This window comes from Vicugna pacos, chromosome 31 (genome assembly GCF_048564905.1).
Source record: "Vicugna pacos chromosome 31, VicPac4, whole genome shotgun sequence".
NCBI classification, from domain to species: Eukaryota; Metazoa; Chordata; class Mammalia; order Artiodactyla; family Camelidae; genus Vicugna; species Vicugna pacos.
The window spans coordinates 15,234,128-15,361,629 of NC_133017.1; the positions used below are offsets into that span (position 1 = coordinate 15,234,128).

The 127,502-nt window shown below is 43.4% G+C and overlaps 2 protein-coding genes and 1 long non-coding RNA gene across 3 annotated transcripts; 1 reads left to right on the top strand and 2 right to left on the bottom strand.

The window, feature by feature from the left end:
* Positions 1-23,181: 23,181 nt before the first annotated feature.
* Positions 23,182-39,022, bottom strand: LOC102530092 (L-threonine 3-dehydrogenase, mitochondrial). Its single transcript, XM_072952575.1, has 9 exons — positions 38,868-39,022; positions 31,269-31,468; positions 29,600-29,642; positions 28,900-28,970; positions 27,590-27,739; positions 27,323-27,495; positions 26,474-26,564; positions 24,284-24,553; positions 23,182-23,687 (listed from the first exon to the last, which is right to left on the bottom strand). Exons 2-9 carry the CDS (start codon positions 31,450-31,452, stop codon positions 23,548-23,550), a joined length of 1,122 nt encoding a protein of 373 aa, XP_072808676.1. The 5' UTR covers positions 31,453-31,468; positions 38,868-39,022; the 3' UTR covers positions 23,182-23,547.
* Positions 39,023-39,169: 147 nt separating this feature from the next.
* Positions 39,170-49,573, top strand: LOC116286127 (uncharacterized). The gene is made up of 5 exons (XR_004195881.2): positions 39,170-40,262; positions 40,978-41,113; positions 45,794-45,864; positions 47,256-47,605; positions 49,147-49,573. It is a non-coding gene; the product is annotated as an uncharacterized lncRNA (long non-coding RNA).
* A 5,838-nt stretch (positions 49,574-55,411) lies between these two features.
* Positions 55,412-87,250, bottom strand: MTMR9 (myotubularin related protein 9). The gene is made up of 11 exons (XM_006203182.3): positions 86,723-87,250; positions 85,818-86,567; positions 79,090-79,198; positions 74,957-75,082; positions 72,734-72,907; positions 70,982-71,199; positions 69,999-70,160; positions 67,889-68,030; positions 65,764-65,984; positions 62,585-62,736; positions 55,412-59,439 (listed from the first exon to the last, which is right to left on the bottom strand). The coding sequence occupies exons 2-11, from the start codon at positions 85,997-85,999 to the stop codon at positions 59,276-59,278; spliced, it is 1,650 nt and encodes a 549-aa protein (XP_006203244.1). The 5' UTR covers positions 86,000-86,567; positions 86,723-87,250; the 3' UTR covers positions 55,412-59,275.
* Positions 87,251-127,502: the final 40,252 nt, after the last annotated feature.

The window sequence follows — 127,502 nt, forward strand, 5'->3', positions numbered from 1 at the left end:
TTGGATTCAGAATATCTGGGTCAAACTCAGAGCAATGCTAGACTGTGGACCCACAGGACATAGCTGTCAAACCATAATTCCATCACCCAGTTACGGTGCTTAGCACTGCCATGCCGTGCGGAGAACTTGTGTCTTCAACAGTTCCACATCTTAAGCAGCAGTCCTCAAAATGAAGCCCGCAGGGGGTCACCTCGGCGCCTGCTGCTCGTGACAGTCCCAGGAGTGTCCTGGGCTCCACGCCAGGTGTGTGAGAGAAGAGAAAGTCACTGTGGCAGTGCAGTTGTTAAGGAGAGGGGGGGAGTGTAAGAGTGTCGGTGGGGAGGCTGGGCTGGGAGAGGAGCTAAGACACTCCTCCCTCTGTGGCAGGAGGTGGGGAGGCTGGGCTGTGGCTAAGATGCTCAGGTTAGGAATCTCCAGCAGGGAGAGGAGGAGAGGCCCGCTGGATCTTTCCCAATTTCTCTATGAAAGAGGAGAGTGACCTGGAGAGGTGGAACATCAGAGGTTGGAGGAGAGAGAAGTTTTGAAATAATTATCTCAGCGGATGGGCATGTTAACTTATGAGACAGGGTAGTTGACACATCGGGCAGGGCTGGCTGCCCAGGGGAGGCTTGTGGTCGTTCCGTGTGATGCAAATCCAGAGTGTGGTTGAGTGTCGTTCTCCAGCAATGCTGAGATGCTGCAGTGCAGACACAGAGCGGGCAGATAGACAGTGGAGAGGTACCGGGAGGACGAGGAAGGCAAAAGTGACAGTGTTCTGTAAAGGAGCGATCGTAGTGTTGAACCAAGGAATCCAAACCAAGTAAGGAAGGAAGGGGGCGTGTGGGGACTTGGGGACAGGGGTGACAGCAGTGCCAGAGCAGCGGGGTGAGGCCTATGGTTGGAGGACTCTAAGCTGTCTGGGACTTGCCAGAGTGAGAGGGCTGGTGGAGAGAGACTAAACAGAGGTGACGATCAGGGGATGGGGACAGCAGAAGTGACATTTCGGAGATGGTGCAGCTTCTTCCTCTAGAGGCACAGCCTGATGCCGCATTAGCTGCCTGGTGGCCCGGCTAAGCAAGTGCCACAGGGACTGGTGACATCAGTCAAAACTGTGGCTTCCAGATCCTCCGGCTCATCTTATCTGTCTTCTTTAGAAAGGGCTTTTGAGCCCTGCTGACGACATTCCCTTTGGCTTATCAGCATGAGCAGAGTATCTCCCCTCTTCCTAACTCTGTCGAAGCCCCAGGTGTGCGGTCATGATGGGCTGGAGGAGGACAGGAGTGCGGTGGAAGGTGGCCCGGCCGGGACACACGGGCCCAGCATTACCGAGGGCCTATCCACGGGGAACCGCTCAGGAACATGCACGGTTTCAGACAAGGCTATTTTTAAATACCCTGCTCTCAGGCTCAAAGCAAACAGCGGCGGAGACAGCTAGGCGGTCTCCGAGGGAAACTGGCTCCGGGAGAGGAGCCGCGCGCGCTGGAGGGCCCTGCGCCGCGGTCACCCACACTCAGCGCCGGAGATAAGGCCGGTGCCGGCGGCGGCTCCCGGCCGCCGGGGCCGGCGCCGGGAGCGGGCGGAAATGCCCCGGGAAACAACCCGGCGAGGCGTGGGTCGGCCCTGCAGGACCAGAGCGCATTTGCTTCCTATTTATTTCCTAAAGCGCCCACCCCCTCCCTTTCCCCAGTCCACAGTTGCCTCCGAGCTCGCCTCTCTCTAGGGAAAGACAGGACAGAACGAACCATCGTGAAGATGCAGCACGGAGCCCGGGAGGTGGAAAGGGATGTTCTGAGAGCAAGTTCCTGTTACAAGTTTCCAGCCACCTCTATTTCTAGCAGAGGAGACAGTGAGCCTCCCTGAGAAAAACTGCTTGAGTGGTCCCTTTCAGGGAAGATGTGAAGGAGTCAACAGCCATCTGTCTGGGGGACTCTCGGCGCTGATGCAGACCTCGTCCCCCACCCCCTACGGTTGCCGCGAGGGGTGAGCAAGCTGCATCCAGGCAAGAAGCTTTCCGAAGAAATCGACCTTGACTCGCATTACAGATTCAAAAGCATCTCTAAGGCTGAACGCCTGACTCCTTCAGGGGACTGGCTGGACCCAATCGCAGACGTGCGGGGCTGTGAGACGTGCGCGAGCCGCATCCCAGGGGCTGGGGCGCCGCGAATCTGGTCCACTTCAAGGGACAAAGCAGAACACAAGGAGCAGCCTCGGGGAGTGATGAGTCTTGGAGAAGAAGGGAGAGGAGACAGACTCGCCATGATGAAATGCGGCTGGAATTAAATCATATAAAATATTAAAGGAGCCTGCCTTCTATGACCCCAAGCTGCAGGTGAAACACACCATATGCTGTCAGTCAGGGGGATTAGCAATTAGACTATGATCTTTCCCTGTTGCAAACAAAGAAACAGGTCCAGGAGCCGGAGAAGGAGGTCTGAGAAGGAAAATCAGTGAAGCTCTTCCCTTATAGAGTAAACAATTTTTTTTCTCCCCAGACTTTGTAATGCAAACCTATTGAGTAAAGGAATTCTAAAGTGCCCCCTGCTGGAGAATCAGAGGAATCTATTCACACGTGGATTTTTTCCAGAGTGTAGCCGCATAGTTTACGTACTGGTATTTCTCTGCATTTGTGACTGTCCTCACTTTCCATGTTTGCTGGAAAATTCAAAGTTCAAATGCTATTTCCACTGCTCAAAAACCGGTATCTCTAGCTGGAGTACTCTGTCACAATTTAATTAAATTCTACAAATGCTTCTTAATATTTACTATGTGCCAAGCACTGTGCTGATTCTAGGAAAGCACGGTGACTCTAAGCTGAAGATTGGTCCAGCACTTTGGTTTCGTTCATGCCATCTCAATGGAAATTCATGCTTCATCTCAGTTCTGGAATGCAATCCTTTATAAAGAAAAGAAGATGGCCGTTAACCTGAAAATAGTGTGATCTGTTTTAAAATCTAGCATTTAATTTGGTGCTTTCCTTCTCGTTTTTAAAAGCTGCAGTTTTGAGTTAAATGAAGCCACTTCCCGCAACACAATTGAAAAGCGAGAAATCCTTATACCCTTTCTTCACCTGCTGCCTCCCATCAAAGCATTGGACTCCTCCAGACCCCCGCCTCCTTGGCCTCACTCAGTCCCAAAGCTCCAGCGGTCTTTCTGTGCTTGCAGCTAAAATGTGGCTTTCTCTTCAATAGGGACAGGACAACCTTCTAAGACAGAAATTCAAGCAATTCACTTTGCCTCTTCAACCCTCCTGCTGTTCATCTCTCTGTCTTTCCTCCCGTAAGTCAGAAACAAAATGACTGCATTCACAAAATGCTTTCCGTCCCTTACAGTATAACTTGCCTGATGACCAACTGTCCTCAGTCGGATGTGTCTCAATTCATTTCGTTTTTACGGTCTCGCTGGCTTATTTTTTTTCCTGCCTCTCTGAGTTGCCCCCCTCTCTGACTGGCCACCTTCCTCTCTAACAACCAGTCATAACTTCACCTTCATCCCTGGCAGCATATCCAGATATAATTTATAACCACAGCAAAGTCCGTGTGACTAACAGAGTTTGTAAAATAAAGGGTGGGGGCTCTCTTGAGATTAATACTAACTTGAGTTCAAGAAATAATGTGATACGTTACTATTTTTTTCCTCAAAACCTGAATGGAAAGATGATTGAAAGGAAGGAATAAACATGAAAACCAGCCCAACAACCTCTGTAACCTCAGAAGAGCTGGATGTGTGATCCTCCCTTTCTGGACCAGCCTGTACTCCAACTTGAAGTTTGTCACCAAACACGATGTGTAAACACATTAAGCACCTAAACTATACAGTAGCCCTGTAAGTGACCTGTTGTCTAGGTCAGTGATTTTTTTAATTAAAAAAATGTATATGTATCTGCCTGTTTGAGCACTTGGTCCTCTTTACCTGTGTTCATCCTGACTCTACAATTACACAGTCCTTTTTAAACCCCAAGTTCCTAACTCAGTACCGAGCACAGTCAGGACCCTCAGTAAATGTGAGGAAACTCTAGCTTTTGAATCATCCTGAATCTCATCTACATCAAGTGTTCACACAGAGTGACTCTTTGGATCCTGGGGACGAACAGCACTGTCCCATCGTTATGGTCAGACTGAGTCAGAAGCCGGCCTTCTAGAGCTGGACGATCACGTCCCATGGCCTGGGTCGCTGGCGCCCTCTACTGGTGCTCCTTCCAATTGTCCACGATTAAGGCAAGTCACTTGCAAATCAAGACACGGCCTTTCTAGGCATGGCAGACCTCAGAGTGTCCTCGGTATGAAGACATCACACCAGATCTCAGAAAAAAATCAAGCTTAGAAAACAGTAGAGAGGGCCAATGGCAAGAGAAGTCCTGAGCATACCAAGTCCTAGAGAGGAGCCCAAAGGTACGGGAGGTCAACCAAGTGAGGATGTGCAAGTCTTCCCTGTCTCTAGACCTTTCTATTTGAAAAATCCCCCAATAATTGGAAATTAAGCAACATTCTAGTAAATAACCCACACGTCAAAGAAGGAATCAAAAAGGAAATTAGAAAATATTTTAAACCAGTTGAAATGGATACATATCACAATTTATGATATTCCAATTAATGAAATAGAGGGAAATTTGATTTAAATATTTACATTAGAAAGAAAGAAAAGTATAAAATAAATTTTCCAATCATCTTCCTTAAGAACTTAGAATAAAGAGCAAATTAAACCTGACGTAAGCAGAGGAAAGAAAACAAAAAATACTAGCCTCCAAAATAATTACATGGAAACAAAAACAATAAAGAAAATCAATGATACTGAAAGCAAATTAATTTAAAAGATCAATAAAATTGATAAACCTCTAGTTAGACTAATCAAGTGAAGAGAGAGGGAGGTTTCACACAAATTACCAAGTAGAGGAGTGAAAAGGAAGAACCCTACAGATTCCTAGAGATAATAAGGGAACATTATTAAAAACATTTACGCCTAAATCCGACAATCTAGGTGAAGTGGAAAAACTCCTTGAAACGAACAGAATATCAAAACTGACCAAAGTAAAAATAGGAAATCTAAATAACTCCACAACTGTTACAGAAATTGAACTCTTAGTTAAAAGCCTTCCCACAAAGAAAGCTCCAGGCCCAGCTGATCTCACCAGCGAATTCTATCAAATATTTAGAGAGAAAAAGAATATGAATCTTATGCAAACTCTTGCAGAAAATAAAAGAAGACACACTTTCCCACTCATTTAATTAAATCTTCATCACTCTGATACTAAAACCAGACAAAGGCACTTATTAAAAAGATAGAAAATATGATTATCTCTCATGGAAAAAAAAACTAGCAAATTCAATTTAGGAAAACACAGAAAGTGAGGTTTACCCCAGTTATTCAAGGTTGGTTAAGATTCACAAGTCAATTAATGTTGTTCACCTTAACAGGATAATTGAAGGGGAAAAAAAAAGATCATTTTCATACATGTAGAAAAAACATGTGAAAAGATTTTATCCCCATTGATGTCACAAAACTGTTAGCAAACTAAGAATAGAACATTTCTTCAAACTGATAAAGAAATCTATGAAAAACCTAAAGCTAACATCATACTTAATGGCAAAAGACTGAATGCTTTCATCCCCAGTTTTGGAACAAGGCAAGGATGCTCACTCTCGTGGCTTCTTTTCATCAGTGAACTGGGGGTCCTGGACTATGTAACGAGGCAAGAAAAAGAAAGGCAGAAAGACTGGAAAGTAAAAAGTGAAATTGTCTTTACTGCAAACTGCAATCATATATATGGAAAACCCTAAGGAACCTACAAAAAAGCTATTAGAACTAACAAGTGAGATTAACAATGTCTCCGGTTACAACGTCAATATTTAAAAAAAAACCAACTGTATTTCCATATATTAGCAATGAAGTTGAAATTTTTTAATTAGCATCCAAACTCTTTCCCAGCGATAGAAAGTCTAATCACCAAGCAATACTCAGAATCACGGGGCCAGCCCATCTGCACCCATGGCCCTTGCAATGGGTACCATGCTAACGGACCAGTGCATCCTCTGGTGGAACTTCCTGAGCAGGCCCTCCCTCTGCACTGCGTTAAGGAAGTTTGCAACACGATGTGAAGGGCACCTAAATTATGAAGCACTCTCTCGGCCCACTGTGTGCGGATTTATAGCCACTGCTGTGTGTATGTGTGAGCTGCTCGTTTGTACTTACCCACAGAATGGTATTTTTAGGCCTTAAGCTTGTGAACTAGATTAATATAAGCAAAAGAATGCCAGAGAAAAGCAGTATACTGGAAGAAACACTGGTCTGGGAGCAGGAGGCCTGTCTGGAGGACCAGTTCCACTTTCAACAAATTTCCCTCTCTGGGACCCAGTGTTTTCACGTATAAAATGAGTCTTCTACTGGTCAGGAAATATCCCTAAGATACTAAGTAAAAAAAGCAAGCCAAAAGAGCTGAAAGCAGGGACTCAAGCAGATATGTGGATGTCCAGCACTATTTGTAAGAGCTGCAGTGTGAAGTAACACAGGAGCCCATTGATGGATGAGCAGATAAACAAAATGTGGCCCATGCATACAATGAAGTAATATTCTGCCTTAAAAAGGAAGGAAATTCTGACACCTGCTATACATGGATGAACCTCGAGGACAGTGCACTAAGTTCAATAAGCCAGACACGAAAGGACAAATCTGGTATGATTCAACTTTTATGAGGAACCTAGAGGAGTCAAGTTCAGAGACACAAAGTAGAATTGGGGGGTTGCCAGGGGCTGGGAGGAGGGAGGAACGGGGAATTATAGTTTAGTGGAGAGCGTTTCCATTTTGCAAAATGAAAAAAAAAACTGGGCAGTGGAGGGTGGTGACAGTTGCACAACCATCTGAATATTCCTAATACCAACGACCTGGACACTTAAAAAGGGTCAAGATGGTAAATTTCACATTGTGTGTATTTTACCCCAGATTTTTTTAATTGGGGGGAAAATCAAGGTGCAAACCAATATATAATCAGTTGCTTTTATGTTAGAAAGGTGGGGAGAGGATAAGGCTCTAGTATTTTGCTTAGATATGCATTTTTAAAGCCCTGGAAAGATGCATAAGAAACTAAAAATAACTTTACCTTGGGGGGTGGGAATTGGGCAGATGGAGGGGAAGGGTGGATGTGACTCTTGTCACGTACCTTTTATAGTTTTAGTTTTACATAAACAGGTCTCAGAAGTTCACAGCTGCTCAGGGAAAAGCAGAAATGTCCAGATTCGAGGATTGCATAACAGCCACGTGACCGCCTCTGAATGATAACTCTTTCTGGCGGGGTTTACCTTGACCTGCCATTGACCAGTGCCTTGTTATCTGTCTTAACTCACCTGGCGTAAACCCTCAGACCAGCCAGCAGAGCATTTTCCCCTGGAAGCAGCGGATGCAGGGGCACTGGGAGGCTCTGCTGGGAACCTTCCCCTTGGGGGCCGGTCCATCCTGCTGCTGGCTCTCCGTCCCTTCCGTGGATGTTCCTTCATTAGTGATCCTGCACTGGCCAGTCCCCAGACCTGCCTGCCAAGCTCTTTGACTCAACCATAAAAAACAATAAAATAATGCCATTTGCAGCAACATGGATGGACCTGGAGAATGTCATTCTAAGTGAAGTAAGCCAGAAAGAGAAAGAAAAACACCATATGATATTACTTACATGTGGAATTTGAAAAAAAAAAAGACAAACTTATTTACAAAACAGAAACAGACTCAGACATAGAAAACAAACTTATGGTTACCGGGGGGAAGGGGGTGGGAAGGGATAATTTGGGAGTCTGAGATTTGCAGATATTAACTGCTATAGATAAAATAGATAAACAACAAGTTTATACAGCACAGGGAGCTATATTCAACATCTTGTAGTAACTTACAGTGAGAAAGAATGTGGAAACGAATATATGTATGTTCCTGTATGACTGAAGCACTGTGCTGTGTGCAACAGAAATTGACACAACATTGTAAACTGACTATATATAAACATACACATTTTAAGTATATTTTAAAATATATATTTTAAATATATAAATATCTAAATATATTTTAAAAAAGTAAACCTATAGAAAAAATATTAGGTTCTGAATAAATGCAAGTTTAGTTACCTCCCCTCCAATAACGTTTCTGTTCTTTCTTTTTCTTAAAATCTTTTGGATTCTCCACTATCACAAATCTCCTTCCTTTTCCAGCCACGCTCCTAAAATAGCTAATCTGAACCTGCCTCTGGGTGGCCATGGCCATGGGTGGGGGCGAAAGGGCAGCTCTCCTTCTCCACCGCAGGGGGCGTCATCCCGGCACACAAGGGCACTCCCCGGGCACAGTCCCAGGTGTGGGGTTCTGTAAATGGTCTCAAGCACTACCACCTGCCCTTGCAGTGGACCCATATCTGGGAGTAGTTCACCCATTTGAGGAAAGACATCCCTTCCTGAGCCCCACCTCCAAAGAATCTGCCAGAAAGAAACTCCACCAAGCACCTACTGTGTGCCAGGCGCTTCTCAGGCACCTGCCCACCTAATGCTTCCCCCAGCCCTATGAAGTGGGTGCTGTGATTATCTTTGTTCTGCAGGTGAGGAAACTGAGGCTCAGAGAAGGTAGCCTGCAGTGGGTCACATGGCCGGGAGGGTGGAGTCAGCATTTGAAACCAGGACAATGTGGCTCCCTTGGCCACACCTTTCCTGAGACCGTGCTCTTCCGTGCATCACTGAGCACTATCTGTAGAACAGTGCTTCTCCAATGCGTTCGTGGGATCTTGTTAATTCTGACTCACGGGTCTGAGGCAGGGCTGGGAACCTGCATTTCTAACACGCTCCCAGGGATGGTGCTGCAGTCAGTGGACCTCACTTTGAGTAGCAAGATGGGTGAGGGCACAGGGTGGGCATAAATATGACCCAGTGAGTCACCGGGGTCCCTGCTTTACAGATGCATTGGCTAAGGTGTGATGGATTGAAAGTCGTGCGCCCCTCCAAATTCATGTGTTGAATCCTAACTGGCAATGTGATGGGTTGAGGCGATGGAGCCTCCGGGAGGTGACCAGGTCATGAGGATGGAGCCCTCATGAGTGGGATTAGTGCCCTTATAAAGGAGACCCCAGAGGGAGCCCTCGTCTCCACCAGGTGGGGACACAGCAAGAAGACGGCTGTCTTTCAACCAGTAAGCAGCTCCCTGGGACTCTGCCTGTTCTGTAGGATCCCAGGGAGTTGGGTCACATCACTGCACCTGACCCATCCCGACAGAACTGGTGCCACCCTTTCTGATCTGGATGTTTGGCCTCATTTCCCAAGAAAAACCAGCATGACCTCCTTCTCTCCCTCTTATGAAATTAGTTTCATGAAGAATGAGAAGTCAGGGCCTTTCTTGTCTCTAATGTATGATTTCGCCATAAAGCACTCCTATAATAACTGGCCCATCCAGCCAGACGTGTTTTCCAGAATGCACACTTCTTGGCGGATGTCTTTCTAGTCTTAACCATGTGCCGAACGTGCTTCCTCCCTCTCAGCTGTGCGGCAGGAACACTGGTGTGGCATCCTTGCGACTCTCCAGAAGACAACACGGAGCTGGCCCAGAGCTGGAGGCCCCTGCAGCTTTGACACCGCAGAGAACTCCCGAGCTTGCAAGTGCTCAGCTGACTGTCATCTCTTCTCGGCCTGTGCTACCTGCTCCGTCACCATCCAGGGACATCTGCCACGCACAGGTCCAGAGCTTCCCACCCAGGTGCTGATGCTGCACTTCTGCACACAGCTCTGGTTTCTGGAAGAACAGGCCCTGCCGGGGTTCCTGCCCATGAGACAAAAAGTCCATGGGGCTGAGATCTGAAGAATGGTGGCTCTTACTTGACAACAGACCCCCAAGAGCCCTAGACAGGGAGCAGTGGTTGCCCCTGGGCCCACTCCCAGATAAGTACCACAGGGCCTTGGGAGGAGGGAAGATGAGGAGAGAGGTCCAAGGGGCCTGTCAAGACGAGGCCAAACACACCTGCTGTCTTAGCGACAAGGAAGCATTTAACCCCCTTCCCAGGAGCACAGCCAGGTCACAGGCCCCGGTCAGTGCTGACTCTGGCAACAGGGGAGGTGTTACCAGCTCACAGGGTCTGAGGCAGAGGGGCCTATCAAGATGGGGGCTGAATACATCTGCCGCCTTAGCGACAACGTGGCATCCACCCTCCTTTCCAGGAGCCCTGCCAGCTTCACAGGCCCCGGTCAGTGCTGACTCTGGCAGGAGGGAAGGATGCTATCAGCTCACGAGGTCTGAGCTTCAAGGCAAGGGCAGCGCGGCTGATAAGCTAAGTGGGGCCTGGGAACCGCTCCAGGCACAGGCACAAGCCTGCCCCCCACTCCCCCAAACTGTGCTTTTCTCTGGCCGACCACAGCTGAGGCTATGGAGGACTGCCCGGCTCAGACCTGGTGCCTGGTGCCTGGTGCAAAGCCGGGGGAGGACAGCCAGCCCCTCCCCCGAAATGTGCTCCCAAACATGAGCCGTGTTTTCTCCCAAAGGTACAGGTAAGGACCCCCGAACACCATGGTTCTTTACCCTTTAGGGTAGATGGGGAGCCTCGGAGAATCTGATAAAAGCCAGCACTCCTGCCCTGAAAAACGTAGCATCTAATGTGCAGCTGGAAGTTTGGTTTTTGATCCCTCTGAGCCCTGGTCGATAGGAAGATGGGAGGGTGGAGGATGGGAAAGCCACTGGGACAGCGCAGTGGAGAAGCTGGCAAAGGCCTTGGGGCCCGGAGGAAAGGAACAGGTAGAAGTGCTACCTGAGATTAAACCCCGAGGTGAAAGGAAAGACTGGAGGCCAGTGGAATAGAGGATGCCTGATCCCAAAGGGGTGGAGTCAGGGCTTAGCGGAGCATCCTCAGTGGTCCCGACCGGGTCACCCGGCCAGGGCAGAATCCAGCAGGGGACCAAGAGCATACATGACCCATGAGAGGCTTGGGGAGTAACCTGCAAGTCTCTCCTCACCCCCTTTTCCCTTCGGGTCTTAGTAAATAATTGTAACACATTGTGATGAATTCAGAGTGCTGGACAACCATCAGACTTGGCCATTGTGGCCCCACTGCCCCTGCCTCCTGGTGTTCACTTCTCTGGGGAACCCCCCACCCTTGTGTATAAGCAAGAGCTAGCCTCTAACCAACAGTGAGCAAAGGTGATGGAATGTCACTTCCTTGATTGGGTGACATTATATAAAACTCTACCCTGCTAACGGACTCACTCTAGAGACTCTCCTTGCTGGCTGGATGAAAGAAGTGACCCAGATGGGAAAGCCTGTGTGGCAAGAAACTTCCAGAAGCCTCTAGGAGCTAGGAGTGGCTTCTAGGAGCTGACAGCAACCCCCAGCCAACAGCCACAACAAGCCAGGGCCCTCAGTGATATAACCACAAGGAAATGAATTCTGCCGGCGACCTGAGTGAGCTCAGAAGCCCTTCCTCCCCAGGCAAGCTTCCGGATGAGAACCGGCCCTGGACCATGCCTGGACTCGGCCTTGTGAGACCCTAAACAGAACACTGATGAGGATCTCTTAGCATCGTACCTGACCCACAGAAACTATGTGTGTTGTTTTAATCCACTAAGTTTGTTACACAGCAACAGATAACTAATACGGCCACGGACAGAGAAAGCAGCTAAATGGCTCCCCAGACCTGCACCGTGCGGGTTAGAAGTGCCCGTCCTGGTAGAAGACAAAAGCAGAAAGGTTCCAAGACAGGGGTAAATAGTTGTTCCATTTTTGTCTCAGGAATCCCTGTGTTTGCTTTAAGTTTAGCAGGTGTAAAGTCCTTATGCTAGCAGAGGAATTCCTTTTATTCTGTATGTAACTCTCAGCCCCGGGAACTTACTGTGAACCACCATCTAGATCTCAGGAGAATCATATTCACTTAGTTCTTAGAAGAGTTCAAGGCGGAGACAAGGAACGTGCAGCTGTTACTGGTGGTTGCAGAAGGAGAGCTGGCGAAACCTGCCCAGGTACTTCCGTGGTGTCTGAGTGGTCTAGGCTGAGCAACCCTGCTCATTTGGAGAGCTTTTATGTAACTTTGGATTACCTGTATCAACCTGATTTCAGATTACCAAATCTTTTGTAGGTTTCCACTTACTTTTGATGCATGTCTAATTATTGGTTACATAATACTAACATCTGTGAAATGCTAGATGGCAGATCTTTACTCTTCTATTCAACTAGCATTTATGAGATGCCAATAGTGATGCCAGGGACCATGAGAGTTGGTAGATGATGAAAGTGGCTCAGGTTGCTTAAGTGACTTGCTGGTCACAAGTAACGGGGCTGAGGCTGGAATCCAGCCTTCGGGATGCAGAATACTTTTGGCCATAATGTGATATTGCAGGAACATGCCTAATCCCTTTACCTCAAGGCCATCCTTAATCTTTCAAAGAATGTCCCTTCTTGCTCCTACGCAATTCAATCCAACATACAATCATCATCAAATGCTGGGCTGGAGGGACCACTTACGGGAACCCCTGAAATCTGGACATCAAGGCTTTCAAGAGGCTCTGAAGATGGCGAACGGGGGCTGGTGTCCCTACACATTCCTTGCCTGGCCTGCAGGGTGACATGTGGGGATGTGAGACCCCACCCTTGGGTATCCTCAAGCTCCACTGATCAAGATCAAGCCTTCCATGACAAGTTCCTGAAAGCGAATTCCCTGTGCTTGACTTGGTTCCTGCAGCACTAAGTACAAGTCAGCTGTTTCCAAGCAGTGGAGGCAGAGAGAGTATCACACGTGGCCAAAGATGAGCAGTAACCGGATCAACTTGTTTCCAGAGGGCTACTGCCAAGGCAAGAAGAAATGCATCTTGTCTCAGCTGCATCTGACCTGGGCCAGGCTGGCCTCCAGGGCTCTGAATGCATCCTTTTCATCCTGGGTGTGTCAGTTTCCATGAGAGGCAAAAGTGAAATGCCATCAATTGTACTCCATCAAATAAAATTCATTTGCATTTCTATGGACAAGAATCATGTGCGTTACTTTCAGTTAAGTAAGAGAGTTGTGAAATAACTCAAAAATAATGAAAGACATAGATAATCCAGACAGGTATGGTAATAATCCTTTTGCCCATTTCAGTTCTTTTCACAAATCTTCCTGACAGTAGCAAGAGATCTGTGGATAAGTCTAGTTTGAGATGCCATTTGCACATCCAATTGGAGATATCAGAAATTCAGCGTGATCTAAAGCCTGGAGAACAGGGGATAAGCGCTTAGATTTCCCTTCCTTAGGGAAACGCTTCTGACCAGCATGACCCTGGTCCCCAGCTCACCACACAACTATGGGGTCCTTCCCATAAACCATACACCTTTTTTTTTAGTATCTCCCACAGTGTACTCTAATTGCCTTTTTACTTTTTTCTATTTCTCCCCACTAGAGTCTTAGCCACTCAGAAGAGGGACTGTTTTATTTTTAATACAGGATCCCCAGCACCCAACAGGGAACAATTAAGATAAATAGGGTTGCAACCACACTGTTCCACCATTCTGCAATCCACCTGAGTACCTGGTAAAGAAACTGATAACCCCACAATGACGTCACTAACCTGTGTGTGATACGGTAGAAGCCGGAGAAAGAGGCTGGAATGATCCAAGGACGTAATGAACTACATCTACCTCCAGTCATGGAGAAACTAGTTAATTAATGAATCAGTTGATTAATTTCTTAGAAAATCAGTGAAGCATTTACCTGGAAGACTAAGCTGAAACTTATAGAAGAATTAGGAATGGCAATGCAGGGGAAGATGCTTCAGGAAGAAGAGAGAGTGAAGATAGAGATCCTGAGGCAAAAGAACAGGAAATGTTTGGGGTACCACATATCGGGACAGCATTACCTGCAAGGGAGCTAGTGGGGAGGAATGAGGCTGGATAGCACAGAGGAGCTGGAACATGAAGGGTCCCCTAAACCATTATGTTGATCAAAAGAAGCCAGACACAAACTTGTACGTACTGTATGATTCCATTTGCGTGAAGCTGAAAAACAGGCAAAACTAATCCATGATGATAAATCCTGGAATAGTGACTCGCCACTGGGGATGGGGGCAGACAGGAACCTTCTAGGGTGCCGGCAATGTTCTGTATCTTGATCTGGCTAGTGGCTCCATAGGCTACATGGATGTAAACATATATTAAGCTCTAAGAGACAACTGTTAAGAAAATGTTCATTAAATTTAAAAACTCTGCAAAAGACAATGTCAAGAGAATAAGAAGATAAGCCACAGACTGAGAGAAAATATTCGTGAAAGGCACATCTGAAAAGAATCCAACTATACAAACACAGAAAGCTCAACAATGAGAAAATAAAAAACCAGTTAAAAATGGGCAAAAGACCTAAACAGACACTTCACTAAAGAAGATACACAGAGATACACAGATACATAAGCGCTCAGCATCATGTCATTAGGGAATTGAAAAGTAAAAGAAACAAAGTAAATACCACTAAACTCCTATTAGAACAGCCACAGTCCCGTCACCAGCAACGCCAAAGACTGGCGAGGATGTGGGGGAAGAGGAACCCCCACTCACTACGGGCGGGAATACAAAACGGTGCAGCCACTTTGGAAGACAGTGTGGTGGTTCCTTACAAAACGAAACACCCCTTCCCGTGCGATCCAGCAATCTCACTCTTTTGTATTTACCCAAAGGAGTTGAAAACCTAGGTCCACACAAAAACCTGCACACAGGTGTTTATTAGCAGCTTTATTCATAATTGCCAAAGCTTGGAATCAACCAAAATATCCTTGAATAGGTGAATTGATAAATATACTGGCATCTAGACAACAGAATGTTACTTACCACTAAAAAAAAAAAAAAAAAAAAAAAGAGCTATCAAGCCATGATAAGACTAGGAGGAACCTTAAGTGCGTACTACTGAGTGAAAGAAGCCAATCTGAAAAGGCTACATACTGTACAATTCTAACTGTATGACATTCTGGGAAAGGCGAACCCATGGAGACGGTAAACAGAACAGTGGTTGCCAGGAGGGAAGGATGACTAGGTGAAGCACAACGGATTTTCAGGGCAGTGAAAACACTGTATGACACTGTAATGATGGATACGTGTCTTTATACATTTGACCAAGCCCATAGAAAGTAAACTCCAAGAGTGAACTCTGATATAAACCTGGACTTCGGGTGATTACGACGTGTCAAGTATAGGTTCACTGACTGTGATGAATGTACCATCAGGGGGGATGCTCATAACTGGGGAGGCTGGGCACGTGTGAGGCCAGGGAGTACACGGGAACTCTCTACTTTCTGTTCCATTTTGCCGTGAACCTAAAACTGCTCTAAATAATAAATTCTATTATAGTGATACAAAATTTTATCTAAAAAAAATGTTAGCCAAGTTCTGCCTTTGGGATCTGTGCACTTCTGGGCATAATAGTCAACAGCAATTAAAGAAGTAAAAACCACAGTGAGATGCTGCCACTCACCAGAATAACTGAAATGAAACACCCTGAAGACACCAAATGCTGGCGGAGACACGAGCGCTCGCGTGCGGCTTGTGAAGACCGTTCGGGAGGAGGGACCAGAGCTGAGCTGAGCAAGGGCCTCGCCTATCTACAGACCCCAGGCTACGCTCCACAGAAATGCAGTCTCACACGATGTGTAAAAGAAGGTTCACGGCCGCCCTGTTCATAATAACCCCAGCTGAGGACAACCCAAATGTCCATCAAAATTAAAACATATTTTTAAAAAATACTGGCTTTGTCATGCACTGGAATACCACACAGCAGTCAAACAAAAAACATCGGCCACCCTCAGCCCCGTGGATGAGTCTCACAAATACAGTGCTGAGCAGAAAGAAGCCAGGCACCAAATAAAAGGACCTTCTGGTTTCATTTACAAGCAATTCCAAAACAACAAAACTTATCTATACAGACGGTTCCCAACCTACAATGTTTCGACTTAAACAATTTTCCGACGTTAGATGGTCCAAAGCTCTATGTATTCAGAAGAAACCGTACTCAAATTTTGAATTTTGATCCTTTCCCAGGGTGAGCGACTTTGTGGTGCAGTCCTCTCTCCGGACCCCGGGACAGCGGCAGCTCCAGTCGGCCCCGCGATCAGGAGGGCAAGCAACCCTAATACACAACCCTTCCGTGCCAATCAGTCTGTTTTTTACTTTCCTACAGTATTCAATTAATTATGTGACATATTCAACTCTTTTTTATAAAATAGGCTTTGTGTTAGATGATTTTGCCCAACTACAGGCTTGTGGAAGTTTCTGGGCACATTCAAGGTAGGCTGGGCTAAGCTGTGATGCTGGGTAGGTTCGGTGTGTTAAATGCATTTTTGATGTACGATCAAGGGGGATCTGTAGTATTAGGTGTAAGGGGGCTGGTTACCTTTGAGGCAGGACTGATAGTAACAAGGAGGGGGCACAAGAGGGTTCTGGGGTCTGATGTATCCTGAATCTTGATCCTACGTGGTCGTTACAGAGATGCACACATCTGTAAAAATGTGTCCATCTGTACACGGGAGATTTGTACACCATACTATGTTATACTTAAAAAAATGTTTAATATTGGGGTCTAGTAAAATTACAACACATTTACCCTCACAATAGAGTCAATAACCCTGCACATGATGAATAAAGGAAGGGAAGCAAGATGGTAAATGCGCATCCATCTTTTAAGTGAAAAGGGGGCAACTGCCAAAACCAGTGTTTTAAAATTTCTACTGGGGATAGAAGAGGTATGAGTGACGTATTTTTTTAAATTACGAAGTCAGTCTGGGTTCCCTCATATTTGCTGTGAAAAATGCTAGCCAAACAGAAGCATTCACTAAAGTGAGGACTGAAATATAAAATAAAGGACACTGTTCATCAGTGCCAAGGAGTCTTCCCCGGGAATTGTAAATCGTCTTTACTTAAACAGAAGTGCTGAAAACAGTCTCCATACTATGCAAACTGCCAGCTGGCCAGAATTCAGCAGGGACACGTTCTGAATCTTTTCAAAGAACGGAAGATTCTGAAAAATCATCCAATTCTCCCTTTCAAAGAGAATCCCATCTGTTTCAAGCCTGAATCAACGTTAGCACAGCAGCCTGTTTCCAGAGTTTAGTAAACACTGCAAAATCAGTTTCAAAACATATGGCAGATACTTAACAAATCTCCCCCCACTTAAAAAAGAAACAAAACTATGACAGGAGAAAACAAGGAATTTTCAGTTAGAATCTCAAGCGTCTCATCAGTGAAGGGAAGAAACAGGCTGCCGTGTCCACCTCTAATGAGCAAAACTGCACAAAGAAAACGTGGCCAAGGCGGGGAGAGGGAGCCCGCGGGGATGGGTGGACCCTGAGCACAGTGCTGAGTGTGCAGAAGTTGGTTTTCTTACGCCTCTTAATTTACATGTTTACAGACAGTCTTTCCAATGTACCCAATGTTTAAGTATAGACAGGTTTCTAATTCCCTGATTGAAACCACAGCTTTGGAAGGCCGGGGCAGCAGCCCTGCCCAGCCGGGCGCGCGCCATTTCTCGCAGCTGGTCAAGCTTCACAGCCGGGGGCAAGGGGACGGCCAGAAGTCATTTCTCTTCCGGGTGCAAAGCTTTTTCCCCAAATCAAACCCGCCTCTAAAATCAGATATTCACACTTTTGCACTGGTTGGGAAGACGTGTCGATTTCTCACGGGCCAGACAGGTTCATGTTCAAATACAAAAGTGTCATCCAGGAAAAAATGGAGGCAACGTTCATTTAAAGTGTCATTTGGTATTTGCCAGGCGATGAGTCTCCCTCGGGTTCCTGGGACCATGATTCTCAGCACCTGGCAGTGTCTGCAGGCTTCAGCGTGCAGAGAGGGGAGGGGACATCCACCTCTTCTTATTCCAGCCTCTTCCTTTTTTTTCCGCTTGTTTTTGTTTAATGGGGATACTGAGGGTAGAGCCACAGGACCTCGCGCATACTAAGCACACACTCTGCTATGAGCTATTCCTCCCTCATCCCCACCGCCTCAGCCCCTTCCTTTTTCAACTGAAAGGTGCTGGTATAATTAAGACATAGGGCAAGACTCCCACTGACCATTTCCTATTCTACCCTTGGCCTTGGGGGTCCTTCCCGGCCCTTTATAATAGTCCCACTTCCACAAAATACCCAAATAGTTGCAACTGCATTAATGGAAAACTGAAATTTCACCTAACACTTCATGGAACAAAAGGGAAGTCACCTTAGGAACCACGACCCTAATGTGACAACCCCCCACTGGACGATCTGTTCTCTCCCTGAAGCTCTCTCCCAGCAGCTCACATCTCCTCTGTGGTGTACACATCCTGACACTCTGTGGTCACCTTCAGCAACTCCACCTGATCAGTTAACCCACCAGCAACGTAAACGGCATGGCTGCAGGACCCCTAGTCATCTCAGCCCACAGCAGCAGCCTGAGCAGGGCAGGGTTGCCCTTGACCCCAGTGGGTACAGATGTAGCCCGAGCATGATACGCCCACTCAGACTCGTATGTTTTTCACACTCGAACATCTTTAAAATCGGGCTCTGTCCTACAACCCCTGCTGGCCAAGGGGCGATGCTAATAGTGCTGGCGTTGCTTACACAGGCACCATCAAAACCAGCATCCACCCTGCAGGTGGGTGTCAGCTTTTCAACCCCTAGGAACAGGAGTTGTAGTTTTGGGGTAAGTCAGGTACATCTGGCCACATTCCTGAAGCAGTTGTCAAAAGCAGACTAAATTGATGTTATCGGAAAGTCGGTTTACACCATCAGTGATTTTTTGGTCTTTATAAATTCTTTTAAGAAATGCTCTCTCATCAACATGCTTATTGGCACAGAGAATAACATTCGATGCAAACAAAGACATCAACAACTGAGTAAAAAGTGATTCAGGAAAGTCAGACCCAAAGTTTTAGGTATATGAGACATGCATTTGACTATTTCCCTTCTTATGAATCCACAAGTGGTAAAAATCTAGTCTGGCAAAGTCTAAAGAGTCCTTCAATAAAGAAAAACTTCCAACTAATGTGAAAGCATTGTCTGCTTAATGGAAAAGGTTTTTTTCCTTTCTTAGTGGAACATAAAAATATTTGTGTTACAAATAATGGCATATTCTAATGACATTTTTAAAATTATGTTTTTAATGATACATTTTCTGGGTGCCTTAAACGTGAAAAAATTGAAAAAGCAAATCCTCAGGGGAGGGGAGTCTTCTCTGGTTAAATCTTACACACCAGAGATTATCTTTAAACTTCTCTCAATAATCTACATACATTAGATTCCTGAAGTTACATAAGAATTACACCTCAATTTAAAAAAGGACTAGGCAAAATGAAAAATGAAATATTTTTAAATAGTCTCGTTCATAAATCAAAAAAGAAATCTTTAGTACTTCAAACAAATGTATCAATAGAGAACTTATCACATATAATCAATATAGCGCAAAATTCTCTTCCGAAAGTGCATCTTAGAGAGGCTCACCTTAACAGCCGATATATCACCAAGTCTCTCACAGCAGCCTCGGCGCTGTCAATAGCCTGAACAGAAGGCTGCCGTGGAAACGCCAGCCTCAGTCAACCTCCCACAGCGCTAATCCCGGGTGCTGGCAGAACAGGCTGGAAAGGAGGCAAATTAACAGATTTGGTGATGATCCCTGAGATCATAAAGCGACAATTTCCAGTGCTGGGTGTCGCTGTTTAAAAAGCAATACTGTAACGCGTGGCAGTCACAGGATGGATTTCGAATGCCCTGCCTGGTGTTATGCGTGGGGTGCCTGTGGTCTGGGATAAAATTTCCATCAACAGCATCACATAATTGAGTTTTTAAAATGTTGCCTCTCAAACTAATTGGGAGAAAAGATCACTCACCCTTGATTTGTTAGATGACCACAAAAGTCAATGTCAAAAGTGACTTTGAAGTGTGAGTAACATTCGTGAAACGTGAATGTAATGGGGAAAAGCTCATTTCTTGGTTAACAGATGAACACATTTGAAACCCATAACTAATATTAAAGGCATATATCTTACCATCTCGTCTGCAACCCTAAGAGTTAAATTTTTAAGTTGGGCCAGAAAGATTTTAGGAAGATCTTCACATTGCAAGATGAGGTATTGTCTATTCAGCTGAGTCCCCATACAACCAAGCATGCATGATATTAAAACCATAAAAACTAACATAAAATATTCTATTTTCAAAAAAGTTAAGTACCCTAATTTATTGTAACAAAATATGATTTAAAAATAGAATTACTATCTCAGGGATGGCTTATGGAACCAATGCACTGAATTTAGAGTCAGTTACCTTGATTAATGGGAGATTTACTATCTTTTTCACACTATTTCAAAACTTTTTCAATTTGAATCTTAAGATTGCCCAGTAAAAATTAAAGTTTACAGTCCCAAAACCTTTTTTTTTAAAAAAAAATATAACTTTTAAATGTAAACCAGATCTTGGCAAATCAACATGTACCAAGAGAAAGCGTGTAGATGATGGAGCAGAATTTCATCATAAATTAATTCATTCATTCTCAGTAGGCGTCTGACTATGTAAAATTAAGAGGCAAATAAAAGTGTTCATACTTTTTCACCTAGCCATCATACTTGTGGGATTCTAAGTAAAGCAACTGAATAGTGGGATGATTGCATAATTAGGACATTCCACTCAATGGATTAGTATGCAGCTGTTTTTAAATGGTAAATATTAAAACTACATTTATGTTACTTATAACACACATAAGACAACTAGATGGGAATGTTTAAAAAAAATAGCTAGTATGTTAGGTGAGGCAAAAATTTTTACAAAGCACAAACAGACCTACAGACACAGAGAATAAACATAGTTACAGGGAGGGGAGGGGAAGGGGTGGGGAAGGGAGTTCGAAATTTGCAGATACTAACTACTATATATATAAAACAGATAAACAACAAGTTTATACTGGATAGCACAGGGAAAACTATATTCAATATCTTGTAGTAACTTATGCTGAAAAAAATATGAAAACAAATATATGCATATACATGTGACTGAACTATTATGGTATACACCAGAAACTGACACAACATTGTAAACTGACTATACTTCAACTGAAAAAAAAAATTGCACTTGACTCCTTTCCAAAACTTTCAGCAATGTTGTCTTAGCACTACTTTTATGGTTTAAAAAAAAAAGCGGTTTGTCATCTACTATTATGCTGTGTGAGCACGGGGGAGTGCAGGCACACACTATACTGTCAACATCAGTTATTGGTTGGGTTTAAAGGAGAAGAAAACTTTTTTCCATTACATTATCTTTTAATGGTTTGAATTCTCAATAGAAATATTTTTAAATGAAAAAAAAAAATGTTCGTGTCTTTCAAAAACGCTCACGCCCTTACCATAAAATGCAGGAATAAACTGGCGATCTGGCCTATGCGAGTTAGCAACTGCTATCAGCACCCACCACGCCCTTCTACAGTAAGTGTCCTGAACAGCACCCCAGCACTCACTGCCCGGAGCCTGTTTCCCGATTTTGAACAATGCACGGGCTGTGACGTTCGTGGAGACACATGGTGGCCACGTCACCCAGGAAACACACCAACAGGCCTGGTCACCACGTTGGAAGCCTATGGAAATCTTCAAGATGAAAAACACCAGGGCCAAGGTACCCTTTGTATTCTCCTCTTAAAATCAAAAAACTACTTTTGTGGTGAAACCCACACTTCCCCCTTCACAGTAGCTTTTCTGATCATTTCCAAATTAACCATAAAAAAAACTCTTTCTCCTAACAGAAAAGAAAGCTTTTTATAGTAAAACATTGAGTCATCTCCTGGGATCCCAAGATGTACACCAGACATCAAGTGTTTAGACAGAAAGGGCAACTCTAATTTTAGTCTTCAAGCGCAGAGCTGTCTGAGTAAGAATCACCCTTACAGTCTGAAGCAGTCATTGTTTTTTCATGCTTCGAATTTCTCCCAGAGGTGTATTTATAGATTTAGGAAGATTAAAGGAAACCATTCCAGGACAAATCCCTCCAAAGGGCCGTAATTACAAGGTCATCCAAGGAACCTGGTGGACGTGCAAGACAACGAAGGTCTACGGGACAAAGGGCCACTCAAGTCAGTTGCTTCTTCCCTTCTCATGGAAGGAAGGAATTCATTTCTGTTCCGTTAGGATAACTGAGAATAATTAAGAGGGCTTAAGAGTCGTTTTTCCAAACTGAACAAACAGAAATAAACAACAGAACAAACAGAGCTCCAAAACGTAATTATCTACAGATATTCATAACGGCATTTATTCCTAATTAACTAAAAAGTGCAAACCACCTGAACATCCCTCAAATGATGAATGGACAAACAGAATGTGGTACATTCACACAATGAAATACCAGTTAGCGATAAAATGAAGTCCTGACACACGCCACAGCATGGATGGACCCTGAACACACTACACCAGGCGAAAGAAGCCAGAAACGAAAGGACACATGCTGTGTGATTCCACCGACGTGAAGTGTCCAGAGCAGGGAAATCCATAGACACAGGAAGTCAATTAGTGGTTGCCTAGGCTGGGGAGGGTGTCTTTGTGGGATGCTGAAATGGCCTCAAAGTAGACCCCAGTGATGGCTGCACTCTGTGAATGTGCTAAAAAATCACCAAATCGTAAACTTCAAATGAGTGACTTTTACGGTATGTGAAATGTATCTCAGTAAAGTTGAGATAAAATACATCTGTATATATTTGTATAGTAATTGCCTCACAGGGTTAGAGGAGCTTTTCTGAAGGTGCATCTACGTGTGCAAACGGGCTGCAGCGAGGAGTTCTCTTTAGAGGATCGTGTTTGGATCTGGTCTAAACTAGGGGGTTGCAGCTGGAAGAGAATAATGGTGGTCCTTCGAGATTCCCATCCCACTGATCGAGTCCACCTGAAGGGGAGAGCTCAGAAACAAGACCTCGGGAGACGGAAGACCGACACTGCAGGTGGGGATCGTAGTCCTGGTCACCACCCCTCAGCTCACCAACAGGAAGGCAATCAAAATAAGAGATGCTCCCCCTTACTAGTTAGATCATCTCTGATGTCCTTAATTTACTACAAATATATCTTCTTGTAGAAAAATCAGAAGTGATTATTTATGACAGGGTTAAAATCTCTTGAACATTGTGAACTCGGGATTAATACATCAGATATCTTTTATGTTCTGATGGGATAGTGAAGGATTCTTTCACATCAGGAGATCATTTTTGGTAATCTTTAAAATGTAATCTTAATCTTTGGTCTTAGTCAAGAGAATAATGGAGTCTTAGGAGTGATATTTAAATTAACTTTAATTTAATACAAACGTCACATACTTCCACCTTCCCAGAAATGGTGGCTTCATCTTAATTAAGGAAATGGAAACTATTATGACTTAAGCTTTCATTCTGTGGTATGTGTGTTTGGACAAGTTTAGGCAAACAGCAAAGATTCAGAAGTCCTACCACCAAACCTCCAGCACTGAGAAAACGCTAAAGCCAACACAGTCTTCCACCTGGTAGTTCAATATGAGCTGCAAAAATTTAGTCCCATTAGTCCTTCAACTCCAGATTGTCTGGATTCCTTGGGGTCTGGAGACTTGGGGTTGTTCTGGTTTACCCCCTGCCGCCCGAGACTCACGAGCTTTTCCTCCGGCCCCTTCAGTTGGCTTGGGCAATTCTGCTCTCGGAACCGTGGAAATTCAACATGGTCGTCACCAGCTCCGGGAGGTCAAAATCGTGTTTCCACCCCCAGTCCTTCCGAGCGTTGCTGTCATCAAAGTTCATCGGCCAACTATCCGCTAGGACAAGACATGGGAGAGGACCTTACGTTATGTGGGCTCTAGATCTGCAGAAAGGGCTAGAACATTTAAAATCAAGGTCTGTCATCCACAAAAGAAATTTCCTCTTTGAAATCCCCCCTTGAGCAGAAGAGCGGCTATCATGCGCATCAGCCGTCACCTCCTCAGCCTAGATGCCGGCGGAAGCCAGCTACCGCCAGGCGCGGGGAGCGGTCACCTACTAGTAAAGCTTCACGCACACTTGTGACATGGGGCTACTGGGCTCAAGAGGCACTCAGAGTAGCAGTCGCAGCATTTGAGAACCCAGGGCTATTCTCACACTGCATCTGCTCGTTTTATGTTTAAACTGTCACACGGCGAAGTGCAGACAAGCTGTGGATCTGGGGTGGTTCTAGTCCACCCACTTTAGAGAGCGTTTCCCAAAACCACAGCACATGCTGGCTCTGGTCCCAGCACTTCCTCCTCCAGAAGGTGTCGGGCCCCCTGGGGAGGCGCTGGGCTCCCCTGCGCCTCCATGGTTTATGTCCTCGGGGGACTCGCGGGGAGAACTAAACCCTAGTTTTGGTTTGGACGGGGGTTCACAGCGAGCTACCAACCTATGGCCTGGCGGACAGAGTCCACGTTGTACGTGATCTGGAATTCCGGGATGTGCTTGAGGACCTCCTGGGCCAGCTCCGCGGGGGTGAAGCTCATGGCATTGATGTTGTAGGTCCGCATGGAGAGGGACTCGGCCGGGGCCTCCATGACCTCCAGGGTGGCCCGGAGACAGTCATCAATGTACATCATCGGGAGCCGCGTGCCGGGTTCCAGGTTGCACTCAAACCTGCCGTTCTTGACAGCGCTGTGGAAGATCTGCACCGCATAGTCTGAAAGAGAACCTCGTCTGTGGGTCTTCTCGCAACAAAAGCACGAGCAAGCCTCTTGGATTAAGGCAGTGGTTCTTAACTGTCCTACTCTCAGAGCCTCTCTATGCACTTAAAAAACAGAGGACCCCCTCCCCCGAAAGAGGCCATTAATGTGAGTTACAGCAGTATCAACTATCCCAGAAATTAACTGAGAATTTTTAAAAATATTTCTACATTTTGACAATAATAAACTCATCACACATTCATATGTAGGATATCTCATGTGAAAAAGAACATATTTTCCAAACAGAAGAAAATTTATTGCAAAGAATGACGTGTTTTACATTCTGAAAATCTCTTTACTGTCTGGCTTACTGAGAGACAGCTGGTCTACCTGCTTCTGTGTTCAGTCCACTGTGCTACATGTATCACGTAGCCTTGGAAAAACTCTCCACGGAGAGTGAGAGAGGCAAACAACATCTCAGTATTGATATGAAAATACTTTTAACCTTCTGGACCCCTCAAAGATCCCGAGCAGGCCCCAGTGCACACTTGGAGAAGCACCATGTTAAGGCGAAAACTTTTTTAAAGTAACCAAAACCAAAGGCTCTTAAAATCTCTCCAGTTTTGTCAATTATCTTTGACGCTATCTCAGAACCCCTCACATGGGAAGGATCTCTGACGTGAGAGTTACTGAATAGAACACATGCTTGAATCCAAAACAGTAAGAGCAACAAAGATGTGGAAAACAGTATGGAGGTTCCCGAAAAAAACTAAAACAAAACTACCACACGACCCAGCAATTCCACTCCTGGGGATACATCCAAAGAAAACAAAACATGACTGCAAAAAGGTGCATGCACCCCATTGTTCACAGCAGCATCATTTACAACAGCCAAGACATGGAAGCCAGCTTAGTGTCCATCACCAGATAACTGGGTAAAGAAGCTGTGGTGCATGCACACAATGGAATATTACTCAGCCATAAAAAAGAAAGAAATCTTGCCATTTGCAACAACATGGATGAACTTGGAGGGTATTATTCCAAGTGAAACAAGTCAGACAGAGATAGACAAATATTGTATGTTAGATTTATGTGAAATCTAAAAAACAGCAAACTAGTGAATATAAAAAGACTCAGATATAGAAAACAAACTAGTGGTTACTAGCCAGGAGAGGGAAGAAGGAGGGGCAAGGGAGGGGGAGGGGACTAAGAGGTACAAACTAGTATGTATAAAATTAATAAACTATAAAGATACGTTGTTCAGCATAAGGAATATAGCCAATATATTATAGGAACTATAGAAAGAGTATAATCTTTAAAAATTGTGAATCACCGTGCTGTACACCTGAAAGTTATAAATGCTATAAATCAACTATACCTCAAAAATAAAAAATGATGTTACCATGCCTGGCGCTTCACTCACCAATGTATAATACAGCAAAGTAACTGGCTGTACTAGAGATGCGCACTAAGCCACACTCATTTTTGGACAAGCTTTTCTGAAATAAAAACTAAGGTGATTTGGATAAATAATAACCACCACCACAGGAGCAAGGCTTTGTTCTCTCTTAATACGCAATGCAGAGTGGCTATTTTAATAGATCTCTGTATTAAGAAGCTAAGGTGTATTCAAAGAAAGAGGCTATTTCTCTTTCGGTGTCTTCCCACAGTGTGGGTAACAAGCTTGTTCTCAAAAACGGTCTGTTTGATTCCAGCACTGTGGGCTGGTGGCCAATCTCACTGAATTTACACCACCAGCAAGAGCTGCCCTGAACACGTACGTCCAAGTCAAAAGGGTACAATGAGCTTCTCAGATGCACTACCCCCCTCAGCAAGGAACAAGGATGCTCAACTCCGATCAGCACATGGTCTGTCCCCACTCTGCCTGGCAATTAGCAAACTTACCTTACGTCAGAAAAGAAATCGAAAACACTTACCAGTTGTTCCTCCTCCAGGCTGAGAGTCAGCAGAAATGATCCCAGGGTATCTCAGGCAGCGGAAGTCTAACCCATACCGGTAGTAATAATACTACGAGAAAGGGAAAACTCACTTTCAAAAGAATCTTTTAAATCAGGTAGAGCAATGCAAATAAATGTCTTTTTCTGAAGTATCATCCCAAACATTCACATTAAAACACTCCTTAAAAAAATGAAGACTCTCGAACTGAGTCACTTTCTTTTAATAACTCTGAAGTTTTTCTCTTCAAAGAATCATCATTCTCGTGATAGCATCACTAGACAACAGAGCAGAGAATAAATCGGCCTACAGTAAGCAGGGATTTCCCACCTTTCTCTGCAAGGGACCCCCTGCTCACTGTCCTGAACAAATGTCCACGAGCCTGTCCTGCACTGCGGCCATGGGAGGAGGACAGGGCAGGATGGCAACTGTGATTTGTCAGCTGAAGGCTCAGACACCAGCTAAAATGCACTGTAGAGCTATAAAGACAGAGAATGTAAAAAAATAAGACCCAAAAGATGTTCTGAAGTTTCCATAATGCAAAAACTACCGGCATTGGGAGCCTGAAAGATCAGTGCGGTGCAAATGAGACGGGAAGCGAGCAAAAGAGGAGGTGCCGTTTGAGAGCCGTGCAGGAAACGCTGAGTGTCATCACAGGGCTAGGACCCGCCCGGAGCTGGGACCGCCACTTGGCAAACACAATCAGTTCATGAGCATTTCCAGGGGCAGGGCTGGGGGAGGGAGAAAGCCCCCCCCCAACCGAGGATGAGTCAGCAGGTGTTCGAGGTAAGAAAAGGCAACCCTGGGCCGTCTCGCCAAGCGATGCTTACCTCCCCCATGAGCTCCGCGTGGACCTTGGACACTCCGTAGATAGTCCTGGGTCTCTGAATACAGAGATCGGGGGCTGGGTTCCGCGGAGAAGTCGGTCCGAAAGCCCCGATGGTGCTTGGCACAAACAACCGCAGGCCGTGTTCCGCCGCAACGTCCAGAACATTGTGCAGCCCTGCAACGAGCAGACGTCGTAACCCGGGCAGCCTCCTCCCAAAGTGCTGGGGAGTTCAGCAAAGAGACCGCTGGCGCAAGACCCGGAGACCCACCAGTGATGTTCACGGCTCTTGCCAGGGACACGTTTGCTTCGCCCACTGCGCTGAGCAGAGCGCTGTAGTGAAACAGCCAAGTGACGCGGTTGTTCACCACGGTCTCCCGAAGGTTCTTGTAATCCAGGATGTCGGAATAAATAAACGGGCCTACAAGGAGCAGTGAGATCAGGGAAGGGAGAGAGTCGGGGGCTTGAAAAGCTAAGTGGATCTTGTCCCCTCTTGCTCTGACTTCGAATTCTATTCGCACCAACTTGGTAACTGAACCACTCGGACACCACCCAACATTTTTCTTAAGGAAGAAGAACAATCCGCAATTGCCTCCGTAACAACAGCTAACAGTTCTTAAACCAGCCAGGCTCTGTGCTCAGGGCTTTCCGTGTATTTAGCTCTCTCTCAGTCCCTGAGGCAGGTATTTTGCTGATGAGGAAACTGAGGCACAGAGAGGTTAAGTAACTGGCCAGGATTAAACAGAGTAAAAGTAAGAACTGGCAGACAACCAGGCAGCTGTTCACGCCAAACCTACAGGCACATGGCGGTTTCCCTCTGCTTACAGGCTGCATGTTTTAAAGGAATAGAGAAAAGGGTTTTACAAAACAAGCCACACACACCGTGGTACAGAGGAACCATGCATCGTGAGTTCGCCACCCCCGGTCAGGCTAGAGGTAGAGCTGATTTTGTGCAATGCCAACGCCCCTACTTTCAGCAAATTAGCGCTCTTCCCCACGGTCAGCAGCAAAAGGCTGTCGCAGAACCAGGAAGGACCAGGAAATGTGATTAAAAAAATGTTTCTGAGGTGGTAGAAGACTTGGCTAGAGGAGCATGAGGCTTGTGTGGGCGCCCAGTAGTTTAAGAGCAAATCCGTGCTGAAAAATGAGGATTAATTTCTCCAAAATTGAAAGTTCCTTGTGTTGGTGGTATAGTGGTGAGCATAGCTACCTTCCAAAATTTAAAGTTCCAATTTCCTCATTACAAAACCTGATTTCCATTTTCTCTCTGAGCTAAGTTAACTAAAAACTCCAAAAAACAGGACTCAAAGTTTTTATTCCAAAGATACAGCTCCAAAGAATATCCCAAGATATTATCCGAAAACTTTACTTCAAGTTCCAAAGACCTCGCCTGTCCCTGCCTCACCTGAACGAGCAGCAGCTGTCCCCTAGACGTGCTACAGAACTAATGGGGACGAAAACACGAGACACTTAGAAGTGACACAAATGTGCCTCAAATACTCCTCCTCCTTTAATTCACAGGCCTGGGGAGTTGCTGTGACACTGACTCCGGAGCTGCCCCTCCAACCGCAGTCCTCTTACCGCTAAGGAAGACGTGCTCGGGCGGCTTCCGAATGTCGGACAGAATCACGTTGTCCTTCCCAAATCGCTTCCTACAGGGAAATCAAACACGCGCGTTTGATCGAGGACATAACAGGTCCTATGAAAACAGTCTTTCCAACAGGAACTGTAGTGCCCGTGGGCCTCCAAGTGCCTCCTTTTCATGCCCTTCCTCCCTCTTCGTCCTCAACTCCCACCCTGTCAGTTCCGGCCACGCTGGCGGCTGCATCTCCTGCTTCTGCCCCACCTCGGCAGCATCCCTGTATCCCTCACCCACTTCTCCCTGGTGCCCCTGAGCCTCTCCCCCTCGTTCCTCTCTCCTCTTATCCTTCCCTCCCACTCCCTCCAAATCGCACACTGTTCCTTCTCAGTCTCTACACGCACTTCCCTCTGCCCCCAAACACCTGAAACTCAAGTGACTCATTTAGAGGTGGGTGTCCTATTCTGTTGAGCTTAGAAAAGGCAGAGGACCAGAGTGGGGGACGCTGAGTCAGGGACCTGAAACAATGTCTCTGATACTAACAGGCTCAATGAAATGCATTCTAAACGGGCCCATAGATAACGCTATTGTAAAACGGTCAGGAGCAAGAGGAGAGAGAAAGATTCAGTGGTCCAGTGGAGCCACAGACAAGCTTCACACACCAAAAACCTCAGATTTTCCATTTCAACTCAGGGCTCTTACCTCAAAAAGCTAGCAAGCCCCACTCCAAGCTGGCCAAGACCCCCTGGAAGAAGAAGTAAAATAACAAATCTTTAATGCAAATCTAACCAATTCAATTATTCCCGGAATGAAACAACAGAGTGAGACTCTCCTGGCAGCCTCAGCAAGTTAGGTAGAGCCCCGTTGCCTGATAGATCTCAGAGAGCTTCTCCGAGCCGGGACAGAGATCAGCACAGGCCAGGTCAGTTTCAGAGACAAAGCGCCTCCCAGCGCGGGGTGGCCGAGGGGAAGCCAGGGGGCAGGAAGCGAACAGTCACGAGAGAGCAGGACCACCTCCTGGCTCCCCGGGCCAGGAGTCCATGACCAGCATCGTCTTCATCACTTGATGGGCTAGGAAGCAGAATACTCAAAGCCAGATATGCCAGTATGAGATCAGCCTCTGGTGGGATTATCCAGAGCACCCTCCTCCATCAGACCCACAGTGGGACAGGAAGGGGGAAGCGAGGGGACAAACGGCACCTAAAAAAGGCCAAATAACTGGATGGACAAGGAACTGCTGAGAACATTAAAAATGAGTATTAGAGCATCCTAATTTGGAGACTTACAAATGCCCTTGGTGGAAATGGGAGCGCTGGGGGTCCGGGGGCACACATGGGGGATACAAGTGTAAACTTCACTTGGGAGAAATTAACGAAGCAGGAAGATACAGAAAGCGGATTTCCTGTCAGCATGTGTTAACAAGGGACTACAACCAGCCCAGTGACAGTAACCCTGGTCCCTGGAAGATGCTGTTGGTGGAGAGAGGAGGGAATCAAACAACACAGACAAGAAGCTGGGCAAGTGATGGGGGGGGGAATGCAGAGGGAACAGACCTTCCTTCCAGCCCATTTACAGCAGGAGAGGAGGCGGCGGCGGCAGTGAGAGAGACAGACAGACACACAGACACAGACACAGACACACATACACACACACACACACACACACACACACACACACACACACACAGAGGAACGGAAGAAGCACAATGATGTGAAGCCAAGGGACAGAAATCTGGCAAAGAGAGGACAATAAAACATGTCAATCAAAATCAGAGGCGGGCTTGGGTGGGCTAGAAGGACCTGTGGACAGACAGTCAAGTTTGCAGTGAGCGGGGAGGGGACAGTAACAGGTGTTGGGTGGACACAGGGTGAGGAGGGTCAGGGAGCAAGTCTGGCCACAATAAGATGCAGGCAACACAAGGTGCCAGTGAGGAGCTCCTAGGACAGACGCTGGTTATCTCCTTCGTCTCCAGCACACAGCCGAACGGAGACCACCTGGGCCGAGAAACTTGGCCGAGGAAAGAGGCACCCGATTCCAGAGTCTTCAGAGTCCATGTTCTGCCCGTGACCCTTGGCTCCTAGGCCATTCCTGGCAGGAAAGGGGAACCAAGTCTCACTGCAGCTTTTCGGCCCCCAGGTTCCTAGGTCTTCCCTTCAGACAATAAAAGATTTTGGCTGGGAAACCAAGCCTTGGAAATAGTGTCAAATTAAGAACTGGGGACTTGCAACATTCCAGAAGAAGCCAACAGTGAAAAGAGTCTCTGATTAGTAAGTGTTACCCGGTGGCATGCTAGATGTTCCAAAAACAAATGCACAGACACACAGAAGAGAAAAGAACGAAGTCACAAATGTGGAAAAAAGAAAAACCCAACCTGTAATTAAGACACGTGGCGGGTCTGCTTCAGAGAACGAGGTGGAGTGGAAGTTGGCATCCGCTGGAATCTGCCGAGGGGAGGTGCCCAGAAACCGGCAGGGCAGGGCGGGCGTCCGGCAGCCACAGGCCGGGCCCTGCAGCATCCGGCCGGCAACCTCCCGCAGCATCCTGACCACCGGCATGCTCGCGGCAGACAGCCTGGAACGCAAGAGGAGGAGAGTTCAGTATAGAACTGCTCACTCTCCCGACCCCTCGAAACACAAACTCGTTAACCAAAACTAACACTAGGATCGCCAGCTCGTGAGCAAAACCACGTTCTGGATTCACGAACCAAACTAAAGAGACCGCTGAGTGCGCCAACAGGGAGCCGTTCAAGAGCCATCTGCAAGCCCAGCCCTGTGACAAGGGGATAAACGTTGCTCGTGCAAAGTGCAGACAAACAAAGGCTGGCCAGATTTAGAACTGGAGCCGTGCAGTGCTGACATCAACTGGGATCCAAAGCCACAGAGGACGTTACTGTGTACAGAGCGGTCCACCCCAGAGACACCAAGTCACGGATCCTAGCGAAGGCCTCAAATCTCTGCAACTGTTATCATCTGTCCACGCACCACCGAGGTGCAAATGGGTCCCAGATTCAGTAGCACAGAGTCCTGTAAATCTTGCGCTAACTCAGATGTTATCTTCAGGATGAGCCAAACAAGAAAAGAAAACGGACAACATAAAAAGGCCCCCAGCAATGTTTATTAAGCTGTAACTAATTCCCGTTTCACTGCCATCTCTTTAGAAAGATTCAGTTAGAAAAGCCATTTTCTCCTCTCTTCCCAGATCATGGGTATTTTATTTTAGTTCAGCTCCTCTTCCCTGTCTGCTTTACCCAGGCAAGCACGTCACAAGAGTAACTCAGAGCTGCAGGGGTTGCTCCACTGGTTTTAACAGCGGCCTTCCTGCCCGGCCCTGGGACGTCAGACCTCTGCCCTCTGCACACAGCCCTGTGACCTCCACCTCCGTCAGCTGTAAGATTTCTAACAGGACCTGTACCGGAGCCACGAGAGTCCACTCTGGTGCCCAACCCCCTCGCCAAGAAACAGCCAGATCTCAATCATCTCACATGCTGCATCATGAGGAGAAAAAGGTAAACCACCACTAAAGTCAGTTCCCCTTTAAGATCTGAACTGAGCCTGGTGTCACACTCAACCCAGGGCCTGGAGCAGGTAGCAGAATTCTAAGTTAAAGCGCCAGATGCAGCAGGACCTTTCCTGCAATCCCTGGAGTCCTGATTATAGAAAACAAAAGGAAAAGACAATCTTCTGAAACCATGTGCCTTCACACCCTTTCCTGAGCCTCCGCAGTCCTGTTCTTCTGGACAGTGAAATAAGGTGTGGCTTCTGTCGGGTCAGTGGCTTGGTCCCTGAGGGTCCCCACCATCAGACGCAGCCCTGCCGAGCTCCTGGGGCCCTTCATCTGGTTAACTTTCCCAAATAAGCAGAGGACAACCTGCTGCTGGCGCATCTCAGGATTGGAAGGGAGGCGTCCAGGGTGGTCCACATTACAGGAGAGGCCCGCATTTTTCTTCAAACATCTGTTTAAATCATCCGTGCGGCCGCCGTCGACACCTGAGAGCAGGTAAGAACTCTGATTCTTAGACCCACTTATTTCAGCAAGTTCAAGGGGATGGTGAGGAAGCCATGAAGCAGCTAGATTTACCAGAACGTGTAAAACTCAGAGGCAGTTCCCACTTCCCAAAAGCAAAGAAATGACGGCCACAGGTGAAAAAGTTTGTTTTCCCTTTCAAGTTTGAAGAGGCTGGAGTCAGGGAAAAGGCAAACCCTGAAGATACAAAATAGGTGCAACTCTATTCATCTTTTCTTTCCCCAAAAGGGAAAAGCACGAAGGAGGCTCACATTCTTGGTTGCATATGAGGTATTTTAGTTTAATGAGGACAATTCATGATTGAGCTAGTTCTCATTCCGCTACTATCACTAGCCCACATTGGATGCTCCCTACATGCCACAGGCCTGTATTACAGCATTTAACCATGGCAACCACCATCCTCCTCGGGGAGCCCAGTTCTTAACCGCCAAGCGGCACTGTTGTCCATATTATGGGACTGCTTTGATTAACAGTGCATGGACAGTAAAAACAAAACCAAAAAACCCCCCAACCATTCACAGCATGTATCTATTACAAGTCAACATTATTATCTTGCCACTGCCAAGTTCAAGTTAATAATTTTAAGGCAGCAGTTCTCAACTTTTCTGGTCTCAGGGCTCCTTTACACCCTGAAAAATTAAGGACAGAGAGCTTTTGTTTACGTGGGTTCTATCTAACAATATTTGCTGTAACAGAAAGCAAAACTGAGAAATGTTTAATGCATGAATTCATTTAAAATCAACAAACATGTTAGCAAACATTTTTATGAAAATAACTATATTTTCCAAAACAAACAAAAATTTACTAAGAGTGCCACCGTTTTACATTTGTATGTCAGTCTTCCTTGAGAGAAGACGGCTAATTCCCACATCTGCTTCTGCATTCAGTCTGTCTGGTGCTTTGATTGAAGTAAATGAGGAAAATCCAGACTTACATAGCAAAGCAGTGGGGAAAGGCAGCAGCATTTTAAAAGCCTCTTCAGATAATTCTGGATACTCATCTTGGCTCTCCCCAAACTAAACACATGGTAGTTTCTTAAAGGTCAGTTGCAAGGTGGAACCTGAAGCCATGATCAGTGAACCTTTTGTACCTGTTAACTTAAAATCCACTGGTCCATCTAACACTTTGAATAGGTCTTTTACTTCTGCATGATTTTGTAATTTCACGCATTGGTCTTTTGGAAAATATTGTCTCAGGGAGTCATGCAGAGCTTCCAAATGTTAACACACTTTACTGCACAATCTCAAAGTCTTCCTGGTTGATATCACTGATCTCATCAGAAAATCCCTAAGTATTGAGAAGCTGTCAAGTTCACAGTAGTGGGTATCAGTTAATTTGCAACAAATGCCATTTGTTGTTTCCTTGACAGGCTCATTTGGTTCATTTTTTAGAAAATGTATGCCGATTATCCAGGTATGCCGAATAACCACGGTTGGTCAGTCATTCTTTCAAGCAAAAATGGTTCTTCATGAAAAAAAAAGTGGCTAGTTTAGCTCACAGTTCAATGCTTTATCTCAAGACAACCATCATATTTCAATCATCCATTCTCACATGACACACTAAAAAGATATGTCTCAAGGGTCAAGATTTAGTAAAGCTAATCACTTTTACTGTTTCAAAAAGGGCATTCTTAAGCTTTCAAATTTTTATTTTATATTGAAAGCACACAGCAGTGAAGAACCCCATGGCTGTCCAGCCTGGTACCACCACTTGACTTGTGCAGTCGGTGTAACCTGTGCACCGTCAGCACAAATTCAACACAGTTGCTCCAGAATAAACCATGACATCCAAAAAAAAAAAAAAAAAGTTATTCTATACTGACTACTTTGACACTGTTTGTCACCAGCCACTAAAAAGATATTCTTTGGTGACTGGTTGGCACCGACACCAGATGAAGACAAAAACGGTAAGTCCTACCATAGCTACAAACTCTTCCATTTGTAAGGTGAAAATAAACCTCTAGTCAGTCTTCACGTTTGCAGCTAAATCTTTAATTTGACAAATCCCTGTATTATTAGAGGTGGCAGTGCTCTGATTCCTTTCAATGCTTTTTCATCCAAGCAAGGCTTTATTGTGTGTTTCTCCAGGCACTGCAATTTGATAACCTATCCTTGAAGACACTTCAATAGGCTTTTCTTTTCTAGTTTGGAAAGTTGTAACAAATAATTTTGGGCTTTTAAAGAGCTCATCATATCTACATTTAATTCATTCATCTCCTTTTTCTTTACATGACGGAATGGTTGGTCTCAGAATAATGCTATTGCCACGAAAATATTATTTTTAAAAGTTCGGTGGCATGAGACATAGAAGGTAAATTTCTAACTTCTGTAAAGCTGAGGAAGACTTTCACATTCTCATGGATTAGTTTTGCACATTTATCTGGAGTAAATTCCTCTTTCCATGAGTCAGAGAACTGTTATGTCATTTCATTTTTTTTCCCAGTATTTAGAGACATAGATGGTACAGTTTTGAGTTGAAAAAAAAATCAAGTTCTCTAATATCCCCCCTTTTAAGCCAATGATCTATCCTTAAATATAAAAACATAAATACCCTTTTATTTTAGAATAAAATATTAAGTTCAAAAGAATTTTTGTACCATTTAAAAATTCCGAAGTTTTCACATCAAGACTACAAAGTATATTTACTTTTTGTTATTTTTCCATCTAGTCACAAAGGCTCAACTTAGGCATTTCAATGTATGACTTATTAAAAGCAAATGAGGCCCCAGAGATGACAGCAGGTGTAACTGAAGGCAGCTACTAACAATGCACACAAGTGCTAAGAACAGACAGAGTTCATCTCTGAAAATGCACATATTTATACGCTAGGCCTACTATCCTCAGAAGATTCTAGAAACACAGAAGCACTACCACACATCTCATTAGCCATCAGAGGAAAAGCTCATTACCAGTTACACAGCCTCTGGAAAACCCCATCATACACCTGTGAGAGAAAAAAAACGAAACAAAGCAAATAATAGTATTATTTTTATAATAGTTTTCACCTCATGGACCCTACAAAGGTCTCAGGGAACCCCAGGGTTCCCCAGATCACACTTTGAGAACAGCTGTTCTAAAGTAAAACTTGCTTTGCCAAGCGAGTTACTAAACTGACAGAGGGAAACCATCAAAGATGAAAGGTCAGATTTCCATTTTAAATAGTCCGTTTACCTCTTCTGCATTAATTCTGAGAAAGCAGTGACATCATGAAGGGGGTGGTGGGGAGGGGATGGTGGAGATACAGACTCAGCTCAACTGGCTTTGGCTGGTGATGGAATAGAGGACACCGAGGTCTCTAAGGTACACTGCTGCAAACCTGGGCTTCCTGGAGAAGCAGGTGAGGGACGAAGACAAAGAAGCTTAGTTCTGAGAGTGTTGGTTTCAGGTGCCAGGACAACACAGCCACCTTTCCTGTGGAGCTGAGCTCTGCCAAGCACTTCCAAGAAGTGCCAGGCGCACTTCAGAGCTCAAACACTGTGTCGAGCAGGTGGACAGAAAGGAGAAACTAAGAAATATCAGGGCTTTGTCTACACCACAATAAACAGAATGCCCCCGTTGTCAGAAAAAATTACTTCAGTTTCTTAGGGAAAGAAAAAACTGTGATTGTGATTGCTCTGAAAACAGGTAATTCTATTTCAGGAATATTAAAAGAAATGGCAATTTGAAATATTGAAGACCAACAAAATAGGCCTTTTTCCTAAGGGTGCACCATCAGTTTCCCTCAACGTTCTCTCTATCTTGTGATTTCCCCAAATTTCTAGTTCTAGTCATTCTCAGCAGGGAGACAGTAAATAAGGATGTATTAAGTAATGTCTCCAGCACATTAAGCAAGACGCTAAAAGTATCCGACCCCCAACAGATGAATGGATAAAGAAAATGTGGTACACATATGCGATGGTATATTATTCAGCCTTGAAAAGGGACGCTGTGTCACAGGCAACAAGATGCAGAACTTGGAAGACATTATGATGAGTGAAATAAGCTAGTCACAAAAGGCCAAATACAATATGATTCCACTGACGACTTATAGGAGTGCTCTTAAGTAATAAAAAAAATCATAAAAACAGTAAGTAGAAAGGTAGTTGCCAAGGGCTGGGGAAAGGGGGAGGGGATTCTACTGTTTAATTAACAGGTGTGGTTTTAGTTTTGCAACATAAAACAGTTCTAGAGATCTGCTGCACAACACTGAATATACTACTGAGCTGTATACTTAAAAATGGTTAAGATGGTAAACTTTATGTTATGTGATTGAAACCACAATTTAAAATAAAAAAAAAAAAACCTGGCCCTAAGAATTGGTCGCTGCATACATATATTGCTGAGGACCTAGAAAATTCACGGGGTGGAGATGAATGCTGCTCCAGAAACCCATCAAACCCCAGTCCCTTCCAAACTCTCAAGCTCACTCACTGAACCCCCTAAATGGTTCTTTTCCCTCTGCTTATAAACCTGCTGAAATCTTACTCCATTACTCGTCTTTCCCTTTCCCTCCAGTCTTAGGGGTGTCCAGAGTGTTCCCACGGCCCCAAACCCTAATTCCCTGCCCCTCCAAGTGGGGTGTCTTGCTCTGAACCCCGTGAAACTGCTTTCACCAAAGGTCAGCCGCTGCCCAGCTGACAACTTCCTGGCCCCAGTGCCCTCTCCCAGTGCTGACCATACCCACCTGGGTTCCCCCGCTCTCTCCCTCTGCTTTAAGGACCACTAACCCTTGTAAGACATTTGGAAAGGCAGTCTCCACTTTACATCCGCCAGTCCTCTAAAGCATAACAACAAATGTGTCCTCTTCAGAGTAATGATCCAAGGAAAAATCAGGCACCTCAACGACTGTGCGCTGGAGACGCATCTGTTTTCCTGAACTCCTATCTGACCCTCACAGGAACTGTGAAACTGGGATCTTTTCTCCATTTTGCAAGATGAACTGACCCGCCCAAGGTCAGGCAAATACTGACTATCAAAAGAAGGGGGTGGAAACCAGGTCCTTTGAGTCTCAAACCTTGCTTCCACCACCCCTACTCTTCTCCCTCAAGAGAAAACATCAGGTATCTAAGACAGGACAAAGAAGAAACTCTCCGTCGTACCGCAGGGGCACCTTCCCCACCCCGCCCCTCCTCCCTTCCAGCTGGGCTCCCCCTCCTCCCCAGGACAGCACAGACCCGACCAGGGGGTTCAAGGCCAGACACGGCCTCCCTCGCCGTGCGTCTGCAGTCTATGTACACTATCTTGCGAAACCTCAAGTTTCCCCATCCTTAGAAAGGGGACAATGACAGGACCACCATATTGGACCGTTCAGAGTATTTGATAAAAGCAATTTATAAAAGCAGTTAGCAAACTGCTCAGTCCGTGTAGACTCCATCAACAAGCTGATAAAGTCCACACTTAATACGGGGATAATCCGAAAGCCAGAAATGGTCAGGGGGAAGAATTCCCGGAGCCCTAAGCGTGAGCCACAGAGGGTGAGTCTTAAACGGAGGTCTGGCTCTGCGGAGAGGCGCCCCACGCCCTCTCATGCACACCTGCCCGGCAGAGGGAACTCAAAAAGACGCGGGGACTTGAGACGCACGCGGGTCTCCGGCCTCGGCCTGCCGGCTCGCTCTGGAAAGGGAATGGGGCCACCCCTCTGCGGGAAATGACTGGATAAACCGGTTTTATGAGAAGAGCCGCTCCCACCCATATTTCCTGGCAAAGGGTGACCTTCCAAAAAGTAAGAAGGGCCGGGTGCCACGTCTGCCGACCCCAGCAGCGCCCCGGCCCTTCCCCGGCCCCCGGGCTCCGCGGTGACGGCTGGGGACCCGCGCTCGCGCCCGGGAGCGCAGTCTGCGGCGCCGCGCCCGGTCACAGCAATCGGGCCAGGGGGATCAGGCGACCCCCGCGAAGTCGGCCTCTGTTTCAAAGGGGCTCAGCCTCTGGGGTCAGCTGCAGGGGGACCGTCCGGCCGCCTCCGCACTGACCTTTCGACGCAGGCGCCCGGAGATGCTGCGCTGCGGCGCGGGAGCTGGAAATGCACGTGGCCGAGAGGCGGAGCGCAGCGAGCAGAAAACCAAGTCCGCGCCTGGCGTCCGGCGCCTTTATGCTCCCCGCGCCCAAACCCGCCCCCCGGCGCACCAATCCTCTTCTTCGGCCCGGGCCGCCCCTGCGTCGGCGCCGGGTCACCGCGAGGGAGGGCGCCGGTTGCCGTGGTAACCCTCGCCGGGTCTAAGCCGGGCTCCCGGGCGCGCGCGCTGCGCACGCCGGCGCCGCCTCCCGCCCACCGTTTAGAGAGCTCGTGGAGGGCGAGGGGCGCGTGTGAGCTCCCCGCGCAGCGTCCCGGGCAGCGGCGGGGCCGGCTCGCGGGGCTCGGCGTAGCGTTGTCCGTGTGGGGGCAGCTCAGGGGCCTCTCACCACGCTGAACCCGGCCTCTCCGCAGCCCCAGGGGACCGGCTTGTGTTGGCGTTTAGTGGCTCCGCAGTGGACTTGGGAAAGAATGCGGGAAGGGAAGGGAAAGCTGGAAGGATTGGTGGAGGAAGTAACCTGGGACCAGGATCAGGAGATCTGAGGGAGTCACTTTATCGTGGTTTCCTACATGGGAAATATCGCTGTGAAATTAGATGACCTCCAAGGCCGCGCGGACCAGCAGAATTAGCATCACCTAGAAGCTTGTTAGAAATGCAGATTTAGGGCCGCGCCCCAGACTTGCTGAGTCAGAATCTCGGTGAGGGGGGGGGGCCCTGCCAGCTGTGGTTTTTCACAAGCTCTCCAGGTGATGGTGATCTGCGCTGAAGTTGAGAAGCGCTGATCTGGCAGTGCTGCTCCAACTCGCTGCGGATTAGAATGGCAGGGGAGTTTTGGAACCTCCCAAATAAAAATATCTCATTGGCGAACTGGAGGGATGGGAGGGCAGAAAGCGCAGGCATAAGTAGGTTTTTTTGGTTTTGTTTTTGGTTTTTAAGCTTCTCCAGTGTTGTCATGTGCTGTCAAGGTGAGAGTCATGGATAGAACAAAGTGTGGTCCCTGGAGAAAGCAGGCCTCACGCAGGCCTCACGCAGATCTACTGAATCACAACCTGCATTTTCACAGGCTCCCCAAGTAATTCGTATGCAGGTTTGGGTTTTGGAAAAACAGCTCTAAGGCTTCCTCCAACATTTAGAATCTATGAGTTTATGAAATATGTCTTTCTGTTTTACAGACTCTTAGACGGCTCCATTTCTTCAACTTTTCTCAAAAGACGATCTTCATTAGGGGTCTTTGTCTAGTGCACTTGAATTTTGACATTTTAATTAGACTTCCGGCTTCTCAAGAGACCTAGGAGATTATTAAGGCCACTGGGCCCACTTGACAGAGGAAGAGGGGAAGCCCTGTCTAGACAGGTGAAGAGATTCCCCCAGGCCAGGGGAACCAGAATGCTGACGTGGGGCCCTGGGTCACTGCCGGTTCTGTTACCCCACATAGTATCGTGAGGAGTTATTTTTTGGTTTCCTCAAACATTATGGTGCGGGCAGCGATGACACTGAGCTTGCGCTGCGTGGGCTGCAGACAGGGACGTTTTGGAGTAGAGCAACCCACTGGCAATGCTGCCAGTCTGGCTGGGGAGGTGGGGGTGGGCACATGGTTTCAGCCTATGCTTTTGGGGACAAGGGGAGAAGAAGGGGTGATTTCCAAGGGACTGAAAGGTTGGTGGTTTGTGGTATGGTTGAAAGAATGTCACCTGCCGTATCAGTAAGCAAGGGATGTTGCAGCCATCAAGCCTGCAGTCCCTGCAGCTGTCCCACCCCCAAAATCCCCGGCTGTGCACCCTGAGAGAATTCAGGATGGAGAAGAGCAGGACTCCGGGCCTAGAGAGCTCAGGTGCAGATCCAAGCAGTGCTTTCAGGGAGCCCAGACTCGCATCCTCCCAGACATAGAAAAGCACTAAATTCATTAACTTGAGGTGTCTGGTTTCTTTAACAGTAAACTTTTGATGTTCTGAGTACCTGATACATCCTGGCTCCTCCATCTGAGAGGCTGTCTTCTGGGCTTAATCCTCAGAAAATCTGCCAAATAAAATATAATTCTCAACTTGTGCTTTTTTATTTTTTCCTTCAGTCAACAATTTTGGTGACCACAAAGGGGCCGAGAGCAGACTTCTCTCCTTCGCCTGAACTCTGCAAGTGTCAGGAGCCGGATACCACAGAGGCCTCTTGGGCCTGTCCGCCTCCTCGGAGGGTCCAGATGATTTTGGGTGAGTTTCTCCAGGTTCTCACATCTCCCATTATTGGCTGATTATCCTATATTTCATTCGGTGGTGTTATATAAACTCCTTTCTGGAGGAGTAGGTTATCCTCGAAACTTAGTTTCAAAAAGAGGTACCTGAGTTACCCTCAGTGAAAGACACGTGGAAGAGTTTTGCTCAGACTGGGAAGATTTTGCTCAATTGAAAGACACTGAGCAGGGTTGGACTGGGTAATTAAGTGGAAGATTGACCTGTCATTTTTCCTTGAATTGGCTACTTTAATAGAGTTTGTTGAAACAAAAGTGATCGCAACAAAATGACCTCAGATTGTTTTCCAAAACAAAAGAAAAAGGAATGACAGATTGCCAGCCTCCAGCTAATTCCCCAGCCAGGTTTATGTACCTACAAAACTTACAAGTATTTACTTGAGAATTAAAGAAAATTTTACCCTGAAAATGACTACCATGTGGTGAGTGCATACGCAGTTAAGATAGAAAAAGCCTGCTTGATAAAATATCTTTTCAGAATCCTGACCTTAAGGAAACCAAAGCCCTTCTAGGGGAGACTTGCATTTCTCTTCCTGTGCCTTTGAGGTGTAAATGCCCTACCTGATCTTCTTAGGTGTTTCGTGTGTGTGTGTGTGTGTGTGTGTGTGTGTGTGTGTGTGTGTGTGTGTGTGTGTGTGTGTGTGTGTGTGTAGGGGTGTTTGTGTGTGTGTGTGTGTGTGTAGGGGTGTTTGTGTGTGTGTGTTTTGAGAACTTGGTCTTTGCCGTCCAAAAGGTACACATATGGTGTACATTTGGCAGCCAATTGAATAGACTGGGATTCTGAGCAGACTTTTGTCTATCAAAAAAAAAAAGGTTTAAAAATATATATAGCTAATGCTTAATCTAAGAACTCCTTTCATTTAAAACAAACAAGAAAACTCAGTTTGGGAGGCCATATTTGTGGAAAAACCTCAATGGGTCTTACAGATGCTAGTAAAAACATTAAAATAGTTAATGTTAATTAGATTGAATAACAGGAAAATAAGAAAAAAAGCTGAAGGGAAAGTCTGGAGACTTTTTCCCAACCAGGTGGAAATTTTAAACGGACTTGTCCCAAATGGATAAAGAAATCTTTAGGTGGATATTTAAAAATGGGATAAATAAAACAGAAGTTAATGGGATTAAATCAGAGGTTGGATACAGCACTACGTAATGTTGGATGAGCCAAATGGACCCCCTATTGGTCCGCAACATTAAAGGGCCCCAAACAAGTCTGCTTTATTTGCTTCAGTTTTAAATAAATAAATATTTATTTATTTAAAAGACTGGAAGAAAATGACACTGAGATAGCTGACCAACAATTACTTGGGGCAACAGTTAGGCCAATTAATCAAGTGAAAAGATTGACAAAAGGTCCTGAGTCCCTCAGCTTAACCCCTCACTGGGGACTCCAGAACCTTTTAAACAAAATAGAGTAAATGGTCAGAAATTGAAAAGTAAGGAAAACTCTAGGACTCCTTGTAAAACCAAGGCTTGTTGATTGGGTCCTAATGGAAACTAAAAGATTTAGAATTGAGATGAAAGTTTATAAAAATAGGTATAACATAGGCTTTATATAAGATGGTTACGTCTCTTTTGCTTAATTATATTGTGGGATAGACACGCTTCGCTGGGGACTCCTTCCCCATGTAGATCTGCCCCCCATGAAATGTTGAACACACTGAAGGAAACTATTAGCGTTACCTTGTGAAGGGAAAGCTGGGCTGGGCTGACAAGATAACTCACAAATCTAAGTATTGGAATACTGATCTGAGTTCTGCTGGACTAACTTGTAAATCTAAGTTGATTAGTGTTGGTTTGCTGTTCATGTTTTTTGCTAGCCAGCTGGGTGTTCAAAGATACATATCTGGCTTTGGAATGTTGTTTTGCTGACTCCCTGCCTCCTCCTTTGTGATGATAATGCTGCTAAAGCTGTTCCATGCCTATTGGCCGAATACCCCAAGCTTGTACTTTACCCTATAAAACCTCATGAGCACGTCTTGGAGGTGCTCAGAGCTTCGGAGCAGAAGCCCTTCTGAGCCCGCTGGCGTAATACATCTGAGTACTCCAACCCTCCTGAGTGGAGCTTGTTTCTTGGCTGGCCTGTCGTTTCCGTAACAACCTGATCCCATACAAAAACAAAAACACTGGGAAGTGATAAAAATGATAGTAGAGATGTTGCTCTGAATTTAATTTGTGCACTCAGAAAGATGACCTTTGTTGAGTGCCTTATGCCAGCTTCAGAAGACGTAATTAATTAAACTCTACAGTTCTAGAACATAGAACTCTTAAATTTCAGTTTAGTTGGAGCTTTTCTCACTGATACAGAAAAGAAAATTAAAGAAAATATAGTTGGGCAAATTGATCTTTTAATGTCATCGAGGTGACAGACCAGTTCTTTGGGGGAATTAAAAGCAACGGTCTTTGTCTTACAAATCTGTACAAATCAGAAATGTACATACAGACCAAGATGGCCTGAGACTGAGCATAGTTAGCTCAATCAGGCAGAACCTGAAACGAAAGGAAACAAAGGGAAAAGTGGCCTTTTTAAACTCAACCCGCTGGAAAGCCTCCCTCAGCCAAAATCTAATCCATAGTCTCCTAAAAGTGTTTATCAAAAACAAATACAAATCTTGAAGTCTTTTCCACAAATACCAAAGCCCTAGTCATCTGAGCAAATAAATTCTAACTTATTCCAACTGTTACAAATAACCAGTAAGACTGCATTGTAATACCTGATTCACACTAAGTGTTAAAATGAAGCAGTGCGATCTCTAGTTTTGTCTGCTTGTGTGTCTCTGTGCACATTATATGAGATGTCTCGACCTCTGGAAAATATTATCAAAATCAGATTTATAAAAGAGCTCTATTTAACTGACTTAAAAGTAAGTGCCTCCAAGTTAAATATTTCTAAATATGAGAGTAACTGGCCAGAAGGAATTTCAAGTTCACACGATTATATTCAATTTTAAATTAACGTCTGGTATTAAAGCTAGCTTAAGCTGACTGGTTTAATCAATATAGACGTGTCTTACTTTTACTGTACCTGGGTTTATTAAAGGTCAGTATGGTCTTGTTATTTCTGTTACAGAGTTTGTCAACAACAACAAAATATTAACTTGGTATGGGAATGTTTTCGTAAGTTATAAAACAAAGGTAAATGAGATAAGAGTTTTTAGGTGAACTCTTTCGGGATAATTATGTCTTGGGTATGTCTGTCTAAAAGAGTTTCTCCAGGTTTTTGATAACTTGAGTTTTGCTAAGTTAAATTAAGTGATAGGAATTCATTGACTATCCAGGTTATTTCAAATAAGATAAAATACTGGTACAATAATTGCTAAGCAGGTCTAAATTTACCTAATTTTGTCTCCCTACAAGAGGGGAACTAAAGATGTTTGGGTTTACTAGACACACGCCTGTACCACATCGAAAAAAGAAATTATATTATGTGTTTCTAGAGGTTATGGAATATCCCATCAGGAAATGTTGGTATGACAGACAGTTTTCAATTACTTGCTCCTTGTCAGTTTTTGCTATAGATTAAGGTTTTTAAGGGTTAAAAAATTAAATTAACGCTACTAACGAAAATAAGGGAAATATTTCAGTATGTAAGGAAAGTAGGATGTGTATTTTCAAGAGAAAAAGATATGAGGATAGAAATGATACAGGGAAAAGTTGTGGGGCGAGAGGATGTCTTGGTTGAGTCCCTGGGACGTGCCCTGCCAACTGTGGGCCCTTGGGTTTGCACAGGAAAGAATTCAAGAGTGAGCCACAGTTGAGTAAAGGTAGGTTTATTCAGAGAGATCCACACTCCATCAACAGGGTGGGGTCCGTCTCACAGGGAAAGGAGAGCACCACGAGGTGTGGGAGGTGCTAGTTTTTATGGACTTGGTGACTTTCTATGCTAACAAATGGGAGGATTATTCCAACTGCTTCGGGGAAACAGCTGGGATTCGCAGAAACTGGGCCACCAGCCACTTTTTGACCTTTTATGACCAGCCTCGGAACTGTCACGGTGCCATTCACCATGTTAATGTATTACCATGAGCGAATGATGACGCTCAAGTTCACTGAAAGTCATATCTCCTGCCATCTTGGGCCTCAAGGCCTCCTGGCAGTCAAATCTTCTCCACCTTGGTGTTAATTGCTATGTCATTCTTTTAATGGCTTTGCCCTGCCCTCTTCCTTTGTGTCTCAGAAATACGTGTTGTTAAGGGAAGGGAATGATTTTGTCCTAGAGCTGGTTGTTTTTGGAAAGAAAAATAAGGGACAGACTAACATGGATACAGAAAGCTGTGCAAGGTTTGTAGGAAGGAACCCTGAAAAGGAGTTTTATACACGGTCAGGCTGGGGTTAGATTAAATTTAATTAGATACATGGGTTTTGTTTTTAAAAGTGGGCTGAGGGAAGACTAGATTTGGTTTCTTTCTGTTAAGAGAAAGTTTTCTTGGAGTATTGCTTTTGGGAATAGATCGAATGAGTTTCTTTTCCTCTAAATGATCTGTATTTGTTCTTTGAACTGTTTTGTCACTTTGATTAAATGAATAAGTACTATTTCACAGTGACCCTCTGATCCTAGTTGACCAAGTGTTTTGAAACTTTTTTGAAATTTTGACCAACTTCCCAAATGTCAAATTCTAACTAAATTTCTTTTGACCTCCAGCGAACTCTGGATGCTTCAAAGGAACCCTGAGACATCTCGGAGAGGAATACTGAACTAATTAGACTTGTTTGGTATGTTAAGTTACTTCAGAAGCATTGGAGATAAACTTCAGTTAGATTATATGGACAAATATCATTAATTATACATATTCCAAAATTTATATGGAATTCCCAAAAATGTACTAAGTCCTGGAATAATGTTATCAGTCATCATTCTAATTATTATCTTAAAATGTTGTATGTCACAGAAATATCCAGACTTCTTGTCAATTTTGCTGTAATCAGATCTTTAACCACGCGATTTTAAGTCTTCTGTGATTTTTAGGCAAACCTTGTTTTACTCTGATGCTCTCATAAAATTAAGATCTTCATGAAAATTCATAAAAAGGACTTTTTGATAAATATGAGTTTCTGATAGCTTTTAGATCATACCACTTACACTGGATAAGAAATTACAAAGCCCTCATGGAGAAAACCTGACAATTTCATCCAGATCAACAGGAATTAATTATGTGGGACTTAATGAACTGAGAAATATGATTTATAATTTTATAACTTTTTCTGAAATATACCAGCTTTTAACCTTTGTCTTCCAGAAAAATCTTCTTATGCTGTGACCTACAGTAAGTTGATTAAGTATACCTTTCTAAACAAAGATGAAACATTTCTCTTTTTCTTTCTACTTGACCCTTCCAGGATTTGGCTTCTCCAGCTGGCTCCCCGTAGACTTGACAGTTTATTGCGACCAGATTACAATTAGTTATACTAATCATTGTTTTAATTTGTTCTGTTTGTTTTCAATTTGTTTATGGTGGGTGTGGCTCTCTGCTGCATTATGACTTTATTATGTTACTAGTTGTATTGCTTATATCCTGTCTGTTTTATAAGATTGTTGTCTCTTGCATTTCCCAATGTGTATCCAGTCCTCCAACAAAATTAAGGATGTCTTGAGAGAGTTAATCATGTATATAACTCTACCTAGAATAACAGTGCAACTCTAGGTATGGGAAGAAGCAACAAGGGAAAATATTTCCTGGATCATAAGTGACTAGTGAAACAGGCGAGCCAGGGAGTTTGAGATCACCCACAGGTTCTGATCCAGAAAAGATCACTGAACGGCCTATCAACAGAATATTCACCTGATCTAGGGACGAGCCTTCCTACTGCCATGGGACAAAATTGGTCATGAAATGTCTCCCAATTTGGCCGAATTTATGACCAAGGCGAGACACTGTGGATGAAAAATGTCACCTGCCACATCAGCGAACAAAGGATGTTGTGGCCATCAAGCCATCAGCCCCTGCAGTCACCCACAACGGTGCACCCTGAGGGGATTGAGGATGGACAAAAGCAGGAGTCTGGCCCCAGATAGCTAAGGTGCAGGTCAAAGGAGTGATTTCAGTGAGCCCAGGCTCTTGCATCTTCCCATCCACTAACTTGAGGTGTCTGGTTTTCTCGCACAGTCATCTTCTGATGGTCTGACCACCTGGTGCATCCTGGTTCCTCCCTTACCTCTTCAGAGCAGTTCTTCAGAGCGATCTGAGAGGCTGTCTTCTGGGTTTAAATCCTCAGAATATCTGCCAAATAAAACGTAATTTTCAACTTTTAGATTGTGCCCCTTTTTTCAGCTGACACTGGCTACTTAGCAACTATTTCTTCTCTTCCCCATGGACACCGCCTGGTATGAACGTCATTAGCCCTCTGCCTCCCCCAGCGAAGGGGCAGACACTCTCCAGATTTGAATCCTGATCAGAGTGACCGGAAGTCTGAAGACAGCAGGTGCTGTCCCCACCAGCAGAGGCCCTCTGAGAAGGTCAGTCCTGCCTGGGGCCATTGTCTGTGGGCTTCTTTGCTCCAGGACCACCTTGGGTTCCTGCACCTGTCCAGGCTGGTTTTCCCGTGTTCGCAACGAGTCAGTGTCTTCCTTACATCCTTTGGCTTAAAGTAGGTTTCTGTTACCCTAACTTAGGTAGTGAGACAGTGATAATATTAGGACTTTCCCTCCATTTTCAGAGTCGAGGTTTTGGCTCTCAGATCACAAACCTAAATAATAAATAAAATAAATATCCTCTAGTTCAAACGGATGTAAATGAGTGAATGAATGAGTTAGTTCATAGTGCTGCCCCCGTTGTTAATGCCTCGTTTTGAGAATTGTTCTGTGTTTATGTGAGAAGTTAATATTAGGGGAGGCTGGGTGAAGGGTATAAAGGAACTGTCTGTACTATTTTTGCTCTCTGTAAATCTCAAATGACAGTAAAAGTTTAAAAAGTATTCTTTAAACTAAAAATATTGCATGCAGTTAAACCTGTCACTTAATAAAAGAAGACAAACTCTTCCGACCAAATATAACTATGTAAAATTTCACTTGAGATGAACTGACTTTGTAGAAATAATGACCAGAAGAGGAGATTCACAAAGGGAGCAACGTATTTGTTTAAATATAAAATGAGCAAAAATAAACCCAAAACCTAATGTTTTGGCAGAGATTTCTTTAAGTGCCAGGACCTTAAAAAAAAAAAAAAACGCTAAAAATAAGCAATTAAAAAAAAATAATCTCTTCCGAGAGGCGATGGCTCCCGCTCTGACGTCGCCTGTGCTCCTTGAGGGATGATGAGACCACAGATCCGCGGCCACGACTGAGGCTGGTTTAAATCCGGAGGCCTCCCCTCTTGCAGGCGCCCACCTCACCAGAAGCCATTGGACCTTGTTCAGCAGTCATGTAACTGCAAGTGCTACCGGTGGATCCAACTGGTGTCCCAGGTTCTTGTCCCGTCCCAGAAAGAATTCAGAGACAAGACATAGAGGTTAAGAAAAGTAAAGTGAGGATCTACTAAAGGATGGACAGCACACTCTCAAGGGGAGAGCGGGCAGGCTCAGGGGAGCGGCTGCCCTGAGTTTCTCTGGCAAGCTGGTGACACAGGGTGTGAAAATGAATGGGCGGAAGATTCATTGAGGAGGGAAGGGCTGGGGTTGTATTTCCTGATTATCGTCCCAACTCCACCTTCCCGTGTGGAGGAGGGATTTTTGTCCTTATTTAGTCTGGATCAGAAGTGTCCTGGCATCGGTGCGTGATGGGGACTCCTGACCTGCAAGGCTAATTTTATTGAAATGAGGGTATAATGAGCAAAAGGTTACATTCAGACACTAGAAATTCCTGCCTTTTCTGACCTTTCTTTGTTGGTCTCCAGGCCAAAAGGTGTGGCTCCTTATCAGCCCAAAGATTCCTGCTTTTCTTTCTCGGCCCAGGGACCCCTGGTGCTTACATGTAGGGTTTCCTGCATTTGGCCTGTGCCCCTCCTTTATGCCCGACTCCTGCCATTTGCTCTGTGTCTCCCTTTCTCTGCTCATATCTAGCTCTCTACCTGCTCTGACACAAGTGTCTTCAAAAAGGAGCCAATGACGCCACCAAAACTCTCAACAGAGGCGTCTCTGAGGTCATCGTGATGGCTGCGGACATGAGTCTCGGACATCCTCCTGCACCTGCCTGCCTGCTGTGTGAGAATGAGAACGTGCCCTACGTGTCTGTGCGCTCAGGCAGGCCCTGGGGCGGGCCTGTGGGGTCTCCAGGCCTGTCATCGCCTGTCCTGTCACCATCAAAGAAAGCTCAGAACTGAAGCAGCAGATCCAATCCATCCAGCAGTCCATTGACAGGCTCTTAGTCTAAACAGGTGGCCTCTGCCACACTCCCTGCTGACTCCTCCCCCAGAGGTTATGTATCATGTTGTCTGTTAGCATGTAGTATTTCCAGCTACCTTCTATTGTTATAAACTATTGAAGTGCTAAAAAATAGAAAATAAAATCATTCTTCCAATCTTTGCAGCTCAGTTCTGTGTTGGGGCCCTCCTTCAATACCATGTTTGCACTGAATCTACAGCTCTGCTAAGTGAAAAATGTGGGTCTTCTCAATGCTTTTTTTTTTTTAACATTTTTTTATTGATGTGTAATCATTTTACGATGTTGTGTCAAATTCCAGTGTAGAGCACAATTTTTTAGTTATACATGAACATAAATATATTCATTGTCACATTTTTTTCTCTGTGAGCTTCTTGTGTATATTTCCCTGTGCTGTACAGTATAATCTTGTTTATCTGTTCTACAATTTGAAATCCCATCTATCCCTTCCCACCCTCCACCCCCTTGGCAACCACAAGTTTGTATTCTATGGCTATGAGTCTGTTTCTGTTTTATATTTATGCTTTGTTTGTTTGTTTTCAGATTCCACATATGAGTGATCTCATATGGTATTTTTCTTTCTCTTTCTGGCTTACTTCACTTAGAATGACATTCTCTAGGAGCATCCATGTTGCTGCAAATGGCGTTATGTTGTCAGTTTTTATGGCTGAGTAGTATTCCATTGTATAAATATACCACATCTTCTTTATCCAGTCATCTCAATACTTTTTTTTTTTTTTTGGTGGGGGGAGGTAACTAGGTTTATTTATTTTTAGAGGAGGTACTGGGGCTTGAACCCAGGACCTCATGCATGCTAAGCAAGCGCTCTACCACTTGAGCTATACCCTCCCCCCCTCAATACTTTTTTAAACATTTATCTGACTCTAGGCATGCACATGGCCTAGATTACCTAAATTATCCCATACACATGAGTTTTTTTACAATGTCTTTATTTCCCAAAGAAAGTCCCCCAGCTTTCCCTCCCATGTTGTAGGTATCTTGACCATTATATATTTTGACTGTAATATTTTGGCCCTGGTGTTTGTGGGCTGTTAGTTTTCCATGCAGTATTTTCAATCAAAGCCCGCTGCCTTTCCAGCCTGAGTTTCGAATTAGGTAAAACAGAGATGAACACCTTTGGTAAGTCCTTTAGGTGTCCTCTAGCCAGATTACAAGACAGAAACAATAACTTGTGACTAGAGTCTGCCCTGCTCCCTTCAGAACCCGACATTAGGGGCCCCTAGACTGCCCTATGCTGGTGAGGGGTTGGGCAACAGCAGTAAAGATGCCACAAGTATTTCCTACAGTTTTCAAGTTACCTTAAAAAAAAATTCAGCATGTTCTTGGCTGCTGTAAATCTTTGTTTTCTAGAGTTCTGACAAACTTGATTTCGCAGTTTGTTTTTCAGTGTTTCTGTGTGGGGATAAGAGTTTGGATCTGCTTACTCCTTCAGTTTGCTGATGTCACCCTAAATGCTTTTTCAATAGTTTATTATTTTCTGGACATTACAGTAGTTTAAAAATATTTAAAAATTTAAAAATTGGTTTATTAAACTCACAATGTTATTTTATTATACAATTTTAGTAGTAAAAATATAACAAAATTCAGCATCTTAATAATTCTTAAGTGTACAGTTCAGTATGAAGTATTTTCAGAACAATATATTGTCCCCTGCCTCAGCCTCTGGCAACCACCATTCTACTTCCTGTTGCTACCAATCTGACTACTTTAGGTACCTTACATAAGTGAAATTAAATAGTATTTGTCTTTTTGTGACTGACTTACTACACTCAGCATAATGTCAAGGTTCATCCATGTTGTAGCATGTGACAAAATTTCCTTCTTCTTAAAGACTGACTAGTATTCCATTGTATGAGTAGACCGTATTTTGTTCATCCACTGTTGGATATTTGTCTTGTTTCCACCTTTTGGCTATTACGAATGTTACTGCAATAAACATGGATCTGTGTATATCTCTTGCTTTCAAGTTGTTTGCATATATACCCAGAATTGCTGGATCATAAGGTAATTTTATTTGTAATTTTTTAAAATTTTTGGACATTTTCTTGAGCAGCATCGTACTGTTTTCCATAGTGGCCCCACCATCTCACATTCTCTCCAACAGCACACAAGGGTTCCAGTTTCTCCATATGCTCAACACTCGTTATTTTTTGCTTTTCTTACAGTGGCCATCCTAATGGGTATGAGATGGTATCTCATTGTGGTTTTGTGTGTATTTCTCTAATGAGTAGTGATGTTAAGTATCTTTTCACAGGTTTGTTAGCTACTTGGACGTCTTTGGAGAAATATCTATTCAGATACTTTGCCCACTTCTTAGTCTGGTTATTTGTTTTTGAGTTGTAGGAGTTTTTTTTATATATTCTGGCTATTAACCCCTTTTAAGATATATGATTTGCAAATATTTTCTCTCATGTGTAGTCATTTCACTCTGTTGATTATTTCCTTTGATGTGTATATGTTTCTAGTCCCATTTGTCTATTTTTGCTTTTGTTGCCTGTGCTTTTGGTATCATAGTCAAGAATTTATGATTGCCAAATCTAATGTCATCAAGCTTTTTTGCTGTTTTCTTCTAGGAGTTTTATCGTTTTAGATCTCATATTAGCATCTGTAATCCATTCTGAGTTAATTTTTTTGTGTATAGTATAAGGTACAGTCCAATTTTCATTCTTTGTCATGTGGATATTGTTTCCTGACACCATTTTTTGAAAAGACAATTTTTTCCCCATGATGTGTTCTTGGCACCCTTCTTAGAGATCATTTGATTAGCTTTGGACTCTGTGCTGTTCCATTGGTCTCTATGTCTGTGTTTAGGTGAGCACCACACTGTTTTGATTACTTTGTAAGATATTGAACTCTGACTGATATACCATTCCTTCTTCTTAACTTTTCTGAGTCCCTTTGTTTTAATTCTGTCAGGTGTATGCAGCATACATTTGGGTTTTGCTTTATAAGTCAATTTGAATATTCTTTCTTTAAATGGATGAATCAAGCCCACTTATATTTATTGGTATGTCTGATGTTTGATTTCAGTTACCATATGCTTTACTTACTGTGTGTATTGTTATGTTTACTGTATTTATTTATGTTGTTACTTTGGAGTCTTTATTTCTTTGGGCATAAAAAGATTGGAGTCTTTTTTCCCCTAGAGTTATTGTAATACTGTTCATAAAGGTGGCCATAGACATCTTTATCCTAACTTTCTACAATTTGATTTGTTAGGTTTGAAAGATATGTTTGACTCCTATAATTTAAATGACTGTGAATGAAATATTCTACTTTCTCCCTTTATTTAAAAAAATTGCCTTGTTTCTACTTTGTCAAAATACATAAAGTCTGCATAATATTCTTCCCACCATTGTCTTTACTTTTGTCATAGTCTTGATCTAGAGTTACAGTATAATTTAGAGCCTTAATCTGTAGTTTTCCATCATCTCATAATTGGGCAAAACACATCCTTTCACAGATTTCTCAGGAAGCACTCTTAACTACCATGTTCCCTGAGTCTGCAGGCTTAAAAACTTTTTCAATAACTTGGATTCTTTAAGTATAGGTTGGCTGAATATAAAATCCTTGGCTTATAATTTTTCTTTGCATTTCTTGAAAATGCTGTTCTCCTCTCTGTCTTGCTTTATGTGTTGTTGTTGAGTATTCTAATGGCAACCTGATTTTAAGTGACATTTTGCCCAGCGGCCTTGGGGATTTTTTTCCCCCATCTTCATATTTAATGTCCATTGGGTTTACTAAGCTATGTCTTGAAACTGACCAACCTGGATCCAATTCCACTCAGACCTTTTATTTCTGGAAGCATTTCTTGGATTATAGGTTTAAATATGAATCCTGTTCCATTGTTTTGTTTTTCTCCTTCAGGGATGCTAATTACTCAGACACTGGCCCTTCTCTGTGTGTTCTCTGTGTCCATTCCTTCCTTGCTGATCCTTTTTGCTTGATTTTTTTTTTTTATTTTCATGTTTGGCCTTTCACACTTTTCTTCAATACTGTTTAATAAATCTTCAGTTGAACCTTTTCTCCCTTGAGTAGCTTGTAATGTCATCTTCAAGATGACTTTTTTATTCCTCAAATTCTTTCCTGAATTCATTCAACTCTTGTTTTCTAACTTTCTGGTTTACTTTTGGTTTATTTCTGTTCTGAGTTTTGTAATTTCTCATTTGAGGTGTTTTTCCATGTCATATATGGATGTTTTGTTTAAAGGTATTTATTCCTTTTGGAATGTCTCACAGTTTTCTTCTGCTTAGTGTTTCATTTATTGGGGGATAATTTTCATCAGCTGAAATATTTTGATTCTTTTTAATTTTATAGCCCTACATGGATACCATCTGCTATTTCCTATTCACTTTTTGCTTTTGAAATTTCAAAAAATAATTTCAAACTTACAAAAAATTTTTCAGTCTTTCCTTTTCCTCTATAAGCAACATAATTTTTTTTTAAAAAGAATACACTTATGTTGTAAAATGTCGATTTAAAGTTTGCCTGATGTTTCCTCATAATTAGATTCAGGTTGTGCTTTTTGTTTTTGCAAAAATGCCGTAAAATTGATGCGGTGTTCTCAGTAGATCCTATCAGAAGGCGCATGATGTTGGTATGTTCCATTACTAGTGACGTTAATTATGTTTGGAAAAGGTGGTACCTACTAAGTTCTTTTCCCGTAAAGTTACCATCTTCCTCTTTGTAACTAATAAGAATTTTATGGAAAGATACTTTGCGACCATATGCTTTTGCTCACAAACTTTTACCTGCTGGTTTAGTAGCCACTGACCATGACTCCCTACATCAGTTACTATTGTAATTATTGCCAAATAATGACTTCCTAATGTCATCATCTTTCCCACATTTCATACTGGGCATTCTACTTAGGGGAGATTTCCCTTCCCCTCACTGATTTATTCATATCACTATGTACTGAATAAGTAGTATACATAATACACACTCCTAATTCTTGGGAGATACCTGTGAAGTACTTAGGTGGCAAGGTCATGATGTCTGCAGCTGTCCCTCAAATGTTTCAGCAAAATAATGACACTTACACACTCAAGAGTGTTAAATACAAATGTAAAAAAAAAAGTTAACTATTCAATCTAGGTGAACAGTATATGGGAGATCACTGTATTGTGCAACTTTTTCGTAGATCTGAATTTTTTCAAAATATAAAGTCCAAATATATATAGCAATTTTAATCAAGACATTGCCAAAATCTTCACAGATAATTGGGGAAAAAATTAGCCTATAGATCTAATTTACTGCATTTGAATGTCTTCAAATTTTATTACCATTCTGTAGAAATTTAACACTAGCATCTGTGCAACAGTCCTCTGAGGCAGAGGGAGGTGCGACACACAAATCTTACGCACTAAGATAACAGTACCATGTTCGACAATACTGTTTCTCGATTCAATAAACCAAGCTTGACGAAGTAGCCAACTTGGCATAAATGATTCCAGCCTTAGCCAATAAGTGACCTCATCACTTAAGGGAACATGACAAATAATACTAAAATGTTACACAGACTTAACAAAGCTCAGAATTTTCCCCTGTATGCAGACAGGTTCACAATACCAAAACCTGTATGTATGTTACAGCACTCTGAGGTTTTAGCAAAGCATACATTATAGACACATTTGGCATACAGTGCAATTTTATTGTGTAAGACATGAATAATAGTGCACTTAAATCCAATAGTCACATTCAAATATATCAAGAGTACAATCCAAATGCCTGGCTATTGAAGAAATACATACTTTTTTTTTCTTAATATCTAAGCTGTACGAGTACATTTTCAGTGTAGATGGTAATAGATCTGTAAGGATTCTAAACAGAACTCAGGGGGTATCTGTGTGGAATAACTCTCCTCTCCAAAGGTATGTGCATTTGAGAAGTGAAGCAAATGTCTTGGGCAGACAGACACAGGCGGTGTTGCACAATTTGTTTTTATTATTAAGTCACAAATAGATTTAACTTGTATGCTCACAGATGGCTAAACAGAACGGCTCTAGAAGACAGGAAGCTCTTTTTCAGGACAATGTGGTGTCTCCAGTGAGCCCTGTTATCTCTCACTAACTCCAGCACAAACTGCAGTTCTGCAGTGCAGTTCAAACACAGGCCGTGAGGTTTCTTGAAGGGGACTTAGGTAACAAGTTCAGGCTTTCTGAAATCTAGCCGTGGAGTTTCAGAGGGTCTCTTCTGGGCTATCATTAGTTTAAAGGAAGAAAATGCTGTGGACACTGGATTATAAAGACTCAGTGAAGGCATTAGTAGGTTTATTCAAGTAAACCAAAATTAGAAAGCTTACACTACCAGGAAATTAGCATTTCATAACATTTGAGAATAAATTTTGATGTAGAAATCAGTCTATTTTCTGTTTAGATGGTGAATCACACAGAAATGCTACCAAGTAATAACTGAGGGTACCAGCTGTGGAGGGGGAAAAGATGCGAGCCATGTAAACAGTAAGAAAACTAACCCATGCTGTCGGAGGCACAGGACAAACCTGTATTGGGTATACTGAATGAGTTCGCTCTCTGGCTAATGATGGGGATTAACTATTCTAAACATTGCCCATTTTTTTGTCCAGGAAACACCTCTCTGATAAAGAGTGCTCATAACACCCTCATGCAGTTTCATTCATTAAATCTGGTCAATACCAAGACGGTGCCCCAGGTTCAGGTCTGATAGTAAGTGAATCTGATGATCTAGGGAAGACTGACAATTAAAGTTGCTAATCTTGAAACCAGGTAACTTCAAGAGTTACATCTTTAAGCAGAATTTTTTAAATGCAACAACAGCTGTCAAGAGGCAACTACTGGTCAAATCTTTTCCATGACACTGATTTTTTAATTTAATGTAAATACTGACTAAATCAAAGACTAGAATCTCCCTGAAATTTTACCCTTTAAACTGAAAAGCAATGACCTATCACCTCTACAAAATCAGGCTTTGGAGTTCAAAGATAAATGTTAAAATTCACCATAAAGGAACTTAAATGACTATGTCTCCCAAAGTTTTCCCAAAAATTACTTTAAAAACTTTCTTCAAAAGGCCTTATTTTTCTGAGAAATAAAATACATTTGTAGGTTGTTTTAAACCTATCAGGTTTTATAATTTCCGCTTTTTTCTTCCCATTTAATAAAATCAGAATGAAAAATTTCAAACAATTAATTACCAAAAAGTCTTACCACCCAAAAAGTTTCAGTATTTTTATATAATCAACCAACTATGTTCTTCTGATTTTAAAAAAATTATTAATTTAAATCTAAGGATCCCTGTACTGCTGATAGAGGACGGTAACAATCCTTTGTATTTTTAAAATAATCTTGTGGAGCCTGCTTTTCTACATCCCCAAAATGCAAACCTTCAGTATAAATAAACACGCCACATTTGTCAAAGACAGTTCTCCAAACTGAACCTTTAAGAAGTATCTTCTCATGAGTATATTCATCTCACTTGTTCTTTTCATCCAAGGGATGAGTACCTTCATAGTATTACTAAAAACTTTCTTCAAATTATATTGATAAAGCAGTTGTTTCTGACGAAGTTCTCAAGTTTGGGGAAACCTTAATATTTGCATTATTAGATGACCCCTTTGAAAGTGCACTGATACCTAAGTTTGTTTTCACACCCTGTAAACAGAACTGAGGTTTGGACAATCCCTAATTATAAATTAATACCATAACACAAACTTCTCCGAACAGCTTATGATTGCTGCCTCAACGAGAGAAAGAAAAAAAAAAGTGAAGCGTGAAGTGATTACTGCGCTCTCGCTCACACAGAAAACGTTCACCAGGAAGACAGGCATAAACTGACGGCACGTGACTTCTCCACGACCAGCCTGAGAAGAACCCCCTCCACAGCTCCCACCCACGGGACCCTCATGGCCAGTCAGCATCACCAGCGGGAATCCCTTCTAAAGAATCGCTAAAAACATCTCTAGATGGTTTTCCTTATGGGTCTGTTAACTGAAGAGGAAAGGTTCCTTCTGCAATTCTGAGGGCCCCAAAAAAAGCGCAGGTGTTTCCTCTTTAAAAAAAATCAATAGACATTTCACACAGCACAGAGATATTCAGAGCAAGAAAAGTGCGTCTTCTTTGCTCCTTGCCTTGGCCTTTAGGTGGGGGCTCTAATGCCCCAAGACTCACAACTATGGCCAAGAAAACAGGTCAGGAGTTAAACTGAGCTTACAGAAGGAAGACACATTTCCCAAGAAAGGGCTCTGACTACAGATTCTTGCCCAGCCTTCTGCTACAAGTCTGAGGAAACAAAAAAAGACAAAGCTTGGGAAACTGGAGATAGAAAGTATTTCTAAAGCTGGAGATGGGCTTTCTAAGGCCTCTGAATGTGGCCATTGATTTTGCTGGGGTAGGTTTTTAAGGATTTTATTTTTAACTTAATATACAGCTCTAAAGCAGGATTCAGTTTGGGTGTGTTTTACAATGAAATGGTTATGTACAGATGGGGTGGAAATAGTACTGAGGATTACTCTTCAATTATCCTTTCAAAGGAAAACCAGAATTGATAGTTTTTGTTAAAATGAGCAGTGCCACAAAACAGAAATGTACGTGGAAAGCACCAAACTACCAACTTTTAGAGCTGCAGGCATAAACCAGCACCGCATACAGTCATCCCAGTTTCATCCCTGTTTCTGTAACGCTGAGACATTCAAACTGGCTTCTGAAGTTTAAAACATAGCTGCATCATGTTCATAAACTTTCGCCTCCACTTAAAATTATATTTGCCTAACACAATGGACAAACCAGCAGAGTCATGGTAAATTTTCAAACAGCTCGAGCCAATGTGAAAATTTTAACGTTCGTAACAGTAAACTCTTAGAATATTTAAAAATAAAACAAAACACGATAAAACATACACATAACATACATAAACCAGCGCAGTAACTTCAGACAAGGGCAGTGCATCTCTGGTTTAAAGAAACCATATTTGTAGCTTAATTATAACAAATCGACATCTATTCTAAATGATGGTTTAATGTTACACCAAGCATTCGATACACATTTGTATGGATGGTCAAAACCCTGAAAAACCAATTCAACACTAATGATACCTTATCAGTAAAAATTCCTATTTTTTTCTGTACTGCACATACTTTTGTCTACTGTTAAAATAAATTTACTTCTTAAGGTAAATATCAGAGGACTATAACTACTGCCCTTGTAAAAATAATTTACCTTGAATAAATATTCCGATTTTCCTTTCCTGACAAAGCAGAACGAGAATGAATTCAGCTTTGTCAGTACAAAACTATTTTAAAGAGAATGGCTACATTATGTGGCAAAGATATTGCAAATGGCATATTAGACACAAAATTCTTGGTTTACCAACCATTTCAAGTTTGAAAATATTTCTGTATTTGGAGTGTTTAAAAGTCTGATCCTTTTTTAAACTAACAAATACTCCCTAAAGAGATTAATCATGTCCTTGACTGGTCTGGAGGACTGTTTGGGAAGTGGACGCAGAGAAAAAGGCTTATGCTAAAATGGCATATAACACAAATGGCATTAAATAGGTCACCTGTTTCACTATTAAATAAAATTACTAGCACCTCCTTCCTGCTCCCAAAGTGAAGAGGCCTCACAGGCCACATGAAACACGAGTAACTATAGTATGTTTCATTCATAAAGTACTGAGAACCCCATTACATTAGAAGGTTCTCACATCTAAAGCCTTAAGTTCAAGGCTACTGTGTGAAAGTGAACTGAAGGGCAAAGGAGAGAGAGGTGGGCCAGCGGGCGGACGGTCCTTCTGGGGCGTGGGGCTCCTCAATTCAGGGGCTCTCCTGCGTTCCATCCTCAGTCTCCAGTTCTGCCAGCTGCCTCCTAAGGATATTCACTTTCGCCTGCAATGCCCTGTTATATTCAATGATGTTAACCATTTCTTCATATGCTTCATCCAAGTACCTGGAGGATCTGTTCCAACGTAGGAAAATACCTATTGAATCCAGGACAGGAATACAGGAGGGAAAAGATACACACAATGGATTAACATTATAATTGTGGGTAATAGGGAGTCCCATGCATTATAATTCTGGGTTTTTTTTAATCTCACAATTCACATGTGTGTTTTATTATACTCTCAAATATACAGAAACCCTGAGGTATTGAAAGAGTACAATTAACTACAGCACTTAATAAGTCACTGTGTACATGCTTATTAATTCTTCAAAAAACCCCACAAAACTGTAAAATAGATCAAAAACTGTTCTCCAATATATTCAGGAATACAAGTTAACCATAAACGTTCCAATTTCACAATACAAATTAAAAAAAAAAACAATTATAGACCTTTACCCAGAACTGTAAGACCTCGTTCATGTGTGAAATCACTTTCCCTGTACAGGTGGCGGTTACGGGAAAAGCAGAGCCACAAAGCTGTCACTGAAAAGCCTGGACTTCAGCGCGCTCTCTCCCTCTCTCTTACTTAGGAGACAATCTTCCAGTTCTGCAGGCAATTGCCTCCTTCCCCAGATAACAATAATTACCCTTTTATCACGGAGTGAAAGACATTTTCTCTTCTACACAGACGTACGTTAGCGATACCATCCCAAAATAATGGCTTAAAGACATTCAAGTCAGGAAGTACAAACACTATTCAGGCTGCGACGTGCCAGCAGCTGGCAAGTTCACAGAGGTTTTACGATTGAGTAAAAACCCTTTCTACAAGCTGCCTTGTGCCCTAGAGAGTCTCGTGGTGTCCAAATGCTACTCTCAGAGAGGAAAAACAGGAACACAGCCTAAAAACTGACTGACCTGTGTTGATTTTCCTATTTAATGAGCTTATCTTTAAAATCCTGTCCTTCAATACAGGAATTTCTTAATGGTTCAGTACGATACAAAATACAAACAGCAGAGAGACGTTTTCAGGCCGGAGTAGTCTCAGTATGCAACCCATGTACCTACCATGAGAGTATTCCACCTCACACAGACTTTTTCCAGGTCTAAGTTGAGCAGACAGTAAATATACAGCGAAACCCTGTTCTTAATGGACTAGCAGGAATTTATTCACAGAACAACACAAATTTTCTTCTATCGTGTAATCCCTGAACTGTCAGGGGGCTGTGGTAAACACTAGCTAAGCCGTCCTTTAGGCCACCCGACCCCCAATTTGGTCTTCCTCACAAGTAGCTAGTCTCCTACTTCAGTTATTAAACAGGAAAGTGGCTTTCAGACAAGGTGTCCCAGAAGTCTTAAATAAGAAGTGCAGCATTTGTAATCTCTCATTTAAGAGATCGCTTGTCCTGCACACATGACTGTCTAAACAATCAAGAAAGCAAGCCAGAAGCTCTGAGCAGCCCCAAATCCCCAGGGCACTGAAGCTCAGGCTCAGAGAAGCATAAGACTATCGGCGAGCGCTTCCCCACCATTCTAACCAGGGGACACCTTGGCAGAGAAGGTCAGAGGCATGAACTGACGGGAGGAAGCGGCTAAGGACAGACTCGCCAAGCAGAACAGCTCTGAGAGGTGGCAGCCAGAGAAGGGACAGAAACAGGCGTGGTCTCAAACCAAGGAAGCAAAGCCATCTGAGACCCCTTTACACGCAGAAGGCAAACAGGTCCCACACAAGAGTTGCCCTTGAGAGCAGAATTTGTCAGAACCTGGTAGAATAACTGACTTCCATGGTGGTTCAGCGCAGTTTATCCAACAGCTACCATTCCTGTGTGTATGCCTTTTGCTGTTCAATACAAAGATGGATAAAGATGTACTTACCACCTTCAAAATGACTGAAAGGAAATTAAATGGCATTTTATAGTCTTTGTTTAATGAATGCATAACATATTTAAGATAGATTTTATTTATTTTTTAAATAAGCTTCGGTATTTAAGGAGATAAGCTTCAGGAATCTGAAAAATTAATGTAGGTAAAGCTTCTTCTTCAGAACAGATCTGCAAGTGAAGCCTGGATTACTGTTTCACATAAACAACGAGATGCCTGTGTTGCTGCACTGACGGACGGTGTACACGCAGATTTATGGAAACTTAATAGAATGACTAGCTCGCGAAGCCTTAAATGGCATTTAACAGAAGAACCTAATGACTACTTACTAAAGTAACAGAAGCCAGCTCCTAGGAGCGTATGGTTTACTCCTGAACCAACCATCTACCACTTCCTTACCAAAAAGGAATGAACTTTCCCTCACACCCATTAGGACGGTCACCACCAAAATGGGGAAAAAACCCAGAAAGTAACAAGTACTGGAGAAGATGTGGAAAAACTGAACACTTGTGCACAACACGGTGGTGGGATTGTAAAATGGTGCAATCATTACGGAAAACAGTACGCAGTTCCTCAGAATATTAAATTATCATATGATCCAGCAATTCTACCCGGGTCACAGACACAAAAGAACGGAGAGCAGAGTCTCGGAGAGATACCTGCATACCTGTGTGCCAGAAGATGGGAGCAACTCAAGTGCCCACTGACGTATGGATGGATAAACAAAATGTGGTATATACATACAATGGGAAATTATTCAGTCTTAAAGTGGAAAAAAATCCTGTCCCAAGCTACTACATTAATTATGTTAAGTGAAACAAGCCAGTACAGAAGGACAAACACTGTCTGGTTCCACTGACATGAGGTCCTAGAGTGGTCACGGCCAGGGGGAAGCAGGACGGTGGCTGCCTGGGGCTGGAGAGGGGCACCGGGAAGCTGTCACTTAGTGAACACAGAGTTTCAGGTTTGCAAGATGAAAAGCTCTGGAGGCCTGTTTCACAACAATGTGATACACTTCATAGTGAACTGCACGTTTAAAGATGGTTTAAAGTTGGTAAGTTGTGTGTGTTTTCACCATAATTTTAAAAAGTAATGTACCTTCTCATCGAGAGAAGATATACAAACTAAACAGCAGTATCCACCAAAGGATCGCTGTCAGCTTCCCAAGTGGGGACTGAAAAGAGCTGCAACAAGCCAGCAGACAGGAGAGGGGGAACCATGCCTACACTGAGCAACGACAACCACACACAGGTCGGAGGTCAGGGCCACCTCCCCACCTGCCAGTGTCAGCAGTGCGCGCTCACAGGCATCGAGAGGACGGCCTAGACCGTTAATAAAAGGTTTGCAAAGGATGCACGGCTTACCCTCCCACAGCTGAAGGCTCTGTGGAGCCACCGAAGGCCAGATGACAAGATTGTTGGCTTCAAAGAGAGGGTTGGTGAACTTGCTCAGTTCACTGGGCCGGTTGACCCAGGACCACAGAGACATCGTTTTCTGCTGTAGCTTCAACTTACATCTGATCAAGAAAGAAATTTACCATTAAAGCAATTAACTTATGACGACTACTATTAAGCGCTCCTTCCAACAGGACACTTTCTTTTCTACATATGTTAGAAGGCAGAATACAAGACTTTTAGCAGAGGAACAAAATATCGTAAAATAAAAATATTCATCAGCGAATTCAATCAGCATTTTAATTGTCAACAACAACAAAACAAAAACTGTTTTACAGTCTTCCAAGCTGGAAAGAAAGTTAATCCATCAAGAAGATATAATAATTATTTTTTAAAAATAATAATAAAAAATAAAAAGAGAGAAGATAAAGTAATTATAAATATATATGCATGTTGCACCTGAGCCACAAAATATATGAATCAAAAACTGACATAATGGAACACAAAAATAGACAATTCTATAATATAGCTGAGGATTTCACTATCCCACTTTTGCAAATGCACAGAACAACTAGACAGAAGATAAATAAGGAAACACAGGACTTACACAGTATGTACGACAAATATAGAATACTGTACAGCAGTACACACATTCCTCGCATGTGTGCACAAACATTCTCCAGCACAGACCACACGTTAGGTCACAAAATAAATTTCAATAAACTTTTATGCAAATCACTAAAATGAGATTTACACCACTTTACACCCAACTAGGATGACTACATCAAAAGGGCAGACAATAAAAAATGGTGAAGACATGGAGAAAGTGGAGCCCTCATACTTTGCTGGTGGGAATGTAAAATGGTGCTGCCGCGTTGCTTCACAGCTCCTCAAAAGGTCAGAGTTACCATGTGACACACAATTACAACCCTAGGTTTATACCTAAGATAAATGAGTATTTGTCCGCACAAAAACCTGTATACAAATGCTTAATGCAGCATTATTCATGGCAGCCAAAAGGTGAAACAAGCCATTCTACAACGTGGCTGAACCTTGAAAGAAGCCAATCACAAAAGACCACATAGCGTAGGATCCATTTATATGAAATACTCAAAGAGGCAAATTTATGGATTTGCAAGAGCAGATTAGTGGTTATCAGCGTAGGGGAGGGAGGGAAGGAGAATGAATAGTAACTGCTGATGGATATGGGGTTTGTTTTAGGAGTGATGAAAATGTTCTAAAATTAGGTGCAGTGATGGTTGTACAGCTATGAATATACCACATGTTTAAAACTGCTGAATAAATACCCTTTCAACGGGTGAATATTATAGTAAATGCACTGTATCTCAATAAAGCTGTTTTTAAAAAGGTAACATCTTCCCTTTTAATTGAAGTCAACTTTTACCAAGAAGTTTCAGTGGTTTTTAAAGATTTTTTACAATAAGGCCAGTTAATATTTCAATCTGCCAAATTCACAAAGTTCAAGTAATTTTAGACTTTGTATTCATAACAAACCTTAAAAGCTCTTATTCTTTTGTATATAAAATTTAAAAGGAAAAAAAAGTGCGATCATTGCTTTCTCTTAGGTCATTTCTTCTAATTAAACTCTATTCTGAGCAGCAAAATGCTAGGTTTTAGAAGAGAGAACAGAACCCTGAAGTCAGGAAGCATTAACCCTTTCATCTATTGTTAACAAGGTAAAACAGGAAAAAATTATCAATAGCTTGTGTTTTCTTTGGATTAACTGTGATGTTAAAGAATAGTTTCTCGGGTGGAAAGGGCAACATTTATGGCATTTCCATCCCAAGTCAATTCAAATCTTACTTTTTGGAAGTAGGCCTGTTCTTCTGTATAACATAATGATTACAAGTAAAATAATAGTAAATAGTAAATGATTACAAGTAAAATAGTAAAATTACTAGAAAGTTAATTTAAAATGATATTAAAATACCCAAAGTACATTTTATTAATTGAAAAAAACTGAGGTACAATGTTCAAAGATTCATTTAAGTCTAAACTATGAATGAACAGCCCAGGATAATCCCTACCTGCAACCCACCTGAGTGTTTTTACACAGGTTCAATTTTGCAATGCCAGCATAAGGCATTTCAGCTTGAACAAGTTAATCCTGTCCCGATTTCATACTACTGTCAAGGAAAATACTCAGAGCAAATACCACTGAGGGTACAGAAGAAACAGAGTGAATTATAAACACATCCAGGAAATTAGTCAAACTGATCGTACAGATCACATGTGGCTACAATAACCAGAGTACAATGAGGACTCTGTGGTGATGGACAACTTTCTAGAGTAAACAGTTCTAAATTTCCCCCTACTTCAGAAGACAAAAATCCATAAAAAAAAAAAGTAAAAAAATTTGCCAATCCAGACTTAAGTAAAAAACAAGTATTGCACTATGTGCTTAAATTTTAAACCAGTAAAGATGCAGTAATTTCATTCTTTTGTGAAAACTATTGTTTAAATTTATTATTCAATTAAATGATGCCAGCTACCAGCCAAGGGACAAATCCTGCCTCCTACCTGGAGGAAGCCTTTTGATTGTCCCCAAATGAGAGTACCAGTTCAGCACCTTTAATGGTCATTCTGATACACATCTCCCACTTAAACCCATAAACTTGATGGCATGTGAACTAAGAAGCACGACTGTCACCTGGGCCAGAGGACAATTTCTCGACGTAAAAGAGGAAAGGAAGTCTACAGCAGGAGTGGGAAGGCCATTCTTCTGGTGCCTAACTGGCTGTATGTCATGGACAGGTGATTCACCTCCATGGCCCTTCTCTGCCTAATCTGTGAAACTGGACGGAGAGCAGAGCTGGACTATATGTTTGAGCTTCTCCCAGAGGTAAGAGACTGTGCTCCAGCATCTAAAATGGCCGCCCAGTCTACTCAAAGCTGTTAAATCAGCATACGGACTAATTTTAATCTAACAGAACAAAATTCAGGATGTGTTCTCACCTAGCATGTGACAGGCTCATACTAAGAACACACTTCGTGTAACTTAATTTATATTAACCATAACCTCTACCATCTTATAAATAACATTAATGTAGAACGAAATGCTGGTCTCTTCTAGGAAGTGACCAAAGCAACTAAAAACGAAACAGCCCCCCTGCGAGCAGTGTACCCACCTTTCACTTTCATTGTTGCCCAGAAATGTTCCAAACTGCGAGGCGTACGCATGCTCAAAGAGCGTGATGAGGAAATTCTCATTAAACTCAAAAGAACAAGGGAACTGACGAAGAATCTGCCACACACAGTCCAAGAAGAGAAGAAACACAGGCGACTCCCACTTCTGCCGACTGTTACAATAGGCTGACTGAGCGCAGCGCTGTTGGAATGGGTGGCCAGCCTAGGAGAAAAGACAGAAACGCGGCAGTCACGTCCTGGTGAGGTCACGTGACAGCACATTCTAGTCACGAATTTCACATAGCTGCAACACAACTATCACTAAAGGGAACAGCATATAATTCGCTCTTTAATGATTTCTTGGTTTAAGACAATTTTCAACAGCTAAGGAAAAAGACATTGATTTCCAAATCCTTAACGAGGCTGCGCAGTTAAGACACAACCGTAAGAACTGCAGTTGCTCTTGGAATATCAAGTAGAAGAATAATGAACTCCAGGAACAGGAAACATCCATCTTTCCAGGTCTGTGAGATCTGGATCAAAGTCAAAGAACATAAGCTGTTCAGGTACAAAACAAAGGACACCCCCCCACCCCAATCCCTGCTCTAAGCTCCACAAGCCTCACCACTGAGCAGAGGTAAATGTGGGTTCTCACAAACTTCATCGGGTCACTCCTGACATTAAACCTTCAATTACATACGAAAAAAGGTTACTATCATGAAGACAACTTTAGGAATACTTTTACATTGGACAAAGCTGTCCTTAATTTCCCCAAAAATAACTTCTCCCAAAATAATTTTCTCCCAAAAATAACTGGAAGAGCCTGCCATCTTCTGACCAAAGGAATTAAGAATCATCTGGCTCTCTGGCCCACCCAGGACCTGAGTGCTGACCTTGTCCTCCAAATTACACCCTTCTAGGCACTTCACAGACCTGCTGTTTCTTCGGGTCCTCATACTACTTTATCTGACAAAGACAGTGCCATCAGCATGGATGGGATTTTGATACCCATGAAAATGGTAATATATACATCATTAAACCACACTCATTTGTTTGTCTGCTGTGCATCATAAGAAATGTAGCTGAATAGATTTTCAACACAGAGATAAAGGTCAGCTGTCAGGGTGGGCAGACATGGTACATACATCATGGCATTAACACACACTGAATCATCGCATTAACACAATTAAATAATGAACTGTAAACAGAAGGGCCAGAAATGATTTTTCTCCAGAGATACTTCCACTTTCAAGATACATCTAAACATTTGTTTTCAATCACAATCATGTACTAAGTTACACCGGGCACATACATTTCTAAGTTCATCTCTGACTTGGAGGATTTCAACCTATTTTATGGGACCTTTATGTTAGCTGTCCTTCAGCATTATGTGACAGCACTGTGTTGTGTTCTAGGGACAAACAGCTGAATTGGGCAAGGTTCCTTGAACTCAAAGCAGTCACTTTATTTGGGTCTAGTTCCGGAAACAAGGCATGAGGAAAATGGGTCAATTTTACCTATGAAGGAAGTTAAGACCCCAAAGACCTCATGAACGCAGCAACGCTTAGCTGGGTCTTAAAGGGGGAGAAGGGTTTCACCTGGCGGGGATGACGACGGAATGGAGCCAGGCGAGCAGAAGGCAGACAGTGCTAAAGCACACGCCTCGCACTGTTTTTATCTCTAGCAAAACTAAGTTCTGCAAGACAAGATTATGTCTTACATCCTTTTTGTCTCCCCTGCAGGTAACAAAATACAACTAAAAAGCATTTGTGAAGGAAATGAAGTGCCAAGTGAGCAATACAAGCAAAGAGGGAGACGGAAAGTGAGAGGCAGTAAAGATGACAGATATTTATTGAGAGGAAGATAGAAAACTAAATATACATTTAAACATCTGAGTCAATCAGAATTTCATATGAAAAATTGTGCTCTACACTGGAATTTACCACAACATTGTAAAGTGACTATAACTCAAAAAACAAGCAAACAAACAAAAAACACAAGGCAACCTTAAAATGAGGATCAAGACAGAAAAAAAAAAAAGGATCCCATACATTATGCCCATTCCCACAAACCAGCATCAGAGCCCAGTTGGGGCGGTTCCTCTCTGGACCAAACAGCTTCTCTCACCTGCAGCCACTCTCTTTCTATCAAGGCTTCAAAGCCACGGATGGTCCTGCTTCTTGGTTCCAAGATGATCTGGGCCAGGGAGGTGACCTGCAGCGTGGAATCAGTTCCTTCTGTTCCGTGAATCAGTATGGATGCTCCTTCCCTGACGGGAAAACCCAGAGCACAAATGGGACACTCCCAACACGGTCAACCAGCTTTGAAACACTGTCCTCAAGGCGTGTTTATTATTAACAATCTTGTGAGTCCTACTCTGTCCTGCAGGGCTTAGAGTCTAACTAAGGCATATGAAGGGGGCTTCCCTTGGGGAAAATGTAAAACTAGTGAGTCCCGAATTCCACATCACAAGAACCCTTTTAAGTTATAACAAGTCAGAGAACTGTTTAGCTGAATTTTTTTCTTCTTTTACAAAACTGGGCAGCAAACCTCATCACACTAGTAGGCGCTAACCTTTTCTGCTTTAATAGCTGACGAAGGTCTTTTCTCACCAAACCTAGAAACACACACTTCAAGTTATTTTTCTGTATCTCTCTGGCCTTGATTCTTCCTTTCCACCATCAGCTCACTGTAAGGATGCCTTCATGAACTGTAATGGATCTGGGAAACAAGTCCTAACCACGCTTTGAGAAACATGACAGCAGGAAGAATTTTTAAATATACACACATATACACAAAGCTGTCAATTTAGGAAGTCAGTGGCAATGACACTGCTCCCCAGGAGGTGCCCAGGACCCCACTGTCCTAGGAAGAGTGGGAGGAAACACCAAAAACTAAATTAACTACACCTCTCCTCCCCTTCTGCCTTTTTAAATTGAAATGACAGTGAAGGAACTTATGGAAAAAAGGCAAATGAGCTCACCACTTTCCCATTAAAGCTTCATGTTTGGCTCCTACTGTTAATTAATTCCCCATGCACAGACACTTTCACATGGCTGTGACAAAGCTAACTTCTTCTCACTTCCACTGAAAACAGACAACGTGGTTATAAGTGTCTATTAGAACTCATGTTTCATAAGCAAACAGAAGCCTCTGCACTCAGTATGTAAGGGGAAATATTTTTAACTTAGGTTAAAAAAACCCAAACCACTTAATATTAACATAGCACTCTATGTTATTTATTTCTCTGCCACAGAACCTTGGTCTTTAACTCCCATATTTTATCAGATGAATGAGCTTCACTTTCTAAAACAAAGAATAGTGACAGCCTGGGATTCCTGACACCAAGAGTCTCCCATTCGTGGCACCCGGTGCCCATGTGGTAAATCGCTAACTCACCACATGATCTTAAGCAACCGTTCGATTATCAATGTCTACTAACCATTAAAAAGTTACTTATATAGTCCCCTAACTTGGAAGCATCAATGAAACAAAGTCTCAAAGAAAGATGCCATCCAACTCTGTGGCGGCAACCTACCTATTGCTTCCGTGGGAATCCCCTTCTTAAAAAGGGCATTCTAAGCTTCTGCAACAACTTATACCCATCCTTTGTTCAAGTCTTCTGCCTCAAGTCTCAAGGATTAGCAACCTTCAACTGAATGAATAAACTAAAATTGCTTCATATACATCACATCACTAGCGTCAGGTTTCCTCAACTCGAGACCCAGGTATAACTGCACATAACAGGCAGTTTGTAACGAGACAGCTGAGACATTAGAATGGATCATTTACTGTGTAACAAAGTTACATGTTTCTTTTCATTGCTATTTCAAAAATTTCTTGAAGGCCACGTTTGGCCCTCTGAAGAGAAATAAGAAAACATCTTTTCATTCTTTTTCAGTTTAAGAAAAAGAAAATTGGTAGATCGTAACTTAAGGATCTTACAGAAAAAAAAAATCCTTTAGTACTTAAAAAAATCTGAGTCACTGAAGACAAGTATAGGTACATGGTTCACACTCATTCAACAAACATCACCAATTAATGCTAGACTCTAGGCACACACTTCGCTGGTAACTGAACGGCATTGACCACGGTTCTGTGGTTGTTAGTAAAACGATGGGAACAAAATACCTAGCACAGGCAAAGACTATAACATAATACACAGACATAGGTCTGGACGGAAGCAAGGCCCAGCTGGCGTGAGCGCCCCGCCCCAGAGCACTGAGATGCCCTCTACCTGTCCAGGCACTGAGCCACCAGGCAGGCGGTGGTCAGAATCTCCTTGATGTGAGTCAGCCAGTTGGAGGCCTCCAGTTTACTGAGCCACCGATCCATGTTGTGTGTTTGGTCATTGCACGCTTCCACGAGTTTGACTAAGCTCTCTTGAAGAATGTGATACCTTTCAAAAATAAGAAAAAGTAGGGGGAAAAAAAAAAAAGAAAAAGAAAACAGAATACAGGATGAAGGAATAAACCAAACCAAAAACTCAGCCTTCAATATATCCAAGAGCAAAAGCAGTTCAAAATACTATAAAAATATTCACCTTGCTATACAATAACTTGAGGGTTAAAGACCGAAAAACTAATATTTTTAAATGACTGCAAAGAGGCTTAAAATGCCTGTGATGCTAAACTATTCCTCATCTGAACAGATTAAACCCAGAAACATGTGACTGGGAAGAAGGCCAGGGCACTGCATTTTGTGACAGGTCACAAGACTGCGCCACCGACATCTGCAAGGACACGGGCACGGTGAGCAGGGATGCTGAAGGCCAGCTCAGGCCCCATTGTTTCATTAGCGCCAACTCTCATCCATCCACCACCAAGCCACTAACTGCAGGCATAAAGGAGAGATGACGTAGCTGGAGGAAACAAGGTGTGAAAGTAAGTGAGAATGGGGGAAATTAAATGAGTCTTTTGACTTAGGAAAGTATAATTACCCGTAGCATATCTTTTCAGTAAGTTTGGTGGCCTGCTGACTTTTAAGGAACAGGAAGACAGACTTCATGGTGATGACATTTCAGAGCTAACTTAGAAAAAAATGCTATTTGATTAAAACTCATCTGTCAGCATCCACAATAATCTTATAAAACACAAAGACAGGATACGCAGCCAATTTTGGACTCCAAGTTAATATGCAGGTTCGTTTGAAAACTTGTGATTTTTCACCCACTCTAATTAGCTTCACTAAGAGTCCACTGCCGTCTCCTGAATCTTTTACCTCTCAATGGACTTATGAATCCGCCTCCACTGGGGATAATGAGCTTCTTGCTCAAAGCCGCCTCCTTTGGCCCTGGCTTGCTGAGCTACGTTCAGAGGCCGGGTGTCGATGATGTAGCCCCGCTTTCCTGCTCTGAGGGTAGCATTGATCAGCTTCTCATCTTCTTTGCACCGTCTCCCATTTGTGCCAGTGAGTGGCTGACCACTTCGCATAATTACCTACAAGCACAATACAATCTAAAATTTACCAGTAGCTGCTTTCAAAGTTTCTGAAAACAGAAATGAATTGGCTAGATTAAGAGTATCTCAAAAAACTGTGTGTTACTTTGGAGAGGGGTTTGATCCTAAAACAAACAAAATATTTTTATACACTGACGACTGTTGATAATTGTAAAACAAAAATAAGACTTGCACTCTCACATGATTTTCCTCCTACTATCTCAGAATACTTTCACATAATAAATGATAGTTTCTCTTTAGACCAGTATTATAATTCATTTAATCAGTGAACTAATTATCCAGCAGATCTGGGCCTATAATTAAGATAGTAATAATGGCCTGTGTGCCAGTAAACGTTTGCTTCAACTAGATAAACTTAGGGTTGGCAGGTTTTATCAAGAATTAGAAAGAGAAAAAGCACCAATGGTAAAACAAAAAAAAGTTTATGCACTATTATTCCTGTTTTGGGAATCATTTTTACTATCTTGAGAGCTATCTATCTCTGAGTTATTCACCAGTGGCCCTCTTCCATGCAGTATTCCAGGACTTAACCGCCTGTCTCCAAATACCACCAACTATATATTTTGAAAGGTTTGCTTTTGAAACTTTTCTCAAGAACTCAATGTCTATTATACTGATCTCTTCCCCGGTGAATGGTTTAGTTATTTCAACCTCAGCCAATAATATACACTTAACTACCTTGAAGGTTAACAGGAACAAGAAGGCCACCCAGAGGATGACAGTGGCTCTCAGGCAGCACTTACCACGTAAATGGACACAACAGTGTATTTGTTAAAATGCTTTATGATGAACCTAGTGAAGAGAAACACTACTGAGCAAGCAGGATAGGTGACCTGAGTTTTAGAAATATTTTTATCCTTAAATATCTATGCTGGACTTACTACAAGAGGAAAAAGGAAAACGGAGGATAACTGTAACTTATCTCCTAATTTACTGCCAGATTCAAAATGAGAAGCAGAGTTTACTGACTGAGAGAAAATAAGAGGAGAGAAACAGATTTAGAAAAAAATTTAGGGAACAAACACACAGCAAGCACTTGCCTATTCAACTCCTGACTCCACGTTTACTTAGGTTGTGACGAGTGACACATCACTCTTCACTCTTTTGAAAATTAAAACGTCTGCTCAATTTACTTTTCATAAGAAAATTTCGTGAGAATAATGAAAGTATAACAGCATTATTTTGGTCAGAGAAATTTATTTTTCTACCTATGAGTGATATTTTAAGTGTCAAAGGAACATCAGTTCCCTTGGTCCTGAGTCCTGAGGATCTACCCAGCTGGGCTTTGCGAAGGTTAAGCAGCCTCAGGAGAAGAATCCAAAGTCAGACCCTGATCACAGAAAACACTCTACTTCTGATTCCCCAAAGTCTAAGTAAAAGGAAGTCCTGGCAGGAGACACTTCTGCTTCACGTCAAGGAACAGGTACACAGGAAAGGGGAACGTGTCTAAGAAAAGAACCTCAGACCAGTTCTTTCAGTAGACCAAGCTGCTCAGTACTGCTTGTCCACTTACCATTCCGTTTTTTTTATGATAATAGCTGAGAACTGGGAAGCGGCCTCCGTGTCGAAACGCAGCTACCTTCCGGAGAGCTTCGTCATCAACGGCTCTGGGCACGATGACAATTGGTGGGTAAGAGGGGCAGACAGCAAATTCCTTATTGACGTAGCTTAACCTCCATTCACTGGTCTGAAAAACACAAAATACTTCAAAGCTAAGCGAATATCACAGTGTCACAAAATAATCTGAGAAATTTTAAAGGAACGAGCTTGGAGATCAACTTTCATACAGGAAGAAGCCATCTCTGAGGAACTTAACAGGAGGATCCAGCACATACTTAAATCATCAGTGGAGCGCCATTCCTGAAGTCAGCTTTCTGCAGTGCTAGGTACCCTAGTTCCTAGAAAGTTCTTCCTCACACTGAGCAAAACTTGGTGCTCTGTTAACTTCCTCTATTGTTTTTTTTAACTGCGATTTCAGTTAAGTTCCCTATTTCATACAACATCCTTTGGAGCATATAAAAGACAGCAGTTTCTCCCTAGTCTTGTATTCTCCAAGATAAATATATTAAGTGTGTTTATTTTATTATGTGTATCAGGGCCAACATCATCTCATCATCCTTCTCTGGGCACCACTGGCTTTGTTAACGGCACTCTCCCTTAAAGCACAGCAACAGGAAGGCTAGCACTCCAGATAACGCTTAAGTAGAACAGGACAGAGCAGAGCCGCTACCTACGTCCAATCCCTTGCTCATTTCTGTTATTTAAAAGAGGAGGAAAATGTAGAAGGATTGGTAACTTCTTCCTTAAAGCAACAGCAACTTAATACTAAGATTAATACTTACAAGCCAATGAAATAATTTCTAATTATTTCATACTAAGGACTAAAAGTATACAATATAAAACTATCCAATGACAACTTATTTCTAACATCAAAAATGGAAACTACTTGAGGGCTGTAAAAACCTTTGCACATCAATCAATCAAATTATGTGCATGTAAATATCGGTATGTGCCTGTAAATCAGAGTTGGCCTAACGTACTGGCCATGGGTTGTTAACATCAGGAAGATAAACTGAAGCATGTTTGATATAGTGGAAGAGTATTTTTTTTAAAAAAAAAACTTTAAAAAGGTACAATATCGTATTTTTAGTTAAAATTTTTTCACTGTTCAAAGTTAATTTGTTACTAATTTAAAAGACAGTTTCTAAAAGATTCTTTTTTTAATTTAATTTTATTTATTTATTTGGGGGAGTAATTAGGTTTATTTATTTGTTTCGAGGAGGTACTGGGAACTGAACCCAAGACTTTGTGTCACTTGAGCTATACCCTCCCCCACATGATTTTTTTTTTTTAAAAGACATTATCTGTTTCCTGCTCCCTCATGATCTAATCCCTTTCCCAGAAATAACCATTTTCAACTCTTTTAGCTTTTTGGGGGGAGTGGGGTTCTACTCTTAGGTTTTATTCATCGATTTCCTACTCTGGAGAATGCTGATTCTCCACTGACCTGCAATGCCACCTCTGTCACATATAAGTTTCCACACGTGCGGGACTCTATTCTGTCCCACTAGTCGGGCTGCAGTACATCGGTAGCTTTTAGAACAAGCTTGGTAGCTGGTAGGTTACCCCTCCTAGTCTCCTCCTCCCCACTTTCATTCTTTAAGAGAAACTTGGCTTCTCCTGGCCCTTTGCTCTTTCATGGAACTTCTATCAAACTCCATGTAAAGACTTGCTGGGGTTTCAATAAGACGGCACTGACTTTACAGACTGATTTAGAGGCACTACGTCTTTATAATATTTACTCTCCTTGTCTATGAGCACAGGGACTTTTTAAAGTTTTCTTAATGTTTTCAATAAAGTTTAGAATTCAAGGGACATCTTGCATATATTTTCTTAGATATACTCCTTGGAGCCTTATATTTTTATTGCATTTTAGTTGTATGTCTTTAAAATTAAGTTTGGTACAGAGAATGTCATTTTCAAAATTTAAACAAGTGGCATTTGGAGTACACTCAGTCCGCTAGGAGAAAAGTCACTTAAGGGGCAGCACTGAGAACGAACGGCGCGAGCCTCTGAGGGGCAGAGGCTGCCACACTCACGGCCAGCAGCGCTTCCTCCAGGCTTGGGCACGTCAGCTGCACCTCATTCCCTGTGGAAAGGAACTGACCGTTTTCACAAGAAGAGTGAGGTGCTGGGCTTCTTCTCATTACCCACAGTTCTCTCAGGAGGTACTCACCGCTGAAGAGTAGAGTTCAAACTCCTGCTCGGGGAGGAAGGAATGCCAGCCGTCTTCTATCACGTCAAACATGGGCCGGTAAAAGAAAGGGTACATCAGAGTGATGGAGTCCAGGGTGGACAAGGCCTGGGGGAGAAAGGAGCACACCACAACTCGAAACACCTCCTAGCTGCCAAGCTGGTATTAAACAAACATGGCCCAATAATGATGGACACCCAATACATTTCTCTAACACTGTATTTCTCACTACCTCCAGTTATAGCCTATGGAGGCTAATTTCCATGCTTTCAGCATCTAACAAGCTATCTGGCACATAACACACTCAATTAGCATTTGCGAATGAATAAAAGAACAAAACCATCTGCACACTTATTCTAGGAGAAAAATGAAAGAAACCCTTGAAACCATTTATAATAAAGCCTAATAAAAAGGGCCAAATATTTCTGGGGATCAGAGAACAGGTTTTGGTTAGTCAGTAAGGTCTTGACTCAAAATCCAGTTATTAACTATATAAACCTATGTAAATTATTTTAAATCACTATTTGTTAGCAATTATAAAAAAAGGGTGATATAGCTTAGTAGCCAAAGAGTCAGACTGGAGTCAAATTCCAGATCCCAGTGCAACAGTGTGGTTAAGCAGTGTAACCACTTCATGCCTAGATTCCTCAATTACAAGTAGAGGAAACAACCATACTGACCTCATAGGGCTACTAAGAGCATGAAGAGAGAAGACGTAGGTAACAGGGCCAGAACAGTGCCTGGCACATAATAAACCTTAAAGTAATTCCATCAACGTTCATTTCCTCCCTTCCTAGAGCGACGTGGCCAGCTGTCATCATACCTGTGTACGCTACACTGACCCATTCTCAAGCCAAGGCGATAACTCTATGTTCAAAATGAGCCTCTGTTCATCTGAAGCACTTGAATTCCGGGTGATACCAGGTAAGCCTGACTAGATGGAAGTACAGACAGATGGAACACGGCAGTTTCATGCTTCTGACAGGGGAGCTATAGGAAGCGTTTCTATGGCTGGGAAAAAAAGGGCACCAAAATCAATGAGCATAATGCGAACTGCAGTAATTATGGAGACACCTTCCTGGAGTGGGGACGCGGACTCACCATCAGTATCCTCAAACTCTCAGGATAAAGCGACCTCCTTGTAGGTCACATAACGATCAGTCTCATAGAAGGATGGGCCCGTGACTTATTAAAAATAGACCGGACATGTAGTTTAGCAGTTTAACAAAAACATCCCCATCCGAAGTTACTCTTCTGTCTGTCCGTAAATTGTGACATCTTCGCCACAGGGCTCATATAACAGAAAATAAGCAGCATGGCTGTGTAGTCCATTACTGACTTCTCTATCGTCTCTGGCTGCCAAACACACCAAACAGAGGCAGAAAGGCCAAGGCCCGCATCTGATCTAGGCCAGAGCTGTCACTGGGTAGCAGGGCCTGTATTTCATTTTATTTATTTAATTTTTAAATTTTGTTGTATTTATTTATTTAAAAGATATTCTTTGCAGTATTAAATTTTTTTGCAGCTTTACTGCAATATAAATTGGCAAATAAAGCTAAGAGATATCAAGTGTACAGTGTGATGATTTGATAGACACACACATTGTGAAAGGGTCTCCCCTACTGAGTGATTTGACACATCCATCACCTCACATATTTACCTTTTGTTGTTTATAAGAACATTTGAGTTCTACTCTCAGCAAATTTCAATTATATAATATAGTGTTATCAACTACAGTCCACATCATAGGTTAGACCTTACTCATCTTGTACCTGAACATTTGTAACTTTTACCAGCCTCTCTATGTTTCACTCCCCTACCCACCCCCAGCCCCTGGTAACCACTTTTCTACTTCCTGTTTATATGAGTTTGACTATATATACATATATATATATATATATATAAACACACACACACACACACATATTCCACATACAAGTGATATCATGCAATATTTGTTTTTCTCTGTCTGGCTTATTTCACTTAGCATAATGCCCTCCAGTTTCATCCGTGTTGCTGCAAATGGCAGGATTACTTCCTTTCTCAAGGCTGAATAATATTCCATGGTGAATACATACCGTTTTCTGTACCCATTCATCTGATGACAGACACTCAGGTTGTTTCCATACCTTGGCTATTATGAATAAGGCTGCTATGAACATGGGAGTACAGATACCTCTTTAAGACAATTGTCGTAGTTCCTTTGGATGTACACCTAGAAGTGGGACTGCTGGATCACACGGTGGTTCTATTTTTAATTTCTTGAGGAACTGCCATACTGAACTTCCATACTGGTTTCCATAGCAGTTGGTACAACCATTATTTTAAATGCAAGTCAGTAACCTTTCTGGCAGGCAGTAAGCACTCAGACTTGGACTTGTCATGATTGCATTTCATGTCACTGGAGACAGAACTTTTCCTTTAAAAACATTAATGCTGAAAGAACTGAAATCATCACAACCCCAAAAGGCAACTGAAACTACACGGGGAAAAGGCCCATCAGACTTCCTGCTGTAATTCAGGAAACAGCACTTGCCGGTTATTCTTCCAATGGGGCTCTGTCTGTGGCAGCAGAATGCACTTGGGCAAATAGGTCCTTGATAACAAAGAAAAGCTTAACTGTGCTACATAAGAAATTCACTTTTTACTCCTAAATTATGTCAAGATGTATAGAGGAAGGGAGGGAAACTGGATGCCAGGAAAAGGCTAGAGGCCAAGTTCACTACGTGCATTTACTATGCTGTAAAATCAATCAATAGAGAATCACTTTCTGAGGTCAAAGTGTGAGAATGGCTCAAAATTTATGGCTTCTTTTCAGCCATGAGAACTTCTGCACAATCAGCCAGTTTCCACAGAGCTTTAGGAAACATGTACAGCTAAGTAAATGACTGGTCAGTGTCTGATGCTAAGTAAATACAAGCACAAAGTGGGGTAACAGGCTTTGCCTTGTTTCCTCACCACAGGCAACTTTACTAACACTCGCTGATCAGCTATCTTACAAGTTGGAAAAGGGCTAAGGAAAAAAGGAGATGGGTCAATGAAAGTCCAACCCCACAACTGAAAAAAAAACACGTGCTCAGCCGCAGTGGGTGAGTGGCACTCCCCTGCCCAAAGAGCAGGACGGCGCTTCCATTTTACAGCCTAGAAACCACAGGGTATTTCTCACTCACGCCAGCGAATCCAGCCAGATCAACATTACCGTGTTATTCCCAAATGATGAATATGTAAGACCAACAGTTCAGCTCATCTTCTCATTTCTTTAAGGAAAATTTAGGAAAGGAAGAAAAACGCTATATGCCATTTTCTCAGTGCCACGACAGCTGTTTCTCTATTTCTCTACTTTTGTTTAAAAACCACATGAAATCCTCTCTGCCGCCTCTCTGCCGCCCTTTAATAATTAAGCCGATAGCATTTATTCTGGATACAAAGCCAGATTTGTCACTCAAAGACAGAAGGAAAAAAAAATCAGTGTGTCTCTATAATTATCTAGAAAATACCGTAAACACAAAGTTAATTGCTATAATTTAGTGGCAGTGATTTAAAATAAGGCAATTCAAAATCTGAGCATGTACCAAAATGGTTAGAATGGGAAAGAAAACAGTGTGAGCTCTTCAATTGAAACATTAAATTATCCAGATACAATTTCCATTATTTGCAATCTGAACAGACATTCAATATTGTTTATGTAAATGTACACAAACACATCCTGTCTTAAGCAAACCTGATATATGGAAATTCAGATTAAGTAAAAACAAACAGGAGACTACAATCACTGGTGATAATTACTTACTTTACAAAAGAAATGTTTTTTAAAAGTCTCACCATTTACGTACACACGATAGAATATTATTCAGCCTTAAAAGGCAAGGAAACCCTGTCACATGCTACAATGTAGATGAACCTGGAAGAATAAGGAGCACTAGAAACTGCCACAAGTCAATAAAATCCTATAAAAACACCGCAGGGTGAGACCTCTCCATCCAGTCTTCAGTATCTGAGTCGTAGAACATGATCAGATAACTAACAAAGAAACGCAAGAGCTATTTTGAATGAGAATATAAGGTTCTTTCTTATGATTCTTTGTTTTCATTAAATTTTTCTTCCAAAATACTTACCTCAATAGAACTAGCTATATTCAAACATTCCTCCATTCCAGGAATATCCAACTGAATAATTCGAAAATCTTTACATTTTATGATGATGGTACCCAGTGGTCCTACAAACCTATTAAAAAAAATCACAAATTACGCTAAGGAACATATATACTCCCAGCTCAAAGTATGCTATTATTTCTTCAAAAACAGAAGGTTAGTTGCGATCCCCATCTACCCAGGCAGACCTTGTTTTACTGCACTTCGTCGAGCTTCGTAGATACTGTGCTTTTACAGACTGAATGTTTGTGGCAGCCCTAAGTCCAGCTATTGGTGCCATCTTTCCAATAACATTTATTCATTTCATCTCTTTGCATAATATTTTGGAAAGTCCTGCAGTATTTCAAACTTGTTATGGTGATCTGTGATTGATGATCTTTAATGTTACTGTTGTAATTGTTTTGGGGGACCAGTAACTAGGCCCATATAAGACAGCAAACTTAATTGATAAATGTGTGTGTTCTGACTGCTCCATCAATTGGCTGTTTCTCCATCTCTCTCCCTCTCCTCAGGTCTCCCTACTCCCTTGGACAGAATATTTAAATTAAGCCAATTAATAACTGTAAGTAAAAAGAAGGGTCACATATCTCACTTTAAAATCAAAAGCTAGAAATGATTCAGCTTGGTGATATGTCAGAAGCTGAGACTGGCCAAAAATTAGGCTTCTTATGTCAAATAGTTAGCAAGTTGTGAATGCCAAGGAAAAGTTCTTAAAGGAAATTAAAAGTGCCCCTCCAGTGAACACATGAATGGTAAGAAACCAAAACCCCCTCATTGCTGATATGAAGAAAGTTTCAGTGGTCTGGATAGAAAACCAACTAGCCACAACGTTCCCTTAAGTCAAGCCTAATCCAGAACAAGGTCCTCACTCTCTTTTAATTCTCTGAAGGCAGAGAGAGGTAAGAAAGCTATGAAGGAAAAGTCTGAAGCCAGCAGAGGTTGGTTCGTGAGATTTAAGGTAAGAGGCCAACTCCGTAACATAAAAGTGCAAGGTGAAGTACGAAGTGGTGATGCAGAAGCTGAGCTACCCAGGAGATCCAGCTAAGAGAATTAATGAAAGTGGCAACACTAAACAACAGATTTCCAACGTAGACAATACAGCCTTACATTGGAAGAACGTGCCATCTAGGACTTCTCGTAGCTAGAGAGAGAAGTCAATGCCTGCTGCAAAGATTCTAAGGATAGGCAGACTCTCTTGTTAGAGGCCAATGCAGTTAGTGACTTAAAGTTGAAGCCAATGCTCATTTACCATTCCCAAAGTTCCAGGGCCCTTAAGAATGATGCTAAATCTACTCCGCCTGTGCTCCATAAATGGAACAACAAAGCCTGGATGGCAGCGCATCTGTGTACAACAAGGTTTACTGAATATTTTAAGCTCACCATTGAGACCTATTGCTCAAAAAGAAGATTCTTTTCAAAATATTACTGCTCACTGACAATGCACCTGGTCACCCATTATCTGATGGAGACATACAATGAGATTAATGTTGTTTTTATGCCTTTTAACACAATGTCCATTCTGCAGACCATGGATCAGGGGTAATTTTGATTTTTAAGTCTTATTACTTAAGAAATACATTTCATAAGGGTATAGCTGCCACACACAGTGATTCTTCTGATGGAACTGGGCAAAGTAAATTGAAAACTTTCTGGAAAAGATTCACCATTCTAGATGCCATTAAGACTATTTGGGATTCATGGGAAGAGGTCAAAACATTAACATTAACAGGAGTTCAGAAGAACAACCCTCATGGATGACACTGAGGGGTTCAAGCATTTGGTGGAGGAAGTCACTGCAGGTGTGGAGGAAACAGCAAGAGAACAAGAATTAGTGGGGGAGCCTGAAGATGTGAATGAACTGCTGCCGTCTTAAGATAAAATTTTGATGGGTAAGGAGTTGAGCAAAGAAAGTATTTTCTTCAAATGGAATCTACTCCTGGTGAAGATGCTGTGAAGATTGTTGAAATGACAACAAAGCATTTAGAATATTACACAAACATAGTTGATAAAGCAGCAGCAGGCTTTGAGAAGACTGACTCTGATTTTGAAAAAAGTTCTACTGTGGGAAAAATGACTCCAATCTATATAAGAACTAATAAATTGTACGTCTTCACATTTTTAAATGTTTGCTCTCTGAAAGACACAGTTAAAGAGAATGAAAAGACAAGCCACAGACTGAGAGAAAACATTTGAAAATCTTTTATTTGATAAAGGATTTGTATCAGAATATACTTTAAAAAAAAAAAAACAACCCTCAAAACTCAGGGAAGATTCTGTAACATGGTGCAGCGGGAAACAACAGAAATTTGTCTTCCACCTAGACAACCACTGCACTGGCAGACTCTCTTTGATGCAACTATTTTGGAACTCTGATGTCTATTAAGGGCTTGGGAAAGACTTGGATGATAAACTGCAGTTAATTTTGGATAAATTCAGCTTTTAGCAAAATAGTAGCCACCCATCCCCCACCCCCAGCAGTGTGGCAGACAGCTGTGCACATGTTCCTGGAGCAGCTTGCACCAGCTTGCACACGGCTTATTTGAGCCAGGGTGGGCAAAAAGGACCCTGTCCTGCAAATATCAGGGATCTGTGCTGTGAACGTAGACTGCTGCTTCTGATCACAGAGGTGCGAAGAGGCAGGAAGCTATTGTTGTTTCCATTCTTACCACACTTGAAACAAAGGCAGAACCCAAACGAATTAAAGATCTAAAAACGAAGGGTAAAGCTGTAAAGCTAATATGGAAGAAAATGTAGGAGAATGTCCTGGTAATCCTGGGATAAGGAAAGACTTCTTAAGTAAGACTTAAAAAGCACAAACCATAAAGAATTGATGAATTCTGCATTAAAATTAAGGACTTCTGTTCAACAAAGGGCACCACACTAAAGTTAGTAAGCGGCTGAGAAATAAAGAGAAGATACTTGCAATGTCTAACTGAAGAATTAAAACCTAAAGAGTATAAAAGGAACTGTGCAAATCAACACAAGAAAGACAACAAATCTAGTTTTTAAAAGTGGGCCAAGGCAAAAAGCATTTTAATGATTTGCTAAGAAGTACATGAAGAGATACTTAAACCCCCTGCTAATTAGAGAAATACAAATTCAAATAGAGATACTATTTCATAATTATCAGATTGGCAAAAATTAGGACAATAATACCAAATGTTGGTAAGAATGTGGTGGAAATAAGGACCACGGCGGGAGGGCAAAGGGGAAGAGCCATTATGTAGAGTCATCTGGCAGGACTTCAGGACGTGAACCATGTGTCTGCTTTCTAGTTCAGTCTCATCCCAGACACAAGTCTCAGAAAAACTCTTGCACAAGACTGTCATGGGACCTGAATGAGTCTGTTTACCAAAGTCGTTTGTGACTGCAGGGAGCTGGAGATTATCTAAAAGGGTCAGATAAGTAAACTGTCGTAGGCACTTCGTAATTCTGTGCTGCGGTCAGAAGCAGTGAAATAACAGGTGTACACACAGCAACATGAAGAGATCTTGGGAAAAAAGAGCACTGAGTTAAAACGTTGAGAAACAGACAAGATCTACAACATGATCCAACTCAGGTGAATGAAACTCACTCACCCACATGCAACACGCTGCCCGCTTTACAGGGATACACACATCCCTGAGGACAGGCAGCAGCACTCAGCACAGCTGTCTGCGGGGACTGAGGACAAAGTGGAAAATGGGAGTGAAAACTAGGGCTGAAGAAGAATAAAATAAAAAACCGAGGAAACCTGGTAATGGTTCAGCCATTAAAGTGATGAGTCATTAACTGAGCAGGACTAACTCAACTTTCTACCATAAAAAAAAAATACGAACAATTGTAAAATTTGTGTACAACCTTCTCTGCTAAAAAGATCAAATAAAATTTCGTGTGCTGCGTACATGAAAGTATTCTACAAGCTTGTAAAACCTTATTCAAGTACAAGTTCCTAGTAGATATGAGGGCGCTGCGACAGAAGCGAGGCAGGGAGGTACCGCAGCCCACCCAAGGGCACGGCCGAAGAGGCAGCGCCCAAGGACCCCTTGCTAGTCCTGCTCTCCCGCTCACACCCCACTCACAGCTTCCCAGCAGGGCGTGGGGCTCAGCCTTCAAAATCCCTCCCAAAGCTGACGGCTGCTGACCGCCCTGCTACTGCTGCCACTCCCAGCCGCCTAACTGGGCCTTTTGCTCCTAACTGGGCCTGCTGTTTCCATTCTTGCTCTTCCACAATCCATCTTCTACCAGCGACCAGAATCATCTTCTAATAGTCTATCGACTGCTACTTCCTTGCTTTCAACTCTCCAAGGCTTCCCATGAAAACCATCACAATGGCGCGTAAGGCCTTAACGACCTGGCCCCTGCTCATCCCTCCAGCCGCAGTCTCCCCTCCCCCTAGCCCCCCCCCCCCCCCCCCCCCCCCGCTCATCGCCCTCCTGCCACCCAGCCTCTTTGTTCCTCCTCGTGCATGCCAGGCATGCTCCTGCCTCAGGTCTCTGTGCTCCGGGTCCCTCTGGCTGGGAAGCTCCTTCCTCTGATGCTCACATTGCAGGCTTCCTCCCTTCATTCACATGCCACTCATTCAAACGGCACTTGGCTTCTCTGATGGTCTTTCTAAACATGCTGCCTCCTGGCATTCTCAATCCTTGCATCTTCCCTTATCTTCCTTCCTGGCACTTATTACCTGCCATCGTTATACATTTGTTAGTTGATTTATTTGAATGCCCAAGTCCTCCACTAGTACATAAGCTCCTCACCCATCTTCATCATCATGGCATCTGCTCGGCCCAGACAGTGCTCAGCACATAGAAGACACACAGAAGTAACTTTTTTTTAAAGCAACAATGAAAAAAGCTCTGATCTGACCACCTAGCTCACACTCTTTCCATTACATCATGCTGCTTCCCAGGAAAATGCTAAACATGCACAGTTTGTCATTTCTTCCCTAACAGATTAAAATGTCTTTGTCTTACATACTTTTTTAAGCTTTACCAGGCCAAGCATGTAGTAAATGCTAGATAAATATGATGAAATGAGTGAAAAGCAACCACAGAGGTAAAGAAGAAAGAAAAGAGAGCTGACAGCATGGTGTTTGTATTCTATGGCACCACTGACCACTCAGGGGTCATCTTTTTCTGCCCCATGTGCCCATCTGCCCAAGACACAGGAGATAAAAATTAACCAAACTTGAGTGCTGGCTTCAAGGAGCTACTATATATGGAAGTATCAAAACACAAATTTTAATATACACCTTTGAAAGAGATGTAATTAAAGAGCTATCAGATTTCAAGGTGAGGGAATTACTTCTAGTTGTGGGATTAACAGAAGAACCTGTGAGAAGAGATGGCATTCGAAATGGCTAAACTGAATACTGAAAGGTGAGTAACAGCCTATAAACCTCCAGGAAGAGCTATATTTTATTCATCTCAGTGTCCTTAATGCCCCAGAAAATGTCTGAAACATAATGACATTCAATAAATGTTCAATCAACTTGGGAGAAGCAAGCATTCTAGGCAGAAGGAAGAGCGTCAGTAAAACACAGACTCGAGAGGATGCAGGGTATGGATGAACTGAAACTGTGGGGACTGGCTGGTAAAAAGGGTTCATGAAAGGGAATGGCAAGAGCTCAGGAGGGAAAAGCAGGTTCGCAGCAGAACAAGGAGAGCCATGCCTGACGGACTAGCGGGGATAGACTGCTGTGCAGGCCAGGAGAGAACACTGAACACTTTCATGCAGGAGCAGGTGATCTGAGGAGTCTAGGAGGAGCTCTCCGCTTGGGAAAATAAACCCATCTCCACTTCACCCATATTGTTTAGCTTCTGCTATTAGAAATTATTTTCATTGAAGGCATAACTTCTCTAGGGATCTTAATATCTAAATTCTCCTGAGGGGTAACAGAAAAGGCTCTCGTCATTCGTTTATACTTTAGTGTAAGTTGGACAACAGTTTACCTCCTTCTGGCTAGAGTAAGTACAAAGAGCCACTGGGGAAATGGTAATTTTGACTGCAGATGAAAGATAACTTTTTGACTCTGAGACACTGCTCTGGAAAGACAAAGTCTGGGGTGTAAAAAAAGAGGTTAATTAATTAAATATTGTTTAAGAACAAACTCTGTTCTTTCCAAAAGCACAACAGAATAAAGATAAATAAAAGACACTATAGTCTTCCATAATAAAAGTCTTGAATTGACGACCCAGAAGGTAAGAAATTAGGAGAAATATAATCAACTGAACATTTCTGAGAGGAGGGGGAAAGGTTTTGTGGAATTTGACACTATATGCTGAATTCTTTGCGCTTTCCTCGAAAGTAGCAAGTAAAGATTTTACCAAAATCACATTCCATCACGACTTCATGAACCATGATGGACAAATAATATTCAATGAATATGATGATGCAATTTAAAATTTAAAAAGAAAATTAAAAAGAAAACGTTGCAAATCCACCCAAATGGTGTTATGTACCAAAAATGATGATCACGGTAACAACCACGTGATAAGCCTGGAAATTCCAGCCAGACTGAATGGAACCCAGGTGTCTCATACGGATGGTTCTCTTGCTTTCTTAAACTCAAATCCCACATCTAGGCCAGAGGGGCTCGTTCTGCTGGCTGGTTGGGCGATGGGACGCAAGGAAAACACGGGGATGCGTCCCCGCAGAAGTCCACCTAAGGACCCCAGGTCCCCTGCGGGATAGGAGGTGGAAGGGGCACTCACCGTTTGTCGATGGCATCGATGTTTGAATGGAGGAGCCATAGCTCCTCCGTGTTGTCCTGCCGGGAGGACAGGATCAGGTGGTGGCCAGTCAGACACAAGGTCCCCTCGACGGCGGGGTAGAAAGGCCGGTGCAGCACCACATTGTCCACCCGCGGGGTCTTAATCAGCTCCGCAAACTCCATGTTCCCCAGCGGCCGGAGCCAGGGGACTGCCGAGCCCCGGAGGTGCGAGACGGTCAGACCGCCGCAGGGCTGAAGGGAATGACCCGGCGCTAGGCAGGCCGGAGGGGCGGGGACCCGGGCGGGCAGGCGGCGCCCCGCCCCAGGCTGGGGTGGGCGCGGCGAGGCGTGTGGCCACCCTCACCGGCCGCGGAAAGACCGGGGCTCGGCCCGGGCTGGGCCAGGCCGGGCGTCACTCCCGCACCACTAGGTCCTCCCAGGCCCAAGATTCGGGCAGAGGGGACGCTCTGCGACAGGCCCAGCAGCCGCAGCCGCAGCCGCCACCTGGGACCCGTCCTCGGGTGGACAGGCTGAAGGGAGAAGGAGGAGGCTGCCCTAAGGCCACTTTCCAAGTCCGAGATGCTAAGGACTCCTGGCGGAAGTAGCTGCTCGCAGCCAGAGCCTGAGCATCTCCGGGCGGAAGCGGCGAGCTCCAAACTCGGAAGACAGGGAAGTCCGACCGGAAGTCAGTCCCCGGTAGGTCCTATGAGAATGCTCCCGGAAACACAGCCGGAACGGCAGATTTGTGTTCCTACCAGGAAAAAAAAAGCTCTTCTTTGCCTGCACGCCCCTGCCTCACCCGCCAACCCTAATACTCCTTATGAGAAAAGGCTGGGGAAGGAGGGACGACGCAAAAAGTCCCTGACCTGCCTCCCTCCGCCTGAACAGTAATCCCTCCAGTAATACCTCTGCAGAGCCTGGGGCTGCCGTAAATTGCAGCGATTTTCACCCGTTCACTGTGAAGAGATGGCAAGTGGGATCGAATCGGTGACAGTGACCCCGGAGAAGCGCCAGGTGTAAGGGAGGGAGGGGCCTGGCCGGACGCCGCAGACTTCCGGAGAGCGCCGCGCCCAGGTGCTGTGACCTTGAGCAAGAGAGGAAAAGCATTACAAACTCCTGTGAGAGGGAGTCGAATAAGTAGAAATACATACATTGCACAGAAGAGGAAGTGATTAATCCTACTATGCAGAAGCTCAAGTGACTTGCTGTAGCAGATAATCTGTAGCGAAACTGACTTCAGTCTAGGTCTATGAAATCCAAGGCACTGAGCACTGGTCACCACCACACAGCCTCCCCATTGAATACAATCCAAGTGAACTACTTCCAGACACCTACATTGTGCCAGAAATTTACTCATAATTTCTCCTTGCTTGGTGCCTCCCTCCTCTTTTAAACTGACATTTTCATACTAAAATAGAAAATTAGAGGCGAAATATGCAAGAGCTTAAGCCCTGATCTACTGTCACTTCATTAACCTTTGAAATCTTCACCATCTGTTACCTAAGAACAGCGAGTTGGCTTAAGTCTCACAGCAAAGACAAAATAAATCCCCTCAGATCTCATCAGACCATCCAACACGTGTCCTGCTTCTGTCCTTGCCCTTCCTAAAATGTTCTCTTCTTAAAACAAAGCCCTTTATGAGATTGTACAGTCTAGAGTCCAGTTTGATGTTGTTTGTCTGCAACAGAAAAACTGGAGCCAACAGAGAAGGGAGAATGAGGGGGGAAATGACTCATAAATCTCTCTCTCTTTTTTTTTTTTTAAATTTTGGAATTGTTGGTGTCCTTTCACTCTATGGTTCATTATAACAATTACCAGTTGTAGAAGGGAGAATTTTCTTTCAGAATGAAGAATTAGGGAAAGTTTTATGGAAAAGGTACCATTTGAGAGGAGGACCTTGAAGGATGAGTGAGACTTACACCCTGAATGAAGTGTAACCAAAATAGCTGTTCAGTTTAAGGATGTTTACTAGAGGTAGGGAAAAATTCTTCAGAAATTTCATGACCTTTTCTTTTAGTTTTCCTGAAAAATAGCCTATGAAAAGACCATTGTGTCATTAAATTTTAAAATGTTTAGTATTTCATAAAGGCATAAACTCTTTTTGCCCATGAGAAGAAATTGTCAATATCATATTGGATTGTAATAATGAAATATCAGAAGCTATTAGAAAATTATATCTTCTCTGGGTTGAAACTCCAAGCATAGAAAGAAAGCCCTTGAGATCTGAGGAAAATAAACATTCAATAATAAGTGAAGAACAGAGGCGTTGGGGAACACAACTGGTTAAGCCACTACATGAACAGTAGGTGGCAGTAGAGTTCAACAGTAATGGGACAGGCTTTCATTCTATTAATTACGTGAAGTTGCCGTCAAACAAGTTATTATCCAAACTGCCTGGGTGTAAGGGTCTCAAAGGATTCTGATAAACCCAATAAGGTGATGTCATGTATAATGTATATAAAACAGTCAACACCTTACAGATATTACAGTTGTCATCATTTTATGAGATAATAAATGACACTGATAGGTAAACATCTAGATGTTACTCTATCATTCAGACAATGTATTAAGTGCTGACTTGGTCATCATTGCTGTGGGAAATGGAAATGATAGATCTGACACGGCTCTTCCTCTCAAAGATTAACAGCTAATCTGGGGGAGGCCAACAAACCCCACACCACTAATGAACAAAATAGGAGAGTGAGTGCCAAATTTTAAAGTACAGGTTTACTTTCCTGGTTTTGCATTTCTCTATGAGGCCTTCAGTAGTTGGCAGAAATGAAGGTAGTTTGAAGAAAGCAGGTCAACACTTGCCAAAAAGTAGCAGGAGCGTCTCAGACGGAAAAGACCCTGCCCGCACGGGCCACTGAGGGGCAGCTCTTCTCCACGTGCTTTGTAATTACATGCTGACTGTAGGCAGCTGAAATGAACTGATAACCTTGCTCCATGCCTTTCTTGAGTTTTCCATCCCCTTCATCCTCCAAGCAAATCAATCACTAAATTGTTGATAGTATCTTCTAAGAGCTCTTGAATTCCCGCACTTCTCTCCATCTCCAAGGCCACGGCCATACTTTGTACCATCATTTCTCACCTGCTGTCACTTAACAGGAAAAGCCTCTCAGCTGGTCTCCTTTCTTCTAGTGGGGTTCTCCTGCAACCCATTTTCCACTTGGCAGCTAAAGCCCTCTTTACTGTTTTAAATTTCCTTTTTTCTTTTCATAATGCCTAAGTCCCTTTATGGTTTAGCCCCTTGGGCAGTGATCAGCACCTCAGACCTCATTTCTCCTATTCTCTCTCTACTTAGCACAAGAGAACAGCCCCCCGACCTCTATTCTTTGCAATTTTCACACCAACAATCCTTAAACAGCTCACTGTATCCTCTCGAGATTTTCACCCAGTTAGAACCTTGCTACCAAGTGGAACATCATTAGAAATGTTCCACTCCACAGCTACTGAATCAGAATAAACACTTTAACAAGATTCCTAGATGAATTTTTATGCATGTGAGAGGTTGACAAAGCACTCAAGTCTGCTGTTCTTTCTGCAAGGTATATACTCATCTCATTCCCAATACCTTGTCCCTTGATCTGCTAATGCCTATCAGTCTTCAGATTTCATTTCAGATGTCACTGCCTCTGGGAAGCATTCCTTGATTTCCCCTCTAAAACTATGGGCTCCAAGTTATATAGTTTCCACAGCACATATAAATAATAATAATAACAACAACAACAACAACAACAATAATAATAATAGTAGTAGTAGTAGTAGTTTACACTTTTGAGTGTTTACTCTGTGTTCCAGACATTCTGTTAAATGCTTTCCAAGCATTGGCTCATGTAGTCCTTGCATAATTCTCTGAAGTTGGTTATTATCATCCTTTTATGGATGAGGAAACTGAGGCCCAGAGATCTTAATGTTTCCAAGGTCAGAACACAGTAGGTGGTGGAATCAGGATTCAGACCAAAGCAGACAGGTGCAGACTCTGACCTCTTCACCTCCACGCTACATTGCCACCCAGGAGACCTGAGCCCACCTTGGTTACTCTCTCTGATTTCCTCTCTCAATAAATGGTATTGGAATACAATCCTTATGTGTCCATAACATTCCACTAAATAGTAAGTTCCTTGAGCACAAAGACCATTTGTTGATTGCAGTATTCCCCCATTATTAGGGCCAATACATGGCAGCCACTCAGTGTATATTTGTTGAATGGATAGCCTGTATTTTACTTAACATACCCACCCCCCCACCCCCGTCTCTCCTCCACCCACCTCCCCACCGCCCAGTCTGAGTGACTAGATATTTTTGCAAATGTTGATCGCAGCACTTTGAGGAGAGCAGGAGGAAGGTGGTGTTACATTGTTCCCATCTCTCAGGTGAGGAAATGAAAGCCAATGAACAACTTCCCCCAGTGATGATGATATTGATCATCTCTTATGTTTAGTCACTGTTTCACAATTCACAAAATGTTGTCAAATATGCCATCACATATGGCTCTCTCACTGACCTGGGGAAGCAGATGGGAGAGGTACTGGTCCCAGCTCAGAGAAGAACGGAGGCTCAAAGGATGCTGATGTCCTTTCAATGACAAACCAAGCAGGGAAGCAGAAACCCAAAGGCAACACTTCTGAGTCTAAAACCCAGGTCCTTGTTAATTTAAATTAGAGTTACTTTGTATTGCACTTGTCTGTTAAGATTCTGAGCTGTGGGTGTTGGGAGAAGGCAGTCATTCTTAAATAAGCAAAGGAGGGCTAAGTTTTTACTGCCCACAGCAACAAAAGGAAAGCTCTGAGGACAATGATATGATCAGTGGGTCTGTGTTCAGATATTACATTCTAATAGCCACATTCCTGTGTCTCAATCACTGAGCCATGTCATTTTTTGAGACCAATCAGAAGAACAGCAACCCAGCACTTTAGAAAAAAGTGGCAAACTGGAAGGAATAGGGACTGTTGCCATTGCACATAAAGTAAATCAGCCCAAATATAATTGCTTAAAACAGCATCCAGCATTTGGGAGCTAGAGCTGGAGTAGTGGGAGGGCATCCCCACTGAGGCAGCCGGAGCTGCTGGGGCGTCTGTATCTGGAGTCTCAGGGTCTCTCCCTGTGCTCTTCCTGGGAGTTAATTCTGTATTCCTGCTAGTACACTTGTAACGGGGAAGAACAAAACTGACTCCATATTAGATCTGTTTCTTTTAAGCTTTGTCTTCTACTGCTTTTGCTACAAGTTAAAACTGTTGCCGATAGCCTGAAATATATGGAATAGCCCATTCTCCAGGAGCTGGCCTTTAAAAGTATAACACTTTTCCATTCATACAGAGAAAAAAAGTTGCAGAACAGAGAATAACATTTGTCCTGTTGGAGGTTAACAGGAACATTGTGGCCAGACCTACAGGGACAGCTGCAAGAACAAAAGATTCCGGCACCAAAACACCCCCACCCCCTTTTAGTACAAAAGAAGCCTGAATTCTAACTTGGGAAAGATGGTTCTTTGGGCTACTAGTTGACCAACTTCTCGGTCTGCTGGCTTTCTGAGTAAAGTCTCTATTCTTTCCCCCAATAGCTCATCTCTTGATTTACTGGCAGGTTGTGAAGTGCACAGTACAAGCTTGGACTCAGTAACACGGTGGCCTTAGCACAGCTGGGCTGCATAGTACAAGCTTGGACTCAGTAACACGCTGGCCTTAGCACAGCTGGGCTGCATCCACGGCAGCTGAAGGTGTCAGGAGTGAATATTCCCAAGAGCAAAGCAGAGCTGCATCAATTTTTGTGACCCAGACTCGGATGTCACACAATGTCACTTCCACTGCGCTCTGTGGATCTTAAACAGTCACAAAAACACCCCCAGTCTCAAGGGGAGAGGACACAGATCCCATCTCTCAATAGAAGCAGTGTCACAAATGTCTGCTACAGGGACACAGTTGATAGTGGGAAACATGTATGTCTGAACTCCACTTCCCCTGTGCACGCTGGCAGCTGGAAGGAGTAAGGAGAACACGCAGAAAGTCAGAACACTTTCTGGCAAAGGGCTTTTTTGCTCATAGCCATAATGAAGTGAACTAAGAAGCTGCAATTACATATAATTGGGTATAATTAAAAGAAAGAGACATCTAAAATAAAGGCATAATTAAGAAGCAGGAAAACTTAGGAGGTGGGGATGTCAACACATGCAGTGATGCAGTGTTGACTGCTGGGGTTTATTTTATTGTCACTGAGCCTAAATCCAGGTCGGCGTCCGACAAAGTAGGGAAGCAACCTCCGGCTGCTCTCAGCTCTTTAAGTCGCACCTCCCGAGCTCTCGGTCCTTCTTCCCCCGCACTGTTTACAGGAAGCTTTACATACAGTTTTAAATGTGGCGGACAGTTTTGTTTTCAATCCTTTAGTGTGTTTGAGAGACTACGACCCCTGTTCCAACTCCTCCTCCTGTTGCTCCTTTCCTTCCTTCGCCTCAGCTCCACTGTCCTTTCCTTTCTCATCTTTTTCTGCGTTTCTCTCCTCCGTCGTTTTTCTCAGAGATGCCCACCCTAAGAGGACAGCTCTACAAGTACCACCCCACAGATGACCCAGTAATCACAAAGACGAAAGCATGTCTTTCTGCTGGAGGGATCTGGTGACTATCACCGTGACCAAGTGTTGCCAGTGAGACACCCAGACATTCTGTGCCTCCTGCTGTGAGGCAAGGACAGGCTCACAACATCACCCAGGACGTGCTCTTGCCAGACAGGCCTCACTCGAATCTTAAGCATGAGGGGAATATCGGACACACTCACAGGGCGGGATATCCAAAAGGCGAGAGGACCATCCCAGGCTCACAGAGGTAAAAGGGGTGTGATGGCCAAATGCAAGGCAAGAAACCTGATTACATTCCTGATCAAAAAAAAAAAAAATACTGCAAAAGACATTTTGGGGGAAAATGTGAATATGGATCGTATCCCAGGTGATGTTATTTGAGCTTGTGTTAGTTTTCTTAGATGGGCTAATGATCATGTGGTTGTGTAGGAAAATGGCCTTTTCCTCAAGAGCTGCAATATTTAAAGAGGAAGTAGGAGGAGATATACCTTAGCCGCAGAGCACACACCGAGCACGCGTGAGGTCCTGGGTTCAGTCCCCGGTACCTCCATGCAAGTAAATAAATAATAAACCTAATCACCCCCAAAACCAACAAACAAAAAAGATGAAATGTATACATTCATGTACATATACATGTGTGTATATGTACATATACTTGAAGTGTGTATACACACACACACATGCACAGAGGATGAAAACGTGGCAAATGATTGACAACTGGTTAATCTGGGTGAAAGGTTTAAGGGTATGTAGTGTACCATTCTTCCAACTTTTCTATACCTGGAAACTTTTTCAAAATTAAGATTGAAAAAATCAAAATAAAAAAGACATACAAAAACAACAGGGACCTACTGCATAGCACAGGGGACTATATTCAATTTTTGTAATAACATATAATGGAAAAGAATCTGAAAAGAAAAATATATATATATATATGTATATATATAATTGAATCGCTTTGCTGTATGCCTGAAACTAATATTGTAAATCAACTACATTTTAATAAAAAATAAATTTTTTTAAAAAGAAAATTTAAAGAACCTTGAAAAAGAAAAAGACACACCAATTTTGGTGTATTAATGGGTATCAGTGCAAGTTTTGGCATTAGACAGCTAAGACCAAGAACACACTTGGAGCTGTGGCTTAGCATTGCCTGTGGTCTGGCGGGGCCTGGATTGGCGATTCAATTTTAATGTGACCCTGACACAAGGAGCATAACTGCTGACCTTTCCAAAGATGTCTGGATTCCTGAAACTCACCAAAGACTGAAAGACTTGGCAACCATACTGCTGTGAGCTTTACTGGTTCAGTGTAAGGGGTTACTTGTAGGAATCCAGATATGAGTGGTTAAATCACACGTTCATAATTTAAAGTCCACGCGATGTAATCTCTTCATCAGCCAGAACTTCTCTACATCTGACAACTGCAGATCCTGAAATTCCACCTTCTGACCACAGTTTGCTTTTCCTGACTGTCGCTCACGCTCATCTGCCCTGCTCAGGTGGACTTCAAGTCTCTACCAGCCTTACTTAACGCCACTTCTTCTCCTGCCCAGGCCCGTCCACTGGTCAGTCATTTCCACCACACTCTCCAGCAGCCTTAACTTGCATAAAGGGAAGGACTGGGTTTCTCTTATCTTTGTAGCCCCAGAGTTGAGCACAGTGGCGGATACATAATAAATATTTGAAATACATCTGAATGAAATTGAATTTCCCAATCCAATCCTCTCATTTTACAGATGAGGAAACTGAAGCTCAGAGATGTGAAACCGCTCACCTAAGATTACAGGGCTAATGAGAGACAGGTGGGGGCTAAAATCCTTCTTTTCCCCCAGTTTGACTGAGATATAGTTGACTGTGTATAAGTATAAGGTATACAGTATCATGATTTGAATTACATGCACTATGAAATTATTCCCACAGTAAGTTCAGTGAACACGCATCATCTCATATAGACATAAAATTAAATAAATAGAAAAAGTTTTCCTTGTGATGAGAACTCTTAGGATTTACTCTCTTAAACACCTTTCACATATAACACACAGCAGCGTTAACTTTATTTATCATGTTGTACGTTACATCCCTAGTATTTATCTGTCTTATAACTGGAGTTTGTACCTTTCGACCACGTTCATCCAGTTCCCCCTCTCCATGCCCCCTGCCTTCGGTAACCACAAACCTGATCTCTTTTTCTATGAGTTTGTTTGTGTAACTGACTTACCACACTGTGTTAGTTCCTGTTGCAGTGATTCAGTGTTTCTGCACATTTCAAAATGATCACCATGGTACGTTTAGGAACTATACACGTCACTGTACAAAGATATTGCATAGTTATTGGTTATATTCCCTAAGCCGTTCACTTCATACCCATCACTCATTTTTGCCTCTGGAAGCTGGGACAGTAAATTCTTTTTTAGTAGCCTTGAGGTTTTTTTTTTTTTTATTGTTGTTTGTTTGTTTGTTTAGGCAGGCGCTTTGAGGAGGCTAGGGTTGTCCTAGGGACGGGGCCTTGTTGTTAGAAATCATGTTAGTGTTTATTCACGGCCTTTAATGTGGAGGGGGAGTGGAGGTAGGGGTTTGAATGAAATCATCTGTGCCGAGAGTCTGCAGTTTTTGAGGCCAAGGGGGAGGTCTCGTCAAGAAGGCGTAGAGGGCCTGGTCAGAGCCTGGCCAAGGAGGACACCTCTGTCATCGCTATCAAGGAAATGTAAGTTTTCAATTGGCCTCATCCACTGTGTCATCAAACTTTAAATCTGAAAATGGAAGCCAGTCGTGTGTTCACCTGGTTCACCCTGACGCTCCTTTCCTCGCTCCTTCCTGTCTCGCCTTTGTCATATTCCCGGTCATACTAGTTTCTCACTAGACTGTGCCCCTCCAAATTCACATGTTGAAGTGGTAGCCCCCAGGACCTCAGAATGTGACTGCACATGGAGACAGGGTCTTTTAAGAGGCAATTAAAGTGAAATGCGGTCTTTAGGGTGGTCCTAACCCCGTATGACTAAAGCCTTCGTCAGGAGAGGGTATCAGGACACAGACCACAGAGGGAAGACCCAGGGCCAACACGGTCACCTACCAGCCCAGGACAGAGGCCTTGGGAGAAACCGACCTTGCCGACACCTCGACCTCAGAATTCCAGCCTCCAGAGCTGTGAAAAAATAAATTTCTACTGTTTAAGTCCCCCAGCCTGTGGTGTTTCGTTATGGCAGCCTTCTAGAGACTGAAGCATCCAATAGTCTCCTTTTTGGAAAGTGAGATTTCTAATAAGATTTTTTTAAGTTTATGTAGTTATTAAAACATGGATCAAAAGGTATATTTCTTCAAAACAATGTGAGTATACTTAATACCTATAACAATACACTTAAAATGGTTAACATGGTTTTTTAAAAGGATATATGTGACCCTAATTAGTATAAAATTAAAACATTTTAAAAACAATGTCTAAATAAGTCATTAATAAAAGTGTAAAAAGTATTCCTGCTTTCTAATATTAAACCATTTCTCCCTGAAGTTTTGGGATTAGAAGAATGGAAAAATGCAAGACTAGATTAATAACATAAGGTTTCTGCTGATAAATTTATGTCGATAAATGCAAACCAACCTTAGGCCAACAATTACTAGTCAGATAATGATGCCACAAAGCCCCTTCAATGCTCACGTTTTAAGTAAAATTTTAAGAATTTTAATATTACTTAGTAAAAATAAATACAAGAAAATTATTTTAAAATCTACTTTTAAGATCACTTAACATCCCAATAAATTATGAATTTTGACTTAAAAATAGTCATATACCTTCTCTCTGATTTTACCACAGTGTGCAATATAATTTAAACATAATATTTTAGTATATGAAAGATTTTGGAATTATTATTTTACCACAAGCTAAACAGAATATCCTAAATTCCTTATACTTGTCAGGTTATCATTACCCACATGAAATATTTGAGACTGTAAACATAACCACGAGTGTGTAACCATGGAGAGTTACAACAACTAATGGCTTCATGTAAAGCTGCCATTTATGTGGACCTATGGAATGACGCCACCTTTTCTGTCTGGGTAACTTTTAAAGTGTTGCTTTTCTCTGACAATTTTTAAAATAGTGACAGGATTATATTTCCTTAACATCCATTTAAAATACATTTCCTAAGATCCCTAATTGAGTTGCGACCTTTACCTATCCACCGAGGAAATGAGGGAGTAACCTTTATATATCTGGAAATTTTCCAAAGAAAGAATTTTAAATTCACGAATAAAGGGAAAGTAAAGCACGTCCTCTTTCACGTAGTTTTGGCTCATGTGTTCTTGCCATACAAACACATACATCTTCATGACAGTCACGAAGAGAGTGAAACCTGATCCGTCATGAACACTGCCTTAGTAACATGCTTGATAAGGTAATGTTGATAAAATTCGAGTTTCAAAGGGATAAATAAGGTTGGCCTTTAAACACTGGGTACAGGGCTATTAGGAGCACGGCATCGAGAAGCCCTGGGGAGGAAGAGGTGACGGCCCCTCGGAGCCGGCAGGGAGGGGTCCCGCAGCACCTGTGCGGGACCAGCCACCCGGCCTCGTCGGGCAGGGCGGCGCCGCGAGGGGCGCGGTCCCCGCCTCGTCGCAGCGCCCGACCCAGCGGCGGACGGCGAGCTCCCGGCCCCGCCGGGACGCGCGATGTGCCCCGCGCCTGCCGCCCCCCGGCCCGGAGCCCCGGCTGCTTGAAGAGGCCGCTAACGTTTGCAGGATCTCCGGTTCAGCTCCCGGATACTCCCCACTTTACCCAAATTCCCCCTGGTGGTGGTGGTACCCTCGGACGTGGCTGTTACAAAATACACTAAGCGAGCTAATGATGCAGTTGAGACAATGGACAGTTCTTGTTTTCTGGTACCTTTGCTTTTATCTTAATAAATTGACCATTTTCCTCTGTTTTGTTACTTAATTAATAGATATTATTACTATTACTATTATTATTACAGTTTTAAATTTACAGAGTTCCCGACTAATCCTTTTACCAACCCCACAGTTTCCTGTTGTTTGCATCTTGGTTAGTGTGGTACATTTATCATAACTGATTGACCAGAACTAATACATTATTAATAATAAGTCCACAGTTTACGGTTCACTCTTTGTGTTGTACAGTCTATGGGTTTTGGAAGATGACATGTAGCTATCATTCTTGAATCACAAAGAATAGTTTCGCTGCCCTAAAAAATCCCCTTCCTTCCTCTAATTTTTAGTTTAGTTTCAGTTGCCGTTTCCAAGATCCAGCCCCAAACTGAGAACCTGTCGGGGTTTGGGGGGAATCCCCACCATTTTTGCTTTTCCCAAAATGGCCACTAGGTGGCGTCGAGATGCCTAATACCACTGCACCCCTCCTCCGGGCCCTGGGAACGTAGAGGCTAGAAAGGCAAGAACTAACACCTGGGTGCAAAAAAACTGGCGGGGAAACTGCATTAAATCTTCACTTATATAACTAGTTGCCTCACCTGCAATCGGCATAATCCTAGGATATCTATAAAGGTGTGGCAGAGACATGGAGCAGCACTGCTGGGTCCGTGTGAACTGGATTTCCTGCGCTTAGGAAATACACCCTCCTAAGCGAGTGTATTTTCACTGGGTGATGTCGCCCCCTTGTTGCAGAGCACCCTGTGTCCTGTTGCAAAGACACTAGTACAGTATGTCGTTCGATCCAGCCTGGAGAACACGTTCAGTGCACCCCCTGGACGAGGCTCACTGAAGTTCTTTCAGCTGTCAGGCGGGCTACTGGGGCCACTAAACAGTGTTACTGTCCACATCTACACCCACATTTCCAAACTTGGACAATGTGAACCGGGTTGATAGAATTGTCAAAACCAAACTGGCTAGTCTAGTTTGTGAAACTGACATGTCTTGGGTCTTTCGTCTTTCATGATGGCAAGAATTCATTCCTCTCCACAAGAAAAACATCGAATCCTTACGAAATAGCTTCTGGATGGCATCTCCACCAGTCAGAACGGCCGTCATTTAAAAGGTTACAAAAGATAAATGCTGGAGAGGGTGTGCAGAAAAGGGAACCCTCCTACACTGCTGGTGGGAATGTGAACTGGTGCAGCCAGTATGGAGGTTCCTTTAAAAACTAAAAATAGAGTTACCATATGATCCAGTAATCCCACTCCTGGGCAAATATCTGGAGAACTATAATTTGAAAAGATACATGCACTCCAATGCTCATAGCAGCACTATTTACAATAGCCAAGACATGGAAGCAACTTAAATGTCCACCGACAGATGATTTGGTAAAGAAGTTGTGGTATACACACAAACACACACACACACACACACACACACACACACACACACAATGGAATAATACTCAGCCATAAAAAAGAAATAATGCCATTTATAGCAACATGAATAGAACTAAAGATTATCACATTAAGTGAAGTAAGTCAGACAGAGAAAGACAAGTATCATATGATATCACTTACATGTGAAGTCTAAAAAAAATGATGCAAATGAACTTATTTACAAACCAGAAATAGACTTACAGACACAGAAAACAAACTATGGTTACCAAAGAGGGAAAGAGAGGTGGAGAATATTAGAAAGCAAGCAAGCAAGCAGACCCAACTGTTTGACACATGCTTCCAGCACCAGTAACAAACCATGGTTTCTAGTTGGGAAGCTATCTGGGAATGGGGCTGCCTGAGCCGCTAGTAACCCGCACCGCATACCTGGAGGGGTCGCAGCTTTTCCAGACAGATGCCCTCTCATTTGGGGGTGGGAACGTGGCTTCCAGCGCAAACCAGAGGGGCAGAAACATGGCAGCAGTGCCAACAAGAAGGGACAGAAACCTGGTCAGTTTCTCTCAATGGGTAAAACCTGACCAAGGTCCAGGGAGCGCGGGGCTGAAGTTACACTGCTCCTCAAGCACGTGTGCACATTTAACAAAGACGTGTGTATCACGGTGCGCTTGTAGCTAGAACACACTCACTGTGGGGCTTCCAACGGGTCTTCCTGGCAGAGCCTGCCCCTCCAGCTCCAGGCTGAAGCTGCTCTGAGATCCTCCCCGACAGGGCCTCCTTAAGTGAAAGGAAGGCACAGGAGGGGGACAGGCTTGGCTGGACAGGATTAGGAAACTGGAACGTGGCCTCTCCTCTGGCCTGAGGGCTGGAGGGAGCGCGCATCCTCGGCTGGACCTGCCCACCCTTTTCTCTGCCTCTGAGGTGCCTCTCCCAGCCCAGCACTGCTCTCTGGGCTTCTCTAAAGCAGGGTCCAGTTTCCTGATAGGAGAGCCTTCCGTCCTTTCCTGGATGGCTGTCAACAGCTGGACACCTCCCAGAAAGGGAAGCAGCAAAGCAAATTATTTGAGATTTCAGACCAAGGCAGACCTAGCCTAACACCTGGAGTGGATCATTTTGAACACTTCCCCTCCTGTAACATAACAAAATTACCTTTAGTAACAATCATGTAACATTCAGTAGTTATTCAAACTTAAAACATATTTCATGTATGAACTAAATCTGCACTTGCCAATAGAAAATATTAGATCTCACAGTTTTCACTGTTATTACGTTATTGATTTAATTGAATGTAACATCATGTTAGTGCACAACATGATTTAATATATGTACATATTATGAAATGATCACCATCATAAGTCCAGTTAACATCCGTCACCACACAGTTACAATGGTTTTTTTTCCTTGTGATGAGAACTTCTAAGACCTACCCTCTTAGCAACTTTCAAGTATATGAAAGAGAACTGTTAACAGTAGTCAGCATGCTGTCCCTTACATCCTCAGGACTCATTTATTCTACCACTGAAACTGTTTGAAATTTTAAAAACAGACAAAAACTCCAGGTTTGTATCATGCAGAATGACAAAAGTGAATAACTCAAGGCTGCCTCCTCTGGCTTTGCGATCACTGTGTTATCACGGTTTATTTTGCGAATCTGCAATTTAAACAGGTGTTGGAGACAGTTGCTGCTCAAAGACCAAACCCCAAGCTCTCAATGTTTCTGAATCAGATGGAACTCGCCCTGGAAGGAAATGCAGGAACCCGAGTCCATGGAGCAGGAACTTGTGCACAACAGGGCGTTCTCTGAATTGATTTCCAGAAGGATGCAACTATGATGCATAAGTAAGAAAATGTACCAAACTGAAGCTTACGTAGATGCAGTAATAAAACAATCGTACCTGCGTAAATGTGTAGAACTTCGAGCGACAAAAGATTTTGTGTGGGGTGTCTGTGGGGTGTCTTACCACGGACATTATTTAGAATTCCTGATCTAAAAAAAAAAAATGCAGTGACTTGTAGTCAGTACTGCTGTGCTTAATTCTTTGCAAATGAGGCGTCCCTCTGCCTGCACCAGGGCCCGCAGCTCCCACCTCTGCCCCGTGCGCTGGTTTAGGGAGGCGGCCTCAGTGCTGCAGGGTTACGCAACTGCCTTCACTTACACTGACAGCCTTGAAGCTGAGCGTTTTTATTTCAGGTATAGGACCTCTCACCGGTGAAGGGGAAAGAGAATTGAAAGTCTGCTAAATCCCCTTTGTCAGATATCAATACTTGGGATTTTTAGAGCACGCTTTTTTATTAACTGAGAATTTGCGAGGGAGACACTGGTCAATGGCTTTTTCAAGTTCCAGGGCCGCGCGTGTGGCGCGCCCTCTGGTGGACAGTTTGAAAATAGAAAGATCAGATCCTGCATCAATTAGTAACAGCTTACGTTTACTATTAAGTGCCATGCTTCTGGCCAGGCCTTTTGTGTGCATTATCTCATCCTTAAAACTGACTATAAATGAAGCATCTGATTACAGCTTTACCGATTATAGAACCAACTCGGAGAGGCCAAGTATATTAACCACAGCTGCACAGATTCGAGGGGCAAAGATGGGGCTAAACCCGGCTCTGTTTCCTTCCAGAGATCGGGCTTTTAACCACCAGGGACTGACCTACCACCGGCTCCCCATCTCAGAGCCTGGGGGCTCGAGGAAGGTCTACCCCAAACTGCTCTTCCAGAACATAGGTACTCGCACAGCTGTGGTGGCAAAATCTAACTGTAGTTTCTGATGTTCACTTAAAGCTTGTGATTTGTTCTCAAAAGCAAGCCGCTGAGGCTTGGTTTGTCATTCTTTTCTTCTTATAGTTTTGTTGATTTTGCGTCTTACATTCTGGGCAGTTCATGGCGATAGCCTTTGGTGTCCAGCAACAGTAACTCTCAAACGTTACGGCACGTTAGCAGTTTACCTCATCTGGGGAGCCCCGGCAGTGCGAGCACCCCAGAACTGAGGGGACCTGGGGCTTATCCAGTGTCGTGGTCTTGCCAGGTGGGCATCTTGCAAACCCGTGGAGGAAGCTTTGGTTGTCACAGTGATTGGAAGGTGCTTCTGACGTTTGGTGGGAGGGACACTGGGTGTCCTGAGATGCCCAGGACAGGTCACACAGGGAAGAGTTTACCCAGTTGACCCACAAGACTTGCCAACGTCCTGCCAGATATTCTGAGCTAGAACATCTGCTTCAACCCACAATGGGATTTCAGGCTCGGGGCTGTCCCACCTGTGGTGTGTAATCGCCCTACAGCCACGTCAGCACAAGGAGTGTTTTCCCACCACACTTAACACACGAGGCCTGGATGATGTGCATAGAAGGTCCTCCTCCCTCGTTTTCCTCTGTGATGTAGGACTTAGCTCGGGCATCTTAGCCCTACATCACTTAAGGTGTTTTTCTCTTTCTCCCGCCTTGTACAAATCAGGCAGCTCTGTCACTGCTCAGCACTAACTCTTATCCCTGTGCCTAAGTGTTCTTTGGCTTTCTCATTCCTTGTCTTTCTGGGAAATGACTCCTCATCTTTGACTTCTCTTAAATCTAAGCTTATTCATTACAAGAAGGAGTGACGATTAACCATATCCTGCTGTCTCGCAATATAGTTCTTTCTGTTTTAAAAACAGAGTGTATTAATACAAAATTTGAGGGAGGGTAAGGCCAGGAGATGATGGCCATTGAAATGACCGGTTGTTACTCACAGTTCCCGAGAGGAGGGGGAAGGCCACGCCGTGGGAGTGGGGCGCACAGGGAAGTGCTAGGCTTGGTCAGGAGGCAGAGGGCGTGAGGGGAAATTGTGGGCGAGGGCCTCTGTCGTGGTTTCCAGGGGGAAGCACAAGTGGGGCGGGGGAAGCAGGCTTCCCCTAGTGAGGCTAGTCTGGAGAACTTCAGTGAGCTCTGGGCACCAGGCTGTCCCCAGTCGTCTGGAACCTGGCTCTGGGGTGATGAGGACAGGGCAATGGTAGCCTACAGAGAGTATAAGAGTCTGATGAACCAGGACTGGTTGGTTTGAATTTGAAAAGCCCACCCTTGGGCATGTTGCTGACTATCTCTGGGAACAGGCTAGCAGCCCTGGAAGGTGCAGTCTCCCAGGGTCAGCAAGGCTCCAGATGTCAAAGCATCAGAATACAGACGATAAAAGACATGTTCAGTACACTGCCCAAGCCTTCACACGTTGAAATACCTATTATTTTGTTATAACCCCCTTGAATTTCCCACCTAAATTATAATTAGGGCATCAGAGTGGTTTTTTAAAAGTATGTCTGTCGGTAGTTAGAGCTACAGCTTTCATTTTAGAACAGCCGAGAAGATGTTACAAATACTTATTTTAAAATGGGATATAGGATGGGATGAGGTCGGGAGCCACAGATGTTTTACAGATGAGGAAACTGAGGCCCGGAGGTCCCATATGTCTCTCCTCGGGTGCACAGGGTTAGAGGAGGGGTTGGCTCCAGGCCTGACCTCCTGGTTCTCCCAGGCTTTCTTTGGCAGCAGGAATTCTCAATTGAGTAAAAGCTCTAGAAAGTCAGTTTTGGGTTTTTTTTTTTTTGTCTTTTGGTTTCTTAGTGAAACTTAATTTTTATTTCTCTTTCTTCCAGTCTTTTCCCTAATTTCCAGAACAGGCTTTAACTACCTATTGTTTGATGGCTTACTTTTTAAAACTTCAGAAAGTCAGTATTAACATGCTCTGCCAACACCCTCAGTGAGCACCTGCGCTCACGCACCAGTGTGAAGGCCAGCTGTAAGTGATGGGTTACAGCAAAAACGTGCCAACAAAATCGAGTCTGCGTTTCATCTTTTGGTCAGACTGGGGAGGCAGAGACCCATCTGCGCATCCTCTCGGCCTTTCTCTTACTTCTGCCTCCGTGTTGGTCAAAGAGAAGCAGTGGTTTGCTCTGCCTCTTAAACCCTCTTACCAACCCAACTTTTCCATAGTCTTTCCTGACCAGCTAACAGTGAGATCATCACGGTCTCCCTGGCCTGTGGACACCAGGCACCAGGGCTTCTCAGAGTCTCCTGCCAATCGTCTGGGGAGCCTGCGAAAATGCAGGGTAGCGCTTTCTCACAAGCGCCCGGGGGATGCCAGGGCTGCGGTGCAGGGCGCACATTCAGGACGGCAGGACTGTCAAATGAGACCTGCAGTTATCATCACAGGCATCTGAGCAACTTCTGAAAACTACAGCTTCCCAGGCCTGCTGCAGACCTCTGCTATCACAATCCCTAAGAGCAGAGTCCGGAATGTGACACTTTAGGTCTCCAGATCGCTCTGGTAACTAACCAGGTGTGGAAACCCTCTCCCCGAAAGAACAATGGTAAAATGTTGACCTAATGTTTATGGACGCTACAGAGAAGTTACAACTCAACCTGAAACTGGCTTTTGGAAGTTCGCACCTTGCAGGCTGCTGCAAACCAGGAGTGGCTGTGATGTATTTTCAGGGCAGATTCCAAGAACTGTACCTTCCCACACAATGATAGGACCTAAGCAGATGGGGAAATAAATGGTCTAAAACCTTGTGATGTTAACAGCTTATTTACATGTATTTATACATCTCTTAAGATGATCACAGTAGTTGTCAGAACCCAAATGGAAACATTTTACTGCATTTGAGTTTTAAAACTAGGGCACTGGTGTATATTTCACCAGAAGCTTGTATTTACATAATTACGAGTGGCCTGCATTTTCTTGGGCCCATCTCTGTGTCTTATTCAAAGGCTTGAAGCCATCCTGGCCTTGATCCAACCTAACAGAGGGCAATTCTTTTTTTTTTCTTTCATTCACCAAATATTTACTGGATACTTGCTTATTTGACTGATCTTGTACTAGGTCCTGGAGATGAGCGAAAAACTGTGCCTCACAGCCTAGCTCAGGCTCAGCAAACCAGCCCCTGAGGCACATCCAGCCTGTTTTGTTTTGGGTGGGGGTGGTACTAGGTCTACTTATTTATTTATTAGTAGGTTTTTTTTAAATGGAGGTCCTGGGGATTGAACCCAGGACCTCATGCATGCTAAACATATGCTCTACCACTGAGCTCTACCCTCCCCCCAATAACCTGTTTTTGTAAATAAAGTTTCATTGCAGCCCAGCCACACCCACTTGTCTACATATTGTCTGTTGTTTCAAGAAAATAGCCTTATTGAAATATAATTCACATACCATAAGATTCACTCTTTTAAAGTTTATACTTCAGTGGTTTTTAGTATATTCACAGGGTAATGCACCATCACCACCACCCAATTTTAGATCATTTTTAGCACCCCCAAAAGAAACCCCATACTCATTAGCAATCACTCCCCATTTTAGACATTTCAAATAAATGGAATCATACAATATGCAACCTGTCTGTGCCCGGCTTTCTTCACTTAGCATCACGTTTTCAAGCTTCATCCCTGGACCGTACGTCAGTACTTCTGCATACGGCTCTAGGCAGCTCCCCCGCTATACTGGCAGACTTACAGACTTGCGACAGACACGCCACAGCCAGCGAAGACTAAAATATTTGCTAGTTTATTAAATATTATCAAAAGAGTTTGTAACCCATGGTCTAAGGGGGAAAAAAGACATTTTAGAATGTCTTAGAATCTTGGAGTTGGGGGAGGGTTTATGTCAGTAAGTGTCAATCCTCACTTAATTCTGGAGTCTCTTCATTAGCACCCCTGCTGGAAGTTTTGGTCTGCTGAAAAGACATCTGACAGATTCCTTTTTAAGTCTATTTTTATTGAGGTAACGCTGACTTATAACATTCTGTAAGTTTCAGGTGTACACCGTTATATTTCTGTTTCTGTGAACATGACAGCGTGCTCACCACTAAAAATTTAGTTTCCATCCATCACAGAGGGAAATTCTTAAAACAGTCTCTTTCCCACCTCCAGGGAAGGAGGAAGAGGCTGGGAGGGAGAACAGTGGGAAAAACTCCCTGAATTAGAATATGCTGCTGTAGACTGAATGTTTGTGTCCCCCTAAAATTCGTATATTGAAAACCTAACCCCAGTGTGTTTGGAGGTGGGGCCTCTGGGGTGATTAGATCATGGCAGTGCAGCCCTTGTCCCTCCTCCCCGTGAGGACACAGAGAAGCTGAACATCTAGGAGCCAGGAAACGGGATCCCACCAGACACTGAATCTGCTGGCACTTAAATCTTGGACTTCCCAGCCTTCAGAACTGTAAGAAACACATTTCTGTTGTTTACAAGCCACCCTGTCTGTGGCATTTTGTTATAGCAGCCTGAACGGACTAAGATAAATGCCCTTCTGAGCTACAGAAACACTAAAATTTTTTTTTTCTAAAAGAGCACAGCCAAGAACCTCCGTGATGGACCGTGCCAGCTGCAGACAGTTTATCCAATTTGACAAAGAAACAACGCGGAGGCCCGGGTGGGAGGATTCGGACAGGTCCTCGGAGCTGCTGAGAGAAGTGCAGAAATGCCTCTGGTGGGGATGAGGACTTCCACAGGGCAGGGTCTCCCCTCCTGCCCAGCACACAGTGCGTACTCTGAGGTATTCCATGTCTTTAGGCTCAAATGTACCCCAGAGAAATGCACCCCTAGTTTCAGTTGGCACACGAGTGTTCTGGGGGCGAGGGTTATGCTCCCTCCACAGGCAGTCACTCAGCACCTCACATCACGCTGGTCCCTGCGAGGGCCCAACCCCAGGCTCAGGAGGCAGGACGGGGTCTTTCTGGTTCGCCCCGCCTCCCCAACACCCAACACGGTGCCTGGTTCGTGGCAGCTACTTAGTGAACACCTGCCGACTGACGGACTGACTTGAGTGAGGTGCTCCATTGTTCTAGAGAGGCCTTAGCTGATACACCTCCTCATTTCCACATCCTTCTGGAGTTGCCTTCCAGGTGAGGCACTGATTTTATTTAACTTTGTATTAAGTATGTCTTTTGTTCTGATGCTTTGACATCTGGGTCCTTGCTGACCCTGGCGGGGCGGCCCCTCACAGGACTAGCCAGTTCTTAGATGTAGTAAAGGACTAGGCTAGGAGCACACCTTTCATGTGCAAACCAACCGACTGCAGCCCACTCCCCCATCGCCACCGCCTTTACCCAGTTCTCCCACTCCGGCCACCATCCCCCATCCTAATCACCCCAGACCCAGGTACCAGACAGCCAGGGACAGCCTTGTGCCCCAGATCCTGCTCAAATTGTTTAGACTAACCTGTCCTAAGCTTCCCCTGCCTTGCCTGCTCCTCCCTATGGAAACCATGATTTCCCCTCTCCCTCTGCCTCCTGGCAGACCCTCATGCTTCCCCCTGTGGCCCCCCCGGGGCTAGGTATGCCCCCTCCTCTTGGGACCTGTGAGTCATAAACTATTATTTCAGTGCAATCTTCTCCTGATCTGTTTGCCTTAGCATCCCTGAATGATGCTAAAACCCACATTTAAAAAATAGACATATTGTGATGTTGCAGAATATCAGATCGGTTTATGTTCAAGCGTAGGTTCTGGGACAATTTCCATTATCTAGAAGGAAAATTTACTGCGGATAATAAACAGCGCAGCTCACTGAACCCGTGCAGGGGCCAGTCCCAGGCAGGGTTCAGTCGGAGCAGCAGAGCTACTAGGATCCATGTCTCGCTGTGTTTCCTCCCAGGGCACAAACCTCCTGGGAAGACAGGGGTGTGGCCCTCTGCAGCCAAGGGCGGGTGTGTTTGCCCTCTAATGTGAGAGAGATTTGCCTCCCCCGGGAGCAAAATTCAGATGAGCTCCCTGCCTACAGCAAAGGACTTGGGCTCAGGAAGCTTCTTCCTGGTGAAGCCACCCTGTGGCTCCGCTGGTGTGTCGTGTCCCACAGAAGGGAACCCACATTTGCTGAGCGTCTGCCTTGTGTCCTCCATGGCTGGATCCTTGGAAGGGATTGTCTTATTTAAGGGAGGGTTTGCCCTCATTTTCTGCAGGAAGAAACAGAGGGCTAGAGAGGGTATGTGACCTACGCAGGGTCCCTCAAATGAGAAGAGAAGGAGCCACCACTGGATCCCCATGTTTTCCTGGCTCCCAGCACCGGGCTGCCCCGCACACCGCCCTGTGCAGTCAGAACGTGCACCTGCGCTTTTTCCTCCTTTTCCCCTGGAGGGTTGGCGCCATCCATTTGTCAAAGAGAAAGGGGAGGGGGTGGGAGTCAGCTTGAGCATGAATGTGAGGACCCCGTCACTATGGGGGTAGAGTCTGGTAGACAGAGAGAGGCAAGAGGTAGCTGCCCCAAAACCTATGAGCGGGGGCTGGGGAGAAAGGCTTCCAGGATGCAGAAACATCACCAGGGAACTGAAGGCTCGCGAGACTTGGTGACAACTCCAGAAGCTGCACAGGAATCTTTGGTCTGATGGGTTCAGTCTTGCTTGGAGGTGACCAAATAGATGGAATCGGTTAAGAATCGTCCAAATGTCGGCGAACTGGGGACTCTGAGTAGCCACTAACACAGGCTCACATTCTGTAGGAGGGAAGTCAGGGAAGAAAGTCACGGAGCCCCTGGAGGTGCGTCTAGAACGTCTTCACGACGACAGCAGGGAGCTTGGTGCCTGTGTGCTTTCCAATGCGCACATGACTTTGGGTGCCTCAGACAGACACCTGTTCAATGATCTTAAGCACCTGCCAGCCATAGGGTTTTCAGACGGGTTTCTTAAATAAGCAGAGTTTTGTTTTGTTTTCCTGTTGCAAATCACTGAGCGACAAAAGCACAGATTCTTGCTGGGACTGCGGAATGCTGGCAGTGTTAGCCCGAGGCTGCTATCTAAGGAAAACATTCTGCTAAGGCCTTTTGGACAACATGGTTTCGTGTGCTCATTTATTTCACACCCATGTTTTAAAATAATTCCTTTCGGCTGAAAATGTATTTTCACCTAAGATAATAGATGGAAGTTGTGAGCTGGTTACATTTCCCAAGTGACGTTAGCATATGTGCCAAGTTTCCTCCGGAATCCCACCCCCTCTTTTCCTTTCTGCTTTTCTATCTTTTTGTGGCTCTAAGGGGGAAAATTGGAAAAGGAAACATACCTGTATGATATACCTCTTACTCAGCTCCCTTCCCTCAACCTTTTTTTTTTTTTTTTTTTAAATGAAGAAAAAAGGTGGAGAAGCTTCCTACTCCAGCCCTTACCGGTCCTGGCCTCTCCAACCCCGTGGCCTCTGCCTGTCAAGCCCTTGCCCTCTCCCGCCTGGATCATTACAGCACCCACACCTTCTCCAAGTGGTGCTGAGATCTTCAGTTTTGTCTTATAATCCGTCGTCCACACTGCAAGCAGCGTGCTCTCTCTCTAAACCCGCACACTGGGTGCTTTCACCCTTAATGACTTCCCATTCGTTGCAGGATGCATCCAACCTCTTTATCGAGCCATTCACCTCTCACCTTCCCCCTTCTCCTCCATCACTCCACCGGGAGTCAAGCTGCTCTGTTCATACGTGGCTTTTCTATCTTCCCCAAATGCTTCTGCCCTTCTTGCCCACCTGGCAAACTTCTCATCATTTCTGGGACACGGCTCAGGCATTACTTACTCTTGGAAATGTCTCAGGCCCACGAAAGCAGAGCTGACCACTTCATCTGAGGCTCCTCCGTCAAGCATGGCACATGCCCCCAGGAGCCTCTGATGTTGCTTCTGCTTGACTGAGTACCTGGTGCAAGGACTGACCTTCCTCTTCTTTGCCACTCCAGCACCAAGTCCAGTATTTGACTCAAAGTAGACTCTTTAAAAACGCATGTAGAATTGAAAAGCAATGTTGAAGAAGTTCAGCTGTCTGGTGGTAATTGTAACCCTTCCTCCCTGTGATTATTGGAAGAGTCACTCCAATTCAACTAATATTTACAGACTAGTCACTCTGTAGTGGGTGTTGTTCTGGGCACCGAAGTTAAGCAGATGAACAATTCCTTTAATCAATAAGCTCACAGTTGATCAGAGAAGACCAGCAAGGAGTATTTCTAACACAAAATGATTGTTACTAAACCAGGGGTAGGAGTGAAATACTATGCCAGATGTCCTCAACATGGGTGTATGGTCAACTCTAGGGAGTTCTAAAAACATATGCGTGATTCCACTTATATTAAGTATCTAAAATAGTCAAACCCATAGAGGCAAAGAATAGAAAAGTAGTTGCCTGGGGCTTGGGGGAGGGGGAAATGAGGAGTCGCTAATCCACGTGTATAAAATTTCAATTATGCAAAATGCATTAGCTCTAGAGCCCTGACGTGCATTACACCTGCAGACACATTACTGCACTGCACACCTAAAAATCTGTTAAGAAGATGGATCTCATGTTGTAGCCTTACAAAAAGGGGAAAAAAAGAAAACAAAAATTAGACAATGCAGCCAAACAAGGTAGAAAAATGATTAAAGTATGTCAGGTAATTAAAAAAAAATACCTTTACAAATATGCTTTTATGATTTCTAACAACACAGAATAGTTTCACCTGTCTTTAAACTCTGCATAACTGAAATTACACAATATGTGCTTTTCATTCAACTTCACGTGCATGCGAGTTTTTCATGCTGTTGTGTGGCTGTATTTATTCTTCCTCCTTGCCAGAAAGTAGTCTCCAGGGTAAAATACTTACTCTCCAGTGTTCCGGTGTTTGGCTACCATGATTAGTGCTGCTATGAACATTCTTGTGTCTGTTGGTGAATATATGTACATTTTCATGTGGCATCTACACCTAGGATACTATGAAACAGGTTTTCAAAGCGGTTGTACCAATATACACTTTTAACAACAGGCTATGAGAGCTCCAGCTCCTCGTCTTCTCCAATACTTAGTGTGAGCTGTCCTTTAGCCATTCTGGTTGGCATGAGGGGGCACCCATTGTGGTTTTAATTTGCATTTCCCTGATGACAAATAAATTTTAGCACCTTTTTCATAGGTTCATTGGCCATTTGGATGTCCTTCTTTTGAAGTGACCATTCATGTCTTCTGTCCATTTTTCTATTGAGTGATATTCTTTTTCTTATAGATTTGTAGGATTTTAACAGAGGGGGACTCTAAGGCAAAGAGAGGTCAAGCGACTTACCCAATCCAAAGACACAGCTCAGAGGACGGGAGACTTAGGATCTGATCTCCTGAAGTCGGGCTCTTGAGCCTAAAAAACTGCACTTGAAACTAAAAGACTGCACTTTTAGTTTCCATGCTATGTTGCTTCTCATTATTAAAGCTTCATTCCAAAGTTAGCTTTGACAGCGTAGGAGGGCCGGTTTGAGCCTGTGATGGGAGAAAATTCAGACAGAGAGACAAGTTAGGAAATTATCAGTGGCAAATTTCCAAAATAGAGCAATAGCAATGGGGATGGATTTGATCAACATCACTGACCTAAGAAGACAAGATCTGGCAATTCACTGAGTCAAGAGACGGGAGGGAGGAGGAAAGGGCAGCCAATGACTAAGCCCTGCATAAAGGCTGTACCGTTTTCTTACACAGTCCTTTGCTGGGGAAAGGATACAGATGTACTTACACTTGGCTTTATAGGTGTAGGAGCCCTTGCAGTGGGCTTGGGAAGACAGGGGCTTTAAGTTACAACAATGGAAACAACTTGAAATTCAAGTTTATATCGTCCAGTTCCCCCAAGTCCCTAAATTATTTCTAAACCAAGGCCCCAGCCTCCCTCTCTGTTTCTCTGTAACCCAGTTCTTCATTCCTTCTTGTTTTCTTTCTCCTTTATTCATTTAAATGTGGAACAGTTCAGCAATTTTTTCATTTGTTTATTTTCTGGGCTCTGCTTTGCTTTTTGGTTTTGATGCCCTCTGGATATCAGTGTCCAGGGCCAACAGGCTTTTCAAAGAGTTTCCTCTCCAAGACGAATTCCAGTGCCAGGTGTTAGGATCCCACGTTTGATACTCGATCCCCAAACTTCCGGTCTTTCATTGTTTCATAAATTCAACTCTACAGGGGTCCATCCTGGGATCTGATGTCCTTAACTATGAAACGGATATATTTGTGTGGAAACTCTGTATTTTAATTTGTAAACTGAAACCTAAATACTGGGCTCTTCAGCATTAGTGTGGGTTCACAATCACTTGGGGAGCTTGTAGAAATGCAGGGTTCAAGGCTTCACCCTTAAAAGATTTCTTTAGTAGGTTTGGAGTAAAGTCAAAAAACCTCCCCTTCTGGCATCTTATACTCAGACCTTACCTGAGACGGTTTTGAGAAGGCTGGTTGGGACATCACACGGGAAGCAAAGCTGTGGTGGGTGGGGAAACGCTATTCTACTTCACCCCCACAGCAGCAAGCCCGTTTCCACCACCCAAGAGCAACTGGCCCTGGATAAGCACCTGACACAGTGGTTCACTCTCCCAACAACCCTATGTAATAGGTACTATTACTGCCCCCACTTCACAGGTGGGGAAACTGCGGCTCAGAGACACTCACTTGCTCCAGGTGTCACAGCTAGTACTCAGCCATTAACTGATTCCCTCATTCATTTCCGCCCCACTGCATGCCCGGCACTGTTCTAGGGGCCAGCAGGTGGAGGAGCAAGAACATGAACTCACCGCTCTGAGACCATGTTCTTCACCGTGGTGACATGATGTCTTCCTAAACGTTGTTAAGGCAGCTTATAGACCAAGGAGGCTGCGCGCGATTCAGCAGAGGATGCAGCTGGGAAGGAGGCTTCCCGCGCTGGGCTGGTACCTGCATCTCAGAGGATGCTGCCGGGGCCCCCGTGGGCTTGCAGGGAGCATCCGGTGGGTGTGGAGCGTGAGGAGGCACCACTCCGACCCCCAGGATGACAACACCAGGAGCAGCAAGAACAACTCCAGCCACAGCTGGGAGTGCTGGGATTGAGGAGAGAGGGGATCCTGTTCAAATCCTTCCGCCTTCCCCAAACTCCTGGTCCTCTTCCTCCCTCTGTTCCCCTCCTGATTCCTTCCTGCCCCCACCCTGTATTTCCTCTCTTTTCCTTCCTCAGCCCCGCCTTCCCTTCCCACTTATCGCGCGATCTCCTCTTCTCTCGCGTGATCTCTTCTCTCGCGTGATCTCCACTTTTCTGACTCCCTCGCACGTGCGTGTTCCGGGAGGTCTCGGTTTCTGGGAACCTGTCTCCCTGTAGCTCCCCTACCCTGGGAGGGCTCGTCACAGATTCAGTCCCGCCCCTGGGCCCAAGGACCCGTTGTGGCTGAAGACAGTGCAAAATTGCTCGGCCACCCTTCACCCGAGCTCCCGTTGTGTTCAGGGACCATACAGGAGGCTACGAGAGCCCCCGGGAAAATTAGGGCTCTGCCCCCAAGACACCGGGGCACAAAACCCAGAGCGAGCCGGTGAGACATAATACAGAGCGGGAAAACGGTAAGAGAGAAGAATAACGGGATTTCACCCAAATACCCTCTCGATCTGCTGCCTTTTCTACATTCTCACCACTGCTGCCTTGGTCCCTTGTTCACTTGGTTTACTGCAGGTCAGTAACTACTCCTTTAGACCTTGTGTGTGCACCAGCATCACCCCGAGGGCTTGCTAAAATATGAGGCCTGAGTTTCTGATTCACATGTCTGGGTCCGAGCCTGAGAACTGGCATTTCTAACAAGCTCCAGGTGGACCCGCTGCTGCCGGCCAAGCACCATCCCTGGAGAATCACCAATCACCTTGACCTACCCCAGCAAAAACGACTTGCAGTTCACTCTTTGCTGCCTCTGAGGCTTGGCTCATGCTGTATCTTCTCCCGGAGATGTCCTTTCCCGCTGTCTGGCTTCTTTCAAGCTGTCTTCAAAAATCCTTTTAGCCCCCCCCCCCCCACGCAACCCAGCCCCATCTGCCTTCTGGCATCCTTCAGGTACCACACTGGCGTGCCTTCCTCGCCTTTCTGTCGGCCTGTACCCCAAGACTTCCAGCTGCCAAGGACAGAGGGGAGCCCAGAACAGCATTTTGGAGGGGTGCTTCATACATGTGCCCAGATTAGCCCTTTTCCATCCCTTCTTTCTCTTCAGGCTCTCACAATGCTTGTATCCTTGCTTATCTGTTTATTCATGGTAACAAGTACTGATAACCTACATGTTGGCACACCACTCTCCTTCTAAAGTGTCAGCCTCCAGCCATTTTTAGTTTAGTCCCACCACGACAAGGGCCCAGCATCTGAACATATGCCTTTGTGTGAATTCCCCTTCCAACCTCCTGTTAACTCACTGGCCTGGCACCGCAGGCTCCTTCTAGAGGGGGTCACAGCAGATATCTTAGAATGTGCTCCCGTGCTTCTGACGTGTTGGTATTTCCAAAAGCAAAGCATTTCAGCTTAGTGAACCTTCTCCATCGGGCCCGCCAAACTCAGTCTTGTGGCCCTAATGAGAATGAGAATTTCAGAGAGAAGAGGGGAGAGGTGAGCTGCCTGTGTGAAAAAAGGCAAATATCTTTTCCTTAGCATTTTCAGCAGCACAATAGCAGCAGGCACTTTTTAAAGCCTTGGATAATTCAATCTTAATTATATGGTATGCAGAGGCAGTAATAAGTTTACAAATCTGCCAGTGGCACCAAACACATATGTCTTAGAAAATGCTACCCTTTTCCTTGCTTATTGTAGGACTAGAAACTTGGGTAATTGTGAGCAATTAAGAGGGAGTGACCAAACGGTGATTCAGAGGAATCCGCTGGAGTCAAGGACGCCAGTGGAAGCAGCAAGTCTGGCTGGTGGGCGAGGGGCACCTTGGGGCTGGAGAGGCAGCATAGAGCCTGCGAATTGTGGCTTGATGCCTCCCAGCTGCATGTGGTCCAGAAAAGCATGTCAGGAGAGCCAAGAGGCCCATGGGATCTTTGAGAAAAGCACAGAAAAACACTGTGGGAGAAACACAAGGGCCTCCCAGTGCCTGGTGCCGTGGTGGGTAGAGCTGGCATGGACCGTGGGATCCAGCAGTTTGCAGGGCACCCAGCCTGGGTCTCCAGTCATCGGCCAAATGCTGTTGTGCAAGTTACCTTGGCGTCTTCATCGTAGAACAGGGGAGATACCTCCTCATGAGACTCATGCTAGAAGTAACTGACCTAGCACGTGTACAACTTCAGGTTGATGTGCTGGCACACAGTAGGTATGCAATTAATATTCATTCATTTCCTTCTCTGCCTCCTTCACAAGAGGATAAAATGCTTTTACCAAGGTCATCTGAGATAGGTACATTTCCTGGCCCACAGAAGGTACTTATCCATATTGGCTCAGGAAAGAAACAAATAATATTGTTTCCTGCTTAAAAAAAAGAAAAAAGCACAGAGAGGCTAAGTAACTTGGCAAGAGCACACAGCAAGTAGATGGCAAACTGGACTTCAGGCAGCAGGGCTCCAAATCCAGCACAGCCAAATTCAACATGATAGAACCAACCTACAGTATGGGGCCCTTTTCCTTGATCTTTATTCTGAGGTGGCAATATTTTACAGGAATGTTTATTTCGAAGAGGATAAAAGGAAGCCCCCGAAGAGTTGAAGGAGTGTGAATGCCTGATTACAGGCTTCTCTGGATAAAACAGAAACTTTGCCTCCGTGGTATGTGTGTTTAGGCAGATTAAATTCATGTTTGATTACAAACCCCAGGATAGCAGGAAAACAAATATGTTCATGAAGACTAGGAATTCCCAAAGGGAGGAAGGGAAAAAAGCATTAGTTAACACCCTGATGGCTGCCGTCTCTACGAGAGTCTGGGTAGATCTCACCTGGTACCCCTGAGCTCAGAGACCTGCCGTGGGTGGCTCCCTATCTCCCCAGAATATCCAAGCTCCCAAGCATGGCACTCACCACCCTCCTGTTGGGTCTGGGTCCAGAATATTCTGTGGCCTCATCTCTTCTGCCTTTCTCCTCTTGCGCCCTCTCCTAAGCCTCACTGCAGTGGCTTTACTGTGCCCTGAACACCGACTGTGGTTGGCTGCCTGAGGCCTTTGCCCCTCCCCTCCTTCACCTGTTGGGAAATACTAATTAATCTTTAAAGCCCAATTGAAATGGGTAAATCCCCTCTAAGTCCTTTCCCAGCACCCTGGCAGGAAATGATTGCTTCCTCTGCAGTCCCAGAGTAGTTTTCTTGTTCCATTCATCAAAATCTGCCTTCTACTAAAATGACGTTTATTGGTTAGCATGTCTGACTTTCACTCTGAATCTGTAAACATCCCCTTGGTCCCCTACCTACGATGCCCTGCACGTGATAAGTGTTCAAAGAATGTTAATTGATGGAAAACAATTTAAATAGAGGCCCCAGGTGAATCAGGTATGGTACAGTCATGTGGCGGGGTTTTGTGCAGCCATTGAAAGTATGATCTGTGCATTTGCAAGATACAGAACCATAGCTCCTGGCATTTGCATGTGTAGTACCCTGGTGTGACCACCGGTACTCACAGAACCTTCCATCCGCTTTTAGGCACCTCCCTGTCCCCTTGCAGTGACTTAGGTGGGGCTAGGCGCATGTTTAGCCAATGCAGTGTGAACACAAAAGCAATAAAAAGCCCATGCATGACTCTCCAGGCTTTCTGCTGCTATGGTGACCAACGTGGCCTTGGGGTCCAGACAGTGCAGCTATGAAGTGGCAGTGCCTCTATCCCCTGGGTGCCTGAGTGACCATGTGGAGCAGAGATATGATGGACATGTTTCAAAAGTGATCACTAAAGCTTTGTTGTGTTAAGCCACTGGGATTCTGAGCAAAATCCAAAACGAAGATGTCAATGTCACCTTTATGGCTATTATGACCACAACACGAGAGCACAGGACCCGCCAGTGCTTGGATATAGTACGTGCTTGCTAAACCCTAGCTCCTGTCTCCCTTTCTCTTCTCCCACATGGTCACTTTTCAGCTGTACATGAGAAGATCCAGTTATTTAACAGAGTGGAAGTTGCGATGGAGCCCAGAACACCGTGGTGTGAAACCTGCCGTAAGTGGGGCCCAGATGAGTTGTCTCGGAGGAAATTCCGGGGGGACCAGCATGAAGGATCTGAGCCTCTGGCTTAGATGTGGAAATGGAGAGCTCAGGGGCGTCCCTAGTTTGGTAGTTTGCTTCTGGCTTGTTTGCCCTCACTTATATGATGGAAGCAATTAATCTTTGCCTGGGTGGGACAAGAGGGTGAGGGAGACAGAGGCATTTCTGGGTGTCCGATGTGATGGATTAGGCAGAGAGCTTGGGGGCTGTGTCCCAGGATAACAGGTTGTGAAAAGGGGTGAGGCGGAGGAGGCTGCCAGAGAAAGAGAAGTGTCATGTTTAATCCTATTTGTCCTGTGGGAGTTTTTCCAAAGCCTGACAAAGGACATCGTATCTAACGCCCGGTCACACACAGACATCCAGGACAGTCTTTCTGTTCTTTTTATACTCTGAACACACTTGGCTGCACAGATTTTAAGAAGGACAAAGATTGTTTTAATAGTGTTAATGGGGGGTGATGGGCGGATCATAATCTTATAACCAAAGTGGTTCACTCATTTGTGTCAGCTATTGAAAGCAGACTCTTTGGTAGGTAGAGAAGAAAAGGATTTAAAATTGCTTGCCACCCACCTCCTCCACAGGAGAGCCATGTGCATTAATGAGGGAATGTCTTAGTGCTGTGATCGCCCTGGAAAGAAGTTGCTTTGCCAATTCCAAATATTATTGTGACTTGCTTAGGCAGAGCTGAAGGAGCAATGGGGGTGGAAGGCTGGCCACTCCACGTGGTGTTTTTCTTTTGGAGCTCCTGAGTTGTTTGAGAAGCGGAATGACTGCTGAGAAAGACGCAAAGGAGAGCAGAGTGCATATTCTAGATTCTTTTTTCCCACAATGCACTTGCCTTTCTGGGGGACCCTGCTGTACACACGGTGACTTGCTGTGGCTTCACGTGGCTTCAGCTGTTGGCTTTTCAACTTAGTTTTGGAGGGGCAAATGGAGAACTTGCAAATACCTTCAAGCTTGTTGGAAACATGGAACAAAATAAACACCATTGGGATAATAATGAAATGAAGGTAGAGCATAAAAATGTTGTATTCTTTTCCTTGCAAAATAGCTTAACATGCTTCCAGGTGAGGATTTCATTGGTGTAGAGTGGTATGGATACCGAAGAGAAGTTGGGTGGTAGAAAATAATGACAGTAATAATAACTGTCTTGCATTTGTCAAGTAGTTTAGAGCTCAAAAAGCATATTCCATGCCCTTTTATGCTCTGTGACCCTGCAACACTGAATTCATGCAACCAGGTGAATGTGACCGTGATTGTCACTGTTTCGTAGGTAGGAAGGACGGGGCTCTCTAAGGTGAAAAGTCAGAGCAAAATAGCTAGGAAAGTCTTCTGGTTTCAAATCCCTTTTTTGTTCCACCAAACAGAAAAAGAAACATACCAAAATAAAAAACAAAATACATTAAGAAAAATAACAAAGACACATACTCAATGATTTAAAAGAAAAACAATTTTAGAAGTGATGGGGAAAGGCTTTACAGAAGTTTAAGCAATGATTTTTAAACTTTTTTTTTTTCCACGTGGAAGAAGGGAATCTGGAGAGCTGTAGAGACAGGAGGGAAGTCAGCATGTTGCTAATCCAAAGATACAATGAAACCCGGGGTGCTGCCAACAGAGGGCACTTGGATAAATTAGTGGAAAAATGCCAAAGTTCATGATTAGTTTAAAGTTGACTCAAGAAGTGATTAGAAGCCTGTGTAAGCTTCTAAGAAGGGGTGTGACAGGAGCAGAGTCCTTTCAAATTAGGAATTTGACCTCTCTGCCCCAATTTTTGGTAACAATTTCATGCACTGCATCCAGATGTTACACCCTTAAAGGCAGGCATTTCAAAGGCAGTCTCAGACAATGAGGCAGAGCTTTGCCCCGGGGTGAGGGCGGGGAGCACCGCCATGGGCCTGGAGTCCGGCCCTTTCTGGGTCCTTCCCTTGCTTTCTTGTCTTCCTTAAGTGGCCTTAATATGACACTGAAGTTTCTTTTAATTGTTCATAGCTTTTACTGAATAATTTTATTTCTGTTTTGAAATCAAAAAGTGGATGAATAAAAATTCCTATTTAACTCTTCTTAAAAAACTTTTTGATTAAGTTGATTTTCACATGTGTGTTCTTGGATTGTGTATTTTTTCCCCTTTCTTCTCCTGTGAATCCTAGCTATTAGTATGAAGCCCCAAACACAGATGCTGCTTCCAGATGGTAGCAGAGTGCTTAATTTTATTTGTAGACCCAGATGAGCTCCCTTCCTCAATGCACCCTTCAAGGATTCTCTGAGGACCCACTGAATACCTGCCATAGACCAGGCCCCCTGGGTGGGGGTGGGCAACAGAGAGGAATAAGGCAGTCAGTCCTTGGTCCCATCTGGTCTTCTTAGTGGCTTTAATATATAAGTAGGGGCAAGATTACTTTTACATAATGAAACTGGGACCCAGAAGTGTTGAGGGCACAGCTAGAGGCTGCCCAGGAGTGGATCCAAGATCCTCTTATCTTTGAAGTGGTGCGCAAATCAAATCCCTACCTTAGGGGACATGTTTCCATAGCACTTGAATTACTGCAGAGGTGGTGGCAACTGATCATTCACGTTCCTACAATGGAATCATTGATGTTTCTATGATATATTATTGTTTTGAGATTTTAAAACATGGACTGAAAAAAAGGATAGAACCTGGTAAAGCGGTTACTTAACACGAGGAATCCAACACTTCATCCTTAAATTTTTCCTGTTGGAAAGGAACAAAATGTTTTAATAAATGTTTTTAAAAATATTTCTGTTTGAATGAAACATTTTCCTCAAAATTCTTTTATAATTACAAGTCCTTAAAAAGTATTAATTGAGCCAAGGACTATTAAATTCCATATGATTTGTACTTATGTTTTTAAAATTTTAAGTAAGAGCACTGATTAACAGGATGATTTTGTATTTTCATTTAACTATCCTAAAACTTTGAAGTGCCTTGAAAATATTAGACAGTAAAATATGAAAATTATAGACTGCAAAGAATCTTTCTGGCTTAACCCAAACCAGTGTTTTACAAATTAAAAAAAATTTTTTTTATCATATCCTAAGGGATCCTGTAATTTCTATCTCAACTCACTCTTGAGCTTCATTTAAAAAAAAAAAAGCAAGAGCAAAATTTCTGAGCTATTGAATAGATGCACAAGTGGGTATACATGTTCCCTTTTCACTCACTCCTATGTTCTTTCCTCCCTGACACAATGTCTTCCTTTTTCCATTGGACAATAAAGGTGATTCTGATAATTTCCTTAAATGAAGTAGCTAAAGTGTAGTTCATTAACTTCATGTTTTATGTTTTCAAAGTTGAAAGTTTACCTGTGTGGTACGAAGGACTCCACCCCATTACTTACCCCAACTCAGACCAATTCTCTTATTATTCTGCTTTTCTGCCGGGTATACTGCAAAGAGCATGAACTCTTGCAGTCAACTTTCAGATGAACTCAAATTGAAACCCCACCGTCACCACTTGTTGGCTGCTAACTTGGGGGACTCACTTAACTTCTCTGCATCTAAGTTTCCTCAAAGGCATAATGGGGACAATTTCCTTTCTTTCTTTTTTTTTTTTTTTCAGATTTCTTTTTTTTTAAATGTATTTTTACTGAAGTATAGTCAGTTTACAATGTGTCAATTTCTGGTGTACAGCACACTACTTCAGCCATATAGGAACATACATATATTCATTCTCATATTCTTTTTAACCATAAGTTACTACAAGATATTGAATATAGTTCCCTGTGCTGTACAGTATTAACGTGTTGTTTATCTATTTTACATATAGTTTATATCTGCAAATCTCAAACTCCCAATTTATCCCTTCCCACCCTGTTCTCCTCGTAACCATAAGTTTGTTTTCTATGTGAGTCTGGTTTTTTTTTTTTTTCTTTCCTCTTTTTTCTTAAGAGGGGAGGTAATTTTAGGTTTATTTATTTATTTATTTATTTATTTATTTATTTATTTATTTTTATTTGTTTGTTTAACAGAGGTACTGGGAATTGAACCTAGGACCTTGTGCGTGCTAGGCATGCACTCCACCACTGAGCTATACCCTCCACCCCAATTTCTTGTCTTCAGGAGGGTGACACATGTTAAACCTCTAGACCAATGCCTGGTACAGAGCAAGTTCTTAACCGAGATGAATTTTCCTGTCTCTGCTTCTCATAAGCAAATGGATTTTAAAAAGACAAACAAAAACCTTCCTACCCTAGACACTCCCCTTCCCAGCTCCTCTTTGTTTTAAGATACAAATCATATCCATAAACTCTTCATCCTGAATCAGATGTTTTCAAATGCACAAGCCCTGAGAGCTGGGTTCCATTTCTGTTTCTCTAGAAAAAGAGCAGCTGTGTGAACTCTCCTCTCCTTTGGGAAATGCTAGCTTTCACTTCAGAAATCAGAATCTTAGGAGGTTAAACACTTAAGAAGTCAGTTGGATTGCAATTTTAAGCACATTTAAGTAAGTTAAAAGACTATTTTATTATTTCTCTAATAGAGAATACTAAAGTGGATGCTCTTATCAGCTGGGCAGCCACCCATGGGCGTAAATGATAAATCTGTTTGTTCTGAACTTTCATGGGGTTTTCCCTTCTTTGGGGAACCCAACAGTCCTGGGGTTTACCCTGTGATGTTCTTCCCTGACTCACTCTGCCCTCTGCCCCAACCACAGTGATTGATCTGGAAAAGGGCACCTGGAAACAGAGACAATGAGTTCTTTCTCTAGGATTTTTGGACTCAGAATGAAAGAGGTCAGTTAGCATTTCTCCAGTGGCACAAACTATAGGAATTGGAACTTGAGAACCATGGTGAACGTATTTCCTACCACTTGGATAATCTGGTGCAACAAAGAGGGATAAAAGATGGAGAGGGGATATTGGAAGAGTCAGGCCAGTTGCTAAACCCATTCCCAAGTGAACGTGTAATTCTCCAGCAGTTAGTCAACCTTGGGGGTCTGCTTTCCTGTATTCCCCAAATAAAGTATTTTGAGCGTGGAGGTGGGAGACAGAAAAAGGAGAAAGGGAAATTAAGTCCTCTCTCCTTTGGGAAAATCTTCTCTGGAGGTAGTGGGTTTTAAATAAGTTAATCTACTCAAAACCATGCAACAATCACCACAGATGATTATTTTAAAATTTGCAGGCTATAGCTTGCAATCAACCATTTAGTGGGTTGTCTGCCTCCTTTTCATCAACTGATTGACCCAAACCTTTGATAATCCTCATTTTTGCTGAGGATCAGAAGACAAAAAGTGTGTGGTTGTATGGTTTTAGGACATGTGGAGCACAATGCTTCACAATTAGAATCAAATGATAGCGAGTAGTTACTCTGTGCTAAGTGCCACGTGCTGTTCAAAAAGTTCACATGTACCAACTCGTTTAACTCTTACAATATCCTGCGTCGAAGCAGTTGTCATCTCCATTGTATAGGTGAAGATACTGTGGCTCAGAGAGGCTAAGTAACTTGTCCAAGATGACACAGATAAAATGTGGGGGTAGAACCAGGATTCAAAGCCAGGCAACCTTGCTTCAGAGTCCTTGCTCTTATTGGCCATGGCACGTGGATGCAGGAGACGGTGCTTCACAGCCGTGCTTCTCAAGCCTCACAGGATCAGCGGACTCCTCTTGGGGAGGGAACACTGTCTTAGACCTGCCATTATCTGTCCATAGTGGGTCGTGGGCTCAAGTGTTTGTCCCATCTCCAATACCTGGGGCTTGTTGGATCCAGACGGCATTAGTCAACTCTGTTGTAAGAAGTTCTGCATTTATAGAGTTATCAGAAGCACAAGGATTTCCTTACACATTGTAAACATCTAACATAGAGTTGATATATAAACAGATGAACAACAACTAGTTATAAAGACTGTATAAATGTATAACAGAGATCTAAAACTTAGTGGGCCCCTTCTCTGAGTGGTAGGATGATGGATAATTTTCATTTTATGATATTCAAGTTTTTAACCAAAGAATGTGTATCCTTTTCTTTAAGTCAGAAAAAGGAGTATGTTTTAAAAGAGGAACATTCAGATGCAATAATGATTGTGTTGGTTTTAGTTGCACCTTTGTGTTGTATACTCTGAGGTCCAGAAGTATTTCATGTGTCTCTAATGTAAAGTACAATAAATACTTGTCATGATATTTATTAATAATATATTCCCCTTCTATAAGACCCTGTCATTTTTATTGAAAAAAGTCATACAATGACAAAATACTAAATGGAACTCTTAGAACACTGGAACTAGAAAAAGTACAAATACTCATGGGTACATGTATTAATTATATATAACTAAACAGTAATTTGAAATCTTAATTTTGTCCACTTTTTTTGTTTCTTTTTTAAATCTCTTTTTAGTTCTTTTTTATTTTGGTGGGGGAGATTATTAGGTTTGTTTAATTATTTAATGGACGCACTAGGGATTGAACCCAGGACCTCGTGTGTGCTAAGCATGCACTCTACCACTGAGCTATACCCTCCCCCCTTGTTTGTTTCTTTTGATTCAAGCAGATTCTTTATCACCCAAGGGAAGGCAGAGGCAGGCAGGAAGTAGAGTCTGCCAGATCTCCAGGTTTTTGTTTCAAAAAGTCGAATTTATTAAGGATGAGAGTCTGGGGTAGGGAAGGTCTTCCCAAAACCAAAAGGAAGAACTTTCCATTTGGATGACAGAAGCAAGGACTGGGATATTGGAATAGCAGAGGCTCCTCTCTCATTACCATGGGGTTTGGGGAGGGGTGGTCTCCCGTGACGCAAGATGTGCTTGGGATGAGAGACCAAGGTCCTAGGGGATCCTAGCCGTATGGACCCAGACTGATACCCCAGCACTGTTTGAAAGCCGTTGGCCTGAGTGTACCTGGTACTTCTGGCCAGAGACAAGGCTTTTTATCGTTGTATGGAAGACTGGCTGATGTCCAGGGGAAGTCACCCCATTCCAGGCTGTTATGGGCTGAGTTCTGTCCCCCAACGTCCAGCATTTATATGTTGAAACTTAACCCCCAGTGTCTCAAAGAGTGACTGTGTTTGGAGATAAGGTATTAAAAAGGTATTTAAGGTAAAATAAGATCATATTGGTAAGCCTTAATCCAACCCTAACGGAGTCCTTATAAGAAGAGGAGATAAGGACACAGACATGCACAGAGGGAAGACTTGAGAAGACACATCAGGGAGACAACCATCTACACGCCAAGGAGGGAGTTCCTCGGGGGAAACCAACCCTTTTGACACTTTCATCTCAAACTTCTAGCCTCCAGAACTGTGAGAAATAAATCTTTTACTGTTGAAGCCACGCAGTCTGTGGCGTTTTGTTATGACAGCCTAAACCACCTAATACACCCTGACTCTGTGTGTGACTTCAGGACGTTATGACATGTCTGGGAGATCACTCCAGGATGACTGAGGCTGAAGTCCTGCCGATTTTGCAGGATTAGGGTTTGGAATAGAAACTCAATTGTTTAATGGAGAATAAAACAACACATTCCCCGCCTAAATGTGAGCTCTGTGATTCAAACTTATTACCCACGCCCCTTTGTTTCATGTTGGCTTTGCTGCATTACATTTTGAGGGATATGTTTTTATTTCAATTTATTATTCCTTTTTTTTAATATATCCTCTTGGAGCTCATTATTTTATGACCCATTGTGAAGTTGTTCAGAGTCACTTAGTACTTTTCTCACTTTCTTTCTTTTTTCCTCAGAAAGCTTGGTGATACTGAATTTTGTGTTAAGTGTTCAAAACTATATATATATATTCTGCTGTCCCCCACCCCCAACAACCGGAAATCTTCACAAAGAACTTCCACTATAAAGATTAGACTTGGGAGAAGGAATTGGAAACCAGATCCCCTCGTTTGCAGCTGACTCAGCTGATAGAAGGCAGAATAAACTAGCAATAAATGGTGAGAGCGATGGAGAAGGCTTGGAGACTCCTGAGGTTCTACCAGCAGATGGCAAGTGTAATTCAATGAAGACAAACTAATAGCTAATAGGGAGCAAGGAGGCCAGTCCAATGTTGTGCCTAGGCAGAAAATAATCCTCTAACACACAGATCAAGAAAAGGAGCTCGGAATTATTCTTGAAGAATTATTAGAACTATCAGTGCAGTGCATAGTTTTGGGAACAAAGGAAGCAATGTTAGCGAAGAGAAAGCACACAAACTGGAGGTGACAACTGTTAGTTTGAAAAGGGCTTGTTTGGTCTAGTCAAGGATATCACTGTGTTAGCCACTATCATGCAAGAAGGTGATAGAAAAGTGACAACAACTCAAGAATCAAATGTATTCACTTACATAAGAGGGAGGCAAACTCAGAGACCTGCAGGGACGAAGCAGGTGAGTAAATGTGTGAGCTGTCGTGGTGAAGACGTTGGGGAAAGGTGGGAACTGGGTCAGCGTAGAGAAAGCATGAAGGCTTTTAGATTCACACACACACACACAAACACACACACTATAGTTGCCCAACAAAACAATGTCTGCCTGCCCAATTCAGCTCTTTGGATCCCTCAATTAGAAAGTTGTTATTTTTCCTGTCTTCTGACTCTTCCTTACTCTGAAGGCCCTCGGAGGATCGAGCAGTGTCTTCCTCAGCCTTGTATCCTGCACTGCAATGCGCATAGTACTTGGCCCCATGAAAACTGGTGGAAATGTTGCGATGAGGAGGGAGCTCTATGTCCTGTACAGCAGAAGATGCTGCTGACAATTGCTGTGCCTGTTACTCAGTGTCTGCTGTGTTGGAAGCTGCATGCCTGGAAGAGCTTGTGAGTGGGCCCCAAAGCCCACTCTGTGCCTGGCTCAGCCTCACAGTACCTGATTTGCATGCAGCGCGTAAATTATTTTTGTCTCCGTTACATATAAGACTGTGTTTTCTCTCTTCTGTCTGCTCCTCCCACCAAGCTCAGCCTTTCTTCTTTCCCTTCCCTGTTTTAGCAGCATAAAAAGGAGTTTCTCAGTTGGTTTTTTCCTTTCCTGTCTTCTCATCCTGGTTTGTTTTGCTTCTTACTCTTTCCTTGTTCTTATTCTACCTATGCGAGGAAAGATGGGAAATAAAAACAATCTCAATGAATTATGTCCTCAGGGAGTGTGATATTCTGGTTAGCAGAGTTTGTGTTTAAGTGATATTCCACTCCTTCGAATAGCCAGTCCTCTTATGAGAGAAACAGGTTAACAATCTTAATGTATTTATATTTTTTAATGTGCACTGATACAAACAAAAAACCTATAGGACATACATATATAAAGCATAATAATAAATGAGGCACTGTCAGCCCACCTCTCAAGAACTACAATGTTAAAAATACTGTTGAAGCTTCTGTATCAGTGTTTCTTTGATGCCCACCAGTCCTTCCTTAGGACCATTATTCTGAGCAACAATTACAACCACAATACTCCAGATACGCAGGATAATGCTTTTGTCCAAACATGAAATAAGACTCCAAGTTGTTTATTGCATCTATCTCCTGTTCTCCTTCCAGATGCCACAGCTGACTCTCAGGCCTGAGACATTCACCTAGACCACAACAGCAGCCCCTCCACTTGTCTCTCTGGCTCCATTTGCACCCAAGTTTGAATTAGCAGCTGGATGAAGGGGCAGGCCGGTAAGGCAGCTATGGGTGGGGGAATTCAGTCTATAAGAGGCATGAACATATTTGAATCAATTAGAAATATGATACCAATTAATTGAACTTGTATAGAACTCTCAATAACTAGCAAAATGTGAACTGATTCCATTTACATGCTGTATTAGTTTTCTATTGTTCTGTAACAAATTACCACAAACTGAACAGCTTAAAACAACACACATTTATTATCTCACAATTTCTGCGCGGCAGGAATTTAGGCACAACTTGGCTGGGTCCTCCGCTTAGCTCTTACAAGGCTGTAATAAAGGCATTGGCTGGGCTGCATTCTCATCTGGAGGCTTGACCGGGGAAGAATCTGCTGCCAAGCTCAGGCTGCTGGCAGGATTCATTTCCTTGTGGTTGTATCACTGAGGGCTCTAGTTTCTTGGTAGCTATTGGCAGGAGGCTGCTTCTTCATCCTAGAGGTCACCTTGCCACATGGGCTTCTCCAATATCCAGACCACAAGGGAGGGGGCAGTTCTAGCTTCAGCCTGTTGAGATGGAATCTTCTATAATGTAATGAAATCCAGGATAATGACATATTGTCACCTCTTCCATATTCTATGGGTTAGAAGCAAGTTGCAATTCCAAGCCACATTCAAAGGGAGGAGATTACACAAAGGTGTGAACACCAGGAGATGAATCACTGAAAGTCCTCTTAGGGTCTGCTCACTACATATGCCTAACTAGACAGTGATTTGGGGTAGGAAAAAGAAAATCCTATTCAGGCATATATATTTAGTTAAAGTTTCTTCCCAAAGATTATGTGTAATTATAATTAACCAAAAGTTGGCAGTCCACTGAGATTTTAAAACCAAATAATGCATTGCGTAGCGCTGCCTATTTGGAAAAAGTGACTTATTTTAGGATCTAAAATTTAAATCATTTAATATGCTCCCTCAAAGTTCTTTAGCTTGGAAAATCATAAAATAGAACTGATGAATGCAAGAGATCTATATAAAAGAAAGGAATTGTTTTCCCAATTTTTAAAAAGACAATTGATTCTGTTTTGGCTAGAAAAAATTCATCTGTTTCTGAATATGATTTTTATCAAAAAGAATACTAGTTTCTCCTTGTCTTCAATCATAAATGTTGAACCAAAAAAAATACTGGCTTAGAGGGATGCTAGTTAATTAGTTAGCTTAGGACACCCATATGTTGTTAACATTTTCTTTAACTTCTATACTTCCATCAAAGCTATTTGTCTAAAACAAAAACTTAATTTTGCCACCTCCCTGAATCCAAGTCTCTGATGATTTCCCACTGCCTACAGGATCAACTTCAAAGTCTTAAGTCTGACATTTATGTATCTCCAAAAATTGGCCCCAGTCTACACTTACCATCTTCCTTTCCTTTCACACTTCTCCTTGCATCCAATG

What these genes read in the sequence shown, in the direction of transcription:
- LOC102530092 (XM_072952575.1), bottom strand. Translation starts at nt 31,452, where the DNA reads ATGCCGGTGGTCAGGATGCTGCGGGAGGTTGCCGGCCGGATGCTGCAG. An exon ending in CGAGCACGTCTTCCTTAGCG is followed by an intron (nt 27,740 to 28,899) that starts GTAAGAGGACTG and finishes TGCTCCTTGTAG; the next exon opens with GCCCGTTTATTTATTCCGAC. An exon ending in ACGCGGAGCTCATGGGGGAG is followed by an intron (nt 26,565 to 27,322) that starts GTAAGCATCGCT and finishes CCTTTCTCGTAG; the next exon opens with TATTATTACTACCGGTATGG.
- MTMR9 (XM_006203182.3), bottom strand. Translation starts at nt 85,999, where the DNA reads ATGGAGTTTGCGGAGCTGATTAAGACCCCGCGGGTGGACAATGTGGTG. An exon ending in ATCGATGCCATCGACAAACG is followed by an intron (nt 79,199 to 85,817) that starts GTGAGTGCCCCT and finishes TTTTTTTAATAG; the next exon opens with GTTTGTAGGACCACTGGGTA. An exon ending in ATCATAAAAAAAACGGAATG is followed by an intron (nt 71,200 to 72,733) that starts GTAAGTGGACAA and finishes TTGTGCTTGTAG; the next exon opens with GTAATTATGCGAAGTGGTCA.